Source organism: Phyllobates terribilis, unplaced genomic scaffold (assembly GCF_046119375.1).
Source record: "Phyllobates terribilis strain yellow unplaced genomic scaffold, ASM4611937v1 Scaffold_1__5_contigs__length_1240528914, whole genome shotgun sequence".
NCBI classification, from domain to species: Eukaryota; Metazoa; Chordata; class Amphibia; order Anura; family Dendrobatidae; genus Phyllobates; species Phyllobates terribilis.
In genome coordinates this window covers 1112538720-1112682898 of record NW_027362761.1, presented here as the reverse complement: position 1 = coordinate 1112682898, position 144179 = coordinate 1112538720, and positions in this window count along the sequence as shown.

The window sequence follows — 144179 nt, the reverse complement described above, 5'->3', positions numbered from 1 at the left end:
TAAATTTGTGTCTGAACAGTCAGTGAGACACTGAAACGTTTTTTTTTTTATACAACAAGGTGGATTACACCCAGATTTGAACAGTGGAAGAGGAAAACCAAAGTTCTAATTTCCTGGCATATACCAGACTTTTTTAAATAGATATATTTGTGTCTGAACAGTCAGCGAGACACTCAAACTGTTTTTTTCTATGGACAAAAAGGCAATAAAGTAGATTATACAGAGATTTGAACCGTGGAACTGCAAAACCACAGTTCTAGTTATCTGGCCGAAACCAGACTTTTTTAAACAGATATATTTGTGTGTGAACACTCACAGATACACTCAATTTTTTTTTTGGGGGGGGGGGGATACCAAAACTTTAGTAAGACGGTTATTTGTACAGTCTGACTGAGGAAAAAAAAAAAAAAGAGGATTTAGACGAAAAAAAAAGATTTTTCCTGGCCCCTGAGACCTGGGGCTAAGTCTAGCAATTTGAGCAGCGGTAGCTCACAGGACTGTAATGCAGTGTTTGATGGTATAACCACTGTGTCTCCTATACAGCCTGCCTGCCTGTCTGATATCTGGGATTGATATTAGTCCTAAGAAGGACTGTTTGTTTGATTTTGCAGGCTTTAGAGACCCTACACTACCTATTTCGAAGTATAAATCACTCCCTAGCTCAGCACCACTCTCCCTACACTGTCTGATCTGGAGCGACTGTGTCCAAGATGGCGGCGCCTGGTTTTAAATACTCGAGGTGACGCTGTGCATCCAGCCAATCACTGTAATGCCCACAACCAACATGGCTGCGGCATTACAGTGACTGACTGGCAATCCCTGCATGTTCATTGGCTCTGTAAAGAGCACCCAACATGCAGGGCGGAGACCCAAGCTCCTGCCCGAGTAACCCGAAAATGCTCGGTGCTCGCCGAACATCCCGAGTAGTGAGATGCTCGGGCAAGTACCGAGCAGTGTCGAGCATGCTTGCTCAACACTAGCAGTAAAAGAAGGCCCTTGTTGCGGAATTATTAAAAAAATTCCCATCTGAAAACGCTGGCGGCAGAGGTCACAGTTCATTGGACAACCAAGGAGTACAGGCAAGAGACACAAAGGCAATACAGCAAAGGAAAGGGAACACTGTCATAGTTCTGGAACCGTTTTCTCAGACCCTCCCATCGCACAGGCCCCTATGTGCGGGGTACTCTCATAAGGAGGGAAAAAGTTTCTGAAGATACTGAGGGAGTACCTTGCTGACCGTAACAACGTCCTCCGTGATTCCTCTGTGCCTTATAATTATTGGGTATCCAAGCTGGACACATGGCATGAACTGGCTCTCTACACCTTGGAGGTCCTGGCCTGCCCTGCCGCTAGTGTTTTGTCAGTGCGGGTTTTTAGCGCCGCTGGTGGAATTATAACCGATAGACGCATCCGCCTGTCACCTGAAAATGCTGGCAGGCTGACTCTTATAAAAATGAACAAGGGCTGGATTGGGCCAGACATCTCAACACCACCAAATGATAACAGAGTAACATAAACTTTTTCTTTTTGGGAGGTCTAACACTATTCCCATGCACCTCTGTCTTCACACCCAGACATAGGTATCGGCTTCCTAATTTTGTCTATTTGCTCTTGTGCTTTCTCCTTCCCCTCATCTTCATCCTCTACCACCATATCACCACCATATTTACCATATCACCATATCTACGTTTGTTGCAAAGGACATTGGAGTTCCTCAAAAATTTTTGGCAGCCGTCGCATTCACTGCATAGGCTAACAGTATGGGAGTCCCACTTCTAATAATGGAAAAAAAAATTTCAGGAGGCCCTCCGATCTCTATGTCTCTTGCAAGGGTCATTGAAGTTACTCCACATTTTTGGCAGCCATTGCATTCACTGCATAGGCAAACAGTATGGGAGACCCACTTCCTAATAATGGGAGCATTTTTTTTATGAGGCCCTCCAACCTCCATGTCTCATGCAAGGGACATGGGAGTTCCTCCAAATTTTTGGCAGCTGTTGCATTCACTGCATAAGCAAACCGTATGGGAGACCAACTTCCTAATAATGGGAGCATTTTTTTAGGAGGCTCTCCGACCTCTTCATCTCTTGCCAGGGGCATTGAAGTTCCTTCAAATGTTTGGCAGCCGTTGCATTCACTGTATAGGCAAACAGTATGGGAGACCAACTTCCTAATAATGGGAGCATTTTTTCAAGAGCCCCTCCGACCTCTACGTCTCTTGCAAGGGGCATTGGAGTTCCTCCAAATTTTTGTCAGCCATTGCATTCACTGCATAGGCTAACAGTATTGGAGACCCCTTCCTAATAATGGGAGCATTTTTTTCAGGAGGCCCTCCAACCTCTACGTCTCTTGCAAAGGGCATTGAAGTCCCTCCAAATTTTTGGCAACCGTTGCAGTGACTGCATAGGCAAACTGTATGGGAGACCCACTTCCTCATAATGGGAATCTTGTTTCAGGAGGCCCTCCGACCTCTAGGTCTCTTGCAAGGGACAATGGAGTGCCTCCAAATTTTTGGCAGCTGTTGGACTCACTGCATACCCTATAACTGTATAGCAGACCGTTTCCTTTCTAATGGGAACATGTCGTTACTGTGGCCCAGCTCAATGTGTCTTTAAATTGTTAGTAGGGTTTTTCCTAAATTTTGGCAGCTGTTAGACTCACTACATACCCTATAACTGGATAGCTGACCCTCTCCTTTATAATGGGAACTTATCATACTCGTTACTGTGGCCCAGCTCTATGTGTCTTTAAATTGTTATTGGAGTTTTTCCCAAATTTTGGCAGCCCTTGCAGTCACTTCATGGGCATTACCACTATAGGAGACCCACTCCTTTATAATGGGAACATTTTTTTTACTGAGACCCTCCTCTATGTCTCTTCAAAGGGGTATTGGGGTGCTTTCTAATTTTTGACAGCCCTTGCAGTCACTGCATATGCAACAACAGTATGGGAGACCCACTCTTTAATAATGGGAACAACAAAGCATAGCCGACTGCTGGCTCTTTAAGGATAGTAACGGCCTCCTGATGGCCCTATAAAAATAGTGTTTGTGACATTCAGAGTCCCTCCTTCATAAATGAAACAGGATGTGTCTGATGATGTCTCCCACACCACAAGGCCAGAGAAAGTAGTAAAATGTTAAAATGACATTTCCCAGTGAATGCATTTTTCACCGTTGAAAGCAATGCAAAAGTGCAATAACGCATGAAATACGCTACTTGTGAACATAGTCCAAGGTCTGGAGGAGCATTTTTGTTTTTGTATATTTATTTTGGCTAAAATACAAGTCCTTACCCTGGAAATGATGTTCCTTAACATATTTCCCAGGAAAATCCATTTTTTGTATGTTTTATTGTGAGTCCGTAAAAGTGGCGTAATACCTCTGACAACATTGTTGACAGCAGTCACCTGGGATTTAGAAATGCTTCCAGGGGTCTTCCCCATGTTGTTCTCATGTAATTTGAGCACTGTTCCCATCGATTTGGGCAAATTTTAGACCCTCAGCAGACCAGGGGGGCCGCAGGAAAAATGCTCGTTTCCCATAGACTTACATTGGGCTCGTTACTCGGTCCGAGCACTCGAGCATTCCAATTTGCTCGACCTGAGCAATGAGTACCTGAGCATTTTAGTGCTCGCTCATCTAGTTCCGAGTACCCCATTTCCCAGGGAGGGCTGTGAGCATCACAAAATCACCTCCATACTGTGCACTCAGAGCTCACTGCAATCATGTAGTCTTTAAATTAACATTCCTTGGAGATGGCAGTCATACAGCTGAAGAGTTGTGGACAGTTCTCCAGGCTCAGTTTGAGCAATGTCTGTCTCCACTGAACCTGGATCCAGGAAAGGCCGTGTGAACTTCCCTCTGGCGTTGCTCCCGGCCGAGCTGAAGGATCTGCTGACGGCACAGCTCGCTCCTCCTACGCGCTTCAGCCCGGGTCTCCTGGGGGAAACCCATAAGGTCCCCCCCCTGGTTGTCCCAGGCCCACTCTTCAGCCGCCGGCCAGGTGACTGTAGGTGCGGGCAGTGGTGACAGCATGGGCTGCTGCAGGTCCTCTAGAAGTGCGGACCAGTCCGGCTTGGGGTCGGTGGATACCCCAGCAGACTCAGGTTCTTCCGAGTCGGGAGATGGGAGGCAGTGCAGGTCCCCGCCGATAGCAGAGGCTTCAAGTTCCGGGGCAAAGACCTGCTCCCAGGTGACCGCACCGGGCAGCAGGTACTCGGTCATGAGGTCCAGGAGGGTCGCGGTGGGCTCAGCCGCCGGGAAAGGGGTATCACACTCACCCACTCCTGGGCTGCACGCGACCTCTGTTGTGGCCTCCTCCTGAGCTGCTGCTCCTTAGCGGCAGGTCCGGATGCGCAGCAGCATTTCTTCCCGCCACGCAGCGGATGCTGCTTGCTGGGCCTCAGCCACTCTCCGAGTGAGGTCTGGGGTTTTCTGGCGGAGAAACTCCATATCTCCCGCTGTTAGGGTTATGCCGCTTCGCTCACTGACGGTAGAAGAAACTGGGCCGGGTTCGGAAGGCTCCGATTGACTCGTCCTAGCAGCGTCCATGTCCGCTCCTGAGGATTGCCAGTCTTCAACTGCTATGGCTGCACCTTGTTGTTTTTCATCCCCTCCTCTTTTTGGGGCAGCTCCATGGCGATCGGCTGACAGGCACGCCTTCGTACATCCCATCCTTTTTGACGGGCACTACCCCGCGGATAGTCTCTGATGGAAGGGGCGGTCTGCTCTTTTGGCGCCATAGTGGAGCATGGCCCCCGATAGGAGGTGCTAGGAGACTGTCTTTTCGGTGCACTATGGCGTTTGTTCTTCTTGGGTGGATGCCATTTTAAGTGGAAATGACAGTCTAAGGTGTAAGGCGCAGAGTACCCGGTAGCAATGGGCAATTTCCTTCTGTTGCTGTGGGTACGCGATCCTGCCGACTACGCTAAGTATGTGATGCTCACAGCCCTCCCTGGGAAATGGGGTACTCGGAACCGGGTCAGATGTTGGGGGAGCAGTCGTGGCCTGGACCCACTCCGTGCCCAGGGCCGTCACACAAGAATAAGAGAGTAATGGGCTTACGGGTTTGAGTGGTTCTTATCGACTACGCCACCTGTGGTACCTGGTGAAGGCCACCAGCGCTGCTGCAGTCCTCTGAGACGGGATGTTGTGGCAGCCATCGTTGATACTACTCCCCACAGGCGGAGCAGGGCCTCAGGGCAGAGACAGGGATGGAGGGAGTTGTAGTGTAGGAGGTCTGGTGCTACGTGGTGCAGTGCAGTGCAGAAATAAAGAGTCCGAAGGCCATAGGGGTTGACTTCCAGGGTTTTTACTCACGGTGGAGAGTACAGCTGCAAGGCTTCTACCTGCTCCTCACAGAGTTCTGCGGTCACCAGGGATGGGGGTCAGACCACCTCCGAGTAATTCAAGTGCTCAATCAGGACCCCGCACCAGAGTGTTCCTAGACTTCAGACCGAGTTCTTTCCTGTCTGTGTGTGTGTAGATAGGCCGGGTCTCCCTCTGGACTACGCTCAGAAAAAGGGTACGGGTGGCAGTTCCGCTCCTTCCGTTACCCGGTGGGATCCTCTGGGCCTGCCAGGCTTTCCTGACTAGGACGTAGAATCCCTCTGACTAGGCCAGAATAGCGAGGACAGGTGGCATATACCGCTCCGTCTGCATCCCCCTGGGATCCTTTTGTGGTGGAGCTACACTCCTAAGCTCCAGGCCTTCTTGGTTATGGTCCTTGACCGGGTTTGAGACATTCGTTTACTTCAACCTGCCCCTCGACTCAAGGCCAGGGTACGAGGGCCGTGTCTCCATCCACTGCAGGTTCACCCAGAAGCCACATTCAGGGATGGAGATCACAATCAAAGAACCATGAGCCCAAGATGGCTGTTTATTAAATATGAAATATTAAGTGTAAAATAGATGTACGTCCTCCACCCTCACCCACTACATGATTCCCCCTAACTCTTGGTTCCCCAGTCTCCCATTTTCCCAGAAGGGGCAGCACACTAGTGCCTACTAGCCCCCTCTGGTGGGAGAAGTGTGGTGTTGGATGTGGAGGTGGGGTCCTGACCATTGCACCATTCTTACCTCGAAGGAGAAACACCACACCCCATTGAAGAGGTGCAGCATCCCTGTGGCAGTTGAACCCTCAGGGGCGCCACAATTTGGATTCGCTCTGCACTGTTGGAATATGTGTCTTGTTAAGGCAGAGGTTGAGTGCGCAGGTGGAGGTCCTAGAGGAGGTGAGGAAGTAAAAGCAGTGGAGGAAGTGTGAAATACAGAGGTTTGTTCTGCAAGCCTTGGGGATTCCAAGATTTGTTGAGCAGCCCCTTCCTGCCTGCCCCTACAGCCACCAGAGTCACCCAGTGTCCAGTCAGTGAAATGTAACACCCTTGGCCGTGCTTACTCGTCCAGGTGTCTGTGGTGAAATGCACCCTGGCAGACATAGATTTAGTCAAGGAACTGGTGATGTTGTCTGCGACATGCAGGTGTAGTGCAGGCACAGCTTTCTTAGAGAAGTAATGGCAACTGGGCAACTGGTACTGGGGGACTGCGATGGCCATCAGCTTTCGGAAACCATCTGTATTTACCAGGTAGAAAGACAGCATTTCCGTGGCCAACAGATTGGAGATGGTGAAGTTCAATCTTTTAGCTTATTCATGTGTAGGATGAAACAATCTTTTACGTGACCACAACTGCGGAACCGAGGGCTGGTTGCAGTGCTGAGAAAGGGCAGAGTACGGTGAACTGAACAAACTGGTGAAGTGCAGGCACAGATGTTACGGTGGATTGAGAAACATGTGGTGTGCTCGGTGAAACAGACACAGCAGGCAGGTCCGCTTCCATTACAGCCGATGGGCTGTCACTCAGCCTGACTGGAGTGGGTAGAGAACCAGAGGTTCTGCAGTGGAAGACCTGCATGACAATACTTTGCATAGTAACAGAGGAGGAGGAAGAAGCAGCGGATGTAGTTGATGGGGCAGCTGATTGCAGTTGAGGTCCGCTGGTCCGCATTTCAGCGCAGTGAGATTCTCAGCATAACGCATGTTGATTGCGCATGTGAACTTTCAGGCATGTAGTAGTCAAATTATTGCACTTTTTCCATGTACTGAGTTTTTTATCTCAAAGTTTGCCAATACCGTGAGTTGGCTTATCCTTTGTGGTGACAAAAAAGGACCAGGCTAGGCAACCATTGCCGCCTCTGCGAGCTGCAGACTCGCGACCGCTGCTGGCCAAAGCCACAGTTGTGCTAAGGATGCAGTGCTCCTCATGCTTGCATCATTCTGTGTCTGCACCATAGGGCAAAAGGTAACCTCCTCATCTTCCTCCTCCACCTCCTCAGATGAGCTACTGGTAATTGGGGTGCCACTTTTGTGGACTGTACGGTGTGTGATGTTGAGGTGGAGGAAGAAGAGAGGCCACTTGAACCAGCGCTTGCCATCAACTGGAGCACCTGCTCTTTCTGGCCCTTATCAATAAGGCATATCGCTGTGCGGCTGCCAAAGAATGGGAGAAGAGTAGCCCGTCCAGTAGCAGTAGTTGTCAGTTGTCTTCGGATAGGATATGATGGTGTTGGTTCACTAGTGCTTTCGCTAACATTACCACCTACCCCATGTATACCTTGAGCACCATGCCTATTCCGCCTTCCACCATGACTTCTATTTTTCCCACTATATAAAACCTGGCGCCACTATGCTCGTCACAGTCTACCCCGGAATCAGGCAGAGTAGGGAGAGGTGCTGCGGCATCAGGGAGAGATTTGCTTCTTTATAGTTAGTATAGGTATTCCACAACATATATATATATCCAACTGAACTAACAGTCCTTCTGAGGACTAATTCAGCTACACATATTCAGTGGTGATAGCAGGAGTTAGGCAGGCAGGAAAGATATGTGGCAGATTGCAGTGCCTATAGTGCAAAAGGGTCCATTGAACATCCTGATAGTGTAGGTATTCCACAACATATATATATATATATCCATCTGAACTAACAGTCCTTCTGAGGACTAATCCAGCTGAATATAATCTAAGCTCGGCAGACGGCAGTGTATGATGCATCACAAGAGGGTTCATTGAATATTCTGTCTGCTGCTGCTGTAATAATTAGAGATATTTGTAGACATAGCCCCAGATATCAGGGCCCAGGGAAAAATTGTTTCCATCTTAATTCTGATTATTTGCTTAAAAAGCAATCCAGAGTACACCATTTTTCTGCTCCATTTGCTTGTTTTCACTGCAGAATAAAGCCAGATCTGTTCCATATTTCAGTGATAAAAATCCAGAAATTTTAACTCAACATGGAAAATATAGGCCTCCTTCTCCATTCTTGTGGAGTGTGTCAGTCAAGCTTTTCACATTAGGTGTCTGTGAAGAATAGTATTAGTAAATTACAGGCTTGCTATTTAAAACCGTGGTTCTCTGTCAGACATATCACCTATAAGACTGTTCCAAAATCAGACGTTTCTTCCATTTTCATTTCGTTGCAGTATGTCGGTCAAGCTATTCACACTAGGTGTCTTTGAAGAATAGTATTAGTAAATTACAGGCCTGCTATTTCAAATCGTGGTTCTCTATCAGATATATCACATATAGCTGCGTTCCAAAATCAGCCATTCTCGTGAACGTGGAAAATATTGTCCTCCATTAAAAATGGGCAAGGTGCGTTGCAAGGGCCGGGGAAGTGGACGTGATGGTGATGGTGCATGCAGAGGCAAAGAATGTGGCCGTGGGCAAACTGAAATTGTGCCACAACAAACACCCACATCTTGTCGCTCGACCTTCCTGACCCAATTACTAGGGGACACCACAACACCACTATTGAACCCAGAGCAGTGTCAAAAGGTGGTTGGTTGGATAGCAGATAATGCATCCAGTCACTTTGCCACCACCACCACCACCACCCTGTCTTCCACACGGTCAAGTCTCAGTAGCCATGAGTCTGGACTGCATATTCCTCATCCTGATCCTCCTGCCTCCCACCATGCCGAGTGCCCAGAGACAACTGATCCCACATTGGACACTCAGAAGAGTTGTTCACTTTTCCATTTGTAGATTCGGGCCTCTCGCCCGGCCAACTTCAAGTGAGTTAAGAGGAGAACACGTGTAGTGATGCCCAAATATTGGAGCAGCCACGGTCAAATGAAGGCGATGGTAGGAAAGTGCAATTACTGTCGCAAGAGGTGAATGATGATGATGAGACATAAATGCCAGAAACTCAGGAGGAGAACCAGGGTGCGGAAGTGGAAGACGAGGTAGTGGATGATATAGTAACTGACCCAACCTGGCAGGGAGACATACAGAGTGAGGACAGCAGCACACAGGGGGAGGGAGGTGTAGCACCACAACAGGTAGCAAAAAGCAGTGTGGTGGCCGCAGACACAAGGTGGGAAAGCGTTCCTCGTAACGCCAACATGATGGAAGTTGCCAGTACAACTGTTAGGTCTTCCCGAGTTTGGTTATTTTTTAAAGACTCTGCAGATAACCTCAAAAAGGCCATTTGCACCACGTGCCAGGCCAGCATCAGCAGGGGTAGCAAAACTAGCATCCTGACCACCACCAGCATGATCAGGCACATGGCAGCAAAGCCCCCGACTAAGTGGGCTGAACCCCAGGGTCCAGCAACAGTGTCTGCTGGTGAAACCACTTCTTGTTCCACTGTTGTGCGTGCACACCAATCCCCTGTCCATAGTGCATACCAAGATGCCTCCCACCCTGCACCTGTCGTTGCACACTCTCAACTAGCACCATCAGCAAGCACGTTCACGTTCTTGTGCCAGTGCAGCGTTCAGTTGTCCCTACCCCAGTCCTTGGAACACAAGCACAAATACACAGCCAACGCCCCACAGGCCACATTACTAAATTCACACATTTCGCGAATGCTTGCATTCGAAATGTTGCATTTTAGGCTCATGGATAGTGTTGAGCGAATTTGTTCGACAAATGTTCGAAAGTTTCAAATTCGGCACGAATATGGCACATTCGGATTCGTGATCGCAAAGGCGAGGAATTATCTTAAAATCGGAAAAGTTCTACGAATTTGCGCGGGACCACGAATACACCGCAATCATGGTGTTTTGAACAGTTTTGTTAGCATAGTGCAAGTGTATGATGAGTGGTGACATGTGCCAGGTGGGTGTGGAGCCTGCGGAGAGCTTACAATAGGTCAGCTGCACACTGTTTTTTTTTTCCTGTGGGCGGTAACTTTAACTGAGGAAAGCGGGGTAAGCCGATCATAGCGCAGGAAGCATCTACACTGTCCAGACTTAAGGGCTTCTGAAATTGGCTGCAGAAATCACATGTCCTCTCAATATAAAAAGTGGCCATGCTCCCTCAGTGCCATTATATCCATGTCACTGCTGTTATGAACTGCTACAAACACTAAGGAAACATAGGAATTCTGTCCCTACAATAGGACTAAGCTGATTCCCTACGATGCAGCGGGGAACCTGTTCCTTGTGAACAGACCCGCCTAAGTCCTCGGCTAGTCTGAACGCAGACCTATAGATATAAGGGAGGGGTCCCTACAAGAACTAAGGACTGGGATATAGTTGGACACCTCCTAGCAGAAATTGTTGCAGAGCAAAGACAAACAAACAAACAAAAGTACAAGTGGTCAAAGATCAAGCAAACTACTGAGTAAGGTACAAAGCACCTGGCTAGCTTAAGAGTAAACGTAACACTGAAGTCCAGCAAGGCCAGGAGGGCGGAGCTGGATTATATAGACAAAAAGTCATGTGACCAGCAAAATAGAAAAAACTAACAGGAGGGTTCTAACAACTGCTGGAGACAGACGCAGCTCAGTGATCTCCTGTATAATGAGAGATATTAACTAGATAGATGGGCGCTTGTGTGGTAGTCAGATAGTGTAGATAATTCCTGGCCTGTGTACCTCTGCAACCGCTGGTGCAGCACATTTTTGGTGTTATTGTGCAAGTACTGAGATTCTGACAAACAGAGGGCTCATGCCATACAATAGTGCTGTGCACCGCTGGTATAGAGCTCCATGTCTCAGTATACCTTGAATCTTTTTTTGCACTTGCTAATGTGATCAAGCAAGCGCAGTGGACCTTTTCAATTAGTGGGGTTGAAATTGTCCTGGTTTCACAGTAAAAAAAAAAAAATTCTCTTACTAGGCCCAGTCCAAAAAATATTTTTTCCTGTGCCAAAAGTCATACAGTGCTATAAGCCAGCTACTACATTAGTGGCGGTCAAAGTCAGCTGGACGCAGAGCTTATGCAGAGTAACCCAAAAATATTTTTTGCTCTGAGATGAGCCGAGTAGCTCATCTGAGGAGGTGGAGGAGGAAGACGAGGAGGTTACATTTCGCCCTACGGCGCAGACAGAGTGATGCAAGCACAAGGAGCACTGCATCCTTAGTCATAACCGTGGCTGTGGCCAGCAGCGGTCACGGGTCTGCAGCTCGCAGGGGCAGCAAGACTGCAAAGAATGAGCCAACTCACATTATCTGCAAACTTTGCGATAAAAAACTCAGGAGAGGGAAGAAATGCAATAATTTGACTACTACATGCATAAACGTTCACATGCTCAAACAACACTCTTTACGCTGGGAAACTTACCGTGCTGAAATGCGGACCAGCGCACCTCAACAACCATCAGCTGACTCATCAAATACTTCCTCTGCTTCTTCCTCCTCCTCTGTTAAAATGAAAAGTATTGTCACACAGGTCTCCCATCGCAGAAACTCCGGTTCTTTACCTGCTCCAGTCAGGCTGAGTGATAGCCCATCAGCTGTAACAGAAGCGGAAATGCCTGCTGTGTTTGTTTCACCAAACACACAGCATGTTTCTCAATCCAACGTAACATCTGCACCTCACTCAAGCTCCACCAGTTTTTCCGGTTCACAATACTCTGCCCTCTCTCAGCACTGCAGCCAGCCCTCGGTCCCACAGTTGTGGTCACATAAAAGATTGCTTCATCCTACGCATGACAAAGCTTAGAGGTTGAATTCCACCATTCACGGAAATGCTGCCTTTCCACCTGGTAGATACAGATGGTTTCCGAAAACCGATGGCCATTGCAGTCCCCCAGTACAAGTTGCCCAGTCGCCATTACTTCTCTAAGAAAATTGTGCCTGCGCTGCACCAGCATGTCGCAGACAACATCACCCGTTCATTGTCTAATTCTACGTGTGCCAGGGTGCATTTCACCAAATACACCTGGACGAGTAAGCATGGCCAAGGGTGTTGCATCTTGCTGACTGGCCACTGAGTGACCCTGGTGGCAGGCAGGGAAGGGGCTGCTCCACAAATCTTGGAATCCCCAAGGCTTGCAGAAGAAGCCTCTGTATTTCTCACTTCTTCCGCTATTTCTGTGTCCGCCACGTCCTCTAGGGCCTCCACCTGAGCACTCAACCTATGCCTTAACGAGACATGCGTTCCAAGGGTGCGGAGCGAATACACACCACCTCTGTACTGTGCAATCAGGGCTCACCATAATCGGGAAGTCTTCAAATTAAAATGTCTTGGAGATCGCAGTCATACAGGTGAAGAGTTGTGGGCTGCTCTCCAGGCTCAGTTTAAGCATTGTCTGTCTCCGCTGAATCTCGAGCCAGGGAAGGCCGTGTGCGATAAGGGTGCAAACCTGTTAGCAGCCCTAGGCCAAGACAAGCTCACACACGTGCCTTGCATGGCTCACGTCCTCAACCTGGTGGTACAGCAATTTCTCCGCAACTATGATTGCCTGGCTGAGCTGCTTCACAAAGTACAGAAGCTGTGTGCTCACTTCCGCCATTCGCACCCCTCATGTCATCGACTTGCATCGATACAGAGGTCTTTGTCCATGCCAGTTAACAGGTTGATCTGCGATGTGCCGATGCGGTTGAATTCCACTCTGCACATATTGCAGCGACTGTGCCAGCAGCAACGAGCTCTGACGCAGTATGTCATGACGTATAGCTTGGGGCAACGCAGTACGGACTTGGGGCATATCACATTTGCGGAGAGGGAACAGATTAAGGACCTCTGCACTAGAGATGAGCGGTGTTCGACTAGAACTGTTCGCCAATCTCAAATTCGAGCTGTTTTGGGCGGTGTTCGAATCGTTCGACGAACATGAACGATTTGCAAAAAATGTGGCTGTTCGAGGTTATGTTCAATAACTGTTCGTGCACCAAAAGCGTAACTGGATTTTTTCACATCATGCAGGGATTGTCTGCCACTCACTGTTATGCCACAGCCATGGTGGTTGTGGCATTACAGTGGTTGCACAAATCGATGGGAACAGTGCTCACAGTGAAACATGAAAAGCCGGCAATTCAGCAGCGGCATACACCGGTACCCGACAATTTAGAGCAGAAAGAATAGAGCATCACACATAGATTAGATAGATAGAAACATGTCAGTCACATATATAAGAAGTGCAGTGACAGTGTTGGTTACTGTACTTGTCATTTAGTGTTAAAGAATTTATTAAAAAAAATAATTGCCATGCCGCTTCTCAGTGTCTGCGGCATGGCAAGCTGGATGGCAGCTTTCTGCTGCGATCCAGCCTGTCATGTGAATGTAGCAGAGCTGAAGCTGTCCTGGGAACCATGGAAAGGTAAGGATGAGGTTGGTTTATTATTTTACTTTTATTGCAGAAGACATTGACTTAAGCTGGAATGGGCGTGATGGTAAGTATGGTTTAATTTAGAACATTAAAGAATTGTGTGTTTATTTAAATTAAAGGACTTTATTCTGGGTGTTATGTTTTTTTAAATACTTTGCTAGAAATTCATGGCGGTCATGTCTAATATTGGCGTGACCCCATGAATTTCGGCTTAGGGCCAGCTGATAATACCAAGCTGGCCCTAACCCCTTTATTACCCAGTGAGCCACCGCGCCAGAGCCCTGGTTGAGTTGGGTACAGCGCCAGAAGATGGCGCTTCTATGAACGCGCCATTTTCTGGGGTGGCTGCAGACTGCAATTTGCAATTTCATGAAATTCATGAAATAATTAAAAAAAGGGCTTCCCTGTATTTTTGTTTCCAGCCAGGTACAAATAGGCATCTGGGGGTTGGGGGCTGCCCGTTCCTGCCTGCTGTACGTGGCTTGACACAAAAATATGGCGAAGGCCACGTCAAATTTTTGGTGAAAAATTCATTAAAAAGTAAAAAAAAACACATTTAGGGATTGAATCTTTATTAACCCCTCCACTTGAGGGGTTAATAAAGATGCAGTCCCAAAATTAGTATTTTTTAAAATTATTTATTAATTAATTTTTCCCAAAAATTATAACGTGGGCTTCGCCATATTTTTGTATGCCAGCCAGGTACAGCATCCAGGAACGGGCTGCCCCCAACCACCAGCTGCCTATTTGTACCTGGCCGTACACAACAATATAGGGAAGCCCTTTTTTTTTTTATTATTTCATGAATTTCATGAAATATTTTTAAAAAAAAAAATACGTTGTGCTTCGCCTTATTTTTGTGTCCAGCCAGGTACAACTAGTCAGCTTGGGGCTGGAATCCGCAGCGCAGGGAGGCCCAAGCTTTATGGCTCCCCCCGCTGCAAATTGCAGTCCGCAGCCACCCCAGAAAATGGCGCGTTCATAGAAGCGCCATCTTCTGGCGCTGTACCCAACTCATCCAGGGCCCTGGTGCGGTGTTTCACTGGGTAATAAATGTATTAGGACTAGCTTGGTATTATCAGCTGGCCATAAGCCCGAAATTCATGGGGTCACGTCAATATTAGACATGACCGCCATGAATTTCTAGGAAAGTATTTAAAAAAAACACAACACCCAGAATAAAGTACTTTAATTGAAATAAACACACAATTCTTTAATGTTCTTAATTAAACCATACTTACCATCACGCCCATTCCAGCTGAAGCCAATGTCTTCTGCAATAAAAGTAAAATAATAACCCAACCTCATCCTTACCTTTCCATGGTTCCCAGGACAGCTTCACCTCTGCTACATTGACATGACAGGCTGGATCGCAGCAGAAAGCTGCCATCCAGCTTGCTATGCCGCAAACACTGAGAAGCGCAGGCATGCTTGCGCTCCTCAGTGTCTGGCTGTGACGGCATCCAGATGAGCCAAGGTCATGTCCAATGAACTCAGCTCACCTCATGCACGTCACTGACAGCGTGGGAGAATTCTCATGACCCCAATTGCAGAGTGTGCAGAGTAGGCAATGTTGTCGTTTTGAGTGTGCTGCATTGATCTCTTGAAATTCTCTATATAGCTTCTGTGCCTGCTCTTGCTGCTGCAGGTTTTAGGCCCTAATTTTGGGAAATGTGGAGAATTCTGATTGTGTCTGCATCCATTGGGTTGGCTGTAGTAGGACCGGTTTGGATCTGTGTTAAACTACTTGTAGTCTGATGACATTGATGCAGCTTTGGTGGTGTTAGGCCCTCATTTAGGGCAATGTGAACACTCCTGGTTAGGTTTCCATCTCCTGAGTTGGCTGTACTGGAAGATGCATGGGTCTTATTTACACTATTTCTACAGTAGTGAAATTGCTGGCATCTGCCACTAATTTTTTAAAATGTGGGGAATCCTGATTGGGTCTCCAACTATTGTGTTGGCTGTAGTGAAACCTTCCTGTTCTGTAGTCTAAGTTGTGTAAGGTTGCTTACCAGTCCTTGCTGCACTCCTGATACAGACTCTGCCTGCTGCACTCCTGACACAGACTCTGCCTGCTGCACTCCTGATACAGACTCTGCCTGCTGCACTCCTGATACAGACTCTGCCTGCTGCACTCCTGATACAGACTCTGCCTGCTGCACTCTGATGCAGACTCTGCCTGCTGCACTCTGATGCAGACTCTGCCTGCTGCACTCCTGATACAGACTCTGCCTGCTGCACTCCTGATACAGACTCTGCCTGCTGCACTCTGATGCAGACTCTGCCTGCTGCACTCTGATGCAGACTCTGCCTGCTGCACTCTGATGCAGACTCTGCCTGCTGCACTCTGATGCAGACTCTGCCTGCTGCACTCCTGATACAGACTCTGCCTGCTGCACTCCTGATACAGACTCTGCCTGCTGCACTCTGATGCAGACTCTGCCTGCTGCACTCTGATGCAGACTCTGCCTGCTGCACTCCTGATACAGACTCTGCCTGCTGCACTCTGATGCAGACTCTGCCTGCTGCACTCTGATGCAGACTCTGCCTGCTGCACTCCTGATACAGACTCTGCCTGCTGCACTCCTGATACAGACTCTGCCTGCTGCACTCTGATGCAGACTCTGCCTGCTGCACTCTGATGCAGACTCTGCCTGCTTCACTCCTGATACAGACTCTGCCTGCTGCACTCCTGATACAGACTCTGCCTGCTGCACTCTGATACATACTCTGCCTGCTGCACTCCTGATACAGACTCTGCCTGCTGCACTCCTGATACAGACTCTGCCAGCTGCACTCTGATACAGACTCTGCCTGCTGCACTCTGATGCAGCCTCTGCCTGCTGCACTCCTGATACAGACTCTGCCTGCTGCACACTGATGCAGACTCTGCCTGCTTCACTCCTGATACAGACTCTGCCTGCTGCACTCCTGATACAGACTCTGCCTGCTGCACTCTGATACATACTCTGCCTGCTGCACTCCTGATACAGACTCTGCCTGCTGCACTTCTGATACAGACTCTGCTTGCTGCACTCTGATACATACTCTGCCTGCTGCACTCCTGATACAGACTCTGCCTGCTGCACTCTGATACAGACTCTGCCTGCTGCACTCCTGATTCAGACTCTGCCTGCTGTACTCTGATACAAACTCTACCTGCTGCACCATCTAGTCTGTACTACTGGGTCCAGCTGCTGTGCATCCGTTGGTCTGTCCTGGAGTGGCACCTGGCGTTCATCGGGAGCCCAGTCTAACCTCACCATCAGAGGCTCTAGTGAACAGTCCAGTGCTCGCTTAGTCATGCCCCTCCAGGCTCTCTGGGGTCCGTGGCACAGTGGTTCCACAAACCACGTCCGTGACAGTGCGCCCTCGCAGGCAGGGTCCTCTTTCCTGTTATACCAGTCGGTGACCCCTTTTGACATGTAAAGTGCAACTGAATAAATGCCGCTGTCACAGTAATAGTACTTGTACTCTGGGTCAATTGATGGCACTTCCCTGGTGTCTACACCTAATTATGTGTTTTGACAGCTTTCTAGGTGTTGTATATGCATTTTTTTTGTCCCCCCATTGACTCCTATGGGATTCGGAAATGTTCGATGAACATTCGGTGAATAAATTCGGCGAATATCAATTTGTTCGGCGACCTTTTCCGAACCGAGCATTGAAATGTTCGCTCATGCCTACTCATGGAGACAGAAGCTTTCCGCAACTTGAAGGCGGTGGCTGTCCGTCGGTACTCGGTCCCCAGCCGCCACTATTTCTCCTGGTGTGCCGTCTCTGCATTACACGAGCACGTGTCCCATAACATTAGCCGTGCCCATAACAACGCAGGGAAAGTCTACCTAACCACGGACACGTGGACAAGTGCTTATGGGCAGGGACGGTACATCTCGCTGACGGTACACTGGGTTAATATAGTGGAAGCGAGGACCCAGTCGGACCTTGGGATGGAACACGTCCTCCCGACGCCGAGGATTGCGGGCCTTGGGTCAATCAGGGTTGCCCCCACATTCTACAGCTCCTGCAGCCTCCATCTCCAAAATGACCACATCAATCGCAAGCTGGAAGCACTGCAGCACAGCCTCGGCCAAGCGGCAACAGGCTGTGCTGAAGATAATATGCTTAGGTGACAAACCGCACAATGCTGAAAAGTTGTGGACAGTTCTGAAAGAACAGGCAGATGTGTGTCTGACACCACTGACCCTACAGCCAGGCATGGTCATTTGTGGCAATGGCCGGAACCTGGTGATGGCTCTGAGGCAAGGCGAGCTCACACACGTACCATGCCTGGACCATGTGCTTAACCTCAGCGGTTTCTCAAAACCTACTCGGATCTGTTGGATTTGCTTGTCAAAGTACGCTGCCTGTGTGCCCGTTTTAGAAGGTCAGCTACAGCTTCCGCCGCCCTTGCCGTGCTTCAGCAGCATTTTCAGCTTCCTGCTCACCGACTGATCTGTGATGTCCCCACGAGTTGGAACTCTACATTGCAGATGTTGGGAAGGATTTGTGATCAGAAGAGGGCAGTTGTTGACTACCAGAATCAACAAGGCCATCGGTATTCAGTTCAGACTCCAAACATAAGACCTCTGGAATGGACATGGATGTCAGACATATGTACCACCATCCCATCACCATACCGCTTTTCTGTCTTCTGAAATGCTCTCTGCTCACAATTAAAGAGGATGCATTGCAGGTGGAGCATGATGAGATGGAGAAAGGAACTATACAGGGTGATTCCACACAGCCCAGCCTCATCACATTCCACTATAAATGGTACTACCTGCAAAACTGTCATAACGTCTGAGGACAGGGAGGAGGAGGAAGAGGAGGAGAGCATGGTCAGTCGTACTCTTGGTGAGGACACGGAAGTCTTGCCTTTTTGGAGTCTGTCACGCATGGCTGAGTTTATGTTACGTTGCCTTTCCCGTGACCATCGTGATGTCCAAATTTTGGGTGACAATCATTACTAGTTGGTTACACTTATAGACCCATGCTACAAGGAGAACTTTATGTCTCTTATTCTTGCGCAGGACGGGCCTAATAAAATGGGGCAGTTCGAGAAGTCCCTTGTTGCAGAACTATTAAAAAAATTCCCATCAGAAAACGCTGGTGGCAGAGGTCACAATTCGTTGAACAACCAAGGACTACAGGCGAGAGAGACACAAATGCAATCCCGCAGAGGCAGAGAAACATTGTCAAAGTTCTGGGACAGTTTTCTCTGACCCTCCCATCGCACAAGCCCTGTTGCACGTGGTACTCTCCCGAGGAGGGAAAAGTTTCAGAAGATGCTGAGGGAGTACCTTGCCGACCGTACCAACATCCTCCGTGATTCCTCTGTGCCTTATAATTATTGGGTATCAATGCTGGACACGTGGCATGAACTGGCTCTCTACGCCTTGGAGGTCCTGGCCTGCCCTGCTCCTAGCATTTTGTCAGAGCGGGTTTTTAGTGCCGCTGGTGGAATTATAACCGATAGGCACATCCACCTGTCAACTGAAAATGCTGACAGGCTGACTCTTATAAAAATGAACAAGACTTCTGGGCCAGACTTCTCAACTCCAGCGAATGATAGCGGAGAAACATAAACTCAAATACAGTGTCTTTTTTTGGGAAGTCTAACTCTATTCCCATGCACCTGTGTGCTCACACCCAGACATGGGTGTATGCTTCCTGATTTTGTCTATTTGCTCTTGTCCTCCTCCTTCTCCGCATCCTCATCCTCCACCACCATATCACAACCATATGTACCATATCAACTTATCTACGTCTCTTGCAAGGAACATGAGAGTTTCTCCAAATTTTTGGAAACCGTTGAAGAGTCAGCCTGACAACATTTTCAGTTGACAGGCGGATGCGCTTATAAGTTATAATTCCACCAGCGGCACAAAAAACCTGCTCTGATAAAACCCTAGCAGCAGGGCAGGCCAGGACCTCCAAGGCGTAGAGAGCCAGTTCATTCCACTAGGATACCCAATAATTATAAGGCACAGAGGAATCACGGAGGACATTGGTACGGTCGGCAAGTTACTCCCTCAGCATCTTCCCAAACTTTGCACTTCTTGTGAGAGTAAGCAGCGCCTCAGGGCCTGTGTAATGGCAGGGGCTGAGAAAACTTTCCCAGAACTTTGACAGTGTTCCCCTGCCTCGACTGGATTGGAGCTGTGTCTCTCTCGCCTGTACTCCTTGGTTGTCCAACGAACTGTGACCTCTGCCGCTAGCGTGTTCAGATGGGAAATTTTTTAATAGTTCCGCAACAAGGGCATTCTGGTACTGCCTCATTTTTGTAGACCTGTCCGCCTCAGAACGCGAGAGTCACGGGAAAGGCAGCGTAATATAAACTTCATGCGTGCCAGACTGCTTACAGGCAAGACTTCCGTGTTCTCACCAAGAGGATGCCTGACCATGCTCTCCTCCTCCTCCTCCTCACTGTCCACAGGCCATCCATGCTGAACGGACCGTATGACAGTTGTGCAGGTAGTACCGTCAATAGCACATGAAACTAGTTCCTGTTCTTCCTCCTCCTACTATTCTTCCTCATTGTCACCCAATCCATATTGGGATGAGATGAGGCTGGGCTGTCTGTAATCACCCTGTATGGTTCCTTGCTCCATATACAATCATACATCACACACCAGTATGTGAGCCAGAAGCTGCACATGCTGCTGAAACACGGCAAGGGCGGCGGAAGCTGTAGGTGACTTTCTAAAATGGGCACACAGGCGGCGTACTTTAACAAGCTGATCCGGCAGCTCCAGGTAGGATTTGAGAAACCATTGAACCACAAGGTTAAGCACATGGGCCAGGCATGGTACGTGTTTGAGCTCGCCTCAGAGCCACTTCCAGGTTCCGGCCATTGTCACACACGACCATGCCTGGCTGTAGGTTCAGCGGTGTGAGCCACAGATCTGCCTGCTCTTTCAGAGCTGTCCTCAACTCTTCAGCAATGTGCGGTTTGTCACCTAAGCATATTATCTTCAGCACAGTCTGTTGCCACTTGGCCGAGGCAGTGGCGGCCTCCGATATGTTAACCCAGTGTGCCGTCAGTGAGATGTACCATCCCTGCCTACAAGCACTTTTCCATGGTTAGGTGGACTTTCCCGGTAACTGCATTGTTGAATGCACAGCTAATGTTTTGGGACACGTTCTTATGACGCGCACCCTGGGCCACGTGAGTAGGGGAATACCCGGAGCCGGGTCTCTGTGTAATGCTAGGGGTTGTAGTCTCCGTGGCGGTGACCCGATCCCGTGGCTCAGGGTGGTCAAACCAGTGGCGGATCTGTTTCTTTGGTTTTGTAATGTTTAAATGTCCGACTACGCCACCCGTGGATTGCTGTCACTGAGAACTGCCGCTGCGGGCAGACCGCTGAGACTGATGTTTTGTGCGCAGCAGGGGGTAGTATAACTCCCCATGGGAGGAGTATAGCCTCAGGGCAGTGAGTGCAGATGGTGGGGGTGAGGGTGCACGGGAGCAACAGTAATGACTCAGAGTCCAGTGTTGCAGTCCAGGGTCTTTACTCACAGTTTTACACTCCAAGCCACTTCTGCAGGTAATGGCTGCCCTCATCGTGCTGTACTCACCAGGTGAGGGGCTCGGCCAACTCCCAGGCACCTTTGGAATGCTTTTCAGGATCCCCTTCATGTGTCCTTTCTCTGGCCTGTCGTACCCCACCATTGACCACGTTTCTGTCCAGCTGCTTCGGGCCTTGGCGGGCAAACGTATGTTCCGTTTCCCTGGGTCCTATATGGTGCCTTCCTAATGGGTGTAGTGAGGGGCCGTGCACGTACAATGCCACGGCCTCTGGTTACTAGCTGAGGGTAGTTGCTCTCCTCCACTAGATGAGGGATCCGGTTCCCTTTCTTGGCCTGATCCCCCTACTCTGGTAGCGGCGGGCGTGCGGTGGCGGCTGCCCAGTCCGCACCCCTGGGGTCCCTTCACTCCACTCTTGGAGCCTCCTCCGTTCCTCTCCTCTCCTTTCTTCTCCTCCAGGCCCAGGCCTTAAGACTTAGCCTGCCTGCGGAGCAGAGCCCATGCAGAGCCCCTGCTCCCAGCCTCCTTCTCTCTCTGCTCTCTCCCACTTTTTCTACTCTGACTCTAAGATGGTGCCCACCATATATACTCCCCTATACAGTGCACGCGGGATCTACTCTCCCCACCCACACACTACTGGGTTCCCCCTTTCTAGGTGTTCCCTCCCCCCACTCCAGCCAGGGACAGGGGCAGTTGTGCTCACTCTTGGGAGCATGGTTGCCCTGTCCCCCACAAATGTGGTGTAGTGCATGTGGGTGTTAGGGTCCTGAGCCACACTCCATCCTTACCTGGAAGTGAGATATCACACCTCTGGGTGAGATGCAATAACTCTGTAGCGACCAAACCCTCGGGGCGCTACACTTATGTAATGCGGGGACGGCACATGGGGAGAAATAGTGGCGGCTGGGGACCAAGTACCAAGGGACGGCTGCCGCCATCAGGTTGCGGAAAGCTTCCGTCTCCACGAGCCTAAAAGGCAACATTTAGAGCGCAAGTATTCGTGAAATGTGTAAATTTAAGTAGTGTGGCCTGTGGGCCGGTGGTTGCGTATTTCCGCTTGCATTCCAAGGAGTGGGGTATGGACAACTGAACGCTGCGCTGGGAGAAGGACATGGACATGCTTCCTGATGCTGCTACTTGAGAGTGTGCAATGACTGGTGCAGGACAGGAGGCATCTTCGTCTGCACCATGGACAGGGGATTAGCTTGCATGCACAACAGCGGAAGAAGCAGTGGTGCCACCTGCAGACACTGTTTCTGCACTCTGGGGTTCGGCCCACAAAGTCGGGTGCTTTTCTGCCATGTGCCTTTGCTGTGGTGGTCAAGCTGGTAGTTTTGCCACCCCTGCTGATGCTGGCCTGACAGGTGGTGCAAATGGCCTTTTTGGGTTATCGTCAGAGTCTTTAAAAAACAACCAGACTCGGGAAGACCTTACAGTTGTACTGGCAACTTCCTTCGTGTTGGTGTTACGGGGAGTGGTTGCCCGCCTTCTGTCTGAGGCAATCACACTGCTTCTTCCTGCCTGTTGGGGTGCTGTGCCTCCCTCCCCCTGTGTGTTGCTGTCCTCGCTCTGCATGTACTCCTGCCAGGTTGAGTCAGTTACTATATTATCCACCATCTTGTCTTCCACTTCTGCACCCTGGTCCTCCTCCTGACTTTCTGCCAATTGTGTCTCATCATCGTCCACCTCTTGTGACACTTTCCCACCGTCGCCTTCATGTGACCGTGGCTGCTCAAATATTTTGGCATCGCTACATGCGATCTCCTCTTTCCTTGCTTCAAGTGGACCGGGCGAGAGGCCCGAATCTATAAATGGAAAAGTGAACAGCTCTTCGGAGTGTCCAAGTGTGGAATCAGTTGTCTCCAGGCACTCGGCATGGCAGGAGGAAGGGGGATCAGGGTGAGGAATATGAGGTCCAGACTCACGGCTACTGACACTTGACCATGTGGAAGACAAGGTGGTGGTGGTGGTGGGAAATTGACTGGAAGCATTATCTGCTATCCAACCAACAACCTTTTGACACTGCTCTGGGTTCAATAATGGTCTGCTGCAGTCCCCTAGGAATTGGGACAGGAATGTCGGGCGAGAAGATGTGGGTGTTTGTTGTGGCACAATTTCAGCTTGCCCACAGCCTCGGCCTCTGCATGCACCATCACCATCACGCCCTGTTCCCTGTCCCTTGCCATGCACCTTGCCCATACCTGGCCTGTAGATAACTATTTTGAACAGAAAACCGGTGTCAAAAACTTCACTGACACACTGAAAATTTTTTTTAATGGAGGCCAAAAATGGCAGAATTTTCTGAAACGTATATGTGATCCGTGTAACGGAGAAACAACAGTTTTAAATAGCTGGCCTGTAGGTAACTATTTTGAACAGCAATCTGGTGTCAATAGCTTCACTGACACACTGAAACAAAATTTCAATGGAGGCCAGAAATGACAATATTTTTAGCGCAATTATATGTGATCCGTGTGACCGACAAACCACAGTCTTAAATAGCTCTATTTTTAGCGCTGTAATATGGAAAGGACCTGGCTGTAATCTGCAGTGCCCACAAGCAAATGGCGCAGATGAACGGTGTTCTCTGGATTGCCTTTTAAGCAAATACAATTATTGCTGGTCTCTGAGACCTGGGTCTATGTCTAGAAATGTCTAACAGCAGCAGCAGCAGCAGACAGAACTGGAATGGAGCCTCTTGTGCTATATACACTGCAGTCTGCTATATACACTGCCTGCCTGCCTATATACACTGCCTGCCTGATATCTCTGCAGATGGATTAGTCCTCAAAAGGACTGTCTGTTGAGGTGGATATGTGTAATATTCTTCTGTTCTACCTACACAACTTAATAAACAATTGAATCTCTCCCTAGCTTAGCAGCACCTCTCCCTACACTGTCTAATTGCGGAATAGACTGACGAGCACAGCGGCGCCAGGTCTGATAGACCTGATGACGCTGTCCGGCCAGCCAATCACTGTAATGCCACAACCAACATGGCATTACAGGCAATCCTTGCATGTTCACTGGCTCTGTAAAGAGCGCCAAACATGCAGGGAGGGGACCCGAGCATCCGCCCGAGTATGTAGCAAGTAGTGTTGAGCCACCCCCGTAGTGTTCGAGTTCGGTTCGGTTCGTCGAACACCCGTGTGTTCGCCGAACTGTTCGTCGAACTGTTCGTCGAACACCTTCGAACACCGTTAAAACCAATGGCAGGCAAACAAAAACACATAGAAACACATAGAAAACACCTTCAAAGGTGTCCAAAAGCTGACAAACTGCTCAGAAGACATAACTAACACATGGAAAAGTGACAAGTACATATAGTCATGCGAAAATAAAAGAGGTGGAGGAGTAAAAGGAGGGGGAGACACAAATATAGGCATGTCATGCCCTTCTAAAATCCAAAAAGTGAGAAGCCGACACGGCCAGTCCGCTCCTGCCCGTGCCACCTCCGTGTCGCCGGGTTTGTGCCAGAGCCGCGGTGAACCCTGACGGCCAGCCCCCCTCTCCCAATACTGGTGCCTGTCCGCTGGTGGGTCGAGCGAGCCCCCCTGTGGTGGAGGCAGCTCTAAGCTTTTTAATTTAAATTGTCTCTCTAATTTGAATGAATACACTTTAAATCCATTTACAAGGATCTATTGGAGGGCAAGTCTCATGCCAGCAGCCGCGGTAATTCCAGCTCCAGTAGCGTCCACTAAAGCTGCTGCAGTTAAAAAGCTTTTATAAGGATCGAGCTCGGCTGTCCACCGCAAGGCATCCTACTGCCAGTCCCAGCCCCTATGCCTTGGGGTGCCTCCTGATGCTCTTCACTAAGTATCCCATGGTCCCGAAGCATTTCCTTTGAAAAAATTAAGTGTCTAAACTACAGGTGGTGCAGCTTGCTTAACAGCCGGGATAATCCGCTGACTAGCAGACACTGCTACTAGGCACAAAGTATTTCCTGGGCTAGATGCAGTTAAAAATTTGTAATTAGATACTCTCGTTGGATGCTGAGAAAGCATTCCATAGAGTCTCCTGGCACGCCATATATGATTCTCTTAAAAAGCTTGGGATAGGGGTCTAGGGGACCCTTTTATAGCCAAAATCACGGCCCTGTATCGCAATACGTCACCTAGGCTGAAGATAAATGGAACTGTAGCACCCTGAGGGCTCGGTTGCTACAGACGTATTGCACCTCACCCAGAGGTGTGATATCTCACTCTCAGGTAAGGATGGAGTGTGGATCAGGACCCGACACCTGCATGCATTACACCACATTGCCGTGGGGCAGGGCGACCAATATGCCCCTGAGATGGGCACGACAGTCCCTGTCCCTGGCTGGAGTGGGGGGAGGGAACACTGAGGAAGGGGAACCCTGTAGTGCAGGAGCAGGGAGGAAGCAGTTCCTGGGTGCATTGAGAAGGGAGTATAAAAGGTGGGCACCATCTTAGTTCAGTGCAGAGAAGTCTGAGCAGAAGTGGCAGGGGCTCTGCATGAGCTCTGCTCCGGAGGCGGGCCTAGTAACAGAGGCCCAGGCCTGCAAGAGGGAGAAGGAAGGAAGAGGAGCGGAGAAGGCTCCAGGAATGAGGAATGAAGGGATCCCAGGGGTGCGGACGGGCGAGTCGCCACCGCACGCCCGAATCCACCTGCGTGGAGGGGTCAGGCCAAAGGGGGAGACCGGTCCCCGAACTAGTGGAGGCAGGAAACGACCCTCAGCTAGAAACCGGAGGCTCTGACATTTTATGTGGCGCAGCCCCTCGCTACACCCGCTAGGAAGGCACCACATAGGGTCAGGGAAACTGGCGCCAAGTTTACCAAGAGGAGGCCCGAGGCAGCCGGACAGAAGTGTTGGTAAGAAAGGCCAGACAAAGGACACACAAAGGGGGTCCTGTGAAGTGCTCCAAAGTTATCTGGGAGTTGTCTGAGCCCCTCACCTGGTGAGCACAGTACGACGTGGGCAGCCGTTACCTGCAGACGTGGTCTGGATAATAAGAACTGTGAGTAAAGGCCCTGAACTGCATCACTGACTCCGTGTCATTACTGCTGCTGCCCTGCACCATCACCCCCATCCTCCGCATACACTGCCCTGAGGCTATACTCCTCCCGTGGGGAGTTATGCTACGCTCTGCTGCACCCACAACACCAGCCTCAGCGGTCTGCCCTGTAGCGGCAGTTCACTCTGACCGCAATCCACGGGTGGCGTAGTCGTACATTTAAACATCAAAACCACATAAATAGTTCCGCCACTGGTTTGACCGCCCTGAGCCACGGAACCGGGTCGCCGCCACGAAGACTACAACCACCAGCATCCACCAAAAAGGGTCCGGCTCCGGGTGTCCCAAGGCCCAGGGGGTGCGTCAGAAGATTTTCATCACCTTTCACAATCACCAATGGGACAAGGCAGTGATGTCCTCTGTCCCCTCTCTTATACATCCTAGTGACGGAGCACCTGCTCTCATCAATTCGCCATAACCCCAATATTAGGTGGATTGAGGTGGGAGGCACCGAGTACAAGTGCTCTCTATTTGCTGATGATGTCCTAGTATATATCACTCAATCACATATATCCATCCATGCTGTTATGGCTGAAATAGATCACTTTGTTACATGGTAAAATTTTAAAATCAATGCAGCTAAGTCTGAGGCCCTCGATGTCTCCCTCCCCAAATCCATATAGGATTCCATCCAGTCCAACTTTCCCTTTGCCTGGCCCTCACAGGGTATCAAATACTTAGGAATTCCTATTCATAGAGACCTCTTCCATCTATGTTAACTTAATTTTGGGCCCTTTATTGAACAACTCCATACAGACCACGGTTGACAAGTTAGAACTGTAAGATTCACTACGTGAACCACTGGTGTTTTGTGGAAAAGCACATGTACACTGCGTTCCAAATTATTATGCAAAAAGTGTTTAGGAGTCATAAGGGAAGAATTTGTTTGTTTGTCAGTTAAACTCATTGATGGTGATGTGTGTCAGGGCTCTTTATATCACTGTAAGCAATTGCAGACACCTGTGCTAATTAGTTTGGCAGGTGTGTCCAATGAAAGGCAAGACTACTTAAGAAGGCTCTCTCACATTATTAAGCAGCCTACATTTTCTGCCAAAATGGGAAAGAAAAAGGATGTGTCGGCTGCTGAGAAGCAACAAATTGTGGAGTGTTTAGGTCAAGGCATGACTACAATCAACATTGTGCGATGATCAGGATGAAGTGTCTTGGCAATCAAGAAGTATGTAGCTGATTCACAGTACACACGTGTGCGTGCTGATAAGGGCAAATTGAGGACTCTTTCCTACAGGCAATTACGTCAGGTTGAAAGAGCAGTGGCAAAAAAGCCTTGTCATAGCAGCAGACAAGTTTTTGAAGCTGCTTGTGCCTCCAACGTCCCCCGAACAACAAGATGCAGGGTCCTTCAGAGGTTTGCAGCTGTGCATGCGCCATCCTGTCGACCTCCTCTATCCACTTCACACAAGCAGAAACGGCTCCAGTGGGCCAAACATTACATGAAGACTGATTTCAAAACTGTTTTGTTCACGGATGAGTGCCGTGCAGCGCTCGATGGTCCAGATGGATGGAGTGGAGGATGGCTGGTTGATGGACACCCCATGCAAACACGGCTACAGCGCCAACAAGGAGGAGGTGGAGTAATGTTTTGGGCTGGAATCATGGGGAGAGAGATTGTCGGCCCCTTTAGGATCCCTGAAGGCGCTAAAGATGAACTCCATAATGTATGTGGATTTTCTCAAACAGCACTTCCTGCCATGGTTCAAGAAGAAGAACCGTGTATTTCACAGCAAGATCATTTTTCTGCATGATAATGCACCATCTCATGCTGCACATAAAACATCTGCATCTCTGGCTGATATGGGCATAAAAGGGGACAAACTTATGGTGTGACCCCCATGCTCCCCTGACCTCTACCCCATTCAGAACCTTTGGAGCATCATTAAAAGGAGTGTCTATGATGGCGGGAGGCAGTTCACATCTAAGCAACAGCTCTGGGAGGGTATTCTGTCACAAACTCAATGGACGAGAGAGTTCAGAAGCTCCTTTCGAACAAGGGGTCCTATGTGAAAATGTAACATCACCTAGAATAAAGTTTTGAGTTGAAAACTGTTTGATTTCAGTTTCTAACAACCTGCTAATGCTTATAATTTCAAAAATGACCATTTTTTTGGTCTTTATTAAAATGAAAAGGTTGATCGAAAAGTTTGGGGGATCTAAGAGTGTGGCAACCCAGTAGTCATGATTTCTTCGAATTCTGACAATATGAGGGTCATGCTGCAGGTAGTGCAGCAAGAAGGCACTTATGTGCCTTACGCATCTCGGAGCCCCAAAATTATTTTCCGGGCTAGATGCAGCTAAAAATTATTTTTAATTTTAAATCTGGTGAAGCTTTAGTATAGATGGCCTAATAGGATCAGTGCTGCACACTGCTACAAAGCCCAAATTATTTTCCAGTCAAGATACAGATAAACATGATTAGTAATTTGAAAGCTTAAAACGGTTGGTAGGGTGATTTTAACCAATCATCAAGCTTTTACTCTCCCCAGGATGACACAGGGGTAGAAAAGTCGTTTCGGATCCATGATTTGTTCATCTTTATGAACGTGAGTCTGTCTACATTATCAGTGGAGAGCCGCGTGCGCTTATCTGTCAGCACACCACCAGCAGCGCTGAACACACATTCAGACAGAACGCTGGCTGCGGGGCATGACAAGATCTCCAAGGCGTAAGTGTCTAGCTCCGGCCATTTATCCAGATTGGAAGCCCAAAAAGAGCAAGGGTCCAGTGACACAGTCGTGGCTTCAATGTTTACTTGGAGATACTCCTGTACCATCGTCTCTAGGCGTTGACTATGTGTCAGACTTCTTGTCTCCTGTGGCCTTGCAAAGGATGGGCTAAAAAAGTGGTGAAATGATTCCGCAAAATTGATGTTACCAGCAGATACTGTGGTTCTGTTACGGTTTGAGTGCTGAACACTTGACGGTCCCACGGTTGGCAAGTTGGAACTGTGAGATTCACTACGTGCACCACTGGTATTTTGTGGAAAAGCACATGTAAGATTCTGCAACAGTCTCTGCTGATACTCCTGCATGCGTGCATCCCTTTCTATGGCAGGAATAATTTCTGCAAATTTACTTTTGTACTGGGGATCTAACAGTGTGGCAACCCAGTAGTCAGGATTATTTCTAATTCTCACAATTCGAGGGTCATGTTGCAGGTAGTGCAGCAAGAAGGCACTCATGTGTGTTGCGCATCCAGGAGCACCAAGTCCCTGTTGTGTTGGTGGCGAGGTAACAATCATGCTTCCTTCCTCTGTCCTCTCCCCCCAACCTCGCACAACAGAAATGTGATCAAGGTCTCCCTCATCTGATGAGTCTTCCATCAGTTCGTCCTCCACTTCTTCCTGGGCTCCTGCACCTTCCTCACTAGTTTGGCTGCTACCATGCGCCCTGGTAAAACCATCTCCCCCACCCTCACATGCCTGCCGCCTTGGTGCTGCCGACCATCTGGACCTTGCAGATGTTAGCCCTTCCGCATACAACTCCTCCTCCTCTACTTCCTCCACCTCCTCTTGTGCCACCACCTGACTCCGAATTCTGTTTAACATGTGCTCCAGCATGTAAATCACCAGAATAGTCATGCTGATAATGGCATCGTCAGCACTAAACATCTTCGTCGCCATTTCAAAACTGTGCAGAAGGGTGCATAGGTGCCTGATCTGAGACCACTCCTCCAGCATGATTTGCCCCACCTCTGAATCTCGTTGGCCCAGGCTATACGTCAGAACGTATTGCACCAGGGCTTGTCGGTGCTGCCACAGTCGCTGCAACATGTGCAGAGTTGAATTCCACCGGGTAGGCACATCGCATTTTAGCCGGTGAAGTGGCAGGCCCAACGACTTCTGTAGAGATGTAAGTCGCTGAGCTGCGGGATGCGAACGGCGGAAGTGAGCACACAGCGACCGTGCCCTCTGCAGAAGGCCATCTAGTCTGGGATAGTGGGCTAAAAATTGCTGGACAACCAGGTTCAACACGTGAGCCATACAAGGCACGTGTGTGACATTGCCCCGGCGAAGGGCCGCACCCAGGTTTGCAGCATTGTCGCACACGGCCTTCCCTGGTTTCAGGTCCAGTGGAGACAACCATTCATGAAATTGGTTCTCCAGAGCTGACCACAACTCCTCAGCTGTGTGACTCACATTTCCCAGACATTTCAATGTAAAAACCGCCTGATGACGTTGAGCCCTACTGCCAGCATAGTAAGGAGGTGTGCAGGATCCCTTCTGCGCAGTTAGAAAGCTTGTGGCATGACCAGACAGGCTTTGGGTGCAGGTGGAAGACCGAGAGGAGGTTGAGGAGGCAGAAGCAGTGGAGGAACTTTGACATAAAGAGGATTGACGCACAACTCGTGGGGACGGCAAGACTTGGACAGCAGCCCCTTGTCCTGCTGTCACCATAGTTACCCAGTGCCCAGTCAGCGACATGTAACGCCCCTGTCCATGCCTACTCGTCCAAGTGTCTGTGGTGAAATGCACCCTGTCACACACAGAGTTTCTCAAAGAAGCGGTGATGTTATGTGCGACATGCTGGTGGAGCGCAGGCACACCTTTCTTTGAGAAGTAGTGCCAACTGGGCATCTGGTACTGGGGCACTGCGACGGACATAAGGTCTCGAAAATCCTCTGTGTCCACCAGGCGGAAAGGCAGCATTTCTGTAGCCAAGAGCTTGCAGATGGTGAAATTCAACCTCTTAGCTTTCTCATGGCTAGGAGGAAATGGTCTTTTACTTGTCCACATCTGAGGGACCGAGGGCTGGCTATTGTGCTTAGACGGGGTTGATAAGGGTGTCCCCGGCAAACTGCCGGTCTGTGAGGAAGATGCAGGCGGACATGTTAGGTTGCCTTGATCCAAAGGTGGTGCTATCGATGTCGGACAGCGCTCAACACCAGCTGGTGTTACCACCTCCAAAGAAAATGATGACCTGCCAATCACGCTGGCTGTTGCGGGTAAAGAGGTGGCAGGTCTGCGCCCCAAAACAGGTGTGACTGCTGTCCCCCCAGTCACAGAGGATGAAGAGGCCGCGGATGCACAAGATATGGCAGACGGTGGTTGGCCCGGCCGGCTAGGCCGCATTGTAGCACACTGAGCTTCCCACTGCAACTTATGCTTCATGTCCATGTGCCGGTTCATGCATGAAGTACTCAAACTATGTATTTTTTGGCCTCTACTTAGCTTTTGCTGACAAATGTTACAGATAACACGAGTTGGGTCATCTTTATCGATCTGAAAAAATGCCCAGGCTATGCAAGGCTTAGCACCCATGCGACCTGAAGAGCCACCACGACTTGTGGTGAGAGGCAGAGTTGTGTTTGAGGATGCAGTTGTTGACGTGCTTCCAGTACTACGTCTCTGTCCAGGAAGGCGCAACCTGACCTCGTCGTCACTAGCATCTTCCTCCACCTCCTCTGCTGACCACATCTCTTGGCTGACTGTGGGTTGACAGTAAGTGGGATCTCCGACCTCATCATCATCACCCTGTGCGTTATCACACCCGTCGTCCTCAGAGCCAAACTGTTCCTGCCCTGACAAAAAACTAAAGTTGTCGCTCCAATCAGGTATTTGAGTCTTATCATCGTCTTCCTCATTGTCTCCACCAACAGGAGTTACAGTTTGGGAATGAGGGTCTACATTATGGTCAGAACCTTCTGCGTCTGGTCCTGGATCCGACTCATAAAGATTCTGGGCATCAGTGCAGATCATTTCCTCGTCTGGATTCACAGAAGCGCTGGAGTCGACCTCTGATTCCCAGGCTATAGTATGAGTAAACAGCTCTGCAGACTCAACCATTTGTTCTACCTCATACTCAGACGGGCAGCTGGAGATTTGGGAGCTGTGAGGAAGCAAGTGCGATTTGGGTGACACCTTTGAGGACTGGAGTATTTGTGATGTTGAAGTTGATGTGGAGGAGAGCCCACTTAAAGGAGCACTTGATATCCGTTGAAGCACCTGCTGTTTTTGTGCCTCATCTGGAATTTGTAGCGATTGGCGTGGCCGTAAGAAAGGGATCTTATCACATTGTCCGCTAAAAGAAGTAGACATTTTAGTTTGGCTGGAAGACGGTCTTTCTTCTGCAGATGTTACTGTTGCTTTAACACCTACCCCACGGACACAACCTTTTTTCCCCTTCCCAACACGCCTATTCCCCTTTCCACCAGCAGCAGGCCTTTTTCCACTCATTTTGGTGGTTAACTAATTCACAACTCTGGAGTTGTTTGCACAAAAAATCAATGGATGGTAACCGAGCAGAGCTGAGTGGCCAAACTGTGGTATTAGGCCAAAACTATTGGCTGGGTTAGATGCAGAAAAAAATTATTTTGAATTTGCAACCTGATGGAGGTCAGTATAGATGGATTAATAGAACAAGACCCACACACAGCTAGAAGCCCAATATTTTTTCAGAGGTAGATGCAGGAAAAAAATATATTCAGTTTGCAACCTGATGGAGGTCAGTATAGATGGACTAATACAACAAGTCCCACACACAGCTAGAAGCCCAAATATTTTTTCAGAGGTACTGTAGATGCAGATAAAAATTAGTTTTAATTTGCAACCTGATGGAGGTCAGTATAGATGGACTAATACAACAAGTCCCACACACAGCTAGAAGCCCAAATATTTTTTCAGAGGTACTGTAGATGCAGATAAAAATTCGTTTTAATTTGCAACCTGATGGAGGTCAGTATAGATGGACTAATAGAGAAAGTCCGACACACTACTAGAAGGCCAAATATTTTTTCAGAGCTAGATGCAGAAAAAAATTATATTCAGTTTGCAACCTGATGGAGGTCAGTATAGATGGATTAATAGAACAAGACCCACACACAGCTAGAAGCCCAATATTTTTTCAGAGGTAGATGCAGGAAAAAAATATATTCAGTTTGCAACCTGATGGAGGTCAGTATAGATGGACTAATACAACAAGTCCCACACACAGCTAGAAGCCCAATATTTTTTCAGAGGTACTGTAGATGCAGATAAAAATTAGTTTTAATTTGCAACCTGATGGAGGTCAGTATAGATGGACTAATAGAATGATGCTATTATGCCCAAAAGATTTTACTTCACTAGGTGCAGTAAAAAAATTGGTATTCTATACACAGGTGGTATATCTTGCAACACAGATAGGCTACTCCACTGACTAACACACTCTGCAATAGGCCAAAAAGGATTAGCTTTGCTAGATTCAGCCAAATGCTGTGAAAAAAACTTGCACAGCACTGGCACAGACCTGCCTGGCAAAAACTGATAGGAACTGATGTAACCTAGTCCTGAAAAGGACTCCAATTACAATTAGTCTTTACTCCCACAACCTATCTATTTAAGAGCACAGACCTCCCTGATAAAAGTCGTAGGAAATGCTGTAACCTAGTCCTTAAAAGGACTGCAATCACAACTATTCCCTACTCCCAAGCTATCTGTATATTTGTGCGAAAATTGGCTTGAAATTAACAAGGTATAGCGCACACAGCAACAGCGGTGCCGTCTAACACGCAGCTGCAGCAGTGAGAAAATGGTGGCGACGGGGAAAATGGCTTGGTCTTATAGGGCAAGGACATGTGACATACACTGCCAATGACACATGCCCTTGCTTGTGTGAAAAAAAGCACTTCGCTCCGTGTGTGCGCTGCTGATAGGCTGACAGATTGCACCTCCCCACTGCAAATGCGGGAAAGAGAAAAAAAAATGGAGATCTTCATTGTTCCTGCAGAGATCCATCCCCTGCCCCTCCCCCCACCCCGCTGTACACTCAAACTGCGTATTAACATTAATTTTCATCATTACTGAGAAAAAATCCAGTTATGATTTTGGTGCACGAACAGTTATCGAACATAACCTCGAACAGCAGAATTTTTCTCAAATTGTTCGTGTTCGCCGAACGGCTCGAACACCGCCCAAAACAGCTCGAATTTGAGATTGGCGAACAGTTCGAGTAGAACAACGCTCATCTCTAGTAGCAAGTACTCGGCGAGCTCCGAGCATCTCGAGTACTGAGATGCTCGGGCGAGTACTGAGTAGTTGCGACTATGTTCGCTCATCATTATTAACCTATCATACTAAACAGCTAATCATTATTTTCATTTGTACGCCGAAGCACAGTTATTACCTTAAACAGCTGTGTAGGAGGCTTAAAACTGTGGGAGGAACAGATAAACTCTGCTACAAAAGTGAGGTTATGGAAGACAATTTCATATACAGCCTTCTCATTTAAAGATTTTTCTGTATTTTCATGACTATGAAAATTGTACATTCACAATGAAGGCATCAAAACTATGAATTAACACATGTGGAATTATATACTTAACAAAAAAGTGTGAAACAACTGAAAATATGTCTTATTTTCTAGGTTCTTCAAAGTAGCCACCTTTTGCTTTGATGACGGCTTTGCACCCTCTTGGCATTCTCTTGATGAGCTTCAAGAGGTAGTCACCGGAAATGGTCTTCCAACAATCTTGAAGGAGTTCCCAGAGATGCTTAGCACTTGTTGGCCCTTTTGCCTTCACTCTGCGATCCAGCTCACCCCAAACCATCTCGATTGGGTTCAGGTCTGGTGACTGTGGAGGCCAGGTCATCTGGCTTAGCACCCCATCACTCTCCTTCTTGGTCAAATAGCCCTTAGACAGCCTGGAGGTGTGTTTGGGGTCATTGTCCTGTTGAAAAATAAATGATGGTCCAACTAAACGCAAACCGGATGGAATAGCATGCCGCTGCAAGATGCTGTGGTAGCCATGCTGGTTCAGTATGCCTTCAATTTTGAATAAATCCCCAACAGTGTCACCAGCAAAGCACCCCAACACCATCACACCTCCTCCTCCATGCTTCACGGTGGGAACCAGGCATGTAGAGTCCATCCGTTCACCTTTTCTGCATCACACAAAGACACAGTGGTTGGAACCAAAGATCTCAAATTTGGACTCCAAAGCACAGATTTCCACTGGTCAAATGTCCATTCCTTGTGTTCTTTAGCCCAAACAAGTTTCTTCTGCTTGTTGCCTGTCCTTATCAGTAGTTTCCTATCAGCTATTTTACCATGAAGGCCTGCTGCACAAAGTCTCCTCTTAAGAGTTGTTGTAGAGATGTGTCTGCTGCTAAAACTCTGTGTGGCATTGACCTGGTCTGTAATCTGAGCTTCTGTTAACCTGCAATTTCTGAGGCTGGTGAATTGGATAAACTTATCCTCAGAAGCAGAGGTGACTCTTAGTCTTCCTTTCCTGGGGTGGTCCTCATGTGAGTCAGTTTCTTTGTAGCGCTTGATGGTTTTTGCAACGGCACTTGGGGACACTTTCAAAGTTTTCTCAATTTTTCGGACTGACTGACTTTCATTTCTTAAAGTAATGATGGCCACTCGTTTTTCTTTACTTAGCTGCTTTTTTCTTGCCATAATACAAATTCTAACAGTCTATTCAGTAGGACTATCAGCTGTGTATCCACCTGACTTCTGCACAACACAACTGATCGTCCTAACCCCATTTATAAGGCAAGAAATCCCACTTATTAAACCTGACAGGGCACACCTGTGAAGTGAAAACCATTTCCGGTGACTACCTCTTGAAGCTTATCAAGAGAATGCCAAGAGTGTGCAAAGCAGTCATCAAAGCAAAAGGTGGCTACTTTGAAGAACCTAGAATATAAGACATATTTTCAGTTGTTTCACACTTTTTTGTTAAGGATATAATTCCACATGTGTTAATTCATAGTTTGATGCCTTCAGTGTGAATGTACAATTTTCAAAGTCATGAAAATACAGAAAAATCTTTAAATGAGAAGGTGTGTCCAAACTTTTGGTCTGTACTGTAGGTTATACAGTATGGCAAGACTGAGCAGAGCAACAAGACTCAAGATAGTTTTTCTGCATAAGAAAGGTCTCTATCTGGCAATGATTTCAAAGTAGACTGGGGTTTTTGAACTGTGCTGTTCAAGCTCTATTGAAGTAACACCAAGAAATGAGCAACAGAAAAAAACATAGATGCAGTGGTCAGCCAAGAAATTTTGTATAGTAGATGAATAACACATTATACTTACTCTCCTTTGAAATCGGAAGATGTCAAGCAATGCCATCAACTCATAACTAGCAACAACCACTAGGACCCAGCTACACCCATCTACTGTTGGAAAAGTCTGGCCAAAAGTGCTCTGTATGGAAGAATCGTGACCAATTAGCCATAACTTCCATATGGAAACAAGGTTAAGCGACTCAACTATGCATGAAAACAGGAACTGGAGTGTAGAAAAATGGTAGCAGATGTTATAGACTGATGGAAGTTCTCTTTAGAGGTGTTTCCCAATCGCTCCTGAATGTTCTTTAGAAGTACCTTCCTGGTGTAGAGATTCAGGGTGATTTTTCTATAGTTGTCACAGTCAGTGGCATTGCTCATATTCTTTTCCAGTACATATTCAGGTCCTCCAGATCTTCTGGCACGGTCCTGTTAGTGATGCTCTAGGAGCTGGTTTCAGCATCTTTGCATGAGTGCCATGTGATTTGTTATTTGGTAGCTTCAACAGTGCCCATTCCACTTAATTTTTAAAATTTTTGGTTCCTGTTCGTATTAATACCTGTACCCCTCATAGTGGTCAGTTCTGCCTCTGTCATATGGTTCCTCACTGTATTATTTCTATCTCTGCTTAATGTCTTCCTGGTCTCTAACTTATTTCTATCATGGTCTTTGATAGGTTTTTGGAGTACTAAGAATTTATTCTTCACTGCTTTACAATGGCAAAACTCCCCTGGGGTAGCCCTTCTTACAGATTTTTTCATTGTTTATGCATCAATCATTGAGTTGTTCTTGCCTTTCCTAGCTTCTCTTTGGAAGTCGACATTGTGTCTCCATGCTTGATTCAGCTTGCACTTAGCTGTGTTCTCTTTACTCTTACGAGCAATCTGGAAGCTGGTTATAGTTAACCATTTCACAGAACATATTGGCTCCTTATGTGGAACATTCTCTTGAGCAGGTTTAGTGATGCTTCCTTTGATCTCTGCACCAAATTTGTCTGGACCTCTGCTTCCTGCCTGAGTAGGTTGAACATGTTATTCACTCTGATTGCACACTGTGCAGAGATCTTACTAATATCAAACTCCCTCTTCATGGCTATATAGTTGATCTTGCAGTACCTGACTCGACTTTGGCTGTAAGAAGTTGGTGATCAGACCCACAGCCTGAGCCTAATAATGTTTTTGCAGAAAAAGTGACCCCTTCCATTTTTGCTGCAGATGATGTAGTTGATCTGTCTGCAATGTTCTGCATTTAGAGATGTCCAGATGTAGAGGTGCCTCTTCAACTGAGTGAAGTAGATTTTGGTAGCTTAAAGGGAATCTGTCACCCGCTGGCACTTATCTGACCTCTAATATGGGTATACAGGTAATAGAAATGTAAATCTATACCTACCTGTATGCCTCATATTAGAGGTCTTGTTGCAGTGAAATGTCTATTTATTCTTTCTGGTTTCTGATGTGTTCCTGCCCTGGGGACAGCAAGAAATCCCACCTACTGTTCTAATAACAATATTTCCTCATTGCACAGGATGGACATTGTGCGCAAGTGCCGGCTAGTCACTGTGACTTATAGGTATGTTTGAATCATGAGGGGAAGAAACCAGTTGTTAGTGACAGGTGATTTAGGCTTGGAATGACGTGGGATGGTATTGAGTTCACAGGTGGTGAGATGTGATTTGGAGAGTAAAGATGATCTTCCGTGATGGTGGAGAAGTTGGTTTTGGAGGAGGAGAGTTGAGTATTTATTTGGAGTGGCTGTGTTGACTCTAAGCAAAATCTTTGCCTTACATTGTCAATATTCTGCTTGAAAAATGAGGCAAAGTCTTCAGCTGAGATGAGAGGAGAGGGAGGGGGAGCTGGTGGACGGAGGAGAAAATTGAAAGTACTTAATAGCTGTTTAGGGTTGTGAGACAGGTATGATATGAGAAATGAGAAGTAGGTTTGTTTTGCTGCAGTGAGCAATTGAGCAGCATTTTGACAACTTCTGTTACGGGCTACTTCACTCCCTTTCTTTGGCAGCCGCACATCAGTATGCTTTGTAGATGAGGCTAGAAAGCACATGTTCTCCAGTAGATGGCAAGCGCTGCATCAAGTGGCCTCTGCTTCTCTTCCTCCACCTTAACATCACTCATATTACAGTCTTCAGAAGTGGCACCCCAATTATCCTTGTTTCCCCCCACGTCACAACTCTCCAACCACCCAACTGACTGAGGGGAACCACAGATGGGTGAGTCTACAGAGCTGTTCATACGTTCTATTTTGGGGCATCAGAGGTCTTATCCAAAGCATCACAGACTGAAGAGGAGGAAAGCCTGTGCAGAGATGCCCAAATTTTTTTTCAGTTTGATTTATGGCCGGACGAACTAGGGTCTGAGCAGAATCCAAACTCCCATCACCAAACATTAACCCCTGGGGGTGGAGGTGATCCTGATGAGACTCAGATATTTGAGGCGTACCGTGACTGTACTGTGCTGTCAGGGCAGGAAAAGGAGAAGGGTAACTCTAAGGGCAAGAGTGGGAGAACAGAGAGGATGACGATGAGGTTGTAGATCCCACTTGGTGTGAACCAGAGGCATGCAGCAGCGTAGCTCAGCAGAGGAGGTGCAGGAGGAAGATGAGAAGGTTACGTTGCAGCTTCCCACACAGACACAGAGTTATGCAACCCTGACAAGCAATGCATCCTCAGCCCCATCCCTGGCAGTGGCCAGCAGCATTCGCAGGTCTGCAGTTGCATAGCCTAGGTCTTTTTTGAGACCACAAGAAATTACACAACACACGTTATCTGCCAACTTTTAAAAAAAAGACAAAATAGGGTAAAAAATGCAATAATTTGACTACTACATGCATGAACTGGCACATGCGCGATCAACATGCGTTAATCTGGGAATCTCATTGTGCTAAAATGCAGACTAGCGTGCCTCGCCAACCACCAGCCACCCCATCAATCACATCTTCTCCTTCTTCTTCCTCCGTCATCATGGCAAGTGTTCTCTCACAGGTCTCCAGCCACAGAATCTCAACTTGTTTACCTGCTACAGTTGGGGTGAGTGACAGCCCGTCAGCTGTTAAAGAAATGGACATGCCTACTGTTTTTGACTGATATCAGACAGCGAACACACCCCATCTTTTTCAATCCACCGTAACATCTCCATCTGTACCTCTCTCACAGTCCAGCAGCTTGTCGTGTTTACCCTACTCCACCATCTCTCAGCACAGCAGCCAGCCCTCAGTTGTGGTCACGTAAAAGATTGTTTCCTCCTACACATGCCAAAGCAAAGAGCTTGAACTTCACCATCTCCAATCTATTGGCCACAGGAAATGCTGCCTTTCCGCCTGGTGGATACAGATGGTTTCCAAAACTGATGGACATCGCAGTCCCTCAGTACCAGTTGCTCAGTCGCCATTACTTCTCTAAGAAAGTAGTGCCTGCGCTACACCAGCATGTTGCAGACAACATCACCTATTCCTTGAAAAAATCTTAGTCTGACAGGGTGCATTTCAACACTGACACATGGACAAGCAAGTATGGCTAGGGGCATTACATCTCGCTGACTGGGCACTGGGTGACTATGGTGGCTGTGGGGGCAGGCAGGGAATGGGCTGCTCCACAATTCTTGGAATCCCCAAGGCTTGCAGGGTGCTTGGGGATGAAGAACTAAACCACTACCCACCAGAAGATGGAGAACTAAACTACTAGACAACAGGGGTTGCATAACTAAACTACTAAACACCTAGGGTTTGAAGAAGGAAACAAATATACACCAGAACATGGAGAACCAAACTAATAGACAACAGGGGTTAGAGAACTAAACTACTAAACAGTGTTGAGCCACCCCCGTAGTGTTCGAGTTCGGTTCGGTTCGTCGAACACCCGTGTGTTCGCCGAACTGTTCGTCGAACTGTTCGTCGAACACCTTCGAACACCGTTAAAACCAATGGCAGGCAAACAAAAACACATAGAAACACATAGAAAACACCTTCAAAGGTGTCCAAAAGCTGACAAACTGCTCAGAAGACACAACTAACACATGGAAAAGTGACAAGTACATATAGTCATGCGAAAAGAAAAGAGTTGGAGGAGTAAAAGGAGGGGGAGACACAGATATAGGCATGTCATGCCCTTCTAAAATCCAAAAAGTGAGAAGCCGAGACGGCCAGTCCGCTCCTGCCCGTGCCACCTCCGTGTCGCCGGGTTTGTGCCAGAGCCGTGGTGAACCCTGACGGCCAGCCCCCCTCTCCCAATACTGGTGCCTGTCCGCTGGTGGGTCGAGAGAGCCCCCCTGCGGTGGAGGCAGCTCTAAGCTTTTTAATTTAAATTGTCCCTCTAATTTGAATGAATACACTTTAAATCCATTTACAAGGATCTATTGGAGGGCAAGTCTCATGCCAGCAGCCGCGTAATTCCAGCTCCAGTAGCGTCCACTAAAGCTGCTGCAGTTAAAAAGCTTTTATAAGGATCGAGCTCGGCTGTCCACCGCAAGGCATCCTAGTGCCAGTCCCAGCCCCTATGCCTTGGGGTGCCTCCTGATGCTCTTCACTAAGTATCCCGTGGTCCCGAAGCATTTCCTTTGAAAAAATTAAGTGTCCAAACTACAGGTGGTGTAGCTTGCTTAACAGCCGGGATAATCCGCTGACTAGCAGACACTGCTACTAGGCACAAAGTATTTCTTGGGCTAGATGCAGTTAAAAATTTGTAAGTAGATACTCTCGTTGGATGCTGAGAAAGCATTCCATAGAGTCTCCTGGCACGCCATATATGATTCTCTTAAAAAGCTTGGGGTAGGGGTCTAGGGGACCCTTTTATAGCCAAAATCACGGCCCTGTATCAAAATACGTCACCTAGGCTGAAGATAAATGGAACTGTAGCACCGAGGGCTCGGTTGCTACAGACGTATTGCACCTCACCCAGAGGTGTGATATCTCACTCTCAGATAAGGATGGAGTGTGGATCAGGACCCGACACCTGCATGCATTACACCACATTGCCGTGGGGCAGGGCGACCAATATGCCCCTGAGATGGGCACGACAGTCCCTGTCCCTGGCTGGAGTGGGGGGAGGGAACACTGAGGAAGGGGAACCCTGCAGTGCAGGAGCAGGGAGGAAGCAGTTCCTGGGTGCATTGAGAAGGGAGTATAAAAGGTGGGCACCATCTTAGTTCAGTGCAGAGAAGTCTGAGCAGAAGTGGCAGGGAGCAGGGGCTCTGCATGAGCTCTGCTCCGGAGGCGGGCCTAGTAACAGAGGCCCAGGCCTGCAAGAGGGAGAAGGAAGGAAGAGGAGCGGAGAAGGCTCCAGGAACGAGGAATGAAGGGATCCCAGGGGTGCGGACGGGCGAGTCGCCACCGCACGCCCGAATCCACCTGCGTGGAGGGGTCAGGCCAAAGGGGGAGACCGGTCCCCGAACTAGTGGAGGCAGGAAACGACCCTAAGCTAGAAACCGGAGGCTCTGACATTTTATGTGGCGCAGCCCCTTGCTCCACCCGCTAGGAAGGCACCACATAGGGTCAGGGAAACTGGCGCCAAGTTTACCAAGAGGAGGCCCGAGGCAGCCGGACAGAAGTGTTGGTAAGAAAGGCCAGACAAAGGACACACAAAGGGGGTCCTGTGAAGCGCTCCAAAGTTATCTGGGAGTTGTCTGAGCCCCTCACCTGGTGAGCACAGTACGACGTGGGCAGCCGTTACCTGCAGACGTGGTCTGGATAATAAGAACTGTGAGTAAAGGCCCTGAACTGCATCACTGACTCTGTGTCGTTACTGCTGCTGCCCTGCACCATCACCCCCATCCTCCGCATACACTGCCCTGAGGCTATACTCCTCCCGTGGGGAGTTATGCTACGCTCTGCTGCACCCACAACACCAGCCTTAGCGGTCTGCCCTGTAGCGGCGGTTCACTCTGACCGCAATCCACGGGTGGCGTAGTCGGACATTTAAACATCAAAACCACATAAATAGTTCCGCCACTGGTTTGACCGCCCTGAGCCACGGAACCGGATCGCCGCCACGAAGACTACAACCACCAGCATCCACCAAAAAGGGTCCGGCTCCGGGTGTCCCAAGGCCCAGGGGGTGCGTCAGAACATTTTCATCACCTTTCACAATCACCAATGGGACAAGGCAGGGATGTCCTCTGTCCCCTCTCTTATACATCCTAGTGACGGAGCACCTGCTCTCATCAATTCGCCATAACCCCAATATTAGGTGGATTGAGGTGGGAGGCACCGAGTACAAGTGCTCTCTATTTGCTGATGATGTCCTAGTATATATCACTCAATCACATATATCCATCCCTGCTGTTATGGCTGAAATAGATCACTTTGTTTCATGGTAAAATTTTAAAATCAATGCAGCGAAGTCTGAGGCCCTCGATGTCTCCCTCCCTAAATCCATATAGGATTCCATCCAGTCCAACTTTCCCTTTGCCTGGCCCTCACAGGGTATCAAATACTTAGGAATTCCTAGTCATAGAGACCTCTCCCATCTATGTTATCTTAATTTTGGGCCCTTTATTGAACAATTCCATACAGACCACGGTTGGCAAGTTAGAACTGTAAGATTCACTATGTGAACCACTGGTGTTTTGTGGAAAAGCACATGTACACCGCGTTCCAAATTATTATGCAAAAAGTGTTTAGGAGTGATAAGGGAAGAATTTGTTTGTTTGTCAGTTAAACTCATTGATGGTGATGTGTGTCAGGGCTCTTTATATCACTGTAAGCAATTGCAGACACCTGTGCTAATTAGTTTGGCAGGTGTGTCCAATGAAAGGCAAGACTACTTAAGAAGGCTCTCTCACATTATTAAGCAGCCTACATTTTCTGCCAAAATGGGAAAGAAAAAGGATGTGTCGGCTGCTGAGAAGCAACAAATTGTGGAGTGTTTAGGTCAAGGCATGACTACAATCAACATTGTGCGATGATCAGGATGAAGTGTCTTGGCAATCAAGAAGTATGTAGCTGATTCACAGTACACACGTGTGCGTGCTGATAAGGGCAAATTGAGGACTCTTTCCTACAGGCAATTACGTCAGGTTGAAACAGCAGCGGCAAAAAAGCCTTGTCATAGCAGCAGACAAGTTTTTGAAGCTGCTTGTGCCTCCAACGTCCCCCGAACAACAAGATGCAGGGTCCTTCAGAGGTTTGCAGCTGTGCATATGCCATCCTGTCGACCTCCTCTATCCACTTCACACAAGCAGAAACGGCTCCAGTGGGCCAAACATTACATGAAGACTGATTTCAAAACTGTTTTGTTCACGGATGAGTGCCGTGCAGCGCTCGATGGTCCAGATGAATGGAGTGGAGGATGGCTGGTTGATGGACACCCCACGCAAACACGGCTACAGCGCCAACAAGGAGGAGGTGGAGTAATGTTTTGGGCTGGAATCATGGGGAGAGAGATTGTCGGCCCCTTTAGGATCCCTGAAGGCGCTAAAGATGAACTCCATAATGTATGTGGATTTTCTCAAACAGCACTTCCTGCCATGGTTCAAGAAGAAGAACCGTGTATTTCACAGCAAGATCATTTTTCTGCATGATAATGCACCATCTCATGCTGCACATAAAACATCTGCATCTCTGGCTGATATGGGCATAAAAGGGGACAAACTTATGGTGTGACCCCCATGCTCCCCTGACCTCTACCCCATTCAGAACCTTTGGAGCATCATTAAAAGGAGTGTCTATGATGGCGGGAGGCAGTTCACATCTAAGCAACAGCTCTGGGAGGGTATTCTGTCCTCATGCAAAACAATTGAAGCAGAAACCATCCAAAACCTGACAAATTCAATGGACGAGAGAGTTCAGAAGCTCCTTTCGAACAAGGGGTCCTATGTGAAAATGTAACATCACCTAGAATAAAGGTTTGAGTTGAAAACTGTTTGATTTCAGTTTCTAACAACCTGCTAATGCTTATAATTTCAAAAATGACCATTTTTTTGGTCTTTATTAAAATGAAAAGGTTGATCGAAAAGTTTGGGGGATCTAAGAGTGTGGCAACCCAGTAGTCATGATTACTTCGAATTCTGACAATATGAGGGTCATGCTGCAGGTAGTGCAGCAAGAAGGCACTTATGTGTCTTGCGCATCTCGGAGCCCCAAAATTATTTTCCGGGCTAGATGCAGCTAAAATTTATTTTTAATTTTAAATCTGGTGAAGCTTATTATAGATGGCCTAATAGGATCAGTGCTGCACACTGCTACAAAGCCCAAATTATTTTCCAGTCAAGATACAGATAAACATGATTAGTAATTTGAAAGCTTAAAACGGTTGGTAGGGTGATTTTAACCAATCATCAAGCTTTTACTCTCCCCAGGATGACACAGGGGTAGAAAAGTCGTTTCGGATCCATGATTTGTTCATCTTTATGAACGTGAGTCTGTCTACATTATCAGTAGAGAGCCGCGTGCGCTTATCTGTCAGCACACCACCAGCAGCGCTGAACACACGTTCAGACAGAACGCTGGCTGCGGGGCATGACAAGATCTCCAAGGCGTAAGTGGCTAGCTCCGGCCATTTATCCAGATTGGAAGCCCAAAAAGAGCAAGGGTCCAGTGACACAGTCGTGGCTTCAATGTTTACTTGGAGATACTCCTGTACCATCGTCTCTAGGCGTTGACTATGTGTCAGACTTCTTGTCTCCTGTGGCCTTGCAAAGGATGGGCTAAAAAAGTGGTGAAATGATTCCGCAAAATTGATGTTACCAGCAGATACTGTGGTTCTGTTACGGTTTGAGTGCTGAACACTTGACGGTCCCACGGTTGGCAAGTTGGAACTGTGAGATTCACTACGTGCACCACTGGTATTTTGTGGAAAAGCACATGTAAGATTCTGCAACAGTCTCTGCTGATACTCCTGCATGCGTGCATCCCTTTCTATGGCAGGAATAATTTCTGCAAATTTACTTTTGTAACGGGGATCTAACAGTGTGACAACCCAGTAGTCAGGATTATTTCTAATTCTCACAATTCGAGGGTCATGTTGCAGGTAGTGCAGCAAGAAGGCACTCATGTGTGTTGCGCATCCAGGAGCACCAAGTCCCTGTTGTGTTGGTGGCGAGGTAACAATCATGCTTCCTTCCTCTGTCCTCTCCCCCCAACCTCGCACAACAGAAATGTGATCAAGGTCTCCCTCATCTGATGAGTCTTCCATCAATTCGTCCTCCACTTCTTCCTGGGCTCATGCACCTTCCTCACTAGTTTGGCTGCTACCATGCGCCCTGGTAAAACCATCTCCCCCACCCTCACATGCCTGCCGCCTTGGTGCTGCCGACCGTCTGGACCTTGCAGATGTTAGCCCTTCCGCATACAACTCCTCCTCCTCTACTTCCTCCACCTCCTCTTGTGCCACCACCTGACTCCGAATTCTGTTTAACATGTGCTCCAGCATGTAAATCACCGGAATAGTCATGCTGATAATGGCATCGTCAGCACTAAACATCTTCGTCGCCATTTCAAAACTGTGCAGAAGGGTGCATAGGTTCCTGATCTGAGACCACTCCTCCAGCGTGATTTGCCCCACCTCTGAATCTCGTTGGCCCAGGCTATACGTCAGAACGTATTGCACCAGGGCTTGTCGGTGCTGCCACAGTCGCTGCAACATGTGCAGAGTTGAATTCCACCGGGTAGGCACATCGCATTTTAGCCGGTGAAGTGGCAGGCCCAACGACTTCTGTAGAGATGTAAGTCGCTGAGCTGCGGGATGCGAACGGCGGAAGTGAGCACACAGCGACCGTGCCCTCTGCAGAAGGCCATCTAGTCTGGGATAGTGGGCTAAAAATTGCTGGACAACCAGGTTCAACACGTGAGCCATACAAGGTACGTGTGTGACATTGCCCCGGCGAAGGGCCGCACCCAGGTTTGCAGCATTGTCGCACACGGCCTTCCCTGGTTTCAGGTCCAATGGAGACAACCATTCATGAAATTGGTTCTCCAGAGCTGACCACAACTCCTCAGCTGTGTGACTCACATTTCCCAGACATTTCAATGTAAAAACCGCCTGATGACGTTGAGCCCTACTGCCAGCATAGTAAGGAGGTGTGCAGGATCGCTTCTGCGCAGTTAGAAAGCTTGTGGCATGACCAGACAGGCTTTGGGTGCAGGTGGAAGACCGAGAGGAGGTTGAGGAGGCAGAAGCAGTGGAGGAACTTTGACATAAAGAGGATTGACGCACAACTCGTGGGGACGGCAAGACTTGGACAGCAGCCCCTTGTCCTGCTGTCACCATAGTTACCCAGTGCCCAGTCAGCGACATGTAACGCCCCTGTCCATGCCTACTCGTCCAAGTGTCTGTGGTGAAATGCACCCTGTCACACACAGAGTTTCTCAAAGAAGCGGTGATGTTGTGTGCGACATGCTCGTGGAGCGCAGGCACACCTTTCTTTGAGAAGTAGTGCCGACTGGGCATCTGGTACTGGGGCACTGCGACGGACATAAGGTCTCGAAAATCCTCTGTGTCCACCAGGCGGAAAGGCAGCATTTCTGTAGCCAAGAGCTTGCAGATGGTGAAATTCAACCTCTTAGCTTTCTCATGGCTAGGAGGAAATGGTCTTTTACTTGTCCACATCTGAGGGACCGAGGGCTGGCTATTGTGCTTAGACGGGGTTGATAAGGGTGTCCCCGGCAAACTGCCGGTCTGTGAGGAAGATGCAGGCGGACATGTTAGGTTGCCTTGATCCAAAGGTGGTGCTATCGATGTCGGACAGCGCTCAACACCAGCTGGTGTTACCACCTCCAAAGAAAATGATGACCTGCCAATCACGCTGGCTGTTGCGGGTAAAGAGGTGGCAGGTCTGCGCCCCAAAACAGGTGTGACTGCTGTCCCCCCAGTCACAGAGGATGAAGAGGCCGCGGATGCACAAGATATGGCAGACGGTGATTGGCCCGGCCGGCTAGGCCGCATTGTAGCACACTGAGCTTCCCACTGCAACTTATGCTTCATGTCCATGTGCCGGTTCATGCATGAAGTACTCAAACTATGTATTTTTTGGCCTCTACTTAGCTTTTGCTGACAAATGTTACAGATAACACGAGTTGGGTCATCTTTATCGATCTGAAAAAATGCCCAGGCTATGCAAGGCTTAGCACCCATGCGACCTGAAGAGCCACCACGACTTGTGGTGAGAGGCAGAGTTGTGTTTGAGGATGCAGTTGTTGACGTGCTTCCAGTACTACGTCTCTGTCCAGGAAGGCGCAACCTGACCTTGTCGTCACTAGCATCTTCCTCCACCTCCTCTGCTGACCTCATCTCTTGGCTGACTGTGGGTTGACAGTAAGTGGGATCTCCGACCTCATCATCATCACCCTGTGCGTTATCACACCCGTCGTCCTCAGAGCCAATCTGTTCCTGCCCTTACAAAAAACTAAAGTTGTCGCTCCAATCAGGTATTTGAGTCTTATCATCGTCTTCCTCATTGTCTCCACCAACAGGAGTTACAGTTTGGGAATGAGGGTCTACATTATGGTCAGAACCTTCTGCGTCTGGTCCTGGATCCGACTCATAAAGATTCTGGGCATCAGTGCAGATCATTTCCTCGTCTGGATTCACAGAAGCGCTGGAGTCGACCTCTGATTCGCAGGCTATAGTATGAGTAAACAGCTCTGCAGACTCAACCATCTGTTCTACCTCATACTCAGACGGGCAGCTGGAGATTTGGGAGCTGTGAGGAAGCAAGTGCAATTTGGGTGACACCTTTGAGGACTGGAGTATTTGTGATGTTGAAGTTGATGTGGAGGAGAGCCCACTTAAAGGAGCACTTGATATCCGTTGAAGCACCTGCTGTTTTTGTGCCTCATCTGGAATTTGTAGCGATTGGCGTGGCCGTAAGAAAGGGATCTTATCACATTGTCCGCTAAAAGAAGTAGACATTTTAGTTTGGCTGGAAGATGGTCTTTCTTCTGCACCTACCCCACGGACACAACCTTTTTTCCCCTTCCCAACACGCCTATTCCCCTTTCCACCAGCAGCAGGCCTTTTTCCACTCATTTTGGTGGTTAACTAATTCACAACTCTGGAGTTGTTTGCACAAAAAAACAATAGATGGTAACCGAGCAGAGCTGAGTGGCCAAACTGTGGTATTAGGCCAAAACTATTGGCTGGGCTAGATGCAGAAAAAAATTATTTTTAATTTGCAACCTGATGGAGGTCAGTATAGATGGACTAATAGACCAAGTCCCACACACTGCTAGATGCCCAAATATTTTTTCAGAGCTAGATGCAGAAAAAAATTATTTTTAATTTGCAACCTGATGGAGGTCAGTATAGATGGACTAATAGACCAAGTCCCACACACTGCTAGAAGCCCAAATATTTTTTCAGAGCTAGATGCAGAAAAAAAATATTTTTAATTTGCAACCTGATGGAGGTCAGTATAGATGGACTAATAGACCAAGTCCCACACACCGCTAGAAGCCCAAATATTTTTTCAGAGCTAGATGCAGAAAAAAATTATTTTTAATTTGCAACCTGATGGAGGTCAGTATAGATGGACTAATAGACCAAGTCCCACACACTGCTAGAAGCCCAAATATTTTTTCAGAGCTAGATGCAGAAAAAAATTATTTTTAATTTGCAACCTGATGGAGGTCAGTATAGATGGACTAATAGAACAAGTCCCACACGCTGCTAGAAGCCCAAATATTTTTTCAGAGATAAATGAAGAAAAAAATTATTTTTAATTTGCAACCTGATGGAGGTCAGTATAGATGGACTAATAGACCAAGTCCCACACACTGCTAGAAGCCCAAATATTTTTTCAGAGCTAGATGCAGAAAAAAATTATTTTTAATTTGCAACCTGATGGATGTCAGTATAGATGGACTAATAGACCAAGTCCCACACACTGCTAGAAGCCCAAATATTTTTTCAGAGCTAGATGCAGAAAAAAAATATTTTTAATTTGCAACCTGATGGAGGTCAGTATAGATGGACTAATAGACCAAGTCCCACACACCGCTAGAAGCCCAAATATTTTTTCAGAGCTAGATGCAGAAAATTTTTTTATTCAATTTGCAACCTGATGGAGGTCAGTATAGATGGACTAATAGACCAAGTCCCACACACTGCTAGAAGCCCAAATATTTTTTCAGAGCTAGATGCAGAATTTTTTTTTATTCAATTTGCAACCTGATGGAGGTCAGTATAGATGGACTAATAGACCAAGTCCCACACACTGCTAGAAGCCCAAATATTTTTTCAGAGCTAGATGCAGAAAAAAATTATTTTTAATTTGCAACCTGATGGAGGTCAGTATAGATGGACTAATAGACCAAATCCCACACACTGCTAGAAGCCCAAATATTTTTTCAGAGCTACATGCAGAAAAAAATTATTTTTAATTTGCAACCTGATGGAGGTCAGTATAGATGGACTAATAGAACAAGTCCCACACGCTGCTAGAAGCCCAAATATTTTTTCAGAGATAAATGAAGAAAAAAATTATTTTTAATTTGCAACCTGATGGAGGTCAGTATAGATGGACTAATAGACCAAGTCCCACACACTGCTAGAAGCCCAAATATTTTTTCAGAGCTAGATGCAGAAAAAAATTATTTTTAATTTGCAACCTGATGGAGGTCAGTATAGATGGACTAATAGACCAAGTCCCACACACTGCTAGAAGCCCAAATATTTTTTCAGAGCTAGATGCAGAAAAAAATTATTTTTAATTTGCAACCTGATGGAGGTCAGTATAGATGGACTAATAGACCAAGTCCCACACAATGCTAGAAGCCCAAATATTTTTTCAGAGCTACATGCAGAAAAAAATTATTTTTAATTTGCAACCTGATGGAGGTCAGTATAGATGGACTAATAGAACAAGTCCCACACGCTGCTAGAAGCCCAAATATTTTTTCAGAGATAAATGAAGAAAAAAATTATTTTTAATTTGCAACCTGATGGAGGTCAGTATAGATGGACTAATAGACCAAGTCCCACACACTGCTAGAAGCCCAAATATTTTTTCAGAGCTAGATGCAGAAAAAAATTATTTTTAATTTGCAACCTGATGGAGGTCAGTATAGATGGACTAATAGACCAAGTCCCACACACTGCTAGAAGCCCAAATATTTTTTCAGAGCTAGATGCAGAAAAAAATTATTTTTAATTTGCAACCTGATGGAGGTCAGTATAGATGAACTAATAGACCAAGTCCCACACGCCGCTAGAAGCCCAAATATTTTTTCAGAGCTAGATGCAGAAAAAAATTATATTCAGTTTGCAACCTGATGGAGGTCAGTATAGATGGACTAATAGAATGATGCTATGCCCAAAAGATTTTACTTCACTAGGTGCAGTAAAAAAATTGGTATTCTATACACAGGTGGTATATCTTGCAACACAGATAGGCTACTCCACTGACTAACACACTCTGCAATAGGCCAAAAAGGATTAGCTTTGCTAGATTCAGCCAAATGCTGTGAAAAAAACTTGCACAGCACTGGCACAGACCTGCCTGGCAAAAACTGATAGGAACTGATGTAACCTAGTCCTGAAAAGGACTCCAATTACAATTAGTCTTTACTCCCACAATCTATCTATTTAAGAGCACAGACCTGCCTGATAAAAGTCGTAGGAAATGCTGTAACCTAGTCCTTAAAAGGACTGCAATCACAACTATTCCCTACTCCCAAGCTATCTGTATATTTGTGCGAAAATTGGCTTGAAATTAACAAGGTATAGCGCACACAGCAACAGCGGTGCCGTCTAACACGCAGCTGCAGCAGTGAGAAAATGGTGGCGACGGGGAAAATGGCTTGGTCTTATAGGGCAAGGACATGTGACATACACTGCCAATCACACATGCCCTTGCTTGTGTGAAAAAAAGCACTTCGCTCCGTGTGTGCGCTGCTGATAGGCTGACAGATTGCACCTCCCCACTGCAAATGCGGGAAAGAGAAAAAAAAATGGAGATCTTCATTGTTCCTGCAGAGATCCATCCCCTGCCCCTCCCCCCGCCCCGCTGTACACTCAAACTGCGTATTAACATTAATTTTCATCATTACTGAGAAAAAATCCAGTTATGATTTTGGTGCACGAACAGTTATCGAACATAACCTCGAACAGCCGAATTTTTCTCAAATTGTTCGTGTTCGCCGACCGGCTCGAACACCGCCCAAAACAGCTCGAATTTGAGATTGGCGAACAGTTCGAGTAGAACAACGCTCATCTCTACTACTAAACAGCTAGGGTTGTAGAACGAAACAAATATACACCAGAACATGGAGAACTAAACTAATAGACAACAGGGGTTGGAGAACTAAACTACTGAACAGCTAGGGTTGGAGAACTAAACTACTACACACCAGGGGATGGAGAACTAAACCACTACACAACAACTGGAATACCCAAGGCTTGCAGGACAAACCTCTGTATCTAACACTTCATCCAGTGCTTCTGCCTCCTCCATCTCTTTTAGGGCCTCCACTTGAGCCCTCAACTTCTGCCTTAATGATACAAAGTTCCAACAGTGCAGAGAGAATCCCCCCCACCTCCATTCTGCGCAGCAAGGGCTTACCACAATCAAGCAGTGTTTAAATTAATATGCCTTGGATATCTCAGTCATACAGATCAAAAGTTATGGACAGCTATCCATGCTGAGTTTGAGCAATGGCTGTCTCCACTGTACCTGGAGCAAGGGAAGGCCATGTGCGATAACTGTGCAAACCTCGTGGCGGCCCTACATCGGAGCAACCTCACACACGTGCCTTGCATGACTTGCATCCTCAACCTGATAACCTGATGGTACAGCAATCTCTCCACCACTATCCCAGCCTGGATGCATTACTGCAGAAACTACGGTCTCTGTGTGCTCACTTCCTCCATTTGCAACCCACGGGTCATCTACTTGGGTTAACTTTGCACATGTTCCAGCGACTGTGGCAGCAGCGAGTCCTGACACAGTATCTCATGTTGTATAGCCTGGGCAAACGCAGTATGGACGTGGTGCAAATCACACTCGTGGAGTGGACACAGATGAAGGACCTCTGCACATTTTCAAAATGGCTACTAAGATGGTTAGCGCTGATGATGCCATCATCAGCATTACTATTCCGGTCATCTACATGCTGGAACACATTTTGAATAGTCAGCGGGAGGAAGTGGTGGTCCCATAATGGTTCGCTTTCTGTTGTCCATGGTTGCTAGGAAGGGATGGAGGAAGCAAGCTTGAGTGTTATCCCTCCACCAACACACTATGGACTTGGACTTCATGAAAGAGACCAACCCATGAGTGACTTCTTGCAGCACTATCTGCAACATGATGCGCCCATTGTTAGGATTAGAAATAGTGCTGACTACTGGGTTGCCACTCTGTTCGATACTCGGTGCAAAAGTAAATTTTGCCAGTTGCTTCCCCCCTGGAAAGGGACGTGCCCATGCTGCAGTATTAACCCCTTTACCCCCGAGGGTGATTTGCACGTTAATGACCAGGCCAATTTTTACAATTCTGACCACTGTCACTTTAGGAGGTAATTACTCTGGAACGCTTCAACAGATCCCCCTGATTCTGAGAATGTTTTTTCGTGACATATTGTACTTCATGATTGTGGTAAAATTTCTTCGATATCACTTGCGCTTATTTGTGAAAAAAACGGAAATTTGGCGAAAATTTTGAAAATTTTGCAATTTTCAAAATTTGAACTTTTATGCCCTTAAATCAGAGAGATACAGTACAGACCAAAAGTTTGGACACACCTTCTCGTTTAAAGATTTTTCTGTATTTTCTTGACTATGAAAATTGTACATTCACACTGAAGGCATCAAAAGTATGAATTAACACATTTGGAATTATATAGTTAACAAAAAAGTGTGAATCAACTGAAAATATGTCTTATATTCTAGGTTCTTCAAAGTAGCCACCTTTTGCTTTGATGACTGATTTGCACACTCTTGGCATTCTCTTGATGAGCTTCAAGAGATAGTCACCGGAAATGGTCTTCCAACAATCTTGAAGGAGTTCCCAGAGATGCTTAGCACTTGTTGGCCCTTTTGCCATCACTCTGCGGTCCAGCTCACCCCAAACCATCTCGATTGGGTTCAGGTCTGGTGACTGTGGAGGCCAGGTCATCTATCGTAGCACCCCATCACTCTCCCTCTTGGTCAAATAGCCCTTACACAGCCTGGAGGTGTGTTTGGGGTCATTGTCCTGTTGAAAAATAAATGATGGTCCAACTAAATGCAAACCGGATGGAATAGCATGCCGCTGCAAGATGCTGTGGTAGCCATGCTGGTTCAGTATGCCTTCAATTTTGAATAAATCCCCAACAGTGTCACCAGCAAAGCACCCCCACACCATCACATCTCCTCCTCCATGCTTCACGGTGGGAACCAGGCATGTAGAGTCCATCCGTTCACCTTTTCTGCATCGCATAAAGACACTGTGGTTGGAACCAAAGATCTCAAATTTGGACTCATCAGACCAAATCACAGATTTCCACTGGTCTAATGTCCATTCCTTGTGTTCTTTAGCCCAAACAAGTCTCTTCTGCTTGTTGCCTGTCCTTAGCAGTTGTTTCCTAGCAGCTATTTTACCATGAAGGCCTGCTGCACAAAATCTCCTCTTAACAGTTGTTGTAGAGATGTGTCTGCTGATAGAACTCTGTGTGGCATTGACCTGGTCTCTAATCTGAGCTGCTGTTAACCTACGATTTCTGAGGCTGGTGACTCGGATAAGCTTATCCTCAGAAGCAGAGGTGACTCTTGGTCTTCCTTTCCTGGGGCGGTCCTCATGTGAGCCAGTTTCTTTGTAGCGCTTGATGGTTTTTGCAACTGCACTTGGGGACACATTCAAAGTTTTCCAAATTTTTCGGACTGACTGACCTTCATTTCTTAAAGTAATGATGGCCACTTGCTTTTCTCTACTTAGCTGCTTTTTTCTTGCCATAATACAAATTCTAACAGTCTATTCAGTAGGACTATCAGCTGTGTATCCACCAGACTTCTGCACAACACAGCTGATGGTCCCAACCCCATTTATAAGGCAAGAAATCCCACTTATTAGACCTGACAGGGCACACCTGTGAAGTGAAAACCATTTCCGGTGACTACCTCTTGAAGCTCATCAAGAGAATGCCAAGAGTGTACAAAGCAGTCATCAAAGCAAAAGGTGGTTACTTTGAAAAACCTATAATATAAGACATAATTTCAGTTGTTTCACAATTTTTTGTTAAGTATATAATTCCACATGTGTTAATTCATAGTTTTGATGCCTTCAGTGTGAATGTACAATTTTCATAGTCATGAAAATACAGAAAAATCTTTAAATGAGGTGTGTCCAAACTTTTGGTCTGTACTGTATGTCACACAAAATAGTTAATAAATAACATTTCCCACATGTTTACTAGGGAAGCACAGAACAACACCAGTATTGAGAACTGATCAGTGTGAACAGGTTATTAATTGGATAGCAGACAATACTTCCAGTTACCTGGGCACCACCACCTCCGGTCTGTCTTCCACACGATCAACTCTTAGTAGCCGTGAGTCTCGACCGCATACTCCTCCTCACCCTGATGCTCCTTCCTCCCACCATGCCGAGTGTCGTCAGACAGCAAGTGATCCCACACTTGGACACTCTGAAGAGCTGTTCACTGGTCCATTTCCATATTTGGGCCCCTCACCTGATACGCTTGAAGTGGTGGAAGAGGAGATCCCATGTTGCGATGTCCAAATATTTGAACAGCCACGGCCACAGGAAGTCGACGTTGGCAATCTGTCACAAGAGGTGGACGATGACGAGACACAATTGCCAGGAAGTGAGGAGGAGGATCGTGGTGCGCAATTGGAAGAGGAGGAGGTGGTGGATGATCTAGTAACTGACCCAACGTGGAAGGAGGACATGCAGAGTAGTGTTGAGCCACCCCCATAGTGTTCGAGTTCGGTTCGGTTCGTCGAACACCCGTGTGTTCGCCGAACTGTTCGTCGAACTGTTCGTCGAACACCTTTGAACACCGTTAAAACCAATGGCAGGCAAACAAAAACACATAGAAACACATAGAAAACACCTTCAAAGGTGTCCAATAGCTGACAAACTGCTCAGAAGACACAACTAACACATGGAAAAGTGACAAGTACATATAGTCATGCGAAAAGAAAAGAGGTGGAGGAGTAAAAGGAGGGGGAGACACAGATATAGGCATGTCATGCCCTTCTAAAATCCAAAAAGTGAGAAGCCGGCACGCTCAGTCCGCTCCTGCCCGTGCCACCTCCGTGTCGCCGGGTTTGTGCCAGAGCCGCGGTGAACCCTGACGGCCAGCCCCCCTCTCCCAATACTGGTGCCTGTCCGCTGGTGGGTCGAGCGAGCCCCCCTGTGGTGGAGGCAGCTCTAAGCTTTTTAATTTAAATTGTCTCTCTAATTTGAATAAATACACTTTAAATCCATTTACAAGGATCTATTGGAGGGCAAGTCTCATGCCAGCAGCCGCGTAATTCCAGCTCCAGTAGCGTCCACTAAAGCTGCTGCAGTTAAAAAGCTTTTATAAGGATCGAGCTCGGCTGTCCACCGCAAGGCATCCTACTGCCAGTCCGAGCCCCTATGCCTTGGGGTGCCTCCTGATGCTCTTCACTGAGTATCCCGTGGTCCCGAAGCATTTCCTTTGAAAAAATGAAGTGTCCAAACTACAGGTGGTGTAGCTTGCTTAACAGCCAGGATAATCCGCTGACTAGCAGACCCTGCTACTAGGCACAAAGTATTTCCTGGGCTAGATGCAGTTAAAAATTTGTAATTAGATACTCTCGTTGGATGCTGAGAAAGCATTCCATAGAGTCTCCTGGCACGCCATATATGATTCTCTTAAAAAGCTTGGGGTAGGGGTCTAGGGGACCCTTTTATAGCCAAAATCACGGCCCTGTATCGCAATACGTCACCTAGGCTGAAGATAAATGGAACTGTAGCACCCTGAGGGCTCGGTTGCTACAGAGGTATTGCACCTCACCCAGAGGTGTGATATCTCACTCTCAGGTAAGGATGTAGTGTGGATCAGGACCCGACACCTGCATGCATTACACCACATTGCCGTGGGGCAGGGCGACCAATATGCCCCTGAGATGGGCACGACAGTCCCTGTCCCTGGCTGGAGTGGGGGGAGGGAACACTGAGGAAGGGGAACCCTGTAGTGCAGGAGCAGGGAGGAAGCAGTTCCTGGGTGCATTGAGAAGGGAGTATAAAAGGTGGGCACCATCTTAGTTCAGTGCAGAGAAGTCTGAGCAGAAGTGGCAGGGAGCAGGGGCTCTGCATCAGCTCTGCTCCGGAGGCAGGCCTAGTAACAGAGGCCCAGGCCTGGAAGAGGGAGAAGGAAGGAAGAGGAGCGGAGAAGGCTCCAGGAATGAGGAACGAAGGGATCTCAGGGGTGCGGACGGGCGAGTCGCCACCGCACGCCCGAATCCACCTGCGTGGAGGGGTCAGGCCAAAGGGGGAGACCGGTCCCCGAAACTAGTGGAGGCAGGAAACGACCCTCAGCTAGAAACAGGAGGCTGTGACATTTTATGTGGCGCAGCCCCTCGCTACACCCGCTAGGAAGGCACCACATAGGGTCTGGGAATCTGGCGCCAAGTTTACCAAGAGGAGGCCCGAGGCAGCCGGACAGAAGGGTTGGTAAGAAAGGCCAGACAAAGGACACACAAAGGGGGTCCTGTGAAGCACTCCAAAGTTATCTGGGAGTTGTCTGAGCCCCTCACCTGGTGAGCACAGTACGACGTGGGCAGCCGTTACCTGCAGACGTGGTCTGGATAATAAGAACTGTGAGTAAAGGCCCTGGACTGCATCACTGACTCCGTGTCATCACTGCTGCTGCCCTGCACCATCACCCCCATCCTCCGCATACACTGCCCTGAGGCTATACTCCTCCCGTGGGGAGTTATGCTACGCTCTGCTGCACCCACAACACCAGCCTCAGCGGTCTGCCCTGGAGCGGCGGTTCACTCTGACCGCAATCCACGGGTGGCGTAGTCGGACATTTAAACATCAAAACCACATAAATAGTTCCGCCACTGGTTTGACCGCCCTGAGCCACGGAACCGGGTTGCCGCCACGGAGACTACAACCACCTGCATCCACCAAAAAGGGTCCGGCTCCGGGTGTCCCAAGGCCCAGGGGGCGCGTCAGAACATTTTCATCACCTTTCACAATCACCAATGGGACAAGGCAGGGATGTTCTCTGTCCCCTCTCTTATACATCCTAGTGATGGAGCACCTGCTCTCATCAATTCGCCATAACCCCAATATTAGGTGGATTGAGGTGGGAGGCACCGAGTACAAGTGCTCTCTATTTGCTGATGATGTCCTAGTATATATCACTCAATCACATATATCCATCCATGCTGTTATGGCTGAAATAGATCACTTTGTTACATGGTCAAATTTTAAAATCAATGCAGCGAAGTCTGAGGCCCTCGATGTCTCCCTCCCCAAATCCATATAGGATTCCATCCAGTCCAACTTTCCCTTTGCCTGGCCCTCACAGGGTATCAAATACTTAGGAATTCCTATTCATAGAGACCTCTCCCATCTATGTTATCTTAATTTTGGGCCCTTTATTGAACAACTCCATACAGACCACGGTTGGCAAGTTAGAACTGTAAGATTCACTACGTGAACCACTGGTGTTTTGTGGAAAAGCACATGTACACTGTGTTCCAAATTATTATGCAAAAAGTGTTTAGGAGTGATAAGGGAAGAATTTGTTTGTTTGTCAGTTAAACTCATTGATGGTGATGTGTGTCAGGGCTCTTTATATCACTGTAAGCAATTGCAGACACCTGTGCTAATTAGTTTGGCAGGTGTGTCCAATGAAAGGCAAGACTACTTAAGAAGGCTGTCTCACATTATTAAGCAGCCTACATTTTCTGCCAAAATGGGAAAGAAAAAGGATGCGTCGGCTGCTGAGAAGCAACAAATTGTGGAGTGTTTAGGTCAAGGCATGACTACAATCAACATTGTGCGATGATCAGGATGAAGTGTCTTGGCAATCAAGAAGTATGTAGCTGATTCACAGTACACACGTGTGCGTGCTGATAAGGGAAAATTGAGGACTCTTTCCTACAGGCAATTACGTCAGGTTGAAAGAGCAGCGGCAAAAAAGCCTTGTCATAGCAGCAGACAAGTTTTTGAAGCTGCTTGTGCCTCCAACGTCCCCCGAACAACAAGATGCAGGGTCCTTCAGAGGTTTGCAGCTGTGCATACGCCATCCTGTCGACCTCCTCTATCCACTTCACACAAGCAGAAACGGCTCCAGTGGGCCAAACATTACATGAAGACTGATTTCAAAACTGTTTTGTTCACGGATGAGTGCCGTGCAAAGCTCGATGGTCCAGATGGATGGAGTGGAGGATGGCTGGTTGATGGACACCCCACGCAAACACGGCTACAGCGCCAACAAGGAGGAGGTGGAGTAATGTTTTGGGCTGGAATCATGGGGAGAGAGATTGTCGGCCCCTTTAGGATCCCTGAAGGCGCTAAAGATGAACTCCATAATGTATGTGGATTTTCTCAAACAGCACTTCCTGCCATGGTTCAAGAAGAAGAACCGTGTATTTCACAGCAAGATCATTTTTCTGCATGATAATGCACCATCTCATGCTGCACATAAAACATCTGCATCTCTGGCTGATATGGGCATAAAAGGGGACAAACTTATGGTGTGACCCCCATGCTCCCCTGACCTCTACCCCATTCAGAACCTTTGGAGCATCATTAAAAGGAGTGTCTATGATGGCGGGAGGCAGTTCACATCTAAGCAACAGCTCTGGGAGGGTATTCTGTCCTCATGCAAAACAATTGAAGCAGAAACCATCCAAAACCTGACAAATTCAATGGACGAGAGAGTTCAGAAGCTCCTTTCGAACAAGGGGTCCTATGTGAAAATGTAACATCACCTAGAATAAAGTTTTGAGTTGAAAACTGTTTGATTTCAGTTTCTAACAACCTGCTAATGCTTATAATTTCAAAAATGACCATTTTTTTGGTCTTTATTAAAATGAAAAGGTTGATCGAAAAGTTTGGGGGATCTAAGAGTGTGGCAACTCAGTAGTCATGATTACTTCGAATTCTGACAATATGAGGGTCATGCTGCAGGTAGTGCAGCAAGAAGGCACTTATGTGTCTTGCGCATCTCGGAGCCCCAAAATTATTTTCCGGGCTAGATGCAGCTAAAAATTATTATTAATTTTAAATCTGGTGAAGCTTTAGCATAGATGGCCTAATAGGATCAGTGCAGCACACTGCTACAATGCCCAAATTATTTTCCAGTCAAGATACAGATAAACATGATTAGTAATTTTAAATCTGGTGAAGCTTATTATAGATGGCCTAATAGGATCAGTGCTGCACACTGCTACAAAGCCCAAATTATTTTCCAGTCAAGATACAGATAAACATGATTAGTAATTTGAAAGCTTAAAATGGTTGGTAGGGTGATTTTAACCAATCATCAAGCTTTTACTCTCCCCAGGATGACACAGGGGTAGAAAAGTCGTTTCGGATCCATGATTTGTTCATCTTTATGAACGTGAGTCTGTCTACATTATCAGTGGAGAGCCGCGTGCGCTTATCTGTCAGCACACCACCAGCAGCGCTGAACACACGTTCAGACAGAACGCTGGCTGCGGGGCATGACAAGATCTCCAAGGCGTAAGTGGCTAGCTCCGGCCATTTATCCAGATTGGAAGCCCAAAAAGAGCAAGGGTCCAGTGACACAGTCGTGGCTTCAATGTTTACTTGGAGATACTCCTGTACCATCGTCTCTGGGCGTTGACTATGTGTCAGACTTCTTGTCTCCTGTGGCCTTGCAAAGGATGGGCTAAAAAAGTGGTGAAATGATTCCGCAAAATTGATGTTACCAGCAGATACTGTGGTTCTGTTACGGTTTGAGTGCTGAACACTTGACGGTCCCACGGTTGGCAAGTTGGAACTGTGAGATTCACTACGTGCACCACTGGTATTTTGTGGAAAAGCACATGTAAGATTCTGCAACAGTCTCTGCTGATACTCCTGCATGCGTGCATCCCTTTCTATGGCAGGAATAATTTCTGCAAATTTACTTTTGTACCGGGGATCTAACAGTGTGGCAACCCAGTAGTCAGGATTATTTCTAATTCTCACAATTCGAGGGTCATGTTGCAGGTAGTGCAGCAAGAAGGCACTCATGTGTGTTGCGCATCCAGGAGCACCAAGTCCCTGTTGTGTTGGTGGCGAGGTAACAATCATGCTTCCTTCCTCTGTCCTCTCCCCCCAACCTCGCACAACAGAAATGTGATCAAGGTCTCCCTCATCTGATGAGTCTTCCATCAGTTCGTCCTTCACTTCTTCCTGGGCTGCTGCACCTTCCTCACTAGTTTGGCTGCTACCATGCGCCCTGGTAAAACCATCTCCCCCACCCTCACATGCCTGCCGCCTTGGTGCTGCCGACCGTCTGGACCTTGCAGATGTTAGCCCTTCCGCATACAACTCCTCCTCCTCTACTTCCTCCACCTATTCTTGTGCCACCACCTGACTCCGAATTCTGTTTAACATGTGCTCCAGCATGTAAATCACCGGAATAGTCATGCTGATAATGGCATCGTCAGCACTAAACATCTTCGTCGCCATTTCAAAACTGTGCAGAAGGGTGCATAGGTCCCTGATCTGAGACCACTCCTCCAGCGTGATTTGCCCCACCTCTGGATCTCATTGGCCCAGGCTATACGTCAGAACGTATTGCTCCAGGGCTTGTCGGTGCTGCCACAGTCGCTGCAACATGTGCAGAGTTGAATTCCACCGGGTAGGCACATCGCATTTTAGCCGGTGAAGTGGCAGGCCCAACGACTTCTGTAGAGATGTAAGTCGCTGAGCTGCGGGATGCGAACGGCGAAAGTGAGCACACAGCGACCGTGCCCTCTGCAGAAGGCCATCTAGTCTGGGATAGTGGGCTAAAAATTGCTGGACAACCAGGTTCAACACGTGAGCCATACAAGGCACGTGTGTGACATTGCCCCGGCGAAGGGCCGCACCCAGGTTTGCAGCATTGTCGCACACGGCCTTCCCTGGTTTCAGGTCCAGTGGAGACAACCATTCATGAAATTGGTTCTCCAGAGCTGACCACAACTCCTCAGCTGTGTGACTCACATTTCCCAGACATTTCAATGTAAAAACCGCCTGATGACGTTGAGCCCTACTGCCAGCATAGTAAGGAGGTGTGCAGGATCCCTTCTGCGCAGTTAGAAAGCTTGTGGCATGACCAGACAGGCTTTGGGTGCAGGTGGAAGACCGAGAGGAGGTTGAGGAGGCAGAAGCAGTGGAGGAACTTTGACATAAAGAGGATTGACGCACAACTCGTGGGGACGGCAAGACTTGGACAGCAGCCCCTTGTCCTGCTGTCACCATAGTTACCCAGTGCCCAGTCAGCGACATGTAACGCCCCTGTCCATGCCTACTCGTCCAAGTGTCTGTGGTGAAATGCACCCTGTCACACACAGAGTTTCTCAAAGAAGCGGTGATGTTGTGTGCGACATGCTGGTGGAGCGCAGGCACACCTTTCTTTGAGAAGTAGTGCCGACTGGGCATCTGGTACTGGGGCACTGCGACGGACATAAGGTCTCGAAAATCCTCTGTGTCCACCAGGCGGAAAGGCAGCATTTCTGTAGCCAAGAACTTGCAGATGGTGAAATTCAACCTCTTAGCTTTCTCATGGCTAGGAGGAAATGGTCTTTTACTTGTCCACATCTGAGGGACCGAGGGCTGGCTATTGTGCTTAGACGGGGTTGATAAGGGTGTCCCCGGCAAACTGCCAGTCTGTGAGGAAGATGCAGGCGGACATGTTAGGTTGCCTTGATCCAAAGGTGGTGCTATCGATGTCGGACAGCGCTCAACACCAGCTGGTGTTACCACCTCCAAAGAAAATGATGACCTGCCAATCACGCTGGCTGTTGCGGGTAAAGAGGTGGCAGGTCTGCGCCCCAAAACAGGTGTGACTGCTGTCCCCCCAGTCACAGAGGATGAAGAGGCCGCGGATGCACAAGATATGGCAGACGGTGGTTGGCCCGGCCGGCTAGGCCGCATTGTAGCACACTGAGCTTCCCACTGCAACTTATGCTTCATGTCCATGTGCCGGTTCATGCATGAAGTACTCAAACTATGTATTTTTTGGCCTCTACTTAGCTTTTGCTGACAAATGTTACAGATAACACGAGTTGGGTCATCTTTATCGATCTGAAAAAATGCCCAGGCTATGCAAGGCTTAGCACCCATGCGACCTGAAGAGCCACCACGACTTGTGGTGAGAGGCAGAGTTGTGTTTGAGGATGCAGTTGTTGACATGCTTCCAGTACTACGTCTCTGTCCAGGAAGGCGCAACCTGACCTCGTCGTCACTAGCATCTTCCTCCACCTCCTCTGCTGACCTCATCTCTTGGCTGACTGTGGGTTGACAGTAAGTGGGATCTCCGACCTCATCATCATCACCCTGTGCGTTATCACACCCGTCGTCCTCAGAGCCAACCTGTTCCTGCCCTGACAAAAAACTAAAGTTGTCGCTCCAATCAGGTATTTGAGTCTCATCATCGTCTTCCTCATTGTCTCCACCAACAGGAGTTACAGTTTGGGAATGAGGGTCTACATTATGGTCAGAACCTTCTGCGTCTGGTCCTGGATCCGACTCATAAAGATTCTGGGCATCAGTGCAGATCATTTCCTCGTCTGGATTCACAGAAGCGCTGGAGTCGACCTCTGATTCCCAGGCTATAGTATGAGTAAACAGCTCTGCAGACTCAACCATCTGTTCTACCTCATACTCAGACGGGCAGCTGGAGATTTGGGAGCTGTGAGGAAGCAAGTGTGATTGGGGTGACACCTTTGAGGACTGGAGTATTTGTGATGTTCAAGTTGATGTGGAGGAGAGCCCACTTAAAGGAGCACTTGATATCCGTTGAAGCACCTGCTGTTTTTGTGCCTCATCTGGAATTTGTAGCGATTGGCGTGGCCGTAAGAAAGGGATCTTATCACATTGTCCGCTAAAAGAAGTAGACATTTTAGTTTGGCTGGAAGATGGTCTTTCTTCTGCAGATGTTACTGTTGCTTTAACACCTACCCCACGGACACAACCTTTTTTCCCCTTCCCAACACGCCTATTCCCCTTTCCACCAGCAGCAGGCCTTTTTCCACTCATTTTGGTGGTTAACTAATTAACAACTCTGGAGTTGTTTGCACAAAAAAACAATGGATGGGAACTGAGCAGAGCTGAGTGGCCAAACTGTGGTATTAGGCCAAAACTATTGGCTGGGTTAGATGCAGAAAAAAATTATATTCAATTTGCAACCTGATGGAGGTCAGTATAGATGGACTATTAGAGAAAGTCCCACACACTGCTAGAAGGCCAAATATTTTTCAGAGCTAGATGCAGATAAAAATTATTTTTAATTTGCAACCTGATGGAGGTCAGTATAGATGGACTAATAGAGAAAGTCCCACACACTGCTAGAAGGCCAAATATTTTTTCAGAGGTAGATGCAGAAAAAAATATATTCAGTTTGCAACCTGATGGAGGTCTGTATAGATGGATTAATAGAACAAGTCCCACACACAGCTAGAAGCCCAATATTTTTTCAGAGGTAGATGCAGAAAAAAATATATTCAGTTTGCAACCTGATGGAGGTCTGTATAGATGGATTAATAGAACAAGTCCCACACACAGCTAGAAGCCCAATATTTTTTCAGAGGTAGATGCAGAAAAAAATATATTCAGTTTGCAACCTGATGGAGGTCAGTATAGATGGACTAATACAACAAGTCCCACACACAGCTAGAAGCCCAATATTTTTTCAGAGGTAGATGCAGAAAAAAATATATTCAGTTTGCAACCTGATGGAGGTCTGTATAGATGGATTAATAGAACAAGTCCCACACACAGCTAGAAGCCCAATATTTTTTCAGAGGTAGATGCAGAAAAAAATATATTCAGTTTGCAACCTGATGGAGGTCAGTATAGATGGACTAATACAACAAGTCCCACACACAGCTAGAAGCCCAATATTTTTTCAGAGGTAGATGCAGAAAAAAATATATTCAGTTTGCAACCTGATGGAGGTCTGTATAGATGGATTAATAGAACAAGTCCCACACACAGCTAGAAGCCCAATATTTTTTCAGAGGTAGATGCAGAAAAAAATATATTCAGTTTGCAACCTGATGGAGGTCATTATAGATGGACTAATACAACAAGTCCCACACACAGCTAGAAGCCCAATATTTTTTCAGAGGTAGATGCAGAAAAAAATATATTCAGTTTGCAACCTGATGGAGGTCTATATAGATGGATTAATAGAACAAGTCCCACACACAGCTAGAAGCCCAATATTTTTTCAGAGGTAGATGAAGAAAAAAATATATGCAGTTTGCAACCTGATGGAGGTCAGTATAGATGGACTAATACAACAAGTCCCACACACAGCTAGAAGCCCAATATTTTTTCAGAGCTAGATGCAGAAAAAAATTATATTCAATTTGCAACCTGATGGACGTCAGTATAGATGGACTAATAGAATGATGCTATGCCCAAAAGATTTTACTTCACTAGGTGCAGTAAAAAAATTGGTATTCTATACACAGGTGGTATATCTTGCAACACAGATAGGCTACTCCACTGACTAACACACTCTGCAATAGGCCAAAAAGGATTAGCTTTGCTAGATTCAGCCAAATGCTGTGAAAAAAACTTGCACAGCACTGGCACAGCCTGCCTGGCAAAAACTGATAGGAACTGATGTAACCTAGTCCTGAAAAGGACTCCAATTACAATTAGTCTTTACTCCCACAATCTATCTATTTAAGAGCACAGACCTGCCTGATAAAAGTCGTAGGAAATGCTGTAACCTAGTCCTTAAAAGGACTGCAATCACAACTATTCCCTACTCCCAAGCTATCTGTAGATTTGTGCAAAAATTGGCTTGAAATTAACAAGGTATAGCGCACACAGCAACAGCGGTGCCGTCTAACACGCAGCTGCAGCAGTGAGAAAATGGTGGCGACGGGGAAAATGGCTTGGTCTTATAGGGCAAGGACATGTGACATACACTGCCAATGACACATGCCCTTGCTTGTGTGAAAAAAAGCACTTCGCTCCGTGTGTGCGCTGCTGATAGGCTGACAGATTGCACCTCCCCACTGTAAATGCGGGAAAGAGAAAAAAAAAATGGAGATCTTCATTGTTCCTGCAGAGATCCATCCCCTGCCCCTCCCCCCACCCCGCTGTACACTCAAACTGCGTATTAACATTAATTTTCATCATTACTGAGAAAAAATCCAGTTATGATTTTGGTGCACGAACAGTTATCGAACATAACCTCGAACAGCCGAATTTTTCTCAAATTGTTCGTGTTCGCCGAACGGCTCGAACACCGCCCAAAACAGCTCGAATTTGAGATTGGCGAACAGTTCGAGTAGAACAACGCTCATCTCTAATGCAGAGTGAGGCCAGCAGCACACAGGGGGAGGGAGGCAGAGTACCCCAACAGGCAGGAAGAAGCAGTGTGGTGGCCGCAGACAGAAGGCAGGCAACCGTTCCTCGTAACACCAACACGAGGGACGTTGCCAGTACAAGCGGTAGGTCTTCCAGAGTCTGGAATTTTTTTAAAGACTCTGCTGATAACCCCAAAAAGGCCATATGTTCCACCTGCCATGCCAGCATCAGCAGGGGTGACAAAACTACCAGCCTGACCACCACCAGCATGATCAGGCACATGGCAGCAAAGCACCCGACTTTGTGGGGCGAAACCCAGGGTCCACGACCAGTGTCAGCGGGTGTCACCACTGCTTCTTCCACTGTTGTGCGTGCAATAGAACCCCCTGTTGTGTGTGCAAGGCAATCCCCTGTCCATACTGCATGTAAAGATGCCCCCTCATCTCAGTCTTCACTTGTTATGGCAGTTTCTCAAGAAACAGCATCAACGTCCACGTCCACGTCCCACCGCAGCATTCAATTGTCCATATCCCAGACCTTTGAGCGAAAGTGGAAATTCGCAGCTAACGCCCCACAGGCCACAGTCCTAAATTCGCACATTTCACGACTGCTTGCATTGGAAATGCTGCCTTTTAGGCTGGTGGAGGCGGAATCCTTCCGCAATGTTATGGCGGTGGCCGTCCCTCGGTACTCGGTCCCCAGCCGACACTATTTTGCCCGGTGTGCCATCCCCGCACTACACAAGCACGTGTCCAAAAGCATCTGCCGTGCCCTTAACAACGCAGTTACTGGGAGAGTCCACCTGACAACGGACACGTGGACAAGTGCTTGTGGCCAGGGACGGTACATCTCTCTGACGGCACACTGGGTAAACATAGTGGAAGCCAGGACCCAGTCGGACCTTGGGATGGAACACATCCTCCCCACACCGAGGATTGCGGGCCCTATGTCAGTCAGAGTTGCCCCCACAGTGTACAGCTCCTGCGCATCCTCCTCCTCCTCCTCCTCATGTTCAGCCTACATCTCAGATATCACCACATCAGTTACAAGCTGGAAGCATTTCAGTACTGCCTCCGCCAAGCGGCAACAGGCTGTGCTGAAACTCATAAGCTTAGGTGATAAACCTCACACTGCTTGTGAGTTGTGGACAGCTGTGAAAGAGCAGGCAGATCTGTGGCTGAGACCGCTGAACCTACATCCCGGCATGGTCGTGTGTGACAATGGCCGTAACCTGGTGGCGGCTCTGAGGCGAGGTGAGATCACACACGTACCATGCCTGGCTCATGTGCTTAACCTCGTGGTTCAGCGGTTTCTTAAATCGTACCCCGAGTTGCCAGATCTGCTCGTGAAAGTACGCCGCCTGTCAGCTCATTTTCGCAAGTCGGCTACAGCTTCCGCCGCCCTTGCTGTGTTGCAGCAGCGTTTTCAGCTTCCAGCACACCGACTGGTGTGTGATGTCCCCACACGTTGGAACTCTACCCTCCACATGTTGCAAAGGATTTGTGAGCAGAAGAGAGCAGTTGTGGAGTATCAGCTGCAACAAGGCCGTCGATATTCAGGTCAGACTCCACACATAAGACCTCAGGAGTGGACCTGGATGTCTGACATATGTACCATCCTGACAAACTTTGAGGAGGCCACCAAGATGGTGAGTGGCGATGACGCCATCATTAGTGTCAGCATTCCACTTGTCTGTCTTTTGCAATGCTCTCTGCAGAGAATTAAAGAGGAGGCATTGCAGCCAGAGTATGATGAGATGGATCAAGAAGCCGTAGCGGGCGATTACACACAGCCCAGCCTCATCTCATCCCAACGTGCATTGGGGGACAATGAGGGAGAGGAGGAGGAGGAGGAGGAAGAACAGGAGCTGCTATCATGCGTTGTAGACGGTAGTACCTGTACAAGTGTCATACCGTCGGTTCAGCGTGGGTGGCCTGAGGACAGGGGGGAGGAGGAAGAGGAGGAGGAGGAGGAGAGCATGGTCAGTCGTCATCTTGGTGAGGACACGGAAAACTTGCCCGTTACCAGTCTGGCACGCATGGCTGACTTTATGTTACGCTGTCTTAACCGTGACCCTCGCGTTGTCAAAATGTTGGGTGACAGTCATTACTGGTTGGTGACACTTGTAGACCCCCGCTACAAGGAGAACTTTCACTCTCTTATTCCTGAGGTGGAGAGGTCTACAAAAATGGGGCAATACCAGAAGGCACTTGCTGCAGAACTCTTAAAAAAATTCCCGTCTGAACACGCTAGCGGCAGAGGTCACAGTTCGTTGCCCAACCAAGGCGTACAAGTGAGAGAGATGCAACTCCAATCCAGCAGAGGCAGGGGAACACTGTCAACATTCTGGGACAGTTTTCTGACACCCGCCCAGCTTACAGTCCCTGAGGCGCGGGGTACTCTCACAAGGAGTAGAAAGTTTCAAAAGATGGTGAGGGAGTACCTTGCCGATCGTACCAGCGTCCTCCGTGATTCCTCTGTGCCTTTTAATTATTGGGTATCCAAGCTGGACACTTGGAATGAACTCGCTCTGTACGCCTTGGAGGTCCTGGCCTGGCCTGCCCTGCCGCTAGCGTGTTATCGGAGCGTGTTTTTAGTGCCGCTGGGGGAATTATAACTGATAAGCGCACTCGCCTGTCAACTGACAATGCTGACAAGCTGACCCTTATCAAAATGAACAAGGGCTGGATTGGGCCAGACTTCTCATCACCACCAAAAGACAGCAGAGTAACATAAAGTCAAATCCACTGTGTTATTTCGGGAGGTGTATTCACATGCACCGCTTCACACCCACACATGGGTATACGCTTCCTTGTTTCGGCTGTTTAATCTTCTTCTCCTTATCCTCAGCCTCCACCACCACTATACCACCAGGGTGCCAGCATTGCAAGTTCCTCCGTCCTAATTTTTGGCAGCTTTTGCTGGGAAAGCATAAGCAAATACCATGGGACACCCACTCTCCAATAATGGGACTTATGTTTGTAATATGCTGTACTGCATGGCTCTTGTAAGGGGCATTGCAAGTTGCTCTGTCCTAATTTTTTGCAGCTTTTGCTGGGAAAGCATAAGCAAATACTATGGGAGACCCACTCCCCAATAATGGGACTTATGTTTGTAATATGCTGTACTGCATGGCTCTTGTAAGGGGCATTGCATGTTCCTCCGTCCTAATTTTTGGCAGCTTTTGCTGGGAAAGCATAAGCAAATACTATGGGAGACCCACTCCCCAATAATGGGACTTATGTTTGTAATATGCTGTACTGCATGGCTCTTGTAAGGGGCATTGCAAGTTGCTCCGTCCTAATTTTTGGCAGCTTTTGCTTGCAAAGCATAAGCAAATACTATGGGACACCCACTCCCCAATAATGGGACTTATGTTTGTAATATGCTGTACTGCATGTGACGCGCCCCCTGGGCCGTGTGTACACGTGTGTGGGATACCCGGTGCCGGGTCTCTGGGGTCTGTAGTCTCCGTGGCGGTGACGCGGTCCCGTGGCTCAGGCTGGTCAAACCAGTGGCAATCTTTCTTAGGTTTTGAGGTCAATTGTCCGACTGCGCCACCCGTGGATTGCGGTCAGGGAGTACAACCGCTTCGAGGCAGACCGCTGAGGCTGGTGTTGTGTGCGCAGCATAAAATGGGATAACTCCCCTCGGGAGGAGTATAGCCTCAGGGCAGTGAGTGTGGATGATGGGGGTGATGGTGCACGAGCGCAGCAGGAATGACTCAGAGTCTTTGCAGTGCAGTTCAGGGTCTTTACTGATGATTATAAGGTAGACCCTCCCGGGAGTACTGGCTAGAATAAGAGGCCTGGTCAGTCTGTGAGCAAGCAGGAGTTCCCCTTGCCAGGTGGAGTTGTAGGCCTCCCCGTCTGTCTGCACTCTTCCTGGCTACCTTGCTGTAAGCGGGTAGAAGTAGCCCACGTCCCTGAGTGTACCGTGTAGTGCTCACCCGTATGGCTGGTGACTTGGGGCCTTCTGTTAGCCTCCGCTCCACGACGGCGGTGCTGGTCCCTTGCTTGTGACTGAGCCTCCGGGCTTCTATGGCCAGAGGACCTGAAATCCCCTGCCGGCTGGTTTCTGCTGCTGGATATATAAGTCCTCACAGCTTCGGACTCCTGTGTCCGGTTCCTATTGTCTTCTGCCAGGGCGAGCTCTGCTCAGCTTTCAGCCCCTCGTCTTTAGCTCCTAGCTCCTTCAGAGCTCCTTGCTGTTACTTTCCCTTGCTCTCACTCTGACTCTGACTGTTCTCTGTTCTCTGACTCACTCAACCCCTCCCCAGATCCAGTTTATAAGGGCAGAATTCTCCCCTTCCAGGACTGGGGCAGGAGGATGTTGCATGTTTAAGGGATCCTGACCAGGAAACCTCCCACTTGCTCTCCGACGTAATCTCTATTACTGTGGTGACCAGACCCCTGGGGTGCCACACATGGCTCTTGTAAGGGGCATTGCAGTACCTCATAATTTTTGGAAAGCATTCCATTCACTGCTTAGGCCAACAGTGTACAGGAGACCCAGTTGCTATAAATGGAAAAAAAGGTTTAGTTAACGCCCTCTGACCTCCATGTCATTTCCAAGGGGCATTGGAGTGCCTCGAAATTTTTGGTAGGCATAGCACTCACTGTATGCCCTATAACTGTGTAGCCGAACCGCTCCTTTTGTTACAGAAACATATCCTACAAGACATATCTGGTTGACTGGCCTGATATTGATGTGAATGGTCCCTGTTCCTCCTGCTCTTTCTCCTTTGCCACTACCTCATCCATCATTTATCACCTGAAGCTTTGTTTTAACGGGAGTCATAGAACTTGGATAGTAGCAGGAAAACATCCAGCAATCCTCGGAGGAGGTAGGATATGCGCCAAAACGCTGACCTCCTCAGGCCTAGCCGCTACTACATACATGCGCTTGCATTACAACAAAACAAAGCAGATGCTAACTTCTATCATCCTCATCATGCTCCTCACCTTGGCATTCTCAACTCCCCTGATGGAGAAGCCAGGGCCCACCGGAGGAGTCTGATAGTCCGGTGGGCTCGGCCAATGCTGCCCTAAAGCAGGCCAGGCTAAGAAAAGTGTGGGAAAGGTTACCGGTTCAAATAGGGGTGGCTGGGGACCGAGTGTGGACACCCGGCCACCCCCTGGAGGCTGGGGAGCAAGCGGGGACACCCGGCCACCAGGCGGCTTGGGACAGAGTATGGATACCAGGCCGCCGACACAGCCATGGCGTGGTGGCCTGATTCCGCCTCCACATGCCTAAAAGGCCCAATTTAAAGTGCAAGCAAGCAAGCAGTAGGGTATTGAAGCCTGGGGGTGGGTGGGTGGCAGGCTGCATACTTGCGCTTGCATTGCAAGGAATGGGAGAGGTACAATTGAACACTGCCCTGGGACAAGGACTTGAATGGGGATAGTTGCAAGTCTGCAACGACAGGTGCAAAGTGGGAGGCATCTTCGCATGTACCATGAACAGGGGTTTGGCATGCACACACTACAGCAGAATAGGCTCTCCTTCCCACTAAATGCACTGGGGAGGGCACAGGTAATGTTTTGGTATATGCGCTTAATCTTATGTATAAGGCACACCAGGACAAATAGGGGCGGCTGGGGACTGAGTATGGATACCTCGCTGCCGAAGCAGCCATGAGGTAGTGGCCAGCTTCGGCCTCCTCTAAACTAAAAGGCCCCATTTCAAGTGCAAGCTAGCAGTATGAATTGCAGTCTGGGGGTGGGTGGGTGGCAGGCTGCACACTTACACTTGCATTAAAAGAAAACATAGCAGATGCTAACTTCTGTCATCATCATCATGCTCCTCACCTTGGCACTCTCAACTCCACCGATGGAGAAGTCAGGGCCCACCGGAGGAGTCTGGTTCTCTGGTGCGCTCGTCCAATGCTGCCTAAAGCAGGCCGGGCTAAGAAAAGTGTGTGGGGGGATGTTCCAAGGAGAAATGGGGGCGGCTGGGGACCGTTTATGGACACCCGACTGCCCCCAGGCGGCTGGGGACTGTGTGGACATTCGGCCGCGGGGCGGCTGGGGACTGAGTATGGACACCCGGCCGCCGGACGGCTGGGGACTGAGTATGGATTCCAGGCCGCCATGACGTGGTGGCCAGATTCCGCCTCCACATGCCTAAAAAGCCCAATTTCAAGTTCAAGCAAGCAAGCAGTATGGTATTGGAGCCTGGGGGTGGGTAGGTGACAGGCTGCATACTTGCGCTTGTATTGCAAGGAATGGGGGAGGTACAATTGAACACTGCCCTGGGACTAGAACTTGCATGGGGATAGTTGCAAGTCTGCATCTTCTGATGCAGCAAGGATCACTTATAATGTGCACACATTTAGACAGTGACCTGGGAGTCAGAGATGCTTCCAGGGGTCTTCCCCATGCTGTTCCCATGTCTTTTCAGCACTTTATGCATGGATCACACAGCACATGGCCAGATAAGGTTGTAAAATGTTAAAATGACATTTCCCGGTGAATGCATTTGTCATAGTTGAAAGCAATACAAAAGTGCAAAAACGCTTAAAAAAAGCTACTTGTGAACATAGCCGAAGGTGTGGAGGAGTATTTTTGTTTTTGGTCATTTATTTTAACTTATACACAAGTCTTTTCCCTGGAAAGGATGTTCCTTAACATATTTCACGGGAAAAAAGTTTCACTTTCGTTTTATTGTGAGCCTGTAAAAGTGGCTTAATACCTCTGACCACGTTGTTGACAGCAGTGACCTGGGGGTCAGAAATGCTTCCTGGGGCGATCCCCATGCTGTCCCCATGTCATTTGAGCACTGTCACTATCGTTTTGGGCACTTGTTAGGCTTTTAAAAGACTGCCGGGGGTGCCACCGCAAAAATGCTCGAGTCTCCCATAGACTAACATTGGGCTCGTTGCTCGCTCAACACTAGTCTTTATGACAGAAAATACCAAAAAGTGACACCATTCTAAAAACTGCACCCCTCAAGGTGCTCAAAACCACATTCACGAACTTTATTAACCCTTCAGGTGCTTCACAGGAATTTTTGAAATGTGGAAGAAAAAAATGAACATTTAACTTTTTTCACAAAAATGTTACTTCAGACCCAATTTTTTTTAATTTTCGCAGGGGTAATAAGAAAAAATGGACCTCAAAATTTGTTGTGCAAAAATGAAAAAGTGGAAAAAAAAAACTTTTTTATTTTTACGGATTAAATTGTGAAGCACCTGGGGGTTCCAAGTGCTCACTATGCATCTATAGGTGCCTTTGGGGGTCTAGTTTCCAAAATGGGGTCACTTGTGGGGGAGCTCCAATGTTTAGGCACACAGGGGCTCTCCAAACGCGACATGGTTCCATTTTGTTAGAGGACACCATGTCGCGTTTGGAGAGCCCCTGTGTGCCTAAACATTGGAGCTCCCCACAAGTGACCCCATTTTGGAAACTAGACCCCTCAGGGAACTTATCTAGATGTGTGGTGAGCACTTTGAACCTCCAAGTGTTTTGCAAAGGTTTATGACGTAGAGCTGTGAAAAAAAAAAAAATTCCCACAAAAACACTCTTTTAGCCGCAATATTTTTATTTTCACGAGGGTACTAGGAGAAATTGGACCCCAAAAGTTGTTGTGCAATTTCTCCTGAGTACACTGATACCCCATGTGTTGGAGAAAACTACTGTTTGGGTGCATGTCAGGGCTCGGAAGTGAAGGAGTGACGCTTTTTAATGCAGACTTTGATGGAATGGTCTGCGGGTATCATGTCACGTTCTCAGAGCCCCTGATGTGCCTAAACAGTGGAAATGCCCAACAAGTGCCCCCTTTTTGGAACGGACACCTGATTTGTCAATTTTATAATTTAGTGTTATACGCCAGTTGTGTCGGACAACCTGACAAACACTACACAACTGAAGTATGACAACCTGACAAACACTTTTCAGCTGTGTAGTGTTCATCAGGTTGTCATACGTCAGAAATTAATTCAATAGTCCATGGAAGTATGGTACCTTTTGAAGCAGTCTTTCATGCAGAGGCCAGGTTTGTCGGGGCAGGTGTCACATTGGTAAATGGTGTCCTTGCGTATTCCCCTTCAGTAACACACTCGGCACTTCTTTTGTAACTTACCTTTTTTTCCGCTGTGAGGGATCTGTCCCGGGAAATGCTGGCCCGGTACAATTCGAGGTCCTTCAGTTCCAGAAGTAGTGGGGCCCGCTCTGCCACCACTGCCAAATATCATGGCCTTGATAACTGTCTCCTGAAAGTGAAGATACGACGCAGAAGTCTGGCCTGCACATTTTGACAGAAGGAAAGCGTTGTGCATTGCCATCTGAACAATGTGCACGGCCAGCTTCTTTTACCATACCTTTGCCTTTCTCAAAGCACTGTATGGCTGGAGGACTTGATCGGAGAGATCAACTCCCCCCATGTACTTGTTGTACCCCACTACACAGTCTGGTTTGGCGACCTGTGTAGTGGAACCTCTTACAGTGCTGAGGGTGCTGCCATCACCATGTATGGTGGTCAAGAGAAGGACATCCCTCTTGTCCTTGTACTTGACCACCAACAGATGGTCACTACATTGAGTTCTGCTCTCACCCCTTCTGAGCAGCTGCCCAATTAGCGTCTTTGGGAGGCCTTTCTGATTTTTGCAGACAGTACTGCAAGCTGCAGTATGTCGCGCAGAGAGGGACTTGAAAAGCGGGATACTTGTATAAAAGTTATCCATGTACAGGTGATAACCTTTATCCAGCAGTGGGTGTACCAAGTCCCACACAATTTTCCCACTCACTCCCAGAACAGGGGGGCCTTCAGGGGGTTCAATCCGGGAGTCCTTCCCTTCATAAACTCTAAACTTGTGAGTGTACCCTGAGGTACTCTCACAAAGTTTATACAGCTTGATCCCATACCTGGATCTTTTACTGGGCAGGTACTGCTGGAATCCAAGCCGCCCCTTAAAAGAAATTAAGGACTCATCCACGCAGATGTCCGTTTGTGGCACGTACACTTCACCAAACTTGTTGTTGAAGTGCTCGATGACCGTCCGAACTTTGAAAAGACGATCAAAGTTCGGGTCATCGCTTGCAGGACACCTTGCATTATCTTGGTAATGCAAGAACTTGCGGATGGCCTCCAAACGTGTCCGGGTCATGACCATTCGGAACACTGGAGTGTTATACAAAACGTCAACCTCTGTTTTTTTCAGGATCCCCATATGAAGGACCAGGCCCAAAACTTCATCATTTCTTCTGCGTCTACAGGAGACCAGTTAGAAAATGATGAAGAGGGTTTTTTTTACAAAAATTGATGAGCATACAAATTAGTTTGGCCCACCATGAGGTTTATAAAATCCTCAGAGAAAAAGACTTTGAAAAAGTCTATTTCTGTGAGGCCTGTGGTGTCAAACTTGATTCCTGATTCCGCCACAAAATCAGGAATCAGTGGCTCAAAATTTTTGGGGGACGAGGTCCATATGGGGTCAGTAGTGGGGGGCGCTGGAACATCTTCCCTCCTGCGACGACTGCGGGGTGGTCCAGCAGCACCTTAGGAGGAAGAGGAGGAAGAAGAGAAGGAAGAGGAGGATGATGAGGCATCAGAAAAGTAAAGAAATGTGGGATCCTCACCCTCGCTGTCAGTCTCAGTGTCGGAGGCAACAATAGCGTATGCCTCCTCCGCTGAATAGCGAGTTTGGGATGAGCCGGACATTTTTTTTTCTCGTGTATGTGGTGCGTGTGTGTCAGTACTTTATTTAGAGTGTGTGTGTGTCAGTGTGCTTGGTGTGAACTTTTTTTTTCTGAACAAAAAAGGAACTACCGTAGGTGGTGCAAACAGCGAGCACGAGTGCGGATCGGTGAACTATGTCACCAATCAACTCTCAGCATCTGCTGGGTGTGTGCACAGATATGGTGCAAAGGTGGGGGGGGAATTGACAGGGACAAGAAAAAGTCCTGAAAAGCAGCGAGCACGGACGTTGATCAGTGACGTAGACACTGCTCAGTGCTCGGACGCTGCAGGACGCACGAAAAAAAAAACTGGGGGGGGGGGAGGATTGGGGTAAAAGGAGGGGGGAGAGGAGGAGGGGGGGAGAGGGGTGGATGAGGGGAGAACAGAGATGGACTTATCAAAGTCTTCTCTGTTCTTCCTTCAGCAGGATCAGCAGCAGGTTCTGGAAGAGGCTCTGGAGCAGGATCCGCAGCAGCAGGATAAGGAGCTGGAGACCCAGGACCCTGGAGACAGCAGCAGGACGCCGAAGCTGGAGACCCAGCAACCTGGAGACAGCAGCAGGATGCTGGAGCAGGAGATCCAGGACCCTGGAGACCGCAGCAGAATGCTGGAGCAGCAGCAGCGACTGGAGCAGGTAGGAGAAAGGTCTTGTAGTGTAACAGAAGATTCTGTGGCACTACAAGGCCCAGCACAGCGCAGATCAGACGTGACCACTCTGTAGAAATCCTCACCAAGTGTGAGGATCTGCAGGGCGGTCACAGGAGGGTGACAGGGTGGTGGCAGGCAGGTCACAGATCGGTCACCACTCGGTCACCTCCCGGTCAGGTACTATGATTGGTGCGATCGATGATGACATCGATCGCACCAATCAGAGATGGCTGGGGCCTGGGCACGCACCACAGGGGGTCACAGCGAGGAGCAGGCAGGTCACAAGCCGGTCACCGCCCTGTGACCGCCCTGTCACCTGTGTTCAGGTACTCTGATTGGAGCGATCTACATCATCATCGATCGCTCCAATCAGAGCTGGCTGGGGATTCTATGACATCACAGGGGGTCATGGGGAGGTGACAGGCAGGTCACAAGCCGGTCACCGCCCCGTGACCGCCCTGTTACCGCCGGTCCCGCTGTGATCGGTGCGATCAATTCGATCGGCGATCGCACCGATCCTAGCAGTTTGGGGAGAGGGCTGGGGTTACTAGGCTACAGCCTAGGATCGGTGCTCTTAGGAGCACCGATCCTAGGCTGCACATCACTGTTTCCGGCAATCTGATGGCTGGAAACAGTGAGAAATGCTGTGATTGTCTGTTCAGAAATGAACAGCCAATCACAGCGATCATGGGTGTGAAGGGGCGGCGACACCCCCCGAGATGCCGGCGCCATCTACCCTAAGGTAAGATGGCACCGGAATTTTAATGCAATCACCGCGACTTCGGTCGCGGTGCCGCATTAAAGATAGGGCGCATTAATACTTATCTGGTCCATAAGGCCCAGGGCACAGATACGTACTAATACGCCCTATGTCGTAAAGGGGTTAAAAGATGCTTGAAGACAATCTTGTTTTTCCCCAATACAGCAGTGAGGCACACAGTGTGCATCACAGTGATATACTTCCAACCCCGGGAATGTTGAGTCGTCAACGCAAAAACATTAGCTGCCTTGCAGTTCTGGGGTCCTGGGTTTCAACCCCACCAAGGATAACATCTTTAAGGAGTTTGTATGTTCTCCCTGTGTTTGCGAGGATTTCCTCCGGGTACTCATATTTCTTCGCACACTCCAAAGACATACTGATAGGAAATTTAACTTGTGAGACCCAATCGGGACAGTGTCATTAATGTCTGTATATGTCTGTAAAGTGCTATGGAATTATTGATGCTATAAAAGTGAGAACAATAAATAAATAAATAGAAATGTATGCCACTTTAGTGGTATCTGCCGATAACTATTGGAAATGTTTGGTTTCAAAATTGGGTCTCCTTCATTAGTGTTGCCTGAATTTGGCAGAGCTCTCCGAGCTCCTGGCCTTCAGCTGTCACTCATCCACCAGTTACTGGTCAAACTTTAAGCTAGAAATACTGCTTCAAGCCCTTTCCAATGCTTAAATGTAGCATGGTTTCAGGACCATGCTATTAGCACAAAGAATTTCTGAATTGTGGACTCCTGACTGGAGCACAATACTAGCACAAAATAATTAAAAGATAAAATGTGGCCTACCTTATGTAGCACGGTTGTAACAGAAAAAAATAGTTTTTTTTACTGTGGATGAGACTTAGATACAGCAGAATCTCAGTGCAAAAGAATTACAACCTTAGATGTGGCCTACTTTTTGTAGTATGATAGCAACAGAACAAATTTATATTTTATTGTGTCAACCCCTGAATGGAGAAGAATATCAGCACCAAATAATTAAAAGCTCAATTGTGGCCTACTTTGTGTAGCACTGTAATACCAGCAAATATTGAGATTAAGTAATGTGAACCCCTGGATGGAGAAAAATATCATCACCAAAAAATTAGAAGCGGAGATGTGGCCTGCTGTATCACGTTAGTAGCAGAAGAAATTAGATTTTTTTTTACTGTGGATGAGGCCTGTATACACCAGAATCTCAGCACCAGAAAATTACAAGCTGAAATGTGGTCTGCTGTATGTATCGCGATAGTAAGACAACAAAGTTATATTTTATCATGTGTACCCCTGTATGGAGAACAATATCAGCACCAAAGAATTAAAATATGAAATGTAGCCTGATTTAGGTAGCATGATAATAAGAAAACCAATTTAGATTTTATCATGTGTACCCCTGTATGGAGAACAATATCAGCGCCAAAAGCTAAAAGATGAAATATGGACTGCTATAGGTAGACGGGATTAAGACAAACAATTTCAATTTTATCATGTGTACCCCTGTATGAAGAACAATATCAGTAACAAAGAATTAAAAGATGAAATGTAGGCTGCTATAGGTAGCACGGTAGTAAGAAAAACTATTTTGATTTTATCATGTGTACCCCTATATGGAGAATAAGATCAGCACCAAAAAATGAAAAGATGAAATGTAGCTTGCTTTAGGTAGCACAATAGTAAGAAAACCAATTTTGATTTTATCATGTGCACCCCTATATGGAGAATAATATCAGCACCAAAGAATTAAAAGATGAAACGTAGCCTGGTATAGGTAGCACTGTAGTAAGAAAAGCAATTTTGATTTTATCATGTGTACCCCTGTATGGAGAACAATATCAGCACCCAAAATTTCAAACTGACATCTGGCCTGCTGTATTACTTTTCTAACAGAAGTTCTACTTTTTTTTTTTACTGTGAATGAGACCTGTACAAAATAGAATATATGCTCCAAACAATTTCAAACTGACATCTGGCCTACTGTATGACGTTACTAACAGAAGAAATAATTTATTTTACTGTGGATGAGGCCAGTATACAATAGAATATATGCTCCAAACTATTTCAAACTGACATCTGGCCTACTGTATCACGTTAGTAACAGAAGAAATAATTTTTTTTAATGTGGATGAGGCCTGTATACAATAGACTATATGCTCCAAACAATTTTAAACTGAGATCTGGCCTACTGTATCATGTTAGTAACAGAAGGAATTATTTTTTTTTACTGTGGATAATGCCTGTATACAATAGAATATACGCTCCAAACAATTTCAAACTGACATCTCCCCTGCTGTATCATGTTAGTAACAGAAAAAAAATTATATTTTTACTCTGCACGAGCTCTGCATACAGCTGAATTTCATTGCCACAAAATGACAAGCTGAGATATGGCATGCTATATCACGTTTGTTACAGAAAAAAATAGATTTATTTACTCTGCATAAGCTGTGCATACAGCTGAGTTTCACCACCACAAAATGACAATCTGAGATGTGGGGTTCTGTTTCACATTAGTAACAGGAAAAATTAGATTTTTAAAGGTGTACTCGTGCATGGAGTACAATAGAAGCAGTTCTATGCTCAAATGTGCCCTGCTTTCTTTGTCTGGATCTCACTAATGGCACAATAAAAAATCTGGAAGGTTGATTTCACAGCCACACAGGACATTGGCTATCTGAACTATCTCACTTAGATCCAACCGCCTAGCTAACTATCTAAAATCTCTCAGTATCCAGGAGCAGCATCAGGAGCATCCTCGCTGAGCTGTTATACTGACAAAATGGTGCTAAAACAAAATGTCTGCTCTTTATATAAAGAGGGAAGTGTGATGTCAGCAGTCAATGGCACAAGCCCTTGTGTCTGGACATTGTGGATGGTTCCTGCACCCTGATTGGCTAGCCACAATTTGCACATATAAAGGAAAAAAAAATTAGATTTCAAGCACGCCGCTCCCCTAACCTCTCCCTACCCTTTCCATTTATAAAACACATCCCCCCTCTCATCATACAGCACCACTATCCTAGTCAAAGTGATAAAAATACTTTAGTGGAAACGCAATAATTTCCCGCACTTTTACTGAATTTTGTTGATTTTAAGTACAAATGCTTGTGTGTCCAATCACGAATCCGAATGTGCAATGTTTATGCCGAATTTGAAATAGGAAAACGTTTTTCAAACATGTTCGCTCATCTCTATTTCTGACACTGGTCACTACATTGTGACCCAATATCCTTTGATAATCTTCAGATTTCAGGATGCCTTGCACACATTCAAGTCACCCAGTGTCAGAGGCATCAAAACAACCGCAAAACACCTTTGAACCGCCACCATATTTGACTGTAGGTTCTGTGTTCTTTTCATTGTAGGCCTCATTCTGTTTTCAGTAAACAGTAGAATGATGCTCTTTTCCAAAAAGCTCTATCTGGGTCTCATCTGTCCATGGTATGCTTTCCCAGAAGGATTTTGGCTTACCCACATACATTTTTGAAAACTGCAGTCTAGCTTTTTTATGTCTCTGTGTCAGCAGTGGAAGCCCCCAGGATCTTCTGTCATAGTGTTTCATTTCATTCAAATGTCGATGGATAACTCATGCTGACACTGATGCACCCTGAGCATGCATGACAGCTTTATTTCTTTGGAACTTGATTGGGACTGCTTATCCACCATTCAGACTATCTGGAATTGAAACTTTTCATCAATTTTTCTTTGCCGTCCACGTCCATGGAGATTAGCTACAGTGCCATGGGCTGTAAACTTTATAATTATATTGCCCATTGTGGACAAAGGAGCATCAAAAATCTGGAGATGGACTTATAACTTTGAGATTGTTGATATTTTTCAATAATTTTGGTTTTCAAGTCCTCAGAGAGTTCTCTTCTCCTATTTATGTTCTCCATGTTTAGTGTGGCACACACAGACAGACAATGCAAAGATTGGGTCAACTTCTCCCCTCTTTATCTGGTTTCACGTGTGATTTTCATATTGCTCAAACCTGTTACTTGCCACAGGTGAGATTGAACGAGCATTACATGCTTGAAACAAAGTTTACCAACAATTTTGGAAAGGTGCCAACAATTTTGTTCAGCCCAAGAAAATAAACATGTGTATAACAAAACACGTCTAACTGCAATAATTTTCTAGGAGAAATATTTCATTTTCTGGAACAATTTCAAGGGTCGACCATGACTGTATACATATATATATATATACATATATATATATATACAGTACAGACCAAAAGTTTGGACACACCTTCTCATTTAAAGATTTTTCTGTATTTTCATGACTTTGAAAACTGTACATTCACACTGAAGGCATCAAAACTATGAATTAACACATGTGGAATTATATACTTAACAAAAAAGTGTGAAACAACTGAAAATATGTCTTATATTCTAGGTTCTTCAAAGTAGCCACCTTGTGCTTTGATGACTGCTTTGCACACTCTTGGCATTCTCTTGATGAGCTTCAAGAGGTAGTCACCGGAAATGGTTTTCACTTCACAGGTGTGCCCTGTCAGGTTTAATAAGTGGGATTTCTTGCCTTATAAATGGGGTTGGGACCATCAGTTGTGTTGTGCAGAAGTCTGGTGAATACACAGCTGATAGCCCTACTGAATAGACTGTTAGAATTTGTATTATGGCAAGAAAAAAGCATGTAAGTAAAGAAAAACGAGTGGCCATCATTACTTTAAGAAATGAAGGTCAGTCAGTGCGAAAAATTGGGAAAACTTTGAAAGTTTCCCCAAGTGCCATTGCAAAAACCATCAAGCGCTACAAAGAAACTGGCTCACATGAGGACCGCCCCAGGAAAGGAAGACTAAGAGTCACCTCTGCTTCTGAGGATAAGTTTATCCAAGTCACCAGTCTCAGAAATCACAGGTTAACAGCAGCGCAGATTAGAGACCAGGTCAATGCCACACAGAGTTCTAGCAGCAGACACATCTCTTCAACAACTTAAGAGGAGACATTGTGCAGCAGGCCTTCATGGTAAAATAGCTGCTAGGAAACCACTGCTAAAGACAGGCAACAAGCAGAAGAGACTTGTTTGGGCTAAAGAACACAAGGAATGGACATTAGACAAGTGGAAATCTGTGCCTTGGTCTGATGAGTCGAAATTTGAGATCTTTGGTTCCAATCACCGTGTCTTTGTGCGACACAGAAAAGGTGAACGGATGGACTCTACATTCCTGGTTCCCACCGTGAAGCATGGAGGAGGAGGTGTGATGGTGTGGGGGTGCTTTGCTAGTGACACTGTTGGGGATTTATTCAAAATTGAAGGCATACCAAACCAACATGGCTACCACAGCATCTTGCAGCGGCATGCTATTCCATCCTGTTTGCGTTTAGTTGGACCATCATTTTTTTTTCAACCGGACAATGACCCCAAACACACCTCCAAGCTGTGTAACAGCTATTTGACCAAGAAGGAGAGTGATGGGGTGCTATGCTAGATGACCTGGCCTCCACAGTCACCAGACCTGAACCCAATCGAGATGGTTTTGGGTGAGCTTGACCGCAGAGTGAAGGCAAAAGGGCCAACAAGTGCTAAGCATCTCTGGGAACTCCTTCAAAATTGTTGGAAGACCATTTCCGGTGACTACCTCTTGAAGCTCATCAAGAGAATGCCAAGAGTGTGCAAAGCAGTCATCAAAGCAAAAGGTGGCTATTTTGAAGAACCTAGAATATAAGACATATTTTCAGTTGTTTTACACTTTTTTGCTAAGTATATAATTCCACGTGTTAATTCATAGTTTTGATGCCTGCAGTGTGAATGTACTATTTTCATAGTCATGAAAATACAGAAAATCTTTAAATGAGAGGGTGTGTCCAAACTTTTGGTCTGTACTGTATATTTTTGTATATATCTATAGGTATAGCTATATATATCTCTATCTATCTATCTATCTATCTATCTATCTATCTATATACAGTATATGCATTGAAATGATCTGTCACCATAAAATTGTAAATAATGTAAAATCATTCTTTAAAACGGATGAAATTCCAAAAAAGCTAATTGTAGTAGATTTGTAGTGAAATTGATACTTTACAGCCCAAATTAAGTGGTTTTAATTGTGCAGCGGTTTTTAATCTCTAGGTCTGTTAGAAAGCAAAATGTTTTACTAAATTTGAAAAGAGGAAGTATTGAAAATTATAGCATAGGTCTACCCTGTAATACCGTGAAGAACACTCATCATGAACACATCCACTTAATCTTAAGTGTTTGCAATTAATACAATGACTGAACAAAAATTTCAAAGCACGGTATATCTAGAAGTACAGCAATTTAGTGGCTCACCTGTAATAATATCTTAGGATCCTTTTATTGTTATTCTAATCACTCAATAGCTTTATATCTCATTTGAAATACTGATCACAATAATCCCGGCCAGCATAACATACAGCCCACGGCCCGAAGGATGTTGTGCGGGCCGAAGACATGTCTGGAATGCACTGCTCCTTCTTTTTATATTGAAATGTATTTGTGTCTTTTAAATGTGAATGCATTTGAACACTGTGGAGCAGAGAGAGGAGCAGCGCAGAGCTCGTCATTCCCGGGCCTGATGTGCAGCAGCGTGATGAGGTCAGCGGTAAGCGCTCTATCAAGGAGCCGAAGATTGAATGAGTTATTATTGTGGATGAGGTGGGGAGGGGGTTAGTGTTTTTGTGAGGGCATATGATGGAGGTGACAATTTTGAAAGTGAGTATAGTTTTGTGTGAGGTGGTGGTAGGGGAGTACTTTATTCAGTGGGGCAGTGTGCTAGCGATATTTTACAGAGGCAAAGTGTGTGTACGTGGGAGGGGTATATTTTGCAGAGGGGCAGTGTAGGGTAGGATATTTTATAGAGGCACAGTATGGTGGGTATATTTTTCAGAGGGACAGTGAGGGGGGTATACTTTGCAGAGGGGTATACTTTGCAGAGGGGCAGTGCAGGGAGATATTTTGCAGAGGGGCAGTGTGGGTGGTATATTTTGCAGAGGGGCAGTGCGGGGGGATATTTTGCAAAAGGGCAATGTGGAGGGCAGAATAATTTGCAGAGGGACAGTGTGCAGGGGATATTTTGCAGAGGGGCAGTGTGCAGGAGATATTTTGGAGAGAGGCAGTGTGTGTGGGACATTTTGCAGAGGTGCATTGTGCGAGGGATATTTTGGAGAAGAGCAGTGTGGGGGGATATTTTATGCAGGAAGCACAAGCAATTTTTTGTTCAGGTGTGCAGCAAGGGAGATATCTAAATTTATGGAAAAGTATAATGATACTTATAATTATAGTTGAGCCACCCCCGTAGTGTTCGAGTTCGGTTCGGTTCGTCGAACACCCGTATGTTCATCGAACTGTTCGTCGAACTGTTCGTCGAACACCTTCGAACACTATTAAAACCAATGGCAGGCAAACAAAAACACATAGAAACACATAGAAAACACTTGTCCAAAAGCTGACAAAATCTAAAATCAGCCTACCAACACCCAGATGTCGTGACAAGAAAATTAAAAAAAGAAATGTCTTTAGGTAGAATGGCGGTTCCATTCAGAACACTTTCCTTACAAGACGTAGTGGTATCTTCGTTGTGAGTTGTGCCAAAAACGGAACCCAATACATTCGGACTAATCCACCATTTGTCATAGCCAAGGGGCAGGTCCGTAAACGACAACATCGACGCGAAACCAAGTGCAGTAGTATATACTATACATCCTTTGACAAGGCAACCAGGTGGATCAAGAAGTTGGGAAGGGTCACCCTAATGGCCAAAACAGACATTGATGCGGCCTTCCGGTTACTTACTTCCTGTGCCTCCGAATAGTGTCCACCTATTGGGCTGCTTCTGGGAAGGAGCATACTATATAGATCGCTGTTTGCCCATGGGGTGGTCCAGATCCTGCTCACTATTTGAGGCGTTTAGTTGCTTCCTCGAATGGGTTGTAATGGACGTTTCTAAGGGGGCACATATTATTCATTACCTCGACAACTTCTTGTGCCTGGGCCCAAAAGATTCGCCACAGTGTGAATACACGCGGTAGTCCACCTGTGAGAAGGAGAGAGCTGGAGGGAGAGCGGACACCACAGAGCCGAGGGGTTAGATGGAGAACAGAAGAAGGAAAGAGGGCGAAGGAGGTAAGGGAGTACAGTGGAAGGCCGACCTGAGCTCCCCCACGTTCCTGCTGGGAGGGGAACAGCCCTGGGAAGAAAAGCCGCTTGCGCATCCCTTTGAGGTTACGGGCGCGAGCGGGCAGAGGGACTACGCTGGAGTGCGAAGCCAACACGGCCAGTCCGTTCCTGCCCGTGCGACCTCCATGTCGCCGGGTTTGTGCCAGAGCCACGGTGGACCCTGACGGCCAGCCCCCCTCTCCCAATACTCGTGCCTGTCCGCTGGTGGGTCGAGCGCCCCCGTGGTGGGGGGGGTAACATCTGCAGAAGAAAGACCATCTTTCAGCCAAACTAAGATGTCTACTTCTTTTCGAGGACAATGTGATACGATCCCTTTCTTACGGACACGCCCATCGTTACAAATTCCAGATGAGGCACAAAAATAGCGGGTGCTTCAACGGATATCAAGTGCTCCTTCAAGTGGGCTTTGCTCCACCTCAACTTCAACATCACAAATACTCCAGTCCTCAGAGGTGTCACCCCAATCGTACTTGCTTCCTCACAGCTCCCAAGTCTCCAGCTGCCCATCTGAGTATGGGGTAACACAAATGGTTGAGTCTGCACAGCTGTTTACTCATACTGTAGCCTGGGAAACGGAGGTCTGCTCCAGAGCTTCTGTTAATCCATACGAGGAAATGATCTGCACTGATGCCCAGAATCTTTATGAGTCGGATCCAGGACCAGATGAAGAAGGTTCTGAGCATAATATAGACCCTCATTCCCAAACTGTAACTTCTGTTGGTGGAGACAATGATGAAGACGATGATGAGACTCAAATACCTGATTGGAGCGAAAACTTGACTTTTCGGTCAGGGCAGGAAGAAGTTCGCTCTGAGGACGACGGGTGTGAGAACACACAGGGTGATGATGACGAGGTTGGAGATCCCACTTACTGTCAACCCACAGTCAGCCAGTTGATGAGGTCAGAAGAGGAGGAGGAGGAGGATGTGACTAGCCCAGGGGATGGGGATGACTCGGTACCTGGGCCTTTGCCTGGCCTTGGGGATGTCGCGGTGGTCGGCTCCCGGGCCCGTACCCTGGGGTCACTCTTTAAAAGGGTGGATAATTGTTAATTTTATAAGAGTTCGTGACGCCACCTGTGGTATCTGGTGAGAAGCACCAGCGCTGCAGCAGTCCACTGAGGCCAGTGATAAGGCAGCTCGATGGTATAGCTCCCCACAGGTAGAGCTAGGTCTCAGAAAAGCGTATGCAGGGAGAATGCAGGACAGGCGAGACCCAGCTGGATAAGAGCAAGAACGGGAACGGACACGGTAGTCACTTCAGTACCTTTTACTGGTGGAAATTCAGGCACATCCCGGAGCACTGTAGGGTGAAGGGTGCATATCAGGATCCTCCCCAATGAGCGGGTGTAGGGCCTCCTGTTTCTTGCCTCTGCGTAGTAAGTTTCTGACCTGCCTGGAGCTAGGCCTAACCGTCTCTGTCCTGCGCTGGCTGACCTTGTGGTAGTGCCTTGTCTTGGAGTTCACGCTCCCAGTATGCGGGGCCTAAGCATCTCCTGACTCTGTTACGTATCAGCACCTTAGCAATCCTGGGACTTGTAGTTCTCCAGGGATTCCGGTTATGCCTTACTGGGTCATAGAGATCCCGGTAAGCTCGGATCCGGTGTCCGATAAATGCTTCGGGTTGAGCTGGTTAAGCTCCTCTGCCCTCTATGTACGAACTCTCCACTCGCCTTTGGCCTACTCGGGCCAACACTAGGCTATACACACTAACGGCAGCTTGCTGCGCTTCACCGATCTTATGGCGCCGGCACACCTTAAGCTCTAACTGGGCTCCCTGAATCTAGCTAGCAGGAGCCTCGTGCTCCACTGCTGAACTATTAACTGAGTTCTCTAGACTAGACTGAGCTCCTCTGCAGACTGACCTCTCTTAGACTTCTCTACTGCACGAACTCTTCAGAGGAACTGAACAGCCTAGCTCTACCTTCCCTATTTATATCCCTAACGGGCTCCCTCTGCTAGTCTGAGGTGGAAGGTGGAGATGTGTGAATGTTTATGGGGGCCTATTGTGGAGGATTCCATCAATGCACTCTTCTAGGATCTGTGATACCAAGCGCCGCTGGGCGTCACAGATGCTATTGACGACGAGGTTAGGTTGCACCTTCCTGGACAGAGACGGAGTACTGGAAGCACGTCAACAACTGCATCCTCAACCACAACTCTGCCTCTGACCACAAGTCATAGTGGCTCTTCAGGTCACATGGGCTCTAAGCCTTGCATAGCCTGGGTATTTTTTCAGATCGATAAGGATGACCCAACTCGTGTTATCTGTAATATTTGTCACCCAAAGCTAAGTAGAGGCCAAAAAATCCATAGTTTGAGTACTTCATGCATGAACCGTCACATGGATATGAAGCATAAGTTGCAGTGGGAAGCTCACTGTGCTACAATGCGGCCAAGCAGGCCGGGCCAACCACCGTCTGCCCCATCTTGTGCATCCGTGGCCTCTTCATCCTCTGTGACTGGGGGGACAGCAGTCACACATGCTTTTGGACGCAGACTTGCCACCTCTTTACCCGCAACAGCCAGTGTGACTGGCAGGTCATCATTTCATTTGGAAGTGGAAACACCAGCTGGTGTTGAGCGCTCTCTGACATCGAGAGCACCACCTTTGGATCAAGGCAACCTAACTTTTCCGCCTGCATCTTCCTCACAGACCGGCAGTTTGCCGGGGACACCCTACTCAACCCCGTCTAAGCACAACAGCCAGCCCTCGATCCCTCAGATGTGGACAAGTAAAAGACCATTTCCTCCTAGCCATGAGAAAGCTAAGAGTTTGAATTTCACCATCTGCAAGATGTTGGCTACAGAAATGCTGCCTTTCCGCCTGGTGGACACAGAGGATTTTCGAGACCTTATGTCCGTCGCAGTGCCCCAGTACCAGATGCCCAGTCGGCACTACTTCTCAAAGAGAGGTGTGCCTGCTCTACACCAGCATGTCGCACACAACATCACCGCTTCTTTGAGAAACTCTGTGTGTGACAGGGTGCATTTCACCACAGACACTTTGATGAGTAGGCATGGACAGGGGCGTTACATGTCGCTGAATGGGCACTGGGTAACTATGGTGACAGCAGGACAAAGGGCTGCTGTCCAAGTCTTGCCATCCCCACGAGTTGTGCATCAATCCTCTTTATCTCGAAGTTCCTCCACTGCTCCTGCCTCCTCAACCTCCTCTCGGTCCTCCACCTACACCCAAAGCCTGTCTGGTAATGCCACCCGCTTTCTAACTGCGCAGAAGGAATCCTGCACACCTCCTTACTATGCTGGCAGCAGGGCTCAATGGCATCAGGCGGTGTTTACTTTGAAATCTCTGGGAAATGTGAGTCACACAGCTGAGAAGTTGTGGTCAGCTCTGGAGACCCAGTTTCATGAATGGTTGTCTCCACTGGACCTGCAACCAGGGAAGGCCGTGTGCGACAATGCTGCAAACCTGGGTGCGGCCCTTCGCCGGGGCAATGTCACACACGTGCCTTGTATGGCTCACGTGTTGAACCTAGTTGTCCAGCAATTTTTATCCCACTATCCCGGACTAGATGGACTTCTGCAGAGGGCACGGTCGCTGTGTGCTCACTTCCGCAGTTCGCATCCCGCAGCTCATCGACTTACATCTCTACAGAAGTCATAGGGCCTGCCAGTTCACCGGCTGAAATGCGATGTGCCGACACGGTGGAATTCAACTCTGCACATGTTGCAGCGACTGTGGCAGCACTGACAAGCCCTGGTTCAATACGTTCTGACGTATAGCCTGGGCCAACGAGCTCCAGAGGTGGGGCAAATCACGGTGCAGGAGTGGTCTCAGCTCAGGGACCTATGAAGTTGATGCGCCCCCTGGGCCGTGGGGTACCCAGAGCCGGGCCGGTAGACGGTGGGGGTTGTAGTCACTGTGGCGGTGACCCGGTCCATGACCCAGGCCGGTCAATCCAAGGGTAATTTGTATATATGGGTTTTATAATATCCGGCTACGCCACCTGTGGAGTGCGGCCAAAGTGGCCGCCGCTGCGGAACAGTCCTCTGAAGCTGGTGGTTTTGCAGCAATGGTATTATTACTCCCCACAGGAAGAGTGGAGCTTCAGGGCAGTGTGGGTGGATGATGGTGGTTGTAGTGCAGGGAGTCAGTAATGAACACAGAGTCCGTGTGATGCAGTCCCAAGATCTTTACTCACAGTTGTAGCAGTCCAGATTACAGGTACCAGAGCAATCTCTCCCCGTCGTGCTGTGCGTACTCAGTAAGGTGCTCAGTCCACCCCAAGATAGCTCCGGAGTACTTAGCAGGACCTCCTTCTGTGTGTCCTTTCTCTGGCCTTCTACCTGCACCTCACACCCAGTGACACTTCTATCCGGTATCCTCGGGCCTTGGCGGGCGACGTGTGTTCCGTCCCCTGGGTCCTATGTGGCTACCTTCTTAGTGAGACTGGTGTGGACTTTGGCCTGCAGTACATGAAATGCTGCAGCCTCCGGTTTCTAGTTGAGCCTTGCTGTTTCTCCGCTAGTTGAGGGACCGGTTCCCCATATCTGGCCTGGCTCCTCTACCTCCTGGTAGCAGCTGGCGTACGGGTGGCCTTCTGCACGGCCCGTACCCCTAGGGTCCCTTCGGTTAATGGAGCGATCCTGCTACCACTCCTCTCTTCTCTCCTTCAGTCCTGGGCCTCCCAGGCTAGGCCCGCCTCCGGAGCAGAGCTCCTGCAGAGCCTCTGCTCCTGTCACTTCTCCTCCTCTTACTGGCTTGCTCTTTCTAAGATGGCTTCCTATTTATACTCTCCCTGTCATGTGCTCCCCTAAGCTGCTTTCTCCACCCACACCCACTACATAGGACCCTCCCGCCAGCTAGGGACCTGGGACTGTGCTCTCCCTTAGGAGCAATCTCGCCCTACCCCCACTGCGGGTATGTGTTGGATGCAGGTGTTACGGTCCCCAGCCATACTCCTTCCTTACCTAAGGGTGAGATACCACACCTCTGGGTGAGATCAAGTACCTCTGTGGCGACTGAACCCTCAGGGGCGCCACACACCCTTCTGCACAGTTTTGAAATGGTGAGGAAGATGTTTAGTACTGACGATGCCATTATCAGCATGACTATTCCAATGATTTACATGCTGGAGCACACGTTAAACAGAATTCAGAGTCAGGTGGTGGGACAAGAGGAGGTGGAGGAAGTAGAGGAGGAGTCGTATGCGGAAGGGATAACATCTCCAAGGTCCAGACGGTCGGCAGCACCAAGGCGGCAGGCATGGGAGAGAGGGATTAACCAGGGCGCATGGTAGCAGCCAAACTGTTGAGGAAGGTGCAGGAGCCGAGGAAGAAGTGGAGGACGAACTGGTGATGGGCATGTAAGACTCATCAGATGAGGGAGACCTTGATCACATTACTGTTGTGTGAGGTTGGGGGGAGAGGGCAGAGGAAGGAAGCATGATTCTTACCTCGCTACCAACACAACAAGGACTTGGTCCTCCTGGATGCGCAAGACATATGAGTGCCTTCTTGCTGCACTACCTGCAACATGACCCTTGGATTGTCAGAATTCGAAGTAATCGCGACTACTGGGTTGCCACACTCTTAGATCCCCGGTACAAAAGAAAATTTGCTGAAATAATTTCTGCCATAGAAAGGGATTCACGCATGCAGGAGTATCAGCAGAGGCTGAAGCAGAATCTTACATGTGCTTTTACACAAAACACCAGTGGTGCACATAGTGAATCTCACAGTTCTAACTTGCAAACCATGGGACTGTCGAGTCTTCATCACTCAAACCATAACAGTAACACAGTATCTGCTGGTAACAGCAATTTTGTGGAATCGTTTCACGCCTTGGAGATATTGTCATGCCCTGCAGACAGCATTGTCTCTGAATGTGTGTTCAGCGCTGCTGGTGGTGTGCTGACAGATAAGCGCACGCGGCTGTCCACTGAGAATGTAGACAGACTCACGTTCATAAAGATGAACAAATCATGGATCCGCAAAGACTTTTCTACCCCTGTGTCATCCTGGGGAGACTAAAAGCTTGAGGATTTGGTAAAAACACCTCACCAACCGTTTTAAGCAACTCTGGGGCAATTGATGCCACTTAAGTGGTGTCTGTGCCACAATTTTTTGAAAAAATGGAGACTCTTTTTGCAGTCCCCTTGCTGTGTTTTACGTGACGTTGGCATCGTCAATTCCAGGTGGGTTGGGTCGCCCCCCGGGTCGCCCCCCCTTTTAACTGTAAGAAACTACATACACTATGGCTTGGGGTAACATAGATGGTTGAGTCTGAAGAGCTGTTTACTCAGATATTTAACTGCATCTAGCCTAGGCAATACTTTGGGTGTAGTAGCCCAGCTTCGAAGCAAGCTGCACCACCTGTGTATCTAATAAGAATTTTTAAATGCATCTAGCCTAGGCAGACTGTGGGGACCCCCAACCAAACCCAGACGCTCAGCCCCCCTACCGCCCCCCTTTCCTTGACAATACAATAATGTAACTCTTACAACTGAATGGGTGAGGAACGGTCACAGCTTTATTAACTCTTTATGCTCATTCCATTAGAAAGGCATTTTATTTCTAAAATAATTCAGCTTGCTTCAGCATGCACTGGGTCTCCACACCGGCAAGTTGGCCAACAAGTATAACTCTCCAACATGTCCTTTCCATTTCCAGGCCACGGAGGATCCTGCGTACTCGTATGCAGGACTCTGACCCCCATCCATCACTATTAACACTTGTTTCACTCCGTCCTGGAGTCCTGACAGGAATATGTCCAGTCCAATATCCATTAAGTGAACACCGTCGGGCCGTATGAGGCCTGTGTCACACTGACACTGCGCACAGGAGGTCAGGGGCCTAAGCTGACCCTAAGCTGGGGCCCTGACTAATCCCTCTACCTGGAGGTACTGTTAAAGGTACAGAGGTCCAGGCCGCCAGCGTAACCCCTACCTCCTGAGGATCCCTGCACCTCAGTAATCTAGTCCTGAGAAGGACCCCGATCACAACAATAGGGGACAGGAAATAATATGCCAACACACAGTACTTAGACGAACGAGACAGTACAAGGGTCAAACCAAAAACCACCTTGCATACAAAAACTACACCACAACTACAGAGGGAACACCAATGGGAAAGGAGACAAATGATAAAGCGAGGAAGGGAAAAACCACACCAAATACACTTAGCTCAGAACTCCAAAATACCACGATCCGCTCTGTTTGTCTGTATGAAATGCTTTCACCGACACTTCCCTAACAGACCGGCAGGCATTTGAAGGAGTCTCACTACTGCAGCATTGATTGCAGCTGGGCGAGGCTGGACCTCGTCTAGCACAGAGAGAGAGAGTTAACTCTCTCACTGCCGAAAAACACAAAACACCAAAAACGCAGCTGCGAGAAGTCAGGCTGTGTAATCGTGACGATCTTCGTGGCGACACACCCGTGACAGTACCCCCCCTTCTACGAGAGGCCTCCGGACCCTCAGGGCCAGGTTTATCAGGGTGACTCGTGTGGAAGGCCCGAACTAATCGGTCTGCGTTAATATCCGACGCAGGAACCCACATCCTCTCCTCAGAACCATACCCCTTCCAATGAACCAGGTACTGAAGGGACCGGCGATTAAAGCGTGAATCGATGACCTTCGATACCTGGAACTCCAAGTTACCATTGACCACCACTGGAGGGGGAGGTAAAAGTGACGGTATCACCGGCGCCACATACCTCTTAAGCAACGATCTGTGGAACACGTTGTGAATTTTAAACGTAGGGGGGAGGTCAAGACGGAATGCCACCGGATTAATTATAGAACTGATCCTGTACGGCCCGATGAACCTGGGACCCAGTTTCCAGGAGGGAAAGTTAAGTTTTATATTCCTGGTAGACAACCATACCCGATCGTTCACACTTAGGTCCGGACCAGACACTCTCCTCCTATCAGCCATACGTTTGTATCGGTTCCCCATAGTATTCAGATTCTTCAGCACCCCACTCCATACTGAAGCGAGTGATGACGAAAATCGTTCCTCCTCAGGAACCCCCGAAGAGCCCCCTCTACTGAAAGTACAAAACTGGGGGTGAAAACCATATGCCCCAAAAAACGGGGACTTACCAGTGGATTCGCTCCGCCTATTATTAAGAGCAAACTCTGCCAGAGGTAAGAAAGAAGCCCAGTCCTCCTGGTTCTCTGACACAAAACACCGGAGATATGTCTCCAAGCTCTGGTTCATACGTTCCGTCTGACCATTGGTCTGAGGATGAAAAGCCGATGAGAACGATAAATGCATCCCCCGCCGTGTACAAAATGCCTTCCAGAATTTGGACACAAACTGAGACCCCTGATCTGACACCACATCGGAGGGTACCCCGTGAAGCCTCACAATCTCCCCAATGAACACCTGCGCAAGAGTTTTAGCTTTAGGAAGAGCAGGAAGAGCGATAAAATGTGCTATCTTGCTGAACCTGTCCACTACAACGAGTATGACCGTTTTACCCGAAGACGGCGGGAGGTCCGTAATAAAGTCCATAGACAGATGAGTCCAAGGACGCTCCGGGATCTTCAAAGGTAAGAGGGCCCCAGACGGACGGGTATGTGAGGTCTTAGAGCGTGCACAAACCCCACAGGACGTGACAAAAGTTACCACCTCCCTATGTAAGTTAGGCCACCAAAACCGACGCGAGAGGAGATCCACCGTTGCTTTACTCCCCGAGTGTCCTGCAAAAACTGAGTTATGGTGTGCCTCGATCACCTTTTGTCGCAACTGATCTGGAACAAACAGTCTCCCTGAAGGTCCAACAGGGGCGTCCCCCTGAGCCTCCAATACCTCCTCCTCAAGCTCAGAGCATACTGCCGAAACCACCACCCCCTCCTGAAGGATAGGAACCGGGTCGTCCGTATTCCCGACCCCAGGGAAACTACGAGATAAGGCATCCCCCTTTACATTTTTTGACCCAGGACGATATGTAACGACAAAATTAAACCTGGTAAAAAACAATGACCACCTAGCTTGTCTGGGATTCAAACGTTTAGCGGACTCCAGATATAGCAGGTTCTTGTGATCGGTGATGACGGTGACCGGATGGACTGCCCCCTCTAAAAAATGGCGCCACTCCTCAAAAGCTAACTTAATGGCCAAGAGTTCCCTATTGCCGACATCGTAATTCCTCTCAGCGGACGACAATTTTTTAGAGAAAAAGGCGCACGGATGCCACTTACCAGGGGACGAACCTTGTGACAATACTGCTCCCACCCCTACCTCGGAAGCGTCTACCTCTACAATGAATGGCTGTGACGCATCAGGTTGAATGAGTATGGGTGCCGAGGCAAAACATTTTTTCAAGGAGGAGAAAGCTTGACAAGCCTTGTCAGACCACCTAGAAAAATCCATCCCCTTTTTTGTCAAGTCTGTGAGAGGTTTAACCATGGACGAGAAATTACGAATGAACTTCCGGTAATAATTAGCAAACCCCAGGAAACGTTGTAGTGCCTTAAAATTCTCTGGCAGATCCCACTCAAGAACTGCCCGTACTTTCCCAGGGTCCATACGAAAACCGGACGCTGAAACCAGGAAGCCTAAAAACTGGAGTTCCTGTACGGCGAACACACACTTTTCCCATTTGGCATACAGTTTATTATCCCTCAAGATCTGTAACACCTGCCTACCATGCTCCTGATGAGACACCAGATCCGGCGAGTAAATTAAGATATCATCCAGATATATGACAACAAACTGTCCCACCAGGCGGTGAAAAATGTCATTAACAAAGTGTTGGAACACCGCCGGGGCATTAGTCAGACCGAATGGCATGACAAGGTTCTCATAATGCCCCTCCGGAGTGTTAAACGCCGTCTTCCACTCATCCCCCTCCTTCATCCTAATCAGATTGTACGCCCCCCTGAGATCCAACTTAGAGAACCATTTGGCGCCCACGATCTGATTAAAGAGATCGGGAATAAGTGGAAGCGGATACGGATCTCGGACTGTTATCCGATTAAGTTCACGGAAATCCAGACAAGGGCGTAGGCCTCCATCTTTCTTCTTCACAAAGAAGAACCCCGCGGCCACCGGTGAAGATGAAGGTCTAATATGCCCCTTAGCCAGACTTTCAGAAATATAATCCTTCATGGCCTGCCTCTCAGGACCAGAAAGGTTATACAACCTAGCTTTAGGTAACTTGGCCTCAGGGAGCAGTTTTACAGAACAGTCATACTCGCGATGAGGAGGTAATTCCTGACACCCTTTCTCCGAGAATACATCCTCAAAGTCCGCCAGAAATGGAGGTAAGACCCTAGGAGTAACCGCACCGATGACCATATTCATGCAGTTTTTATTACAGAATTTACTCCATTGGCTTATCTCTCTAGATTGCCAATTAAAAACCGGGTTATGCTTAGTTAACCAAGGAAGGCCCAACACTATAGGAGTGGGAAGACCCTCCAACATGTAGCAAGACAACAGTACCTTATGTATCGCCCCCACTTGAAGTTTTACGTTATGCACAGCTTGCAGAAAACTTCCCTGACCGAGGGGCCTGGCATCGATCGAGAATATGGGGATGGGTTAAGCCAACTCACTCAATCGCATACCTTGAACCCGGGCAAACCGAGCGTCCACCAGATTAGTCCCGGCCCCACTATCCAGAAGAACAGATATCCTCTCAGTTCTCGTACCCACCACCACCTCCGCCGGTACGAGAAACTGAGATGAACCTAGGGACGAAATACCTACTCCCAGATTGCCGTCCACCACACAACCTGGGATCAACAGTTTTCCGACGACTCTTCACTCTGCAAGGGACGGGATGGACAGCCCCCAATAAAATGTCCCTTTCTCCGGCAGAAGAAACACCTTCCTGTCTTATGGCGCACCACCGGTCCCCTCCCCCGAAATGATGTCCCTCCTAATTGCATAGGCTCCTCTGGACTGACCAGGGAACCCTCCATATAAGGAACCCTTGTAGAAGGTGGAGTCATCACAGGGGGCGGAGTTGCCCCGCACCTCTCCCGAAGCCGTCTGTCAATGCGAATAGCAAGGGCCATAGTGGCTTCCAGTGACGTGGGAGGGTCATACTGAGCCAACACATCCTTTAGTTTGTCGGATAAACCTTGACAAAACTGGCTCCTAAGAGCCGGGTCATTCCACTGGGTGTCCGTGGCCCACCTACGGAACTCCGAACAGAATTCCTCCGCCGGACGATCTCCCTGCTGGATCCTACGTAGCTTAGATTCAGCAAGGGAGATCCGATCCGGGTCATCATATACGAGACCCAGAGCTGCAAAAAACTTATCCACTGACTGGAGAACCGGGGAGCCTGGGGGTAGAGAGAACGCCCAAGATTGTGGGTCCCCTTGTAGGAGCGAGATGACAATTCCCACCCTTGTTCTTCACTCCCCGACAACCGAGGCCACAGCCGAAAGTACAATTTGCATGCCTCCCGGAAAACAAAAAACTTGTCCCGCCCCCCCAGTGAACCTGTCAGGGAGAGCTACTTTAGGTTCTGGTCCGGCTTGCTCCTGGGGATACAAAACCTTGGACTTAATGTCCGCCAGCTCCATGGACAAACTCTGCAACTGCCGAGCTAGACTGGCTACTGGATCCATGGTAGCTGGAGAGAATCTTAGTGGGTCGGTGAAAATGTCACACTTACACTGCGTACAGGAGGTCAGGGGCCTAAGCTGACCCTAAGCTGGGGCCCTGACTAATCCCTCTACCTGGAGGTACTGTTAAAGGTACAGAGGTCCAGGCCGCCAGCGTAACCCCTACCTCCTGAGGATCCCTGCACCTCAGTAATCTAGTCCTGAGAAGGACCCCGATCACAACAATAGGGGACAGGAAATAATATGCCAACACACAGTACTTAGACGAACGAAACAGTACAAGGGTCAAACCAAAAACCACCTTGCATACAAAAACTACACCACAACTACAGAGGGAACACCAACGGGAAAGGAGATAAATGATAAAGCGAGGAAGGGAAAAACCACACCAAATACACTTAGCTCAGAACTCCAAAATACCACGATCCGCTCTGTTTGTCTGTATGAAATGCTTTCACCGACACTTCCCTAACAGACCGGCAGGCATTTGAAGGAGTCTCACTACTGCAGCATTGATTGCAGCTGGGCGAGGCTGGACCTCGTCTAGCACAGAGAGAGAGAGTTAACTCCCTCACTGCCGAAAAACACAAAACACCAAAAACTCAGCTGCGAGAAGTCAGGCTGTGTAATCGTGACGATGTTCGTGGCGACACACCCGTGACAGCCTGCTTTATCTCCCTCCAGTTGTCGGTGTTGTGTCACTACACCGCCTCTGTCTCTTCTAAATTTTGCCATCCGAATATTTATAACCTGCCTTGTCCGTTCGATGGCCGTGATGTCTCACGCACCTTGCCATACCGCTATCGGCACAATCTCTGACCATACTATAGTTAGTTTTGTGAAAAATTCTCTGAAGCGCTCAATGTCTAGTTTCATTATTGCCATTGGTTATGCGCTCTTGTGATGACCTAGGTCGTTTCCCCCGGCCTGTATAACTAAGATGACCATACCTCTTGCCTCTCTCCCTACCTTGATTGCCTCCATTAGTACCTGTGGCCATAGCAGGCCTCTTATACCTCTCCAGTTGAAATATGTGTTATGAAACTCTAATTTCCTCTCGCCTGGGCGGACTTTCGCCCTTTTTTCTGCCCAATATATATACGAGTGGCCTATCACCCACACTGTTGGCTTAGCGTCACCTGTAAAAGAAGCAAACCACGTTAGGATAACAAGTCCGGTGTTATGTATCTCGCCAAACACGTGGATCGCCATCTCCCTATCCTCTGAACTTCCATTTCTGACAGTCCTGCTCTTGCTGCTTCCATGGCCGCGCCTATGCAGAATGAGTGTGTCCCATAATCTTTGGGGTGGTTCCCTGCCGATGTTATGCATTTATTAAATATAGCTTGGAACTGGATCTTGATAATGGCATTCCATCAATGTGTGATAGGAAGAAATTACTTTGTGATCTGATGGTTATATATGTTTTTACTATTGTTACCCGACTCAGTGTACCGTTTGTGGGTTGTAGAAGTACCCAATTGCCCCTGCCCGCTGGAACCATTTTCGATTGGCGTATGCGTAGACGTATTGCATTATTGGCTATGACTACGTCCTGGTGTAATAAGCCTCCACTGGTAATAATTTTATATTGAGGGACTAATTCGCTTATGCATAGCGCCCCGAAGAAGGCAATCACAAATGCAGTAGACAGTAGTGTTGCTTCAAATTGTGAGTGTCATGTTAATGGTGTTAGGGATATGATGTGAGAAATCAGTGTTAGTGACACAGGACGGGACGTCTACACTCCTGACTTGGCTGACCCCTTTTCCACCCTTTTATGGATTGTCTGATGATGAATCTCTTTGTCACATCTCCCCAATTCAGTAGTTGGAAGTGAAATGCTACTTATATGCCCCTCATCATTAGCTGGTGGAGAAATTCTATGGTGACTTGTAATCTGGCTTGTTCACATTGGTCAACCCGTCTGCCTGCTACTAGTCATGTCCACTCTTCCCATGCCTTACCGTATGCTTGCCACGTCGACGGGGCAACTGACGCTCTAATTAATGGCATCAACTATTCGCCACTAGATCCCATAGGGATGGTGGGCAACTGTTGCCCGATGGGTGGGCGTTGGGGAGGAGCTCTGTGAAAATCTGCCAATTGAATTGTGATAAAGCATTAGCAGCAGCTTTAGACCCCTCAGCATCGCGGCTAGCGCGGACCCATACATTTTAGGCACAGGAATGCTAGCCGGCGTAGTAAGCCTAGCACTGGGAGCGACGATGATGCAATCTTATTAATGCAGTGCGCTAGGCTGGTGTTTTTTGTAATGAAGCGTATATTTTTGTTAGCCAGGCGCGCGCCCCATATTTCTATTGCTACCACTATTGGGAAGAAAAATTATTTTCTGGGCTAGATGCAGCGAAAAATTATTATTAATTTCAAAGCTGGTGGAGCTTGGCATAGTTGGCCTAATACAATGAGTACCACACACTGCTACTATGCCCAAAATTATTTTCCAGGCAAGATGCAGCTAAAAATAATTTGTAATTTGCAAGCTGGTGGAGCTTAGTATAGATGGCCTAATAGAATGAGTACCACACACTGCTAATATGCCCAAAATTATTTTACAGGCAAGATGTTATGATCTGCTACAAGCACTAAGGAAAGACAGGAGATCTGTCCCTACAATAGAACTAAACTGGATCCCTACGATGTAACGGGGGACCTGATCCTGCGATCAGACCCGCTAAAGTCCTCGGCTAGTCTGTACGAAGACCTATAGACAAACACACAACAAAGAACATAGAGGTCCGAAGACCTAGCACAACTAACAGAGAACGGTAACAGAGCACCAAGCTAGCTCAAGAGTAGTAAATACAATGAAGTCCAGCAAGGCCAGGAGGGCGGAGCCGGATTAAATAGGCAAAAATGGTCATGTGACCAGCAAACTAGAAAAAACCTAACAGGAGAGTTCTAACAGTACCCCCTCTTCTAAGAGGATCCTCTGGATCCCCTAGGACCGGGCTTTTCAGGAAACCTCCTGTGAAACGCTCTGACAAGTCTGGAAGCAGAAACATCATCCGCCCTCACCCATGAGTTATCCACGGGTCCGAAACCCTTCCAAGCGACGAGATACTGCAAACTCCCTCTATACTGTCTAGAATTTAGGATGCAGGAAATTTCATATTCCCCGTCTTCCACCACCGGAGGAACAGTGGCAGAGGCGTCACCAACCGACACATCAGCTTTTTTCAACAGAGAAACATGAAACACCGGATTAATCTTCCAGGAGGTAGGAACCTCCAACCTAACAGCAGATTGGTTAACTATCTGAAGCACCTTAAAGGGCCCTACAAACTTGGGACCCAATTTTTTCGAAGGAATCCTCAATCGCAGATTCTTAGAGGACAACCAAACCATGTCACCAATAGCAAACGAAACTTCTTGCCGTTTCCTATCAAAGTACCTCTTAAATTTTTTGTTAGCCTCCTGAAGATTATCACGCACATCCGTCCAAACTCTCTCCAAATCACCGGAAAAACTCTCCTCCTCCGGCACAGCCGATACCAATTTGGAGAATGACCCAAAAGACGGATGTCTCCCAGTACAACAAAAAAAAGGCGAACACCCAGCAGAAGAGGATGTATGGTTGTTAAGAGCAAATTCAGCAAGTGGCAGAAACTCAGACCACCCCTCTTGATTGTCTGCCTCAAAGCAACGCAAGAACTGTTCAACATCCTGGTTCTTTGTTTCTGTCTGGCCATTAGACTCAGGATGATATCTGTATGAAAACGACAAATGAACTCCCAACCTGTCACAAAAGGCACGCCAAAAATGAGCCACGAACTGAGGTCCAATATCAGAAACAATGTCAGTAGGAACGCCATGTAGTCTGACAATTTCCTTGACAAAGGTCTTAGCGAGTGTCTTAGCGCAAGGCAGTTTGATGAAGGGAACCAAGTGACACATATTGCTAAAACGGTCCGCGACCACCCAGATGACCGTGAAACCTGCAGAGAGGGGAAGATCAGTAATAAAGTCCATAGCCAGATGTGTCCAAGGTGCACTAGGAACCTCCAGAGGGCAAAGCAACCCCGCAGCAGGAGCATGCGAAGACTTAGATCTAGCACACACAGTACATTGACGCACCCACTTAATGACTTCCTTCTGCCATCCAGGCCACCAAAAACTGCGACCCACAAGTCTCTTGGTCTCAGAAATTCCTGGATGACCTGCCAACCGAGACTCATGACACTCAACAAACAAATCTCTCCTAAAGGTCCTAGGCACAAAGAACCTCCCATGGGGAGTGTTAGATGGGGCATTCTCCTGAGCTTTAAGAATCTCATCCTCCAAAACGGAGTCCAAAGCAGCAATCACAACACCTTGTAAAATTCTCTCCTCCTCCTCCTCAGCACTGACCATGGGAGAAAAGCTGCGAGACAAAGCATCCGCTTTAACATTCTTGGTACCCGGGATGTAAGTAACGAAAAAATTAAACTGCGAGAAAAAAAGTGCCCACCTAGCCTGACGGGCATTCAAGCGCTTGGCAGCATCAAGATAGATCAGATTTTTATGATCAGTGAAAACCTGAATGGGAAATTCAGCACCTTCCAAGAGATGATGCCAGTGTTCAAATGCGAGTTTAATAGCCAGCAATGCCCGATTACCAATATCGTAATTAAGTTCAGTCTCAGAAAATTTTTTTGAAAAAAAGGCACAGGGATGTACTCCATCCTTGCTTTCCTGAGACATCACCGCACCGACCCCCACCGAAGAAGCATCAACCTCAACCAAAAACGGCTTAGTCACATCAGGCTGCATAAGGATGGGAGCAGAGGTGAACCTCTCCTTTAGAAACACAAAAGCTTCAATGGCCTCAGAAGTCCACTGAACTGCATTAGCACCTTTCCTAGTGAGATCGGTCAGCGGTTTGACAATAATAGAATTTTTTTTTATGAATTTTCTGTAATAATTGGCGAAACCCAAAATCCTCTGTATCGATTTCAAACCAATAGGCCTAGGCCATTCCTGCACAGCTTGAACTTTAACCGGGTCCATCTCAAAACATTCACTGGAGATAATGTAACCCAAAAAACTAATTCTCTGTACAGCGAACTCACATTTCTCTTGCTTAGCAAAAAGCGAATTGTCCATTAATAACTGTAAAATCTCACGTACGCTCCACCAATGAGACTCCAGATCAGGCGAATAAATCAGAATGTCATCCAAATACACAACCACATTTTTGCCGATCAAAGGTCTAAGGATGTCATTAATAAGATTCTGAAAAAATGCTGGAGCATTGGTAAGACCAAAAGGCATAACCAGATTCTCAAAATGACCCACAGGAGTGTTAAAAGCAGTCTTCCATTCATCACCCTCCTTCATGCGCAACAAATTGTATGCCCCCCGGAGATCAATTTTAGAGAACCACTTGGCCCCCACTAACTGGTTAAACAAATCAGGAATCAATGGCAGTGGGTAAGGATTGCGTACAGTAATTTTATTAATCTCACGAAAGTCCAGACAAGGACGTAAACCGCCATCTTTTTTTTTAACTAAAAAAAATCCAACAGCCACAGGTGACTTGGAAGGCGTAATGTGACCGGCGGCCAAGCTTGTCTGTATGTATTCCTCCAAAGCCTTTCTCTCAGGAATAGTAAGATTAAATAAACGACTTTTAGGAAGAGTCGCTCCAGGGACAAATTCAATGGTACAATCATAGTCATAGAATCATAGAATCATAGAATGGTAGAGTTGGAAGGGACCTCCTGGGTCATCTGGTCCAACCCCCTGCTCAACGCAGGATTCACTAAATCATCTCAGACAGATGTCTGTCCAGCCTCTGTTTGAAGACGTCCATTGAAGGGGAACTCACCACCTCTCGTGGCAGCCTGTTCCACTCATTAATCACCCTAACTGTCAAAAAGTTTTTTCTAATATCTAATCTGTGTCTCCTCCCATTTAGTTTCATCCCGTTGCTTCTAGTCTTTCCTTGTGCAAATGAGAATAAAGATGATCCTTCTACAATGTGACAGCCCTTGACATATTTGTAGACAGCTATTAAGTCATAGAATCATAGAATCATAGAATGGTAGAGTTGGAAGGGACCTCCTGGGTCATCTGGTCCAACCCCCTGCTCAAAGCAGGATTCACTAAATCATCTCAGACAGATGTCTGTCCAGCCTCTGTTTGAAGACGTCCATTGACATATTTGTAGACAGCTATTAAGTCTCCTCTCAGTCTTCTTTTTTGCAAGCTAAACATTCCCAAATCCTGCAACCGTTCCTCATAGGACATGGTTTGCAGACCAGTCACCATTCTGGTCGCTCTTCTCTGAACTTGTTCCAGGCTGTACGTGCATAACTGACCATTTTTTTTTCTTTGTTCATACGAAGCACACAGTTCTTAATAAAATGACCAGGATTTCCACAATAGAAGCACAAACCCTTAGAAAGCCTGTGGTCTTTTTCCTGAGAGCGGAGTGTCATCGCCCCAATCTCCATCGGCTCTCCTTTGTCAGCACAGACCCTCTCAAGACTCGGAGCTGACATAGCAGAGGATTTGCTCTCATTAACCCTTGCACGCAGTCTCCTGTCCACCCGTATAGCTAATTGCATAGCCTCCTGCAAGTTTCCAGCTGTGGGATAAGCTATCAGCAAATCTTTAACCCTTTCATCTAGCCCCGCAAGAAACAAACTTTTCAAAGCTGAATCGTTCCACCCCACCTGGGCAGACCACCGATGGAAGTGAGAACAATACTTTTCCACATTACCTGATCCCTGCCTCAAACGTCTTAATTCAGACTCAGTAGATGAGACACGATCAGGATCATCGTACAACAAACCCAAAGCAGAAAAAAAACTATCCAGTGATCTAAAGCATGGATCACTAGGTTGGAGAGAAAAAGCCCATCCCTTGCGCAAAAGTGACATTATGAACCCTATGCGCTGTGATTCATCACCAGAGGATCCGGGTCTTAAACGAAAATACAATAAACAAGCATTTTTAAAAGAAAAAAAATCTTGTTGTTCACCAAAAAAAAGATCAGGAAGACGTACCTTTGGCTCTACCAAATGTGCTCCAGAACAGCTACTCATGTGTTGTTGGATCTCGGCCACCTCCAGAGAGAGTCCCTGCAAGCGTTGAGCCAAATCTTGAACCAAGACCATGATGGAAACTGGAGGTCTTTCCTTAGAGAAATGTTTTGGGCTGGACTTACTGTTATGATCTGCTACAAGCACTAAGGAAAGACAGGAGATCTGTCCCTACAATAGAACTAAACTGGATCCCTACGATGTAACGGGGGACCTGATCCTGCGATCAGACCCGCTAAAGTCCTCGGCTAGTCTGTACGAAGACCTATAGACAAACACACAACAAAGAACATAGAGGTCCGAAGACTTAGCACAACTAATAGAGAACGGTAACAGAGCACCAAGCTAGCTCAAGAGTAGTAAATACAATGAAGTCCAGCAAGGCCAGGAGGGCGGAGCCGGATTAAATAGGCAAAAATGGTCATGTGACCAGCAAACTAGAAAAAACCTAACAGGAGAGTTCTAACACAAGATGCAGCTAAAAATTATTATTAATTTCAAAGCTGGTGGAGCTTAGTATAGATGGCCTAATACAATGAGTACCATACACTGCTACTATGCCCAAAATTATTTTCCAGGCAAGATGCAGCTAAAATTTATTAGTAATTTGAAAGTTGGTGGAGCTTAGTATAGATGGCCTAATACAATGAGTACCACACACTGCTAATATGCCCAAAATTATTTTCCAGGCAAGATGCAGCTAAAACTTATTAGTAATTTGAAAGTTGGTGGAGCTTAGTATAGATGGCCTAATACAATGAGTACCACACACTGTAAATATGCCCAAAATTATTTTCCAGACAAGATGCAGCTAAAAATTATTTGTTACTTGCAAGCTGGTGGAGCTTAGTATAGATTGACTAAGAATAAGTCCCACACACTGCTACTAGCCCAAAATTATTTTCCGAGCGATATACAGATAAAAATTATTTGTAATTTGCAAGCTGGAGGAGCTTAGTATAGATGGACTAAGAATAAGTCCCACACACTGCTACAAGCCCAAAATTATTTTCCGAGCTAGATGCAGAAAAAAAATATCTGTAATTTGCGAGCTGGAGGAGCTTAGTATAGATGGACTAAGAATAAGTCCCACACACTGCTACAAGACCAAAATTATTTTCCGAGCTAGATGCAGATAAAAATTATTTGTAATTTGCAAGCTGGTGGAGCTTAGTATAGATGGACTAAGAATAAGTCCCACACACTGCTACAAGCCCAAAATTATTTTCCAAGCTAGATGCCGATAAAAATTATTTGTAATTTGCAAGCTGGAGGAGCTTATTATAGATGGACTAAGAATAAGTCCCACACACTGCTACAAGACCAAAATTATTTTCCGAGCTAGATGCAGATAAAAATTATTTGTAATTTGCAAGCTGGTGGAGCTTAGTATAGATGGACTAAGAATAAGTCCCACACACTGCTACAAGCCCAAAATTATTTTCCGAGCTAGATGCAGATAAAAATTATTTGTAATTTGCAAGCTGGTGGAGCTTAGTTTAGATGGACTAAGAATAAGTCCCACACACTGCTACAAGCCCAAAATTATTTTCCGAGCTAGATGCAGATAAAAATTATTTGTAATTTGCAAGCTGGTGGAGCTTAGTATAGATGGACTAAGATTAAGTCCCACACACTGCTACAAGCCCAAAATTATTTTTCGAGCTAGATGCAGATAAAAATTATTTGTAATTTGCAAGCTGGTGGAGCTTAGTATAGATGGACTAAGAATAAGTCCCACACACTGCTACAAGCCCAAAATTATTTTCCGAGCTAGATGCAGATAAAAATTATTTGTAATTTGCAAGCTGGAGGAGCTTAGTATAGATGGACTAAGAATAAGTCCCACACACAGCTGCAAGCCCAAAATAATTTTCCGAGCTAGATGTAGATAAAAAATATTTGTAATTTGCAAGCTGGTGGAGCTTAGTTTAGATGGACTAAGAATAAGTCCCACACACTGCTACAAGCCCAAAATTATTTTCCGAGCTAGATGCAGATAAAAATTATTTGTAATTTGCAAGCTGGTGGAGCTTAGTATAGATGGACTAAGATTAAGTCCCACACACTGCTACAAGCCCAAAATTATTTTCCGAGCTAGATGCCGATAAAAATTATTTGTAATTTGCAAGCTGGTGGAGCTTAGTATAGATGGACTAAGAATAAGTCCCACACACTGCTACAAGCCCAAAATTATTTTCCGAGCTAGATGCAGATAAAAATTATTTGTAATTTGCAAGCTGGAGGAGCTTAGTATAGATGGACTAAGAATAAGTCCCACACACAGCTACAAGCCCAAAATAATTTTCCGAGCTAGATGCAGATAAAAAATATTTGTAATTTGCAAGCTGGTGGAGCTTAGTTTAGATGGACTAAGAATAAGTCCCACACACTGCTACAAGCCCAAAATTATTTTCCGAGCTAGATGCAGATAAAAATTATTTGTAATTTGCAAGCTGGTGGAGCTTAGTATAGATGGACTAAGATTAAGTCCCACACACTGCTACAAGCCCAAAATTATTTTCCGAGCTAGATGCCGATAAAAATTATTTGTAATTTGCAAGCTGGTGGAGCTTAGTATAGATGGACTAAGAATAAGTCCCACACACTGCTACAAGCCCAAAATTATTTTCCGAGCTAGATGCAGATAAAAATTATTACTAATTTGCAAGCTGGTGGAGCTTAGTATAGATGGCCTAATAGAATGATGCTATGCCAAAAAGGTTTTACTTGGTTAGGTGCAGTAAAAAAAATTGTATTCTATACACAGGTGGTGTAGCTTGCAACACAGATCCGCTACTCCACTGACTAACACACACTGCAAGAGGCCAAAAAGGATTTGCTTAGCTAGATTTAGCCAAATGCTGTGAAAAACACTTGCACAGCACTGGCACAGGCCTGCCTGACAAAAAGTCCTTGGAAATGCTGTAACCTAGTCCTCAAAAGGACTGCAATTACAATTAGTCCCTACTCCCAACCTATCTATTTAAGAGCACAGACCTGCCTGCTAAAAGTCGTAGGAAATGCTGTAACCTAGTCCTCAAAAGGACTGCAATCACAACTATTCCCTACTCCCAAGCTATCTGTATATTTCTGAGAAAATTGGCTTGAAATTAACACAGAAAGTAGAGTGCACACAGCAACAGCGGTGCCATCTAACACGCAGCTGCAGCAGTGAGAAAATGGTGGCGACGGGGAAAATGGCTGGGTCTTATAGGACAAGGACATGTGACATGCACTGCCAATGACACATGCCCTTGCTTGTGTAAAAAAAAGAAGTTCGCTCCGTGTGTGCGCTGCTGATAGGCTGACAGATTGCACCTCCCCACAGTAAATGCGAGAAAGAAAAAAAAAAATGGAGATCTTCATTATTTCTGCAGAGATCCATCCCCAGCCCCTCCCCCCGCCCCGCTGTACACTCAAACTGTGTATTAACATTGATTATCAGCATTACTGTGAAAAAATCCAGTTATGATTTTGGTGCACGAACAGTTATCGAACATAACCTCGAACAGCCGGATTTTTTTCAAACCGTTCGTGTTCGCCGAACGGCTCGAACACCGCTCAAAACAGCTCGAATTTGAGATTAGCGAACAGTTCGAGTCGAACACCGCTCATCTCTGCTTATAATGATTCTGAACAGCGATTTCAGTGTTTCAGGCAATTAAATTGGCTGAAACACTGATGTACAGCCTATCATCTGCACTGTAACAGCACAGATCATAAACAAGGTGCAAGGTAATGCCAGCTTCATCAGCCACAGCACTGATTGGTGCGATCGGATGATGACGCCGATCACACCAATCAGTGTGCAGAGATGCGGTCTGACCCCACAGTGACTGGGCTGTCACTGTACTGCTCTGTTGCGCATCTCCTTGGCTTTGGTGTGCCACAGACTTTTTCAAGCCTGTGCCAACACTTCTGTAATGTTCCAAAAAGAAGACATTCTTGATCCGTTCCTGATCCTGTTCCCTGATTTTCCAAATCGACCTAAATCTCCCTCTCCCCTATTTCCCTCCTTTTCTCCCTCTCCCTCTCTATCTAACACCTTCTCCACCCCCCTTCTGCTGCCGAATGCTGATCAGTACTTGATCGCTGATTGTCCTACAGCCACTGAGCACTGATCAGAGACACACATTACTGATCAGCACCAGTGCTCGCTTTTGGCCAGGACTTTTTTTCCCTGTCCATTTCTTTTTATCCCACCTCCTTTTGCACCATCTTCGCATACATGTCATGCTGCCGCCGAGAGCTAGTCAGTGACTCACATCATTTTTTTTGTCTATTTTTTCCCCTCTTTTGCACCACATCGATGCATGCTTCCTATAGCCGCTGAGCTGCTGATCAGACGCAGCATCAGTGCTCGCTTTTGGTAAGGACATTTCTTTTCCTATCTATATTTTCCCATGTTTTGCACCACATTTGTTTGTGTGTCCTACAGCCGTCGATCGCTGATTATTTTCTTTTTTTCTCTTTTGTAAATAAAAAAGTTATACCAAGCACTCACACACACACACACTCCTGAATAAAATGTGGTATATGTACACACACACGTGAAAAAATGTCCCACTCTTCCCAGTCACGCCTTCCTTGCCTCCGACACTTATAGTGAGGAAGAGGATGCCACCATCCTTTATTTTTCCTCCTACTCTTCCTCACGTGATACCGAACCAACACACCCAGGACAGAAAATGAACCACTGCCCACCATTAGTGAGACCCTATGGATCTCACCCCCCGAAGATTATGAGCCATAGATTCCAATTTGACACTACCGGCCTCAAAGAAATAGACTTTTTTCAAAGTCTTTTTTTTTGATGATTTTTTTAAACTCATGGTGGCAGAGACAAATTTTTATACCCAGCAATTTTTGGCCCAAAACTCCACTACTTCATTTTCTAACTGGAACCCTGTAGACGCAGTAGAACTGATAACGTTTTGGAGCCTTGTCCTTCTCATGGGGTTAGTGAAGAAGCCAGAACTTAATATTGGAATGTTGATCTTTTATGGAACATTCCAGTGTTCTGCAAGGCTATGACCCATAAATATTTTAGGACCATCAACAAATTTTTGCATTACAACGATAATGCACAATGTCCTCGAAAAGATGACCTCAACTTTGACTAATTTTTCAATGTTTGGCCACTCATTAATCACTTCAGCAACAAATTTGCAAACGGACATCTACATAGATGAGCCCTAATACATTTCAAGGGGAGACTCAAATTCCAACAATACTTGCCCAGTAAGATGGCCAGGTAAAGAATTAAACTCTACAAGCTGTGCGAGACTATCTCAGAGTATATCCACAGGTTTAGGGTTTTTGAAGTGAAGGACATCCGGATTCAACCCCCTGTCCTAGGTGTGAGTGGGAAAATTGTGTGGGATTCGGTGCACTCACTGCTGAATCAAGGTTATCACCCCTATGTAGACAACTTTTATACCATCATCCCTCTCTTCAAATTCCTCTCTGCCAGAGCTATCGCAACATGTGCTACTGTTCGCAAAAATCAAAGAGACCTCCCTAAGAAGATTATTGGGCAGCTGCTCAGAAAGAGCAAGAGCAGAGCCCAATATAGCGACAATATGCTAGTGGTCAAGTACAAGGACAAGAGGGATTTTTTTTTCTTCACCACCATATATAGTGATGGCAGCACCCCCACCGCTGTACGATGTGCCTCTACACAGGTAAACAAAGCAAACTGTTTCCTGGAGTTCAATAAAAATATGAGGGGCATTTATCTCTCTGATCAATTCCTCCAGCCATACAGTGCCATGACAAAAGCCAAGGTGTGGTACAAGAAGCTGGCCATGCACATGGTGCAAATGGCAATGTTTAATGCTTTTGTGCTATCATGATGTGCAGGCCAGGCCGGGACCTTCCTTAAATTCCAGGAGGCAGTGATCAAGGCCCTAATATTTGGAAGTCAGGAAGGAGCGGACCCCAGTACTTCAGGAACTGAAAGTACCCGTATCGTACCAGTGCAACATTTCCCCGCTGAGGACCCTCAAACAGCAAAGAAAGGAAGGTCGCAAAAAAGGTGGCGAGTGTGTTACAGAAGAGGGGTAAGAAAGGACACCATTTGGCAATGTGACACCTGCCCCAGCAAACCTGGATTGTGTATAAAACAATGCTTCAAATTGTACGGCACATCCATAAACTACTACATTTATTTCTGACTTGCACAACTCACGTATGCCAACCTTATACTCTTTACACAGCTCATGTACCCAAACTGATGTGCTCTACACAACTAACTTAAAAAAATTGGGGCTAAAAAAACATTTTTGTGGGAAAAATTTGATTTTTTATTTTCATGGTTTTATGTTATAAAGTTCTGCGAAGCACCTGGGGGATCAAAGTGCTCACCACACATCTAGATAAATTCCTTGAGAAGTCTAGTTTCCAAAATGGTGTCACTTGTGGGGGGTTTCCTCTGTTAAGGCGCATCAGGTGCTCTCCAAACGGAACATGGCGTCCGCTCTCGATTCCAGCCATTTTTTTGTTAAAAAAGTCAAATGGTGCTCCTTCTCTTCCGAGTCCTATCGTGTACCCAAACAGTAGCTTTCCCCCACATATGGGGTATTGGCATATTCAGGCCGAAATTGCACAACAAATTTTAGGGTTCATTTTCTCCTGAGGCCCTTGTGAAAATAAAAAAAATTGAGAGCTGAAATACATTTTTTGTGAAAAAAGTGAAATGTTTATTTTTTCCTTCCACATTGCTTTAGTTCCTGTGAAGCACCAGAAGAGTTAATGAACTTCTTGAATGGGGTTTTGAGGACTTTGATGGGTACAGTTTTTATAATGCTGTCACTTTTCAGTATTTTCTGTCATATAGGCCCCTCAAAGTCACTTCAAATGTGATGTGGTCCCTAAAATAAATGTTTTTTTAAGTTTTGTTGGAAAAATGATAAATTGCTGATCAATCTTTAAAATTCTAACTTTGTAACAAAAAAAAGTTATGTTTCAAAAAATTGTGCTGATGTAAAGTAAACATGTGGGAAATGTTATTTATTAACTATTTATTAACTATTTTATAACTGTCTGGTTTAAGGGCATAAAAATTAAAAGTTTGAAAATTGCAAAATTTTCAAAATTTTGCTTCTAATTTCCAATTTTTTCATAAATAATTGCAAGTCATATTGAACAAATTTTACCACTATTATGTAGTACAATATGTCGCAAAAAATCCTAGAATCATTGGGCTCTGTTGAAGCATTCCAGAGTTATTACCTCATAAAGTAACACTGGTCAGAACTGTAAAATTTGGCCTGGTCATGAAGGTGAAAACAGGCTTGGGTTTGAAGGGGTTAACCATTCAGATGGCACTGTTAATAGTTTTACAGAGTGTGGTTGCTCCCTCAGCCCATTGAAATCTCCACAGTGTGTGGTTTCAATGGCTGCTTTGCAATAGGGAGGTTTAATAATGGCCGCTGAGTCTGACACATCACTCACAAAACTGAGGATAAAAACAATGAGCAAATACACTACACTAAATAAATATAAAGTAATAGTACATGTAGATAACATTGGGTACTTGGTTGACACTATTTTGTTTAAAAAAGCAAAAAAGACATCCTAACTCATGCTATCAAACTCTACATGGCAGCGTCTAATAATCTACATACCAGTCAAACACTGATAGGCATAAGTAGTGCAGAGTATAATCAACGCCATCAAAATATCACATGATCAGGTCCCCTCGCAGGACTGGTAAGTATTATAAAAAAAAATGTTTTTGAGTGCAAAAAAAATCCTATGTTTTAATAATACAAAAAAGTTTGATCAAAAGAACAAACCCTTTCAAAAACAACTTAATACTTGGTATTATCGCATTCATAATGAGCCATGCTATAAAACTATATTATCAATTGTCTCTCACAGAGAAAAATAAAACTATGCCAAAATTGCTGTTTTTGCTTATGTTATGTCACAAAAAATGAAATAAAAAGTAGTTAAAAAGTCATACATATCTCAAGATAGTACCAATTCTGAAAAAATAAGCACTAAGCGATACATTGTTTTTACTTTTAAGAGATTTTCTTTTGCAAAAGTATGCAGTAAAAAATTAAGATTAATTTATAAATTGTGTCTTGTAATCATATTAATCCAGAGAATTAAGTTTATATGCAAGTTAAGCTCCTGAATTACTAGGTAAATAATACAATTAAAAACTTATACAATTATAGTTTTTTGTTCATGCATCCTATAAAAAAGAACATGGTGACTCCCAAAAATATTTAAAAAATAATATGATTTGGGCAGAAGTAGCAAAACATAAAATAATGTCTTTATAAATTAGCTATAATTCAGGTCATATCGACCCACAGAATACAAATACTGTAGCTCTCAATTATTCTGTTTAACAATATTTAAAAATATTAATACAGTAAACAAATTCTAAAATTTCTCTTTAATGTTCATTTTGCCACCCAAAAAGTGTAATAAAAAGTTATCGAAAAATCACATGTACCACAATGGTACCAATGAAAACTATAGCTTGTTGTGCAAAAGAAAACAAGCTGTCTCTGCTGACAGAAAATTGCAAAACTGATCACTTTTAGAATATTACGCCACAAAAACAATTGTTTGATATATACACTGCTCAAAAAAATAAAGGGAACACTCAAATAACACATCCTAGATCTGAATGAATGAAATATTCTCATTGAATACTTTGTTCTGTACAAAGTTGAATGTGCTGACAACAAATGGAAATCAAATTTATTAATTAATGGAGGCCTGGATTTGGAGTCACCCCCAAAATTAAAGTGGAAAAACACACTACAGGCTGATCCAACTTTGATGTAATGTCCTTAAAACAAGTCAAAATGAGGCTCAGTATTGTGTATGGCCTCCACGTGCCTGTATGACCGCCCTACAATGCCTGGGCATGCTCCTGATGAGGTTGCGGATGGTCTCCTGTGGGATCTCCTCCCAGACCTGGACTAAAGCATCCGCCAACTACTGGACAGTCTGCAATGCGACGTTGGTGGATGGAGTGAGACATGATGTCCCAGATGTGCTCAATCGTATTCAGGTCTGGGGAAAGGGCGGGCCAGTCCATATCTTCAATGCCTTCATGTTGCAGGAACTGCTAACACACTCCAGCCACATGAGGTCTGGCATTGTTCTGCATTAGGAGGAACCCAAGGCCAACCACCCCAGCATATGGTCTCACAAGGGGTCTGAGGATCTCATCTCGGTACCTAATGGCAGTCAGGCTACATCTGACGAGCACATGGAGGGCTGTGCGGCCCTCCAAAGAAATGCCACCCCATACCATTACTGACCCACTGCCAAACCGGTCATGCTGAAGGATGTTGCAGGCAGCAGATCGCTCTCCGTGGCATCTCCAGACTCTGTCACATCTGTCATATGTGCTCAGTGTGAACCTGCTTTCATCTGTGAAGAGCACAGGGCGCCAGTGGCAACTTTGCCAATCCAGGTGTTCTGTGGCAAATGCCAAGCGTCCTGCACGGTGTTGGACTGAGAGCACAAACCCCATCTGTGGATGTCGGGCCCTCATACCACCGTCGTGGAGTCGGTTTCTGATCGTTTGTCATGCACATTTGTGGCCTGCTGGAGGTCATTTTGCAGGGCTCTGGCAGTGCTCCTCCTGTTCCTCCTTGCACAAAGGCGGAGGTAGCGGTCCTGCTGCTGGGTTGTTGCCCTCCTACGGCCCCTCCACATCTCCTGGTGTACTGGCCTGTGTCATGGTAGTGCCTCCAGCCTCTGGACACTACGCTGACAGACACAGCAAACCTTCTTGCCACTGCTCGCATTGATGCGCCATCCTGGATGAGCTGCGCTACCTGAGCAACTTCTGTGGGTTGTAGAGTCCGTCTCATGCTACCACAAGTGTGAAAGCACAACCAACATTCAAAAGTGACCAAAACATCAGCCAGAAAGCATTGGTACTGAGATGTGGTCTGTGGTCCCCACCTGCAGAACCACTCCTTTATTAAGTGTGTCTTGATAATTGCCAATAATTGTCATCCATTGTCTATTCCATTTGCACAACAGCATGTGAAATTGATTGTCAATCAGTGTTGCTTCCTAAGTGGACAGTTTGATGTCACAGATGTTTGATCTACTTGAAGTTATATTCTGTTGTTTAAATGTTCCCTTTATTTTTTTGAGCAGTGTATATTTCATGAGTAATTTAATACACAAAAATAATAAAACATAAATAAAACTATATATATGTAGCATCATCATAATCGCAAAACTTTATTTGTCCAACATGTTAGATAACATAAAATTTAAAAGGCAAAAAAACAGTCGAAGAATTGATTTTCGTTTCTATTTCTCCCCATAAAGAGGTAATAAAATATGATGATAAATTATAATATATCAAGGACAAATACACTTCATCACAAAACATAAAGAAAGCAAAAAAAGGAAAGTTATGGATCATGGAACATGAGAATAAAAAAGTGAAAAAATGTGGTTTGTTAAAGACCAAAACCGAAGGAGTTAATAAACCTAATCAGATGGGAAAAAACCCCAGCAAATTACTTATAATGGAGAAAATGAACAAAATGCGGCTGACTGTAAAATATCTGCTAGAATGGCATATTAATATCTACCTCTTTGGGATCATATCAGCACTTGGTGATAATAATAAAATGCTTTATTTTGACTGTAGTCTGGATTATAAATGAATCTTATTGTTTACCACATTGAGGCTCTCAGTATCTAGCTAGAATCCGCTGAAATTCTCCATTCAGTATTAGAGGCGACTTTACCATATTTTAACTGATTTACAATGGCAGAATCAATTGGATATGGACAAGAAAAATATTAAAACTTGCAACTGATTTTATGAACTGTAATTTATTTCACAATAATAGGAATTTAATGGCTTAGAATACATTATACTATGACATAAGAGCATACAGAAACTTTAAATTATATACACCAAAAGCAATATTCACAGTGCCTGGGTTTTTAAACACTTCCTTTGTTATGAGATGATGGATTTTATATCCCCATACAGCAAATAAGAAAATAAACTTCAAAGAATAACAAAAAATAAAAAAAAAAGAAGTCAAATCTACTTTAAGTACATCCTATGTTCTGCTCTCTCGTTCTTATCTCAACAATAATACTTTTTAAGAGACTATTTTGTTAAAGGGCAGAGGATAGCGCTAGCTAAGTGATGCAAGTATGAAATATGTACTTATTTGTTTTCTTATGCTTCATACTAGGATGCAGACTATAGAAAAATTAAATGGTTATATATTGAGCTTAAACGTTATCAGCAAATGCTATCAATTTCTATTAAACTGTCCGGTTATTGAATTTAAACCACATGCACATGGTCAAGCATCCTATCACTGCTCAGCACATCCATTGGAAAGTCTATTTGTTTCTCTATGTGCCTAGGATATGTGCCCAACTGACGGCTTGCCTATGTATGCTCAGCCTGTACTATGGAGAGGCTCTGTATGTGACTAATGTCAAGCCTTACCAATAGAAAGGCTCTGTTTGTGGTTAAATGCTCAGCCTGCCAAATTGATGGGCTCTGTATGCAACCAAATGCTCAGCCTGCCCAATGAAGGGGCCCTGTATGTGACTAAATGCTCAGTCTGCCCAATGAAGGGGCTCTGTAGTTGACTAAATGCTCAGCCTGCCCAATCAAGGGGCTCTGTATGTGACTAAATGCTCAGCCTGCCCAATGAAGGGCATCTGTATGTGACTAAATGCTCAGTCAGCCCAATGAAGGGCCTCTGCATGTGACTGGCTGCTCAGCCTGCTCAATGAAGGAGCTCTGTATGTGACTATGTTACGGATCCGGGTGGTGGAACCTCTGTGCCGCGATGCAAGGAGGGACCCAGAGGGGCGTGACTAAGTATCAACTCCGACCGACCCTGGTCGTACGGCGGCTAACGACTCCGTGACCAGGGAGGGACCGAGCAGAGGGACCAGGTGCTAATCTAGGGACGACCTTGTAAGAGAGCAGGTGGCTCCCACGGGTCAGCAGACTGGAACTGACCGGTATAGCGGGTGGGCACAACAGACAGGTGGTCACGGGACGTGACGGCAGAGCAGGTTGAAGTCTCTAGGTAAGCAGGCAGGTGGTCACGGCAAGTGACAGCAGGAGCCTCCAGGCAGGCTATCAGGTAATAGGCAGGTAACAGGCGAGTGCTCCCAGGTGAGCGGGCTAGCAGGCACGGCAGGTAGCAGGCAGGTAACTGGCAGGTGCTTCCTGGTAAGCAGGCAGACTTGCCCATAGACAGACTGGCGGGTAGAACGGAAGGCAAACTGTCGGGCTGGAGGGTAGTCAGACTGGCGGACTGGAACAGTAGTCAGGCTGGCAACTAGACCTGAGGGCTGAAGCAGAGGTAAGTATGCTGTGCATCAACTTTTGCTCGGGCACCTCCATTTTGGAGGAGGTGCCTTATATATGGGAGGACCCTTGGCTATTGTCCGGGAACTCCTTAGGACGGCGCGCGCGGCCCCTGTAAGAGAGAGGGAGCGCGCGCACGCGCGCCCTAAGCACAGTGTCCGGGAAGCTGCGCACGCCGGCAGCAGCAGGAAGAGGAGCGCAGGAGGACGCTGCGCGGGGAGCGGGGAGGTGAGAGGGACGGCGTCTCTGCCTGGCAGGGAACAGAGACGCCGATGCTACAGACTAAATGCTCAGCCTGCCCAATGAAGGGCCTCTGTATGTGACTAAATGCTCAGCCTGCCCAATGAATGGCCTCTGTATGTGACTGCATGCTCAGTCTGCCCAATGAAGGGCCTCTGTATGTGTCTAAATGCTCAGCCTGCCCAATCAAGGGGCTCTGCATGTGACTAAATGCTCCGCCTGCCCAATGAAATGGTTCTTTATGTGACTAAATGCTCAGCCTGCCCAATGAAGGGCCTCTGTATGTGACTACATGCTCAGTTTGCCCAATGGAATGGTTCTGTATGTGACTAAATACTCAGCCTGCCCAGTGATGTATGTCCTGTATGTGACTAAATACTCAGCCTGCCCAATGAAGGATGTCCTGTATGTGACTAAAATGGTCAGCCTGTCTAATGAAGGATGTCCTGTATGTGACTAAATGCTCAGCCTGATCAATGAAGGGGACCTGTATGTGACTAAATGCTCAGTCTGCCCAATGGATGGGCTCTGTATGCAACCAAATGCTCATCATATCCCATGGAGGGACTCTGTATGTGATCAAATGTTCAGCATATCCCATGAAGGGGCTCTGTGTGTGAAGAAATGCTCAGTATATCCCATGGAGGGGCTCGGAATGCATCCATATAATCTGCTTGTCCCATGGAAGGACTCTAAATTCTTTTGTATGCATCTGAATGCTCAGCACATTCTATAGAGGGATTCTGGCATAGCCTATCCCAAGGAAGAACTCCAGATGCTCTGCCTATCCCATGGACAGACTGTGTATTCTTCATTATGCACTGCACATAACATGGAGGTAATAGTGTAACAATTTACTATATATATACTGTATATATAAGTCCACTTTCTCTCATTTTAGATAAGAACGTGAGAAGTTCAGCACATCTCATTGACAACTGTGTATGCTACTGTTTGCCTAACTTGTCTCTAACATGCATGCTTCAATATGATCAGCATATTACATAGCGGCAAAGGTGTAACAAACCACAATAGTAAAGCGTTGAATTGGACCCAACTTTCCATATATTTGCAGTGAGCTTAGAACATGAAAAGCTTATTGTTGTAACTTCCATGATAAACAAGGATAATGCACATTGCAAAGTTACAATAGTGGTTTAACGCAAATAGTGATGTCACAACACAAGGATAATGTACAAAAGTGATGTCACAGCAGAAATCTGTGCTGTGGTCTAATGAGTCAAAATTAGAGATTTTTTATGTATCAACCGCCATGATGTCTTTGTGGGTCGCAGAAAAAATGAGTGGCTGGTTTCTATTAATATGGTGCCCTGTGTGTAGCATACAGGTGGAAGTTGGGGGGTGCTTTGCTGGCGACACTATTGGCAATTTATTCCAAATTCAAGGCACATTTTGCAATGACGTGCCTTACCATCTGGTTTGCACTTAGTGGGGCCATTATTTGTGCTGCAAAAGGGCAGTAACCAAAATCATTTTAAATATTATTTAACGGCTAAGTGATCATGGCTGGTAGGGATGGAGTGCTGCGTTAGATGACCTGGCCTCCACAATCACCCGTCCTGAACCCAATTGAGATGATTTAAGATGAGTTGGACACAAAGTGAATACAAAGCAGATAACAAGTGCTCAGCCCATCTGTAAACTTGTTCAAGATTGTTTGAAATCAGTCCAGGTGACTGCCCAATGAACCTCCTTGAGAAAAAGCTAAGGGTGTGTAACACTGTCAACAAAGTAAAAGGGGTCAACTATGAGGTATCCATAGTTTAACACATATTCTGGCTTGCGTCACATGTGTTTTTTTACTCCTTATTTCCATATGTGATCATTTGTGGGTTTGCTGCCATCAATCTGAATCAATGATGGCCACAATCCAATAAGAACAAGGAAATCCACTGCATGAACAAATGTATTCAAACTTTTGACTAGCCCAATATACAGTTGAAACCAGAAGACACATATGCATGTGTTTTTCAATATCTCACATGAAATCAGAATAAACCTTTCCCGTTTTTAGGTCAATTAGGATTACCATAATTTTTAATATATGCCCTATGCCAGAATAATGAGAGAGAGAATGTTTTAAGGCATTTTAATTACTTACTGCACAGTCAAAAGATTACTATGCCTTTAAACAATTCTGGACTGCCCATATGATGATGTCATGTGTTTGGAAGATTCTGATTGTTTTTTTGGCAACATCTGAGTTAAATAGAGACACACATGTAGATGTATTTTAATGCACACGTGAAACACACTTCTTCTTTATGTAGAACCATGGGAAAATTTAAAGAAATCAGCCAAGATATCAGGACAAGAATTGTGGACTTGCACAAGTCTGGCTCATCCTTGGGTACAATTTCAAGATACCTGAAGATCTGTACAAACAATTACACGCAAGTACAAACAAGATGGGAATATCCAGCCATCATACCACTCAGGAAGGAGACGGATTCTGTGTCCCAGAGATGAACGTTCTTTGGTTCGACATGTGCATATCAACCCAAGGACAAAAGCAAAAGACCTTGTGAAGATGATGGCAGAAGCTGGTAAGATTATGTCAATATCCACAGTGAAACGAGTACTGTATCAACTTGAGCTGAAAGGCCACTCTGCCAGGATGAAGCCATTAATCCAAAAGAAACATAAAAAAGGCAGATTAATGTTTGCAAATGCACACAGGAAAAAGACCTTAGATTTTGAAGACATGTCCTGTGGTCTGATGAATCTAAAATTGAACTTTTTGGGCATAATGACCATCATTGTGTTTGGAGGAAAAAGGGAGAAGCTTGGAAGCCCAAGAACACCATCCCAACTGTGAAACAGGTGGCAGCATAATGTTGTGGAGTTGTTTTGCTGCAGGAGGGAAAGGTGCACTTCACAAAATAGATGGCATCATGAGAAAAGAAGAATATGTGGCAATACTGAAGCAACATCTCAAGACATCAGCCAGGAAGATAAAGCTTGGGCGGAAATGGGTCTTCCAAATGGACAATGACCTGAAACATACTGCCAAAATGGTAACAAAGTGGCTTAAGGATAATAAAGTCAATGTTTTGAAGTGGCCATCACAAAGCCCTGATCTCAGTCCTATTGAAGATTTATGGGCAAAGCTGAAACGGCAGGTGCGAGCAAGGCGACCAACAAACCTGGATCAGTTACAACAGTTTTGTCCGCAAGAATGGGCCCAAATTCTGACCAATTATTGAGAGAAGTGTGGCACCCCAGGGGTCTGGTTTCCACAGTAATAGCAGTATTACGTCTGTGAGCAGGTGGGAGGTCTCCTGGGCAGGAATCCTAAGCATGCCACACCTCCTGCCCAGTCCTGGGAGGGGAAGAACTTCCCCTACATAAACTGGGGCTGAGGCATTGTTAGAGAGAGGAGTTCGAGACAGAGACGGAGTCTGGTCTGGACATGCAGAAACAGGGACAGAGAGACATCAGGAGCTCTGTAGGAGCCAAGGAGAAGCGCCAGGGGCTGGAGCTGTGCAGAGCTCGCCCTGGGAGAAGGTACTAAAACCGGACACAGGAGTCCGAGGCTGTGGGGACTAAGATATACCCAGCAGCAGAATCCATCCGGCAGGGGATTCCAGGTCCTCTGGCCATAAAAGCCCGGAGGCTCAGTCACAATGAAGGGACCAGCACCGCCATCCCGGAGCGGAGGCTAACAGGAGGCCCCAGGTCACCAGCCATATGGGTGAGCACCACACGGTATACCCAGGGACGTGGGCTACTTGTAACCGCCGAAAGCAGGGTAGCCAGGAAGGGTACAGACTAACGGGAAGGCCTACAACTCCACCTGGCCAGGGGAACTCCGGCTTACTCGCAGACTAACCAGGCCCCAACTACTAGCCAGTACTCCCGGGGGAATTTGCCTTGTACCATCAGTAAAGGCCCTGAACTGTACCCTCGCGTCTCTGTGCTTCCTTGTCGCACCGTTAGTGCTGGGACATCCACACCATCACTCCCAACATCACCCACATCCGCTGCCCTGAGGCCATACCTCTCCCGTTGGGGGTAATATCAACATTGCTGCACACCTATAACACCGGCCTCAGCGGTCTGCCCTGCAGCGGCGGTTTCATAACCGCATTCAACGGGTGGCGTAGTCGGACACTAATACCATCATACCAATAACTGCCACTTAGTTTGACCACCCTGGGCGCGGACCGGGTCACCGCCACACGAAGACTACTACCCCCATCGGATCCGGCTCCGGGTATCCCCCGCGTGCACGCGCGCCGCACTACAGCACTGGCCCAGGGGGTGAGTCAACTTTGGCGTAGTCGGCAGGATTACGTGCCCGCAACCACCGGGTACTGCGTGCCTGAAAAAAGAGACTTTTATACTTACCTGTGGTGAAGTTTCCCGCCGTCCGGAGTCGTTTCCCGCCATCTGGAGCCGATTCCCGCCATCCGACGCCATCTTCTGCCTTCTTCCCGCCATCCGTGGAGTTTTCCCGCCATTGGACGCCATCCTGAGGGCGCCGCGCGGGAAGAAGAGGGGCGTGGACTCCGAAAGCCCGCGAGAACTGAAGCCCCGCCTCACGTCCGGACGTTGCGTAAGGTCCTGGAAGGAGCCCAGCAGACGCCGACGTCACAGGAGCGCGACGGAAGGTCCTCAACCCTGATGATCCACTGCGGAGCCGCGGCCTACGGAAGAGGATCATTGCAAGGTAGGCCACGGTCCACTAGGGGGGAGGAGGATGTCGGATACGGAGGAGAGCTTCACCGCCACAGCCGCCGCCAGCGCCACCGCTGCTGCGGTCATGCCTTTCACCATGCCCTATATCCCGGGGGCAGCCTGGCTACCCCAGTACTCAGGGGAGTCACATACCCTAAATGACTTCAGAGAAAGGCTGGATAGCCTCTTCCAGGTGTATCACCTCACGGAGGCGCAAAAAGTGAGCATCCTGGTGGCCCAATTAATCGGGGCAGCCCAAAGGGAGGTAAAGTCCTGGCCACCTGGGAGGAAGAGGACTGTCAGAGACATACTAACCCGGCTGAAAGACACATTTGACACCCGCACCTCAGCCGAAATAAAACTAAGATTTTATGGGTGCAAACAACGGGCACATGAGAGTATAAGAGACTATGCTCTAAACCTACAAGAGGCCCTGAGAGCCATTAAGCAGGCAAACCCTGACAGCGTGGGAAATGAAGATAAGCTGTTGACTGAACAATTCATTGAGGGTCTACTGTGCAATGCCCACCGAACCCAGTTGCGGGCAATGGCCTTACAGGACCCTGACCTGGACTTTGCACAGTTCAAGGACAGAGCCATCCGGGTGCTCCGAGAACCGGCACCAGGTGGCGCTGTGACCCACAGGCGCCCTGCTATCACTTATCACCAGGAGACGGCGCCCTTGTCTGCAGGGCCTGTGGGAGCTGATGCGCAGGCTTTAAACAGTGACCCGGCTACAGACCTGCACCATCAGGTCCAAGAGCTAACTAAAAGCGTTGCCGCGCTAACCCGAACTGTGCAGTCTTTACAGGTTTCTACTGCAGGGAAGATCGAGCTGGCATCCGGACCGGAGGACATCCCATGGCGCCGACCAAGGAGGACCCCACCGGCCAGAGGAAGACCCAGCGATCGATACAACGAGGACGGACGACCTATTTGCTGCCGCTGCAATCAACCCGGACATGTGGCAAGGTACTGTCATTTAAACGGGCACAACCTGGGGTAGAGGGCCAACCCCCAGGCATAAGACCATCAGGCCCATCAAACTGGCGTGATAAATACGTAGGGGGACGTCCAATCTTGCCTGTGGTACTGGATGGCATTCCTATGAGTGCCCTACTAGACACTGGGTCACAGGTCACCACCATCCCGTACATGCTCTTCAAGCAGTACTGGAATGATTCGGACATAACCCGCTACCCAGACGACGACCTGAGTATCATCGCCAGCAATGGTCAGCCCGTGCCGCAGGTGGGATTCAAGGAGGTGACCATTAAAATCGGTAAAGTCGAACTGGCGGCACAAGGACTGATTATAGTGGACATAGACCGTCATGAGAGTCACCCTAGAATCACCCTGGGAACCAATGTAATTGAAAATTGTCTTGCAGAGGTGATTCTCATTTTACAGCAGGTTGCCAAGAATGCCAGTTCCGGCCAGCAGCGTGTGCTCCAAAAAGAGATCCGGGCACTGATGAAGCGGCAACAGGTGGAACTATCTGGTGGTGAGATAGGTAGCGTGAGAATGTGTGACCCGTTCCCTATTGCCATGCCCCCAAAAAGTGAGATGATGATTTGGTGCCGGGCAGCTATTGGTCTAAGAGGTAGAGACTACCAAGCAATGGTAGAACCCGTCTACTCAGACAGTAGGCCCACCATTTTGACAGCACGGGGGGTGGTCGATGTACGCCATGGGAGGGTGCCCGTTCGCATCATAAATATCGGGGAGAGAGAAGTACACCTGCCCCGGTATGCCACGCTAGCCAAATTGTTCACCATAAACCAGAATTCTGTACAGGCCGTGGAACCCTTGCCTCCATCTCAACCAGAGGAAGGTAACGGCTCTAAGAAACCAATGGAGGACTGGTGTCAGCAACTGCATTTGGGTACTGACTCCACTCCCTCACACCAGAAACAGGGAGTCTATCGGGTGGTTCGAGAGTACGAGAGAGTGTTTAGTAAACACCCGCTAGACTTCGGGCGAGTAAAGGTGGTAGAACACCACATCCCCACGGGAGACCATCCTCCCATAAAGGAGAGATACCGACCCGTACCCCCGGCACACTACCAACACGCCAAGGGGATGCTTAGAGACATGAAGGAGGCTGGGGTAATCAGGGACAGCTGTAGCCCCTGGGCAGCTCCACTAGTCTTAGTGAAAAAGAAAGACAACACCATGAGAATGTGTGTAGACTACAGGAAGGTCAACCGTATCACACACAAAGATGCGTACCCGTTACCAAGGATAGAAGAGTCCTTAGCTGCATTAAAATCTGCTTTCTTCTCTACTTTGGATCTCACTAGCGGGTACTGGCAGGTTCCTGTAGCAGAGGCGGACCGGGAGAAGACCGCATTCACCACCCCGATGGGTCTCAGCGAATTTAACTGTATGCCGTTCGGGCTCTGCAACGCACCAGGAACCTTCCAACGGTTGATGGAATGCTGTCTGGGACACTGGAACTTCGAGACGGTCCTGTTATACCTGGACGATGTCATCGTCTATTCCAAAACCTACGAGGACCACCTGAAACACCTGGCAGAAGTGTTCGAAGCTCTGGCAAACTACGGCTTAAAGGTGAAACCCTCCAAGTGTCACCTCCTGAAACCAAGGGTGCAGTACCTGGGACACGTGGTGAGTGCTGACGGAGTGGCTCCCAACCCTGATAAGATCACCGTGATTAAGGACTGGCCAAGACCCTCCAGCATAAAGGAAGTGCGGCAGTTCCTCGGGTTGGTAGGCTACTACCGAAGATTCATTCCCGGTTTCACCAAAATGGCAGCCCCTATGCAAGACCTCCTGATAGGTCAATCTCGGAAAGCCAAGAACCAGAAGCCGCCCTTCAGGTGGGAAAAGCTGGAAGAGGAGTCCTTTTGCCAGCTGAAGATGGCCCTCACGGGGGATGAAATCCTGGCATATCCAGACTACAGCCAGCCCTTTATCCTCCACACGGACGCAAGCAACATCGGGCTAGGAGCCGTACTGTCCCAGATCCAGCAGGGGAAAGAACGGGTAATCGCTTACGCCAGCCGAAAGCTATGGCCCACAGAGAGGAACCCTGAGAATTATAGCTCATTCAAGCTGGAGTTCCTGGCAGTAGTGTGGGCAGTGACCGAACGTTTCAAGCATTACCTTGCCTCCTCCAAATTCACCGTGTACACGGATAACAACCCGTTGACACACCTGGACACTGCAAGGCTCGGTGCCCTGGAACAGAGATGGATGGCCCGCCTGTCCAACTTTGAATTCACCATCAAATACCGGGCAGGACGCTCAAATGCCAACGCGGATGCCCTGTCTAGAATGCCGAACTTACCGGATGTAGGGGAAGATCCAGAAGATCTGGAAGAAGTTGAGCTCCCTGCGTTCCACCGTCATGGGATTACCCTGTATTCCCACCGTGTGAAGGACAGACGCTCCGTGACGTTCAATCCCTTGCCCCACTACAACTGGGCGGAAACGCAAGACAGTGATCCCGCAGTCCGTCTGGTGAAGGAAATGCTGACCCAAGCCGATGCCTGTCTTGACCCAGCCGCTCCGGAGGAGACCAAGCAACTGTGGAAGGAGAAAAGTAAGCTGTTCCTCTACAGGGAGAAGCTGTGCCGGAGAATGGTTAACTCTCGAACACATGAGTTGACCTGGCAGGTAGTGGTCCCAAGACGAGACGCGGCTATGATCCTGGAGGCATACCACAACGGAGCAGGACATTTCGGATGGAAGAAGCTGGAGTTCTTGTTGCGTGAATGGTTCTACTGGGTAGGCATGAGAGGAGCTATCGAGAGGTGGTGCAGAGACTGTGGCCCGTGCCACCTGAGAAGAAAGGACCGTGCCAGCCAGAAGACTCCCTTGCAGCCCATCATCACCAGACAGCCACTGGAACTGGTAGCCCTGGACCATGTGAAACTGGCTCCAAGCAGATCTGGGTATGTCTACGCCCTCACAATCGTAGATCATTACTCCCGGTTCCTGGTGGTGGTCCCGGTCAAGGACTTAACGGCTCAAACAGCAGCTAGAGCCTTCCAGCAGCACTTCTGCCATCCACACGGGTACCCGGACCAAGTGCTGACAGACCAAGGGCCAGCCTTCGAAGCGGAAGTCTTCCAGGAGTTCTGCAACCTGTATGGCTGCACGAAGATAAGAACAACGCCCTATCACCCACAGACTAATGGACTCTGCGAGAAGATGAACCAGGTGGTGATAGACCTCCTGAAAACATTGCCCCTGGAAGAACGCAGTCTCTGGCCTGAGAAGCTGCCTGATCTGGTGGACCTATACAACCACATCCCTGTAGGTTCTACCAACTGTACCCCGGCTTACCTAATGAGAGCGAGGCCTGGTAAGCTGCCTATCGACCTGGATATGGGAGTCCTGACGCCCGAGGACACCTCGCCAGAGGCAGACTGGGATACAGGATGGCAGCAGCAGTATCGGAAAGTGCAGGAGAGCGTGGAGCGAAGTCTGTCTCAAGCTAGAGAAAGGCAAGAGAGGGCTTATAATCAGTATGCTCCCGCTGTTCCCCTGGTACCTGGAGAGCAGGTCTTGAAGAGGAAAAGACGGCTCCACAAGTTGGACGACCAGTGGGAGAAGGACCCGTACACCGTACTGCCATCAAGCCATGAGAACCCAAAGATTTGCGTGATCAGTAAGGATGGAGGAGAAACCACAGCCGTTGTCTCCAGAGACCACCTGAAGAAGTGTCCCGAGCAGCTGCAAAACCCTGAAGAGGAAGATCAAGAAAACCCTCGACCCGCAGAGGAAAGGGAAGAAATGATCAGGACTGTACTCGGAGACTTCCCCCGGTCTTGGACACAAGTAAACGGTGCTGTCGTGGTACCCGTCCTCACCTTTCTCCAGCCGGTCCCGCAAGTGCCTACAGAGGAACCAGTAGAGCTGGAAGAGCAGCCGGCCCAAGAGGCAGAAGAGTCCACGCCAGCAGTACAGGAGGATCAACCCTCTGCTAGTAGTGAGCCTGCCGTGCCCCTAGTGAGCCAAAGAGTGCGCAGAAAGCTGCCCAGCCTGCCCATAACACCTCCTACACCCTGTAGTGCAGGACCAGTTAGTGAGCTCCGTAGGTCCACTAGGGTTACCAGAGGCCAGATGCCCGTACGTTGGAGAATCTAAGTTGGCTAGTTGCTTTAACTATTTTATGTTTACCTGTTTTGTTGTAGCCGTTGCTAATTATGTTTTTCAGTTACAGATTTCTTTATATGGACTGACAGGTTATGGACAGTGAGTAACCGGAACTCTGTTGTAAATATGTTTGGAGCGTAACCCAGGAATGGACTAAAGACTGTTGAAGACTCGGGGCAGGACAGACCCCTACCTGGTTACGGCTCCCTGTTCTTTGGTGAAATGGACACCCTTATTGCTTCCCGGTTACGGACACGCCGTGACCATCTCATGTATTTAATTGTTATTGTTTATATAGTGTTATGTTTTAAAAAAAATAAAAAATATGTTTAGTCCGGGAGTACTAAATTTCACTAGGGGGGAATGTGGCACCCCAGGGGTCTGGTTTCCACAGTAATAGCAGTATTACGTCTGTGAGCAGGTGGGAGGTCTCCTGGGCAGGAATCCTAAGCATGCCACACCTCCTGCCCAGTCCTGGGAGGGGAAGAACTTCCCCTACATAAACTGGGGCTGAGGCAGGGTTAGAGAGAGGAGTTCCAGACAGAGACGGAGTCTGGTCTGGACATGCAGAAACAGGGACAGAGAGACATCAGGAGCTCTGTAGGAGCCAAGGAGAAGCGCCAGGGGCTGGAGCTGTGCAGAGCTCGCCCTGGGAGAAGGTACTAAAACCGGACACAGGAGTCCGAGGCTGTGGGGACTAAGATATACCCAGCAGCAGAATCCATCCGGCAGGGGATTCCAGGTCCTCTGGCCATAAAAGCCCGGAGGCTCAGTCACAACGAAGGGACCAGCACCGCCATCCCGGAGCGGAGGCTAACAGGAGGCCCCAGGTCACCAGCCATACGGGTGAGCACCACACGGTATACCCAGGGACGTGGGCTACTTGTAACCGCCGAAAGCAGGGTAGCCAGGAAGGGTACAGACTAACGGGAAGGCCTACAACTCCACCTGGCCAGGGGAACTCCGGCTTACTCGCAGACTAACCAGGCCCCAACTACTAGCCAGTACTCCCGGGGGAATTTGCCTTGTACCATCAGTAAAGGCCCTGAACTGTACCCTCGCGTCTCCGTGCTTCCTTGTTGCACCGTTAGTGCTGGGACATCCACACCATCACTCCCAACATCACCCACATCCGCTGCCCTGAGGCCATACCTCTACCGTTGGGGGTTATATCAACATTGCTGCACACCTATAACACCGGCCTCAGCGGTCTGCCCTGCAGCGGCGGTTTCATAACCGCATTCAACGGGTGGCGTAGTCGGACACTAATACCATCATACCAATAACTGCCACTTAGTTTGACCACCCTGGGCGCGGACCGGGTCACCGCCACACGAAGACTACTACCCCCATCGGATCCGGCTCCGGTTATCCCCCGCGCGCACGCGCGCCGCACTACAGCACTGGCCCAGGGGGTGAGTCAGAAGCTTGTGGAAGGATATCCCAAACATTTGACCCAAGTCTAGAGATGAGCGTTGTTCGACTCGAACTGTTCGCCAATCTCAAATTCGAGCTGTTTTGGGCGGTGTTCGAGCCGTTCGGCGAAGACGAACGATTTGAGAAAAATTCGGCTGTTCGAGGTTATGTTCGATAACTGTTCGTGCACCAAAATCATAACTGGATTTTTTCTCAGTAATGATGAAAATTAATGTTAATACGCAGTTTCAGTGTACAGCGGGGCGGGGGGAGGGGCAGGGGATGGATCTCTGCAGGAATAATGAAGATCTCCATTTTTTTTTCTCTTTCCCGCATTTACAGTGGGGAGGTGCAATCTGTCAGCCTATCAGCAGCGCACACACGGAGCGAAGTGCTTTTTTTCACACAAGCAAGGGCATGTGTCATTGGCAGTGTATGTCACATGTCCTTGCCCTATAAGACCAAGCCATTTTCCCCGTCGCCACCATTTTCTCACTGCTGCAGCTGCGTGTTAGACGGCACCGCTGTTGCTGTGTGCGCTATACCTTGTTAATTTCAAGCCAATTTTCGCACAAATCTACAGATAGCTTGGGAGTAGGGAATAGTTGTGATTGCAGTCCTTTTAAGGACTAGGTTACAGCATTTCCTACAACTTTTATCAGGCAGGTCTGTGCTCTTAAATAGATAGGTTGTGGGAGTAAAGACTAATTGTAATTGCAGTCCTTTTCAGGACTAGGTTACATCAGTTCCTATCAGATTTTGCCAGGCAGGTCTGTGCCAGTGCTGTGCAAGTTTTTTCACAGCATTTGGCTGAATCTAGCAAAGCTAATCCTTTTTGGCCTATTGCAGAGTGTGTTAGTCAGTGGAGTAGCCTATCTGTGATGCAAGATATACCACCTGTGTATAGAATACCAATTTTTTTACTGCACCTAGTGAAGTAAAATCTTTTGGGCATAGCATCATTCTATTAGTCCATCTATACTGACCTCCATCAGGTTGCAAATTGAATATAATTTTTTTTCTGCATCTAGCTCTGAAAAAATATTTGGGCTTCTAGCAGTGTGTGTGACTTGTTCTATTAGTCCATCTATACTGACCTCCATCAGGTTGCAAACTGAATATAATTTTTTTCTGCATCTAGCTCTGAAAAAATATTTGGCCTTCTAGCAGTGTGTGGGACTTGTTCTATTAGTCCATCTATACTGACCTCCATCACGTTGCTAATTCAAAATAATTTTTTGTCTACATCTAGCTCTGAAAAAATATTTGGCCTTCTAGCAGTGTGTGGGACTTTCTCTATTAGTCCATCTATACTGACCTCCATCAGGTTGCAAATTAAAAATAATTTTTTGTCTGCATCTAGCTCTGAAAAAATATTTGGCCTTCAAGCAGTGTGTGGGACTTTCTCTATTAGTCAATCTATACTGACCACCATCAGGTTGCAAACTGAATATATTTTTTTTCTGCATCTACCTCTGAAAAAATATTTGGGATTCTAGCTGTGTGAGGGACGTGTTCTATTAGTCCATCTATACTGACCTCCATCAGTTTGCAAACTGAATATAATTTTTTCTGCATCTAGCTCTGAAAAAATATTTGGCCTTCTAGCAGTGTGTGGGACTTTCTCTATTAGTCCATCTATACTGACCACCATCAGGTTGCAAATTAAAAATAATTTTTATCTGCATCTAGCTCTGAAAAAATATTTGGCCTTCTAGCAGTGTGTGGACTTGTTCTATTAGTCCATCTATACTGACCTCCATCACGTTGCAAATTCAAAATAATTTTTTGTCTGCATCTAGCTCTGAAAAAATATTTGGCCTTCTAGCAGTGTGTGGGACTTTCTCTATTAGTCCATCTATACTGACCTCCATCAGTTTGCAAATTAAAAATAATTTTTATCTGCATCTACCTCTGAAAAAATATTTGGGCTTCTAGCTGTGTGTGGGACTTGTTCTATTAGTCCATCTATACTGACCTCCATCAGGTTGCAAACTGAATATAATTTTTTTCTGCATCTAGCTCTGAAAAAATATTTGGCCTTCTAGCAGTGTGTGGGACTTTCTCTATTAGTCCATCTATACTGACCTCCATCAGGTTGCAAATTAAAAATAATTTTTATCTGCATCTAGCTCTGAAAAAATATTTGGCCTTCTAGCAGTGTGTGGGACTTGTTCTATTAGTCCATCTATACTGACCTCCATCAGGTTGCAAATTCAAAATAATTTTTTGTCTGCATCTAGCTCTGAAAAAATATTTGACCTTCTAGCAGTGTGTGGGACTTTCTCTATTAGTCCATCTATACTGACCTCCATCAGGTTGCAAATTGAATATAATTTTTTTCTGCATCTAGCTCTGAAAAAATATTTGGGCTTCTAGCAGTGTGTGGGACTTGTTCTATTAGTCCATCTATACTGACCTCCATCAGGTTGCAAACTGAATATAATTTTTTTCTGCATCTAGCTCTGAAAAATATTTGGCCTTCTAGCAGTGTGAGGGACTTTCTCTATTAGTCCATCTATACTGACCTCCATCAGATTGCAAATTAAAAATAATTTTTAACTACATCTAGCTCTGAAAAAATATTTGGCCTTCTAGCAGTGTGTGGGACTTTCTCTATTAGTCCATCTATACTGACCTCCATCAGGTTGCAAATTAAAAATAATTTTTATCTGCATCTAGCTCAGAAAAAATATTTGGCCTTCTAGCAGTGTGTGGGACTTTCTCTATTAGTCCATCTATAGTGACCTCCATCAGGTTGCAAATTAAAAATAATTTTTTGTCTGCATCTAGCTCTGAAAAAATATTTGGCCTTCTAGCAGTGTGTGGGACTTTCTCTATTAGTCCATCTATACTGACCTCCATCAGGTTGCAAACTGAATATATTTTTTTTCTGCATCTACCTCTGAAAAAATATTTGGGCTGCTAGCTGTGTGTGGGACTTGTTCTATTAGTCCATCTATACTGACGTCCATCAGGTTGCAAATTGAATATAATATTTTTCTGCATCTAACCCAGTCAATAGTTTTGGCCTAATACCACAGTTTGGTCACTCAGCTCTGCTCGGTTCCCATCCATTGTTTTTTTGTGCAAACAACTCCAGAGTTGTGAATTAGTTAACCACCAAAATGAGTGGAAAAAGGCCTGCTGCTGGTGGAAAGGGGAATAGGCATGTTGGGAAGGGGAAAAAAGGTTGTGTCAGTGGGGTAGGTGTTAAAGCAACAGTAACATCTGCAGAAGAAAGACCATCTTCCAGCCAAACTAAAATGTCTACTTCTTTTAGCGGACAATGTGATAAGATCCCTTTCTTACGGCCACGCCAATCACTACAAATTCCAGATGAGGCACAAAAACAGCAGGTTCTTCAACGGATATCAAGTGTTCCTTTAAGTGGGCTCTCCTCCACATCAACTTCAACATCACAAATACTCCAGTCCTCAAAGGTGTCAACCCAATCGCACTTGCTTCCTCACAGCTCCCAAATCTCCAGCTGCCCGTCTGAGTATGAGGTAGAACAGATGGTTGAGTCTGCAGAGCTGTTTACTCATACTATAGCCTGGGAATCAGAGGTCGACTCCAGCGCTTCTGTGAATCCAGACGAGGAAATGATCTGCACTGATGCCCAGAATCTTTATGAGTCGGATCCAGGACCAGACGCAGAAGGTTCTGACCATAATGTAGACCCTCATTCCCAAACTGTAACTCCTGTTGGTGGAGACAATGAGGAAGACGATGATGAGACTCAAATACCTGATTGGAGCGACAACTTTAGTTATTTGTCAGGGCAGGAACAGGTTGGCTCTGAGGACGACGGGTGTGATAACGCACAGGGTGATGATGATGAGGTTGGGGATCCCACTTACTGTCAACCCACAGTCAGCCAAGAGATGAGGTCAGCAGAGGAGGTGGAGGAGGATGGTAGTGACGACGAGGTCAGGTTGCGCCTTCCTGGACAGAGACGTAGTACTGGAAGCACGTCAACAACTGCATCCTCAAACACAACTCTGCCTCTCACCACAAGTCGTGGTGGCTCTTCAGGTCGCATGGGTGCTAAGCCTTGCATAGCCTGGGCATTTTTTCAGATCGATAAAGATGACCCAACTCGTGTTATCTGTAACATTTGTCAGCAAAAGCTAAGTAGAGGCCAAAAAATACATAGTTTGAGTACTTCATGCATGAACCGGCACATGGACATGAAGCATAAGTTGCAGTGGGAAGCTCACTGTGCTACAATGCGGCCTAGCCGGCCGGGCCAATTGCCGTCTGCCATATCTTGTGCATCCGCGGCCTCTTCATCCTCTGTGTCTTGGGGGACAGCAGTCACACCTGTTTTGGGGCGCAGACCTGCCACCTCTTTACCCGCAACAGCCAGCGTGATTGGCAGGTCATCATTTTCTTTGGAGGTTGTAACACCAGCTGGTGTTGAGCGCTGTCCGACATCGATAGCACCACCTTTGGATCAAGGCAACCTAACATGTCCGCCTGCATCTTCCTCACAGACCGGCAGTTTGCCGGGGACACCCTTATCAACCCCGTCTAAGCACAATAGCCAGCCCTCGGTCCCTCAGATGTGGACAAGTAAAAGACCATTTCCTCCTAGCCATGAGAAAGCTAAGAGGTTGAATTTCACCATCTGCAAGCTCTTGGCTACAGAAATGCTGCCTTTCCGCCTGGTGGACACAGAGGATTTTCGAGACCTTATGTCCGTCGCAGTGCCCCAGTACCAGATGCCCAGTCGGCACTACTTCTCAAAGAAAGCTGTGCCTGCGCTTCACCAGCATGTCGCACACAACATCACCGCTTCTTTGAGAAACTCTGTGTGTGACAGGGTGCATTTCACCACAGACACTTGGACAAGTAGGCATGGACAGGGGCGTTACATGTCGCTGACTGGGCACTGGGTAACTATGGTGACAGCAGGACAAGGGGCTGCTGTCCAAGTCTTGCCGTCCCCACGAGTTGTGCGTCAGTCCTATTTATCTCAAAGTTCCTCCACTCCTTCTGCCTCCTCAACCTCCTCTCGGTCCTCCACCTGCACCCAAAGCCTGTCTGGTCATGCCACAAGCTTTCTAACTGCGCAGAAGGGATCCTGCACACCTCCTTACTATGCTGGCAGTAGGGCTCAACGTCATCAGGCGGTTTTTACTTTGAAATGTCTGGGAAATGTGAGTCACACAGCTGAGGAGTTGTGGTCAGCTCTGGAGAACCAATTTCATGAATGGTTGTCTCCACTGGACCTGAAACCAGGGAAGGCCGTGTGCGACAATGCTGCAAACCTGGGTGCGGCCCTTCGCCGGGGCAATGTCACACACGTGCCTTGTATGGCTCACGTGTTGAACCTGGTTGTCCAGCAATTTTTAGCCCACTATCCCGGACTAGATGGCCTTCTGCAGAGGGCACGGTCGCTTTGTGCTCACTTCCGCCGTTCACATCCCGCAGCTCAGCGACTTACATCTCTACAGAAGTCGTTGGGCCTGCCACTTCATCGGCTAAAGTGCGATGTGCCTACCCGGTGGAATTCAACTCTGCACATGTTGCATCGACTGTGGCAGCACCGACAAGCCCTGGTGCAATACGTTCTGACGTATAGCCTGGGCCAACGAGATCCAGAGGTGGGGCAAATCACGCTGGAGGAGTGGTCTCAGATCAGGAACCTATGCACCCTTCTGCACAGTTTTGAAATGACGACGAAGATGTTTAGTGCTGACGATGCCATTATCAGCATGACTATTCCGGTGATTTACATGCTGGAGCACATGTTAAACAGAATTCGGAGTCAGGTGGTGGCACAAGAGGAGGTGGAGGAAGTAGAGGTGGAGGAGTTGTATGCGGAAGGGCTAACATCTGCAAGGTCCAGACGGTCGGCAGCGCCAAGGCGGCAGGCATGTGAGGGTGGGGGAGATGGTTTTACCAGGGTGCATGGTAGCAGCCAAACTAGTGAAGAAGGTGCAGGAGCCCAGGAAGAAGTGGAGGACGAACTGATGGAAGACTCATCAGATGAGGGAGACCTTGATCACATTTCTGTTGTGCGAGGTTGGGGGGAGAGGACAGAGGAAGGAAGCATGATTGTTACCTCGCCACCAACACAACAGGGACTTGGTGCTCCTGGATGCGCAACACACATGAGTGCCTTCTTGCTGCACTACCTGCAACATGACCCTCGAATTGTGAGAATTAGAAATAATCCTGACTACTGGGTTGCCACACTGTTAGATCCCTGGTACAAAAGTAAATTTGCCGAAATTATTCCTGCCATAGAAAGGGATGCACGCATGCAGGAGTATCAGCAGAGACTGTTGCAGAATCTTACATGTGCTTTTCCACAAAACACCAGTGGTGCACGTAGTGAATCTCAAAGTTCCAACTTGCCAACCGTGGGACCGTCGAGTGTTCAGCACTCAAACCATAACAGAACCACAGTATCTGCTGGTAACATCAATTTTGCGAAATCATTTCACCACTTTTTTAGCCCATCCTTTGCAAGGCCACAGGAGACAAGAAGTCTGACACATAGTCAACGCCTTGAGACGATGCTACAGGAGTATCTCCAAGTAAACATTGAAGCCATGACTGTGTCACTGGACCCTTTCTCTTTTTGGCCTTCCAATCTGGATAAATGGCCGGAGCTAGCCACTTACGCCTTGGAGATCTTGTCATGCCCCGTAGCCAGCGTTCTGTCTGAACGTGTGTTCAGCGCTGCTGGTGGTGTGCTGACAGATAAGCACACGCGACTCTCCACTGATAATGTAGACAGACTCACGTTCATAAAGATGAACAAATCACGGATCCGAAACGACTTTTGTACCCCTGTGTCATCCTGGGGAGAGTAAAAGCTTGATGATTGGTTAAAATCACCTCACCAACTTTCAAATTACTAATCATGTTTATCTGTATCTTGGCTGGAAAATAATTTGGGCTTTGTAGCAGTGTGCAGCACTGATTCTATTAGGCCATCTATAATATGCTCCACCAGATTTAAAATTACAAATCATGTTTATCTGTATCTTGGCTGGAAAATAATTTGGGCTTTGTAGCAGTGTGCAGTACTGATTCTATTAGGCCATCTATACTAAGCTCCACCAGATTTAAAAATACTAATCATGTTTATCTGTACCTTGGCTGGAAAATAATTTGGGCTTTGTAGCAGTGTGCAGCACTGATTCTATTAGGCCATCTATACTAAGCTCCACCAGATTTAAAATGAATAATAATTTTTAGCTGCATCTAGCCCGGAAAATAATTTTGGGGCTCCGAGATGCGCAAGACACATAAGTGCCTTCTTGCTGCACTACCTGCAACATGACCCTCATATTGTCAGAATTCGAAGTAATCCTGACTACTTGGTTGCCACACTCTTAGATCCCCCAAACTTTTCGATCAACCTTTTCATTTTAATAAAGACCAAAAAAATGGTCATTTTTGAAATTATAAGCATTAGCAGGTTATTAGAAACTAAAATCAAACAGTTTTCAACTCAAAACTTTATTCTAGGTGATGTTACATTTTCACATAGGACCCCTTGTTCGAAAGGAGCTTCTGAACTCTCTCGTCCATTGAATTTGTCAGGTTTTGGATGGTTTCTGCTTCAATTGTTTTGCATGAGGACAGAATACCCTCCCAGAGCTGTTGCTTAGATGTGAACTGCCTCCCGCCATCATAGACACTCCTTTTGATGATGCTCCAGAGGTTCTGAATGGGGTAGAGGTCAGGGGAGCATGGGTGTCACACCATAAGTTTGTCCCCTTTTATGCCCATATCAGCCAGAGATGCAGATGTTTTATGTGCAGCATGAGATGGTGCATTATCATGCATAAAAATGATCTTGCTGTGGAATACACGGTTCTTCTTCTTGAACCATGGCAGGAAGTGCTGTTTGAGAAACTCCACATACATTATGGAGTTCATCTTTACCCCTTCAGGGATCCTAAAGGGGCCGACAATCTCTCTCCCCATGATTCCAGCCCAAAACATTACTCCACCTCCTCCTTGTTGGCGCTGTAGCCGTGTTTGCGTGGGGTGTCCATCAACCAGCCATCCTCCACTCCATCCGTCTGGACCATCGAGCGTTGCACGGCACTCATCCATGAACAAAACAGTTTTGAAATCAGTCTTCATGTAATGTTTGGCCCACTGGAGCCTTTTCTGCTTGTGTGAAGTGGATAGAGGAGGTCGACATGATGGCGTATGCACAGCTGCAAACCTCTGAAGGACCCTGCATCTTGTTGTTCGGGGGACGCTGGAGGCACCAAAAGCTTCAAAAACTTGTCTGCTGCTATGACAAGGCTTTTTTGCCGCTGCTCTTTTAACCTGACGTAATTGCCTGTAGGAAAGAGTCCTCAATTTGCCCTTATCAGCACGCACACGTGTGTACTGTGAATCAGCTACATACTTCTTGATTGTCAAGACACTTCAACCTGATCATCGCACAATGTTGTTTGTAGTCATGCCTTGACCTAAACACTCCACAATTTGTTGCTTCTCAGCAGCCGACACATCCTTTTTCTTTCCCATTTTGGCAGAAAATGTAGGCTGCTTAATAATGTGGGACAGCCTTCTTAAGTAGTCTTGCCTTTCATTGGACACACCTGCCAAACTAATTGCTTACAGTGATATAAAGAGCCCTGACACACATCACCATCAATTAGTTTAACTGACAAACAAACAAATACTTCCCTTATCACTTCTAAACACTTTTTGCATAATAATTTGGAACACAGTGTACATGTGCTTCTCCACAAAACACCAGTGGTTCACGTAGTGAATCTTACAGTTCTAACTTGCCAACCGTGGTCTGTATGGAGTTGTTCAATAAAGGGCCCAAAATTAAGATAACATAGATGGTAGAGGTCTCTATGAATAGGAATTCCTAAGTATTTGATACCCTGTGAGGGCCAGGCAAAGGGAAAGTTGGACTGGATGGAATCCTGTATGGATTTTGGGAGGGAGACATCGAGGGCCTCAGACTTCGCTGCATTGATTTTAAAATTTGACCATGTAACAAAGTGATCTATTTCAGCCATAACAGCATGGATGGATATATGTGATTGAGTGATATATACTAGGACATCATCAGCAAATAGAGAGCACTTGTACTCGGTGCCTCCCACCTCAATCCACCTAATATTGGGGTTATGGCGAATTGATGAGAGCAGGTGCTCCGTCACTAGGATGTATAAGAGAGGGGACAGAGGACATCCCTGCCTTGTCCCATTGGTGATTGTGAAAGGTGATGAAAATGTTCTGATGCACCCCCTGGGCCTTGGGACACCCGAGCCGGACCCTTTTTGGTGGATGCTGGTGGTTGTAGTCTCCGTGGCGGTGACCCGGTTCCGTGGCTCAGGGCGGTCAAACCAGTGGCGGAACTATTTATGTGGTTTTGATGTTTAAATGTCCGACTACGCCACCCGTGGATTGCGGTCAGAGTGAACCGCCGCTGCAGGGCAGACCGCTGAGGCTGGTGTTGTGGGTGCAGCAGAGCGTAGCATAACTCCCCACGGGAGGAGTATAGCCTCAGGGCAGTGTATGCGGAGGATGGGGGTGATGGTGCAGGGCAGCAGCAGTAACGACACGGAGTCAGTGATGCAGTCCAGGGCCTTTTCTCACAGTTCTTATTATCCAGACCAAGTCTGTAGGTAACGGCTGCCCACGTCGTACTGTGCTCACCAGGTGAGTGGCTCAGACAACTCCCAGATAACTTTGGAGCACTTCACAGGACCCCCTTTGTGTGTCCTTTGTCTGGCCTTTCTTACCAACCCTTCTGTCCGGCTGCCTCGGGCCTCCTCTTGGTAAACTTGGCGCCAGTTTCCCTGACCCTATGTGGTGCCTTCCTAGTGGGTGTAGCGAGGGGCTGTGCCACATAAAATGTCACAGCCTCCGGTTTCTAGCTGAGGGTCGTTTCTTGCCTCCACTAGTTTCGGGGATCGGTCTCCCCCTTTGGCCTGACTCGCCCGTCCGCACCCCTGGGATCCCTTCGTTCCTCATTCCTGGAGCCTTCTCCGCTTCTCTTCCTTCCTTCTCCCTCTTCCAGGCCTGGGCCTCTGTTACTAGGCCCGCCTCCGGAGCAGAGCTCATGCAGAGCCCCTGCTCCCTGTCACTTCTGCTCAGACTTCTCTGCACTGAACTAAGATGGTGCCCACCTTTTATACTCCCTTCTCAATGCACCCAGGAACTGCTTCCTCCCTGCTCCTGCACTACAGGGTTCCCCTTCCTCAGTGTTCCCTCCCCCCACTCCAGCCAGGGACAGGGTCTGTCGTGCCCATCTCAGGGGCATATTGGTCGCCCTGCCCCATGGCAATGTGGTGTAATGCATGCAGGTGTCGGGTCCTGATCCACACTCCATCCTTACCTGAGAGTGAGATATCACACCTCTGGGTGAGGTGCAATACCTCTGTAGCAACTGAGCCCTCAGGGTGCTACAGTTCCATTTATCTTCAGCCTAGGTGACGTATTGCGATACAGGGCCGTGATTTTGGCTATAAAAGGGTCCCCTAGACCCCTACCCCAAGCTTTTTAAGAGAATCATAAATGGCGTGCCAGGAGACTCTATGGAATGCTTTCTCAGCATCCAACGAGAGTATCTAATTACAAATTTTTAACTGCATCTAGCCCAGGAAATACTTTGTGCCTAGTAGCAGTGTCTGCTAGTCATCGGATTATCCCGGCTGTTAAGCAAGCTACACCACCTGTAGTTTGGACACTTAATTTTTTCAAAGGAAATGCTTCGGGACCACGGGATACTCAGTGAAGAGCATCAGGAGGCACCCCAAGGCATAGGGGCTGGGACTGGCAGTAAAATGCCTTGCGGTGGACAGCTGATCTCAATCCTTATAAAAGCTTTTTAACTGCAGTAGCTTTAGTGGACGCTACTGGAGCTGGAATTACGCGGCTGCTGGCATGAGACTTGCCCTCCAATAGATCCTTGTAAATGGATTTAAAGTGTATTCATTCAAATTAGAGAGACAATTTAAATTAAAAAGCTTAGAGCTGCCTCCACCACAGGGGGGCTCGCTCGACCCACCAGCGGACAGGCACCAGTATTGGGAGAGGGGGGCTGGCCGTCAGGGTTCACCGTGGCTCTGGCACAAACCTGGCGACACGGAGGTGGCACGGGCAGGAGCGGACTGGCCGTGTCGGCTTCTCACTTTTTGGATTTTAGAAGGGCATGACATGCCTATATCTGTGTCTCCCCCTCCTTTTACTCCTTCACCTCTTTTCTTTTCGCATGACTATATGTACTTGTCACTTTTCCATGTGTTAGTTGTGTCTTCTGAGCAGTTTGTCAGCTTTTGGACACCTTTGAAGGTGTTTTCTATGTGTTTCTATGTGTTTTTGTTTGCCTGCCATTGGTTTTAACGGTGTTCGAAGGTGTTCGACGAACAGTTCGGCGAACACACGGGTGTTCGACGAACCGAACCGAACTCGAACACTACGGGGGTGGCTCAACACTACCCAAGTCATTTAGTTTAAGGGCAATGGTGCCAAATACTAACTAAATATACTGTATGTAAAACGGGAAATGTTTATTCTGATTTCATGTCAGATATTGAGAAAAACATGGATATGATTCTTTTTATATAGTGCATGTAAACTTCTGGTTTCAACGGTATATACCGTATATAACTAGTGTGTGTGTACATATATATTTATATATATATGTATATATATATATATACATATATATATATATATATATATATATATATATATATACACAGGGTGGGCCATTTATATGGAAAAAATGGATCTAAATTAAATGGGAATGGTTGGTGATATCAACTTCCTGTTTGTCGCACATTAGTATATGGGAGGGGGAAAACTTTTCCAGATGGGTGATGACCATGGCGGCCATTTTGAATTTGGCCATTTAGGATCTAACATTATTTTTTTCAATGGGAAGAGGGTCATGTGACACATCAAACTTATTGAGAATTTCATAAGAAAAACAATGGTTTGCTTGGTTTTAACATAACTTTATTCTTTCATGAGTTTTACACATTTATGACCACTTATAAAATGTGTTCAAAGTGCAGCCCATTGTGTTGGATTGTCAATGCAACCCTCTTCTCCCACTCTTGGCACACTGATAGCAACACCGCAGAAGAAATGCTAGCACAGGCTTCCAGTATCCGTTGTTTCAGATGCTGCACATCTTGTATCTTGATGGTATGGTGTGGTATATGGGGCACAAAGATAGTGGGGCCATTCTTCATCAATGGAGACATCAATGCCACTGGATATCTGAAATTGCTACATGATGATGTGCTGCCCTCTTTATGCACTGAAGATGGCACGTTCCCTGAGTTTTTCCAACAAGATGGTGCACCACCACATTATGGGTGTCAGGTCCGAGCATTCCTACATGAACAGTTTCCTGGAAAGTGGATTGGTTGTCGTGGGCCAGTTGAATGGCCACCAAGGTCTTCCGATCTGACCTCCTTAGACTTTTATCTTTGGTGTCATCTGAATGCAATTGTCTGTGCTGTGACGATACGAGATGTGGAAAAGTTTTCCCCCTCCCATATACTAATGTGCCACAAACAGGAAGTTGATATCACAAACATTTCCATTTAATTTAGGTGTATCCATATAAATGGCCCACCCTGCATATTTATATATATATGCACTAGTCATCTACTACATGACATCATATCTACTTTGCCATTATAGGTGGCTTTTTCAGTCTTTGATGACATGGAAATAATTACATAAAAAATAAAATGTATGTTAGATTTACATAAAATACAACCTTGAATGAACTCACAGTTTATGAACATTAAAAACAAAGTGAACCAAATGAGTGAGATTTTAAGTAACTCAATACTGTGCTGTATATTTCAAGCTATGTGTGAGCCGAGTGCAATAGAAGCTCTTTGAAGGAGAAATGGCCTTTGCGTTGAGTCATGATACCTCCCAATGTTTGTTTTTAATTCTTGTTTTATTGAAAAGGTTGAATTAAACAATCAAAGAAAGAAAGAGCTTTGATACTAAATTATACGGAAGGTTTTCATTCCTTTAATGTCAGTGTGTTTACTTGCCTAATTGGCATTGCAATGCTATAAGGTGGTTTCAATTATACATTCATGAAATGTTTGTTATTTTTGTGTGTAGCTTAGCATAATAACTGAAGTCACTACTTTTCCTGATCGGATTTTGTGCTTAAATGTTTTGATGTAAATGTTAATTAATTCATTCTGGTGGTTTCTTTTCATTGTTTCATAGTAAGTGCCATGTTAAATCTATTTCCTCCTACAGAAATGTGTTTTGTAAATCACTATACAAATTATTTGTGTTCATTTTCTTGTTCAGATTGTTAGAACTATAAAATACGTTATTTGTTAATTTAATGATGATATATTCAGAAAAAGGTTTGCCTTAGCTCTAAAAATAATAGCTTCATCTCACAGCTGTGCTCAGAACATTAAACTTTGCCTTTTGTTCTTTTTCTTTTTTATTTGTTTTTATTTTTGCCTTACCTTCGCGAAAAAGATAAAGAAAAACTAATTAATTTTGTCAAGTTCTGCATGTTTAAATGTCAGATGAGTTCAAATTATTTATTATAATTATTATTGGAATTAAAACATTATTTTTAAATGCACACAAAACTTCCAATAACAGATTTGTTTTTTCAAATTGTAAATTATGTTTTTAGTCTTAATATAAATGCTCTTGATCTATTGTCAAATACAAATTGGAAGTATTTACTCTTAGGTATTTATTTTCCTTTGTTTTTGTCTGAACAATTTCTGTGTTGAGCAGCTATAAAAAATTTGATTTTGTGATACTCAGTCATAAGATGTATATGCTGTATATGAGTATGTGTCCACCCATTAGTTGGGATGTGAACTCTGACTTGTTAAGAGTTTTGCTACTCTGTTATGATAATGACAATAATGAAATACAAATATCTTTTGTCACAGTCTAAAGGCCCCGTCACACTAAGCGATGCAGCAGCGATCCCGACAACGATACGACCTGTCAGGGATCGTTGCTGCATCGCTAATACATCGCTGGTGAGATGTCAAACAGGCAGGCTCACCAGCGATCAGGGGAGCAGCGATATCGTGGAAAGAATCGTTCCACGATGTCCTGCTCCCGTTACCAGCCTGCTGCTTAAGCAGGAGCAGGCTGGTAACTATGGTAAACATCGGGTTACTAAGTGCACGTGTGCCCCTAGTAACCCGCTGTTTACCATGGATAACACTCTGCTACGGTGCGCGGGAGGCTACCGTTCACCTTAGCAGAGTCGTATCCATGATAAACATCGGGTTACTAGGGGCACACGCGCACTTAGTAACCCGATGTTTATCATGGATACGACTCTGCTAAGGTGAACGGTAGCCTCCGGGAACCGTAGCAGAGTGGTATCCATGGTAAACAGCGGGTTACTAAGTGCGCGCGTGCCCCTAGTAACCCGATGTTTACCATGGATACCAGCCAGATCGTTGGTCCCGCTGGTCACACACAGCGATGTGTGCTGGCCAGCGGGAGGCCAACGACCAAAAAATGGTCCAGGACACTTTGCAGCGATCAGCGACCTCACAGCAGGGGCCTGATCGCTGCAAAGTGTCACACATAGCGACATCGCTGGTGAGGTCGCTGTTGCGTCACCAAAACCGTGACTCAGCAGCGATCTCGCTAGCGATATCGCTATGTGAGACGGGGCCTTTAGCTATGGCATGTTTAATCCTCCAGGCAATCTGTACATGAATAATTAGAGAATACAGTATTAACATATACATGTGAATTACACACAATAAGGGATGTGACACCAGAGGTAACCTGATACGCACTGGATAAGAGAGAGCTGGATGAAATTGTATGGACAGCCTGGCACTAGAACTGAAACAGATAACATTACAATCTAGCCATCCTTCTATTCTATTAAGTATTTAAAAATTGAGTAATTGAATATACAGGTATATGAGTTATCTTCTGTGTATTGAGTTTGAGTAGAATTCCTTGAAATTCATGGATTTATGCAAATTTTAGCTTTTTGAGATATGATTTGTGGTTCGCAAAAAAACAAAAAACTTGCCTGTTACCATTTCCCACACTGCTGAAGCATCACAGAGAGAGTTAATGTCATTTTGCGTTGTCAGGTGGGGTTCTCCGTAAAGCCCTGAAGCTATGACATCTTATAGATTATCATACTTTGTACAGTGGTAGTCATCACAGATCACTGGTTCCCAGTGGAGCATAGTTTATTTGGCAGTCGTTTTTAGTCTCTTAAGTCACTGAGTAAGTCTGTCTCTTCTGTAGAATGTAAGCACTGATGGTCAGCGGGATCCTCTCTCTCTGCTGTCTGTAGAGTATAAGCTCGTATGGTAAGCGGTGTGCTCTCTATCTCGTCTGGAGAGTGTAAGCTTTCATGGTAGCGGGTTTCTATCTCTTCTCCACCACGTGCATTTTCCAAGCATTTACAGTATTGGCATTTGCGCAAATTTATTCTCTGCATATCATATTTTTGGTGAAGTCAGTGAAATTGAATTTCAAAAGATCTGCTCATCTCTAGTGGTGCAGACCAGGGGAACAAATAAAGGTATGACATAGAGGTAATAGAATATAAGGCACTTGTGTGACCTAAAATGAGAATGTCAAACTATAAATTATGTGGGATAGTACTGGCAGCCTAGACAGTCAGTAGAGAATACTGAAAAAATAGGAAGAAAAAAATCGACCAAAAAGTCCAGCAAGATATGAAGTATGATAAAACAATAATATGAACTGTACTTACTGCAGTAGAATAATCAGGGGACCACAGACAGCATGGCGCCCACGCCGATGCGTGTTTCAGTGTTGGCCTTCGTCAGGCCACACACTTCATATCTTGCTCTTGAATTGCCATACTCTGTATTTACTGGACTTGTGCACCTGAACTACACACATTGTCATAGACATATACAGGGTCAGACTGGGGCAGCGGGACACGGGAGAATTCTCCAGTGGGCCTGGGTCCTCAGCGGGCCCCCGAGAAGGCGGAGCTGGAGGGATCCATCCTCTGCTTCCTGCTCAGCGCTTCTTCCCTGACACAGGCTCGCGCTGCTTAATGACATCATCATGCAGCACGAGTCTGTGTCAGGGAGAAAGATGCGCGCTGAGAGGTAAGTTTTTGTTTTGTTTTTGAGGGAGAGCAATGGTAATTGAGGAGATTGGGGCACTGGGGGGAGATATGGCATGGCAATGAGGGAGGTGGGGGGAGATATGACATGGTGGGGGAAGATATGGTATGGTAATGGGTGAGGTGGGGGGAGATATGGCAATGGGGAGGTGGAGGATATATGGCAATGGGAGAAGTGGGGGGAGATATGCATGGTGTGGTGATGGAGGAGGTAGGGGGAGATATGCATGGCATAGTGATGGAGGAGGTGTGGTGAGATATAGCATGGTAATGGGGAAGGTGGGGGGAGATATGAATTGGTGGGGGAATATATGGCATGGCAATGGGGGAGGTGGGGGAGATATGCGTGGCATGGTGATGGAGGCGGTAGGGGGAGATATGCATGCATGGTGATAGATGAGGTGGGGGGAGATATGACATGGCATTAGTGTTAGAGGAGGTGGGGGAGATATAGCAATGATGATGGAGCAGGAGGGGGTAGATATGGCAATGATGATGAAGTAGGTGGGGGAGGTATGGCAATGATGATGGAGCAGGTGGGGAGAGATATGGCAATGATGACGGAGAAGGTGGGGGGAGATATGGCAATGATGATGGAGCAGGTGAGGGAGATATGGCAATGATGACAGAGCAGGTGGGGGGAGATATGGCAATGATGACGGAGCAGGTGGGGGGACATATGGCAATGATGGAGGTGGTGGGGGGAGATATGGCAATGATGGAGGAGATATGACAATGATGGAGGAGGTGGGGGAGATTTGACAATGATGGAGAAGGTGGGGAAGATATGACAATGTTGGAGAAGGTGAGGTGGGGGAGAGCAATGA